Raw genomic sequence first — 143,753 nt, forward strand, 5'->3', positions numbered from 1 at the left:
GCCTGGCGTGCTGCGATTCATGGGGTCGTAAAGAGTTGGACACGACTGAGTGACTGAACTGAACTGAACTGAACTGAGTCTTAATTGTGGCACGTGGGATCCTTGATCTTCACCGAGGCATGGGAACTCTTGGTTGTGGCATGTGGGATCTAGTTCCCCAACCAGGGATTGAACCTGGACCCCTACATTGAAAGTGCAGTCTTAGCCACTGGACCACCAGGGAAGTTCCCAGAGACATAGTTTTGCACAGACAGGCGAGCTACAATTATACAAAGCACAGAGATACGAATACAGTTACTGCCCCTCACCTTCCCAGATGTGAATGGACTGACAGACAGACACACACACACAGAGTTATGCACACGCAGGAGCACTCTGACAAAGAGCACTTCCGGACACACTCCCTACACCCGAGCCACCCACGTGCTGCACTTTTGTGTGTGCTGTGCTATGTGCTTAGTTGCTGCACCTCTGAGGGGTTTGCAGAGACCAGAGATGTGTGTGCTTTGACTGCTCAGCCTTGTTACTCTGTTCCTGGGACTGGAGCCTGCCTGGCTGCGGCTGAGTCCTCCGTGGGGAGGACGTCCTCTGCAGATCACCCCAGCAGCCCCTCTGCCAGATCATGACACTTGGCCCTGCGGTTGGAGAGTCTGAGGTCAGCTGCCAAGAACTGTCCACATGAGAAACTGACTTCCTGTAGTTGGGGTGCTACGGCCCACCCCAGGGCTGAGCCACTGGTGTGCTGTGTTTGGTCTCTCAGTCGTGTCTGACTCTTTGTGACCCCATGAACTGTAGCCCACCAGGCTCCTCTGTTCATGAGGATTCTCCAGGCAAGAATACTGGAGTGGGTTGCAATGCTCTCCTCCAGGGATCTTCCCAACCCAGGGATCGAACCTGAGTCTCCCACATTGCAGGTGGATTCTCTACTGTCTGAGCCACCAGGAAAGCTCAAGAATACTGGAGTGTGTAGCCTATCCCTTCCTTCTCCAGGGGATCTTCCCGACCCAGGGATCGAACTTATGTCTCTTATGTCTCCTGCATTGGCCACCGGGTTCTTTATCACTAGCACCACCTGGAGCTTTAGGGCCCTGTGCAATTCACACTGTTGGGAAGTGGGAGGCTGATCCGAACCTTGACAGCTGGACCCTGCCTCATTAAAGCATTTCCCATGCCAGGACTTGATGGTCTGACCCTGCCGGTTGCCCAGATGGCCACCTTCATCCTTCATGTTCCCAGTGGTGAGAAAAAGCCCGCATACAGTAGTTGTTCACCAAGTCTGGATGGAAGGATGGGAGGAGGAAGGAGAGAGGAAGGAAGAATTAGAAGTAGGGTGGTCCTGAGGGCCTGTAGGCATCTCAGAACTCACATCCGGTCCCTGAACCCCTTCCCTGCCTGTCAGGGACCCTCCCATTCCTGCCACACCCTCCTCCCCAAGCCTCTAGGTCTCTTGAAGCTCAGTTGCCTCCTTGTCCAATTCCATTTTCTTACTAGACAAACGAGAGCTGGATCTGCCTGTTCACACCGACAGGCTGGTTGTCAGCTGCAGTGGCATCTGTGCTTGTCAGAAAAATTAAGAAGGAAGTGAAAGAAGCTGAAGCCATAGAAGTGCCGGCTGGGGGCAGAATCTGGGCCTAACCTCTCTTGGGAGGAACCACCCCCACCAGCACCCCACAGGAGGCCTTGGGGGGGGGGCAGGCCCGGGCCAGAGTGGACATGGCTTCTCCACCTGTCTCATGCATTCTCTTCCCTTGAGAGGGCAATGTGGTGAAGAGTGTGGCCTCTGGCAATTCCAGTTCCAAATGACCCAGCTGTGTGTTTGGGTGTTACTTAACCTCTTTGTGCCTTAGTTTTCCCATCTATAAATTGGGGATAATTTTGTAAGGGTTAAATGAATGAATATATGTAAGCACTTGGGACTGAATGTACATCTGGCACTCAGGGAGTGTTTTGCTAGTGTTAGTGTTGTTTTTCTTCCTTGTTCTCAGGGTTGTGCCTCCAAGAAAGGGGCTCAGCCCATCCATGTGGTGGAGCAAGTTTGGGAAGAGCTCCCTATAGACCAGGCTTCCCTGGTGGCTCAGACAGTAAAGAATCTGCCTGCAATGTGGGAGACCTGGGTTCAATCCTAGGATTGGGAAGATCCCCTGGAGGAGGGAATGGCTATCCACTCCACTATTCTTGCCTGGGAAATCCCATGGACAGAGGACTCTGGCAGGCTAGTCCATGGGCTTGCAGAATAGGATGTGACTGAGTGACTAACCGGAGAAGGCACTGGCACCCTACTCCAGTACTCTTGCCTGGAAAATCCCATGGACAGAGGAGCCTGGTAGGCTGCAGACCATGGGGTTGCTAAGAGTCAGACGCCACTGAGTGACTTCACTTTCACTTTTCACTTTCATGCATTGGAGAAGGAAATGGTAACCCACTCCAGTGTTCTTGCCTGGAGAATCCCAAGGATGGAGGAGCCTGGTGGGCTGTCGTCTATGGGGTCGCATAGAGTCGGACACAACTGACTCGAGTTAGCAGCAGCAGCAGAGCGGCTAACATGTTCACTTTCACTTTTCCTATGGACTGGGCGATGGAGAAAGCTTCATTCATTCTGCAAGTTTTTATTGATCTCTTACCCATTGCCTCTGCCCTTGGGGACCCCCAGTCTGGTAGGAGGAGGCAGACACATAAACATAATTATTATAAAAGGCATGTATATAATGGTCAGAGAAAAAAAGAGGAGGAAGCAACTAATGGGAGTGGGGAGTGGTGGAGCAAACAGGTTAGGGAAGGAGGAGGAGCTGGCAGAAGCCTTATATGGACACGTGAGGGAGAGTTTGCTAGGTGGCCTTAGGGTGGAAGGCTTTCTAAGGAGACTCGACAGTGGGAGCAGGCTGTGAGGGGCAGGTCAGCTGTGTTCAGGGGCCTGGGCTTGATCCTAAAGGCAGTGGGAGAACGGGCGAGGGGTGTGCGTATATGTGGAGTAGAGAAAGATGCAGCTTGAAGGAGGTGGCTCGGGTAGTGGTTGGAGGATGGATGGGGGAGCTCCTGGGCTGGTCCCTTTTCTCATTCATCTCTGTAGGTCCAGCTACCCTGGCTGGCCCAGGTCATGGGCATTCCTGGCTACCACTGAGTACATCCACCAAGGAAAGGACCTCTGAGATTGCCCAGGCCCAAGAGGGAGCTTGGGACTGGGCCTTAGCAGAAGGGCGCAGAGCTGAGGGTTTGGGGACTTAATAATCTTCAGGACAGTCCACTTCTGGCTGCCCTCATATCTCAGCCTGGATCAGCCCTGGTGCGGAGGAGCGGGTCACAGAGACAGCTGGGCTTGGCCGGATCTGGCCAGCAGGGGGCAGCCGCAGTGCATGGATGCCTGCACCGCGGCTGTGCTCGGCACCGCTGGCATTTCGAAAGGGTCTTTGGGAGGGTGGGGGTCAGACCAGTGTGTCAAGCGCTTCCTGGGTGAGCTGAACGGCAGGGGTAGGGACACCTTCACACCCTCAGGGCTGTCCTGCCGAATGACAAAGCTGCTGGTAGGACTCCAGAGGCCTCATCTGATGCTCCAGTCACTTCAACCCTGGAAGCACACTAGAGTCACCTGGGTAGTGTGTAAAACGTCCATCCATCAGTTCAGTGATCTGTGATGACCTAGAGCGGTGGGATGGGCGTGGTGGTGGGAGGGAGGCTCAAGAGGGAGGGGATATATGTATATATATAGCTGGTTCATGTTGTTGCACAGCAGAAACTAACACAGTATTATAAAATGATTATACTCTGATTTTAAAAAAATAATAAAAAATAAAAGCTCTAAGTGGATACTGTTTCCAAAACAAACAAACAAACAAAAAACATACTCATTGCCTGATGTCCTCCTCAGATCAGTTGAGTCAGAGTCACCAGGGGTTGGGCCCAGGCGCACCTGCTAAGTCACTTCAGTCGTGTCCAACTCTCTGCGACCCCATGGACTGTAGCCCGCCAGGCTCCTCTGTCCATGGAATTCTCCAGGCAAGAATACTGGAGTGGGTTGCCATGCCCTCCTCCGGAGAATCTTCCTGACCCAGGGATTGAGCCCATGTCTCTTAAATCTCCTGCATTGGAAGAACTGTTGCTGAAGCTGAAACTCTAATACTTTGGCCACCTAATGCGAAGAACTGACTCATTTGAAAAGACCCTGATGCTGGGAAAGATCGAAAGCGGGAGGAGAAAGGGACGACAGAGGATGAGATGGTTGGATGGCATCACCAACTCAATGGACATGGGTTTGAGTAGACTCCAGGAGTTGGTGATGGACAGGGAGGCCTGGCGTGCTGCAGTCCATGGGGTCACAAAGAGTCGGACACGACTGAGCGACTGAACTGAACTGAACTGATTGGCAGGTGGGTCCTTTGAGCGACTGAACTGAACTGAACTGATTGGCAGGTGGGTCCTTTTATCACTAATGCCACCTGGGAAGCCCGGGGCCCAGGCAACAGTAATTAAAAAAATCTCCCATGATGGTCCCAATGCACACGGAACTGCTTGGCTGCAGGGATTTGAGAACGAATGGACAAATGTCAGGGCCCAGTTTGCCCTCCTGGGAGTAGGTCTGTATCATTTACATCGTGTGACCACGATGACACAGGAGTTGGCTCCAACCATCTTGAGGTTGAGAAAAGGTGGTGGGCAGGGCACAGGGCAAGAGGTACCTGCTCCCACTTGGCCCAAGGTAAGGCGCTCAGAGTGGGTGGCAGTGTGGATGTCCATGAACGTGCACAAGCATCCCTGTGTGTGTGCAGGCACCTTCCGTGTGACGTGTCGTGTACCTGCGTGCTTGGAGATATCTCTCCCCTGGGCAGCTGTCGGTACCTCTGGGCCTGTTCTGCTGCGTGGACATGCGTGCTCTTGCTTTTGTGCTACATGTATGTGTCAGTACACACGAGTGTGGCTCTGAGCCTGCCGCTGTGAGCTGTCTCTGTGTCTGCCGGTGTGTGTCTGTGTGCACTCGTGTCTGTGCACATGCACGCTTGTCTCTGCATCCCCGTGTCTCACGTGTAAAGCCCTTAGGGCTGTGCTCACGGTCTTGGGTCTGTGGGAACCGATGATGGATTTGAAGCTCTGCTTTTGAAGGTGTTTTTCCTCTTTCTCTCTCTCCTTCCCATCTGATCAATATTCCGCTCCTGTGCAGGCTCCCCAAAGACCACACACAGGCGAGTTCGGTGTGGACAGAGTCAAGTGTGGGTTTAGAAAAAAAAAACCCGCAACCCCTCCAGGCACTGTGTCTTCAGTCAGCCCCCAGGTGGGCCACCTGCCTCACTGGGAGAAGCTGCTCAGAACCCAGGGGGTGTTTGCCAGGCCCACCACCCCTCCCTGCTGGCACCTCGGAATGGCTGGAGGCGAGAAGGAGCCACCTGGGCCAGATGGGGACCTGAGGATTCCCAGGGTGCTGATTAAATCAACACATGTTATATCAATATTCTTTATGTATTCGTTCATCATTTATTTAGTGGAGGGGTAAAAGCGGTGATCTGCTTAGGTAAAAAATGAGATTTATTGCTTGCACCGAGCATCACAGACATCTTAATATATTTAGAGTTGCTTTTGATATCAGAGTTTTCCCATCATTTATAATTGGAGGTGCATTGTCTGTCACTCTGAGGATGGAGATCACTTACATAGAAGTGGTTACGAAACTTGTTCCCATAGATGGAACTCTATTGGGCGTTATTTGGCTTGAGAACTTGAGCCAACTCTGCAAGACCGTGTTTCACCTGAATAAATACTGCCTTGCTGCGAGTTGGTAAACGGTGCCTCGTTCAGGCTGCCTGAGTCCCCTGGACACACAGCTCTAGCGGTGGAGGTTGGATGGGGCTTCGGCCCAACTCACCCCCAGGCCTCCTTCAGCCCTGTGTGTGCAGTGTGGGCTGGATTTGTGTGTGTGAGTGGTCTGTCCGATATCTGTATGCAGGAAGTCTGTCATGTTTTGTGTGGTTGGTGTGGCAGGGGTGTGTGATGAACCGAAATCTGATGTCTAACTGTAGTGAAGAAAGGGATTGTTTGGGTGGTGGTCACCTGCAGGGGGATGGGTGGTGTGGGTGAGGCAGGCGTTATGCGTGTGTTTGTTGTATGTACCTGCCTCGGGATTGAGCGAACTGGGGGTGCCTGGGTGGCTGGGGGTGTGTAGTGTATCGTGTGTGTGTGTGTTTGTTATTTTGGGGATGGGGTTCTTGGGGACAGGTTCAAGGTCTCTGCCCTCCAGCCTAGCTTTGGAGCTGGCCCAGCCTTGGGCAGGCCTCTCCAAGGCCCCTCCCCAGCCTCAGGTTCCATCCTGTTACTGCCCCAACTGTACTGCTCTTGGGGGGTGGGCAACAGGATTCTGTCTGTCAGCCTGATGGAAACAGTCCTTTAGATAGAAGGGACAGTTGGGGACAGGTGGCATCGAAACTGCCTATGTGGAGTCTTCTTCCCCACCTGTTTGGAGATGAGTCTTTTTTTTTTAATCGAACCTCGCCATGCAGCTGGCAGGATCTTATTTCCTTGACCAGGGATCAAATCTGTGCTCCCTGCAGTGGAAGGTGGAGTCTTAACCACTGGACTGCCAGGGAAGTCCCTCAGGCCCCTGTTTGGGCCCCCATCGTCTGAACAATTGCAATAGCATTCTCATCTGTCTTCCCTGTCTTCCTGCCTTCACCGCCCACCCCATTCATTCCTCAGGCTGCAGCCAGAATGTTTTCCCAAACTCAAATCTGGACATACCCTTCCTTACTCCAAACGCTTCAGGGACCCCTCAATGCATATTAAGATGAAACCCAAGCTCCTTAGCCCAGGACTCCAGGCCCCTGCCAACTGACCCTCATCTGTCTCTCTACCCACCCCTCCCCTCATGCTCACTGTGGCACCATTTTCTTGGACACCACTGTGAGGTCAAGCCTCTAGCTATTCCCTGTGCTGAGCCTCTTATCCCTACGGGCTGGTGTCCCCTCCTTATCCAGCCCAGCCAAGCTCCTTGGAAGCCTTCTCTGCTCTCTGTACAGAATTGATGGCTTCTCCAAACCTCCATCAAGGCTCTCTGCTCTACATCATAATGGTCCTCTGGGGTGTGTGTCCCCACCACACACACAAGAAGTGTGTGGCTTACTTCGGGGCTACTGGAGGGATGCTCCTGGGCCAGACTCCAACTTCTGGGGATCCACCCCGAAAAGGGCTCCAGCACCCACCCATACTCTAGTGGAGGTGATGAATGGGGACAGTGATGTTTTCTCTTTCTTTCCTCCATTTAGGCAGCAGCTGGCCTGTGCTTCCTTGCCTTTTAGGGAGGTTGTGTTTTGAGACTAGCTGGGAAGAGACATCTGGAAGACATTTCTCTGTTGGGTTTTGTTCCCCTAAAGCTGGAGCTTCTCTAGGTGATTAAGCAGGGTGTCCAGGTGGGAGGGGGGAGAGGAAATCAAAAAGAGAATCTTTCCTGACGGTGATGGAAATGTGCGGAAATGTGCAGGCAGCCAAGGTGGAGGAGACTCATGTGCGTTCCCTGGAAGGACCCTGGAAAAGGTGGGGTCCCCAGAGCAGGTGGTTCCCAGCCTGGCCGAGAATGCTGGTGGGGGAGCTGAAGGAGTCCCAAGGGCCTGGACAGGGGTGTCATAGGACACCATACGAGTCATTGTTGAGTAACAGCCACGATGAGAACAGATGTTCTCTTAAGGCTGAAATACAATGGTCTTCTATTTCCCCAGAGCCTTGGCACTTCTCCGACCAATACTTAGACGCTGGGGTGCAGTGGTGATGGTAGGGTGCAGAGCGAGTCATTGCGCCTCACCTGTAGAGAAAAGAAGAGCATCTCCCATTATTATGATGTCATTTATATATGGATCTAATATATGGCACAAATGCACTCATCTACAAAATGGAAACAGACTCACAGACGTAGAGGGAATAGGCTTGTGAGTGCCAAGGGGGAGGGGGTGGGGGAGGGAAGGCCTGGGAGTTTGGGATTAGCATATGTACACTATTACATATAGAATGGATAAACAACAAGGTCCTATCTTCCCTGGTGGCTCAGAGGTTAATGCGTCTGCCTGCAATGTGGGAGACTTGGGTTTGATCCCTGGGTCGGGAAGATCCCCTGGAGAAGGAAATGGCAACCCAATCCAGTATTCTTGAATCCAGTATTCTTGCCTGGAGAATCCCATGGATGGAGGAGCCTGGTGGGCTACAGTCCACGGGGTCTCAAAGAGTCGGACATGACTGAGCGACTTCACTTTCACCTTCACTTTCCTACTCTACAGCACAGGGAATTATATTCAATATCCTGTGATAAACCATAATGGAAAAGACTATAAAAAAGAATGCTATCTCTCTCTTGATGACAAGATTAAAGGATGAAAAGATTCTGTCTACCAAATACTATTCCAAGGGCTCTACACACAATAATGCATTTAATCCGCACAACAACCCTGGGTGTTAGGTACAGCAATTCCCATTTTATGGAAGAGGAAACTGAGGTATTGACGTGCTCAAGGGCTTAAACTGGGGACTGGATATAGGTGGTCTGGCACCCAAGCCTGAGCTCTGACCACTGCCCCTCCTGGAGAAAGATGCCAGGTGCTTAGAACATACTGAGAGGGCGGTGGGTGTTAGCGTCACACAAGGGAAATGTCTACTTTGAGTAGCACTTGCGTAGAAGGTATCAAAACTGAAGGCTGTTCATATAAGGAACAAAATACTGAACACCATTTGCAGCAACGTGGATGGACCTGGAGATGGTCAGACTAAGTGACGTAAGTCAGAAGGAGAAAGACAGATGCCATATGATATCATTTACATGCGGAATCTAAACAATGACACAGGGCTTCCCTGGTGGCTCAGTGGTAAAGAATTCACTTGCCAATGCAGGGGACAGGGGTTTGATCCCTTGTTCAGGAATATCCCACATGCCGTGGAGCAACTAAGCCTGTGTGTGCCAACTACTGAGCCTGTGCTCTAGAGCTGGGACCATGACTACTGACGCCTACAGGCTCTCGGGCCCTTCCTCCAGGACTAGAGAAGCCACCGCAATGAGAAGCCTGTACTAGAGATTAGCCCCCACTCAGCACAACTAGAGAAAAGCTTGTGCAGCAAGGAAGACCCAGCACCGTGTGTGCTCAGCCACTCAGTTGTGTCTGACTCTTTGTGACTGCGTGGACTGTACCCCACCAGGCTCTTCTGTCCATGGAATTTTCCAGGCAAGAATACTGGAGTGGCTTGCCATTTGCTTCTCCAGAGGGTCTTCCCGACCCAGGGATCGAATCTCCATCTCTTATGTCTCCTACACTGGCAGTCAGGTTCTTTAGCACTAGCGCCGCCTGGGAAGCCCAAGACCCAGCACAGCCAAAAGTAATAAATAAAATAAAAAAAATATGACACAAATGAAACAGAAACAGACTCACAGACATGGAGAACAGATTTGTGGTTGCCAAGCGGGGAGGTAGGGGAGGGATGGACTGGGAGTTTGGATTAGCAGATGCAAACTATTATGTGGAGAATGGGTTAACAACCAGGCCTGACTGGATAGCGTGTGCGCGTGCCCAGTCGCTCAGTCGTGTCTGACTCTTTGCATCCCCATGGACTGTAGCCCACTAGGCTCCTCTGTCCATGGGATTCTCCAGGCAAGAATACTGGAGTGGGTTGCCATGCCCTCCTCCAGGGGATCTTCCCAACCCAGGGATGGGCCCCGCAACTCCTGCATCTCCTGCACTGCAGGCAGATTCTTTACTGCTGAGCTACCAGGGAAGCCTCCAGTACAACATTGTTTTTCAGCTGCTAAGTCATGTCTGACTCTTTATGACCCCATGAACTGTAGCACACCAGGCTTCCCTGTTCTTCATATTTCCCTGAGTTTACCCAAACTCATGTCCATTGAGTCACTGATGCCATCCAACCATCCCATCCTCTGTTGCCCCCTTCTCCTCTTGCCCTCAATCTTTCCCAGCATCAGGGTCTTTTCCAATGAATCGGCTCTTCGCATCAGGTGGCCAAAGTACTGAAGCTTCAGCTTCAGCATCAGTCCTTCCAATTAATAGTCAGGGTTGATTTCCTGTATAGCATTGGGAACCAATATTCAATACCCTGTGATAAATCATAATGGAAAAGAATATTAAAAAGAATGTGGATAATTTATAACTGAATCACTTTGCTGTACAGCAGAAATTAAACACAACATTGTAAATCAATCATACTTCAATAAAATACATAAAAAAACTCAAAGGCTGGTGTTACCACGTTACACATGCCAGCTCTTCACTGGACCAAACTGGAGATTTTCTGGATCTGTGAGAAAGTCCTCTGGGGAGTACAACTTTTCATCCTCCAGTAACAGAACCACCACCACCTCCCTCCCCTTTTCTGACAAAGAAAACCCCCAATTTTCCTCTTCAGCAAACTGCTTGGTGACTGACTATATTCACTGGTGTATGGACCTTTGTCCAGCACATTAAAACACTCAGCTTTGTTTGTTTAGTTTGTATTATTTAATGGACCTGTGTGCCCTGACAGTTCTCAGTAAATATGAGCTATGAGTAGGAATCTGTCTGCATACTTTAAAAAAAATTAATCAGTTGATGTGGCCGCGTTGGGTTTTAGCTGCAGCATGCAGCATCTTCACTGCATCAGGCGGGCTCCTTGTTGTGGCACATGGATCTCTAGTGACGGACGGGCTTCGTTGCTCCTGGCGTGTGAGATCGTAGTTTCCTAAACAGGGATCGAACCCATGTTCCCTGCATTGCAAGGCAGATTCTTAACCACTGGACCACCAGGGAAGTCTCCCCAGTCTGCATACTGAAATGTGCAAGAAATAGCACATTTCCCACCCCCCTCCTTTCAAGCTGATTTTATTAACTCACACAGAGCCTCCATTTTTTTTCCCCTCTGGGAATCTGGGAAATTCAGCCTCAGCCAGTTTGGGGGCCAAATTGAAGATGCACGTGTGTGCATGTGTGTGTATGTGTATGTGTGTGTTTGGGGGTTTCTATACCCAAAGTAGTGTGAAGCTGTTGGCCAAGCGGAAGCAGATAGTGAACCGAGCAGGCATTAAGGAGGGTGTCCCACTGAGGGGCAGAATAACAGGGACCAGCAAGCTGATACAGGGCATGTCACTGAGAAGGCATGGGTGCTGCCCTGCTGGTAACATGTGGCCTGGAGTTTCTCCTTGGGGATGTGTCCAGGACACTGGTCCGACTTATCCATCAGAAGCATCCTGCTGTCTCTGACCAATCAAAGCACTCTGCAGTCCGTGAGGGTACTGACCTCAGCTGGTCTCAGGCTGTGGTGTTGATTCTGTTGGATTCAATTCAGTTTGAGGCTACTGAGTTCAACATGGCGGGACTCTGCCAGATGCTAAAGGTGAAAGAAAGAGCGAATTAGACTTGACTCAGTAGTTGAGTGGGGCCACATGCGGGTAGACACATGATGAAAACATGTGCTGCCATGAGAGTGGGGTCAGTGAGGTCTTCCCAGAAAGATGCAGCCTTAAAGCCAGGACCGAGGGTGGAAGGGTGATTCAGGCAGGGATGGCATGTGCTGGAGACTGGAGGCCGGAGGGTGTGGGGCCTGAGATGACATCTCTGGGGCACAGAGTCATCTGGAAGGCCACGGGAGACAGAAAGGATGGAAGCTAGAGTGGCAGGCTGAGCTGGATCATGCAGGGCTCTGGGGGCCTTATGCTGAAGGGTTTCGACCTTACCCATGAGTAACATGGAGCCATTGTAGGAGAGTGATACCATTATATTTCAGCCTTAGAGAACATCCTGTCTGTGATGCGGAGGGTGGGTTTGAGGGTAGGCTGATACATGTTTCTCTGTAAAAAGCAGAGACATTACTTTGCTGACAAGGTCTGTCTAGTCAAAGCTTTGGTTTTTCCAGTAGTCATGTATGGATGTGAGAGTGGACCATAAAGAAAGCTGAGCCCTGAAGAATTGATGCCTTTGAACTGTAGTGTTGGAGAAGACTCTTGAGAGTCCCTTGGGTGACAAAGAGATCAAACCAGTCAATCTAAGATGAAGTCAGTCCTGAATATTCATTGGAGGGACTGTTGCTGAGGCTGAAGCGCCAATACTTTGGCCACCTGATGTGAAGAGCCTACTCATTGGAAAAGACCCTGATGCTGGGGAAGAGTGAAGGCCGGAGAAGGGGACAACAGAGGATGAGATGGTAGGATGGCATCACCGACTCAATGAACACAAATTTGAGCAAGCTCCGAGAGATGGTGAAGGACAGGGAAGCCTGGCGTACTTCAGTCCATGGGGTCGCAAAGAGTCGGACATGACTGAGCGACTGAACTGAACTAACTGATGCATGTTTAACAACTAGCTCTCTGGAAAAAAAGCCTTTTTGCCAATTTCTGCAGTGTAAGTACTTCCAGCATGATTGATTTCAAGCCACCCAGGTGATGTCACACATCAGAAGGCAGAGCTAGGGTGGGATGCTGATAGTCTGAACTCCTGAGCTGGGACCAGTCTGCTCCCAGTCACTACTGGTTGCAGGCGAGCAGGGAGGCCTTATTTCTTTTTCTAGAACAAGTGGGCAAGCAAGCTCCTCTCATTTCCCTTTGTCTCCTGCCCCAACACTGAGCCTGGGCCCTGCACAGAGTTAGCACTGAGGCCCAGAAGTATTCTGGAAGGATAAGCAAGGCAGAAAAGAACCCTCAGGAGCATCATATCCCATTTCATCGAGGAATCCCTATAAGCCAGCTCTGACAAGGCAGTCAGCGGCAGGCAAGGGTGCCCCATGTGATCAGATTTCAGGGCTGAGGACGGGAGGAGAGCACGCTGGGATGGGAGGCTGATGAGCTGATGGTAATAATTATGACAATTATGCAAAATACACAAATAATAATTACAGAAAATCATGATTATTATTTGTGGGTGTGAGATGTCTCCAGCTTTTTGGAACTGTGTAGAAGCCTCAGATGCCCCTTTTCCCTTGGGAGTGGGGGTGTCACAGCCAAGCTCCGGGCTGTGTGGCAGGAACTGGGGTTTACAGTCGTTCGCTAGACAGCTGGCTCCTGCCCCGGGTTGGTGGGATCCAGCCTTCCCCACCCAATGCCAGGCCAGGCTGGGCCAGACAAGACCCTAGTGGCATATTAAAGCCCCTCTTTTGGAACTCCAACAAGAGGAGTTGCCATAGAGCTGGGAAACTGATGGGAACTGGATTTAAGATGGCACCAGGACCTCCACAGCTGGAAGTCATTAACTATTAATATGACTCAGGTTCAGTTCCTTGCCTCTGCTTTTTCTGTTTTGCTATCAATTAGGCAGCTCTCTCTTTTTCCCCCCTTCTATTTCAAACCCCTGAGAGACAACATTTGATTGGTTCAGTTGATGACCACTGTCTCCTTGTAGAGCGTGTTGTGTCAGGCCATGTGATAGGCTATTAGGTAGCCTATGGATGAGCTGCGCTTGTGTCAGGTGCTCATGTGTGGCCCAATCAGATGCCAGTGCTGAGCTGGCTGTCTTTGGCAGGGTAGATTCAAACAGAAGTTGTTGCATGGAGGAAGACATGTTCTGTGTGAATATAAATCCTGATACTTCATTCAGTAGATTATGGTGAGTCCTGCAAGATCCTTGAGGATGTGATTTTTATATTAAAAAAACGTATTTATATATTTATTTTTGGCTCTGTTGGGTTTTCATTGCTGCACAGGCTTTTCTCTAGTTGTGGCAATCAGGGGCTACTAGTTGCGGAGCAGGGAGCAGAGACTTCAATAGTTGGGACCTTTGGGCTCTAGAGCACAGGCTCAATAGTTGCAGCACACGAGCTTAGTTGCTCCGTGGCATGTGGGATCTTCCCAGACCAAGGATTGAACCCGTGTCTCCTGTGTTGGCAGATGGATTCTTTACCATTGAGCCAAAGAGAATCACTGGAGGCAGAGAACGGAGGGAGGAAGGCCATGTGATTGGCTGCTGCCTCAGCCCAGTGAAAGATAAACTGAGTTGGTCTAATTTAGAAGATCCGGCTGGCCTGGATTTGAGTAGGAGAGTGAGTATCCTAGGGTGCCAAATTTAATAAAGCACTCATTTTCAAGGATGTTCTTGCCTGCTTCACCTAACCCTGGGTTGGGGCAGGGAGGAGGTAGTTGGTGGAGAAGGCAGCCTAACTGGTGGGTTGCAGGTGAGGCTAAGGCTGAGGCTTCTGATGTTATGGACCTCCAGAGGATGAAGAGGCCAGGCCTGGAGTTGGGGAAGCAGAGGAAGCAGGGGCAGGTTTAGGAGGAGGCTGATAAATTCACCTTGGGGTGTGCTGAGTCTCAGGTGCTTGTGGGATATTAAAGGTGAGATTTCTAGTAGACAGATGGGAATATGGGTTTGAAACATGGAGAGGAGTCAGAGATGGTGAGATGGCCTTTGATAGTGTCAAGTGTAGAGTCCACGAGGCGCTGTGTGTGCTGGGCACAGAGCACATGCTCAGGAAATGTTTGGTAAACAATGCTTGAAGTCCTGGGAGTGGACCTGCTCCCCCAAGGAGTGGTGCAGGGAGGCGTGGGTCATTAGTGGCAAAATGTCAGGCATCTAACAATATTCTCTGGGTTAGAGGCATTTTTGAATAGAAGGAAAGTCTTCAGGGGTCCTTGAGATAACCACATGCTCATATTTATGTATTGTCTTGTCCTTGAGAATGGATGGAGCGTGAATATCTAGTTGAAGGGTTAGGACCAAGGGTCAGGAGATCTCTTCCCTCTTCTCTGACTGTGAAGGTCTTTGCTCATCTAAGAAATGTCTTTTGGGGATCACCTGGAGATCATACCTGAATGGTCTAGTGGTTTTCTCCACTTTCTTCAATTTCAGTCTGAATTTGGCAATAAGGAGTTCATGATCTGAGCCAAAGTCAGTTCCTGGCCTTGTTTTTGCTGACTGTATAGAGCTTCTCCATCTTTGGCTGCAAAGAATATAATCAATCTGATTTCAGTGTCAACCATCTGGTGATGTCCATGTGTAGAGTCTTCTCTTGTGTTGTTGGAAGAGGGTGTTTGCTATGACCAGTGAGTTCTCTTGGCAGAGCTCTATTAGCTTTTGCCCTGCTTCATTCCGTACTCCACGGCCAAATTTGCCTGTTACTCCAGGTGTTTCTTGACTTCCTACTTTTGCATTCCAGTCCCCTGTAATGAAAAGGACATCTTTTTTGGGTGTTATTTCTAGAAGGTCTTGTAGGTCTTCATAGAACTGTTCAACTTCAGCTTCTTCAGCGTTACTGGTCGGGGCATAGACTTGGGTTATGTGATACTGAATGGTTTGCCTTGGAAACGAACAGAGATCATTCTGTCATTTTTGAGGTTGTATCCAAGTACTGCATTTTGGACTCTTTTGTTGACTGTGATGGCTACTCCATTTCTTCTAAGGGACTCTTGCCCACAGTAATAGATATAATGGTCATCTGAGTTAAATTCACCCATTCCAGTCCATCTTAGTTCACTGATTCCTAGAATGTTGACGTTCACTCTTGCCATCTCCTGTTTGACCACTTCCAATTTGCCTTGATTCATGGACCTGACATTCCAGGTTCCTATCGCAAAGAGTCGGACACGACTGAGCGACTGATCTGATCTGATCTGATGCAATATTGCTCCTTACAGTGTCAGCCCTTGGTTCTATCACCAGTCCCATCCACAACTGGGTGTTTTTGCTTTCACTCCATCCCTTCATTCTTTCTGGAGTTATTTTTCCACTGGTCTCCAGTAGCATATTGGGCACCTACCGACCTGGGGAGTTCATCTTTCAGTATCCTATCTTTTTGCCTTTTCATACTGTTCATGGGGTTCTCAAGGCAAGAATACTGAAGTGGTTTGCCATTCCCTTCTCCAGTGGACCACATTCTGTCAGACCTCTCCACCATGACCCAACCATCTTGGGTGGCCCCACATGCCATGGCTTAGTTTCACTGAGTTACACAAGGCTGTGGTCCTAGTGTGATCAGACTGGCCTGTTGTCTGTGATTGTGGCTTCAGTCTGTCTGCCCTCTGATGCTCTCTCTCAGTGCCTACCATCTTACTTGGGTTTCTCTTACCTTGAACGTGGGGCATCTCTTCACGGCTGCTCCAGCAAAGCGCAGCCGCTGCTCCTTACCTCGGACGTAGGGTAGCTCCTCTTGGCTGCCGCTGAGACATTGTACAGGAGAGAGTAATCAACCATCCCCAAGAAAAATAAATGCAAAAAAGCAAAATGGCTGTCTGAGGAGGGCTTACAAATAGCTGTGAAAAGAAGGGAAGTGAAAAGCAAAGGAGAAAAGGAAAGATATACCCATATGAATTCAGAGTTCCAAAGAATACCAAGGAGATAAGAAAGCCTTCCTCAGCAATCAATGCAAAGAAATAGAGAAAAACAATAGAATGCAAAAGACTAGAGATCTCTTCAAGAAAATTAGAGGTATCAAGGGAACATTTCATGCAAAGATGGGCTCAATAAAGCACAGAAATGGTAGGGACCTAACAGAAGCAGAAGATATTAAGAAGAGGTGGCAAGAATACACAGAAGAACTATATAAAAAAGATCTTCACAACCCAGATAATCACAGTGGTGTGATCACTCACCTAGAGCCAGACATCCTGGAATGTGAAGTTAAGTGGGCCTTAGGAAGCACCACTACGAACAAAGCTAGCGGAGGTGATGGAATTCCAGTTGAGCTCTTTCAAATCCTGAAAGATGATGCTGTGAAAGTGCTGCACTCAATATACCAGCAAATTTGGAAAACTCAGCAGTGGCCACAGGGCTGGAAAAGGTCAGTTTTCATTCCAGTCTCAAAGAAAGGCAATGCCAAAGAATGCTCAAACTACCGCACAATTGCACTCATCTCACACACTAGTAAAGTGATGCTTTAAAATTCTTCAAGCCAGGCTTCAGCAATAAGTGAACCGTGAACTTCTAGATGTTCAAGCTGGTTTTAGAAAAGGCAGAGGAACCAGAGATCAAATTGCCAACATCTGCTGGATCATCGAAAAAGCAAGAGAGTTCCAGAAAAACATCTATTTCTGCTTTATTGACTATGCCAAAGCCTTTGACTGTGTGGGTCACAATAAACTGTGGAAAATTCTTCAAGAGAAGGGACTACCAGACCACCTGACCTGCCTCTTGAGAAACCTGTATGCAGGTCAGGAAGCAACTGTTAGAACTGGACATGGAACAACAGACTGGTTCCAAATAGGAAAAGGAGTACGTCAAGGCTATACATTGTCACCTTGTTTATTTAACTTATATGCAGAGTACATCATGAGAAATGCTGGACTGGAAGAAGCACAAGCTGGAATCAAGATTGCCGGGAGAAATATCAATAACCTCAGATATGCAGATGACACCACCCTTATGGCAGAAAGTGAAGAGGAACTAAAGAGCCTCTTGATGAAAGTGAAAGTGGAGAGTGAAAATATTGGCTTAAAGCTCAACATTCAGAAAACGAAGATCATGGCATCGGTCCCATCACTTCATGGGAAATAGATGGGGAAACAGTGGAAACAGTGTCAGACTTTATTTTTTTGGGCTCCAAAATCACTGCAGATGGTGATTGCAGCCATGAAATTAAAAGACGCTTACTCTTTGGAAGGAAAGTTATGACCAACCTAGATAGCATATTGAAAAGCAGAGACATTACTTTGCCAACAAAGGTCCATCTAGTCAAGGCTATGGTTTTTCCAGTGGTCATGTATGGATGTGAGAGTTGGATTGTGAAGAAGGCTGAGCGCTGAAGAATTGATGCTTTTGAACTATGGTGTTGGAGAAGATCTTGAGAGTCCCTTGGACTGCAAGGAGATACAACCAGTCCATCCTGAAGGAGACCAGTCCAGGGTGTTCATCGGAAGGACTGATGCTGAAGCTGAAACTCCAATACTTTGGCCACCTGATGCAAAGAACTGACTCATTTGAAAAGACCCTGATCCTGGGAAAGATTGAGGGCAGGAGGATAAGGGGATGACAGAGGATGAGATGGCTGGGTGGCATCACTGACTCGATGGACATCAGTTTGGGTGAACTCCGGGAGTTGGTGATGGACAGGGAGGCCTGGTGTGGTGCGATTCATGGGGTTTCAAAGAGTCAAACACAACTGAGTGACTGAACTGAAACTGAACTGAACTGGAGATCATGCCTGGTCATGAGTGAGAGCATAACCCTCCACACATGTGTGAGATCTCAAATGAGACTTTACAGTCATGAATTCACTTGAGCTCTGTTGTTTCCTTGTGATGGAGAATACAGAAGACTCATCCCCATTTTATAGATGAAGCACTGAGGCTCTGAGTTGGTCAGGGAAGCCTGGATTAAAATCTTGGTCTGCTTAAAAAGATATATTCTCCTGAACCTGGAAGTCATCCTGTATTCTAGGCTTTCCTGACATATATGATAATAGGATGACATCAGAGCTATATTTGTTATTTTATTATTCAGTAGCTAAATCATGTCCAACTCTTTGCCACCTCATGGACTGCAGCATGCCAAGCTTCCCTATCCTTCACTATCTCCCAGAGTTTGCTCACACTCAGGTCCATTGAGTTGATGATGCCATCCAACCATCTCATCCTCCGTTGCCCGCTTCTCCTCCTGCCTTCAATCTTCTCCAGAATCTGGATCTTTTCCAATGAGTTGACTCTTTGCATCAGGTGGCCAAAGTATTGGAGCTTCAGCTTTAGCATAAGTCCTTCCAGAGCTATATAAATGGCTCATATTTATCAAGGACTTATTATGTGCTGGATACTATATGTGTATATATATATATTTAATTAAGAGCTCTGCTAAAATTTGTCATTTATTATTGGCTGCACTGGGTCTTTGTTGCTGCGTGTGGGCTTTCTCCAGTGGCTGCTCGTGGGGACTACTGTCTAGCTGCAGCGTGGGCTTCTCATTCCAGCGCCTTCTGTTGCTGTGGAGCCCCGGCTCTAGGGCTTCCGTAGTTGTGGTGCAGTGGCCTAGTTGCAGTGCAGCACGAGGAACCTTCCTGGACTGGGGATTGAACCCATGTCCCCTGCATCCGCAAGCAGGTTCCCAACCAAAGCAGATTACCAGACCACCAGGGAAGTCCTGGATACTATATTTTTCATTTAAACCTCATTTAAGCCTCACAACAATTCTGTGAGGTAAGCGCTATCATCCATCTATTGGCAAGAGTAAAAAAAGACAGGTAACATCCAGTTCTGGCCGTGGTGTGGGAAGAAAGCTCTTGTGTACATCACTGAGGTTGAGAATTGCTTATAAATGTTAGGGAACAAAATCAGCAGTAGCAATTAAAATTTAAAATACAAACACCCTGTAATTCACAAATCCCTCTTTTGGGAATCCCTCTCATGGGAATAAAAACATCAGAGCACAAGTATAAGATATTCATTATAGCAGCATTTGTAGCACTGAAAAAGAAACAATTGAACATCCATCAAGAGGGAAGTAGCTAAGTAACTCCTGGCTGAATTAAGCTGCGGATGGTTCCACAGGCAGTGAGGAGGGGGAGCTATGTGCGCAGGCACTGACCTGGAGAGTTGTTTGTGACTTACTACATGAACAAAGCGAGTCTGGAGTAATGTGAATCCTATTTTTAAAATTAAATAAATCAGAAATAAAAAGACAAAAAGCCCCCATAGTTTTTTTGTGTTTGTATGGGCCTAGAAAATTATCTGGAAGGATGTGCACCATCTGTTGTGACCTTGGGGAAATGACTTTGAAGGCAGGGAGGGGGAGAAAATGAAATTTTCATGCACTTCTGCATTCCTCAACTAAGAATGTGACAGTCATGGGTGGCTTCATAGAGGTGGTGACATTTGAGTTGAATCTTTTTATTTAAACTTTTTTTTTTTTGGTTGAGTTGGCTCTTCGTTGCTGGGTGTGGGTTTTTCTTTAGTTGCAGCAAGCGGGGCTCCTCTCCCTTGCGTGCACAGGCTTCTCACTGCAGTGGTTTCTCTTGTTGCGGAGCACAGGCTGTAGGGCAAGTGGGCTTCAGTGGTTGTGGCACACGGGCTTAGTTGCCCCGTGGCATGTGGAATCTTCCCAGACCAGGGATCAAACCCCGAGCTTCCCTGCATTAGGAACGTGGAGTGTTAGCCACTGGACCACCAGGGAAGTCCTGAGTTGACTCTTGAAGGAAGAATGGAAGTTTGCCAGATAATGAGTTGGGAGAGGCAACATTTTAGGCAGAGGTGCAGAGATGCGGGGGTGGGGTGGGGTGGCTGCTTGCTTCCTACTCTGTGCCCCAAGCCTCTGAGGAAAGAGTGCAGATTAAAATGAGATAACGTATGTGCAGCAGCTGGGGCACAGTGGACCTCAACTCCCGTAAACCGGACTGTCTCTCCATATATCAGAATATGGATTAAAGATCGTATGTGGTGAATGCATATTAGGTACAGGATGGAGAAGGGGTGAGGATGTGGGTGGTGGGGTTCATGGGCAGAGGCCTCTTCATTCTTTGTTTCTTTTATTCCTTCCTCCTCTCCTTTAATTAATTAATCTTCCTTGTGTTCTCCCCCAATCCCTCTCTTTCTGCTTCTGCTCCACTCAATCCCCTTTGCCCCCTCCCACAGGCACTTGCAGGGAGAGTTACTGCGGGACAGTAGGCTGGACATGCTGTGTACCATCTTGATCTGGGCAACTCAGGCAAGACCCTGGCCTGTAATGCCAGATCAACTTGGGTTCACATTCCAGCTCTTCCACTCACTATGTGGCCTCAGGTTGGTGGTTTAGCCTCTCTGAGCTACAGCTTCTTCATCTGTAAAATGTACATAATGATTCTTTTCTCACGGGGTTGCTGTGAAGATGAAACGAGAAAATGTTTACATCTAGCACTGACTTCTTAATTTTCTTTCAGCCTGGTTTTGGAGAGGATTCTGGCCAAATCTGTGAATCTCTGCTGTCCCTTTTGTTTAAGGGGCTTCCTTTTTGCCTAAAAGCCAAACTTGAATTGTGGATTATCCATGGTCAGCTTTCAATTCTGTACATGCTATAGGGTTCTGCTTGCCCTCTCTTCCTCTTAAACTCAGAAAAGAAAGTGAATCAAAACAGTTCCAGGCAGGGGACTTGCCTGGTAGTCCAGTGGATAAGAATCTGCCTTGCAATGCAGGGGACACGGGTTCAATCCCTGGTCGGGGTTCTAAGATCCCACGTGCTGCAACTACTGGAGCCTGTGCGCCACAACTGGAGAGTCCCTCTGCCGCAGCGAAAGATCCCACGTGATGCAGCTAAGGCCTGAGGCAGCCAATTTATATATTTAAAAAAAAAAAAAAAAGCCCTAGCGCCAGCAGCAGAACCTGTATGACGGCCAGGACTGGCTCCCAGGGATGGTTAAAGGGGGGCAGCTGCGGGTAGCTGGGGGCAGACAGCAGAGGGTTTGGAGGCTCTCCAGCACCCACTGGAGTTCCTCCCTAGTTCTGTGTGCATGTGCGAGGGGTGCTGGGAAGGGCCCATTAGTGGTGATGGAAAGAGCTCTGAGTTATTAATGGTGTTTGTAGTTGTAAGCTCCGCTAACGATGATAAGCATGTGCATTGTAATAATGAGTGTAATGAGAACTTTCACAATGAATTAATAGATCTGTTGTGACTTTGATGACTGTGGTAAGTGGGCTAGAGCATGATTCTATGTTCATAGCCTGGTCACAGCCCGGTGGAGGCACGGGTGCATGAGGGTAGGAGAGAGCCTGGGGTTAGTGGCAGCCGGGAGGTGGGCAGACCTGGGTGTGTATCTCTGCACAGTATCTTCAGAGCTGTGTGCCTTGGCATGGTCATGTTACCTCTCTGAGCCTCAGTTTCCTCATCTGTAAATGGGAGATGATAATAACACCATCCTACAGACCCATGAGGATTAAATGAGATAATGCACCGGAAGCAGGCAATGCTTCTTCCTTCAGGCACTGGCTGCTTTGATGAGTGCCACCTATGCCCCAGCTGCTGGCCGTTCGTGCTGGCTGTTCCCTCTGCCTGGCACGCTCTCCTCCCAGACCTTTACCTGGCTTGCCCCTCCTGCTGGCACGTCTCTGCTCAGATGTCACCTCATCCGGGAGGCCTTTTCTCACCTCTTTATCCAAAACAATGCCCCACACTCAATCCCTCGTCTGCTTTATCTTTATTCATAGCTGTTGACATTTTATATATGTAGTGGTTTAGTACTTTATTGTCTGTATCTCCCTCTTGACTATAAGTGTCTTAAGAACAAGGGCTTGTTTTTGGTTCACTGTGGAATCTCCAGTGCTTGGAACAGCACCAGCTCACAGGAGGCACTTGGAAATATTTACTGCATAAGTGAAGGCATAGGGTATGTGCTTTATAAACAGTGACCAGGTTACAACTGTGTGAGCAAATGAGGAGGAACCAAGGCAATGAAGAAACTTCACGGTGAAGCGTCTCTCCAAAGGCTCCGTCTTCACAGGAAGACTCAGAGCCTCCTGCCCTCACTGCACAGCCCTCTCTGCATCACTGAGAGGGAGAATTACAAAGCTATGATTAATGATCTTGGATAAGGCATCAGACCGTACCACTGAGAAGAGATATGCCAGGCCTGGGGACAGCGCATCGAGAAGGACAAAGAGTAAGGTTGCTATGCCTGTGGAGCCATGAGAAGCGATCTTAGTCCTTCTGCCAGCCCCCTGGATTCTGTCTGGAAAGTCTCCAAAAGTACTGTGTGCCCATGCGTCTGTTGTGAGGTGTGTGCTGGCGTGTCATTGTGAGTATGCTGGTGTGTGTGTGTGTGTGTGTGTGTGTATGAACCCACATCCTGTGTTTGTTTGCTTGTTTGTGTGTGTTGGGGAAACAATCACGTGTGTGACTGTCCACGAGTGTGCTGGCGTGGGCTTGTGTGGAAGTTTGGCGGTAGATGGTAGTGTGTGGGTTGGAGTATTGGTGAATTTGTTGTGAACCTTTGCTTGGGAGTGAGCTGGTGGTGTGTGCTCATGAAACTATGTGTGTGCTTGTGTTGTGAGTGGGTTGGAACATGTTTTGTGTGTATATTCTAGCTCTGGAAGGTGGATGATAAGAGGGTACGTGTGTTTGGGGGGGTTAGGGTGTGAACTCCGTGACTGGTTCATCACGAATTCTTGAGGCCAGGTGCAGTGTGTCCTGAAGGCATCCCCCCTTGAGGCTGGTACTACCAAAGATACCAGTTGTATCATTTTGCTTGTGTGACAAGACATCCTGACACAGAGCCATGGAGAGAAAGGTGGGTCTCTTGGGAAGATTTCTGCTGATTGCTGCTGCTTGAATAGAAACACAATTATTTCATAAGGCTGGGATGGCAGTGTTGGAAATAGCCGAGTGCAGAACTGGAGCGACAGGGACCACATCCCATTTGATACTAATTGGTTTGATGATGATAATTGTTGCATTGCAGACGGTGTGACTATCTCCTAATTTAATATAATCAATAAGGTAACAACAGCTCAATGCAAATGAGATGTAGGGAACCATGGGGCCATTTGTAAGTCGTGTTCTTAAGGCATTTTCCTAATTAGCTGGAGCCAGGCTCCCCTCCCCTGGAATGTGGGAGAAGCGATCATTGAGATTGCTGTGCTTTCTCCAAACCTCCACTGTCAGAGAGGCTCAAGAAGGGCTCTTATCCTGGGGGCTCCCAGGAACCCATGGACTTTCTTAGGAGAAGCTGAAATAGGTCAGGGAGCCCATAGTTCAATAGGACACTTCCCTGCAGATTCACGGTACTCCCCAGCTTGAACCCCTGTAGTTTCACTGTCTCTTCCATCTGATTAGGAGGTGCTCCAGGGCAAGGATTTTGCTTTTCCCATCAGACTGGTCACTTCATCACTCAGGGACCTATGTCTCTTTTATTGAATCAAGGCCCCAAATGCTACTGCTGTTGCTTTATTTAACAGACCAGAGCCTTGCCAAGGCCATGGTGGGGGTTCCCTTTCAGAGCAGAGTTTTGATTCTGCTCTTGGCCTGGTGCTTGCCCAGACCTTGTGAGTGCGTGCATATGTGTATACCGCAGCACGCTCCTGATAGTGTCGGGAACACGGCCTGCCAGCAGGGATGTGGCTTAATGTAGGACTTTGGAAAAGACTCTGGATCCAGACTGCTTGGGCTACTTACTGGGGCACCTTGGCAAGTCACTTGACCTCTCTGTGCCTCCACTTCCTCATTCTATAAATGCGGAAAAAATCCTTACTCATGGATCCCTTGTGAAATTTAAGTGAGCTAGTGTGTTCACTCACTTTAATATGTATTCTAGTAAAATAAACTAGTTCCTGAGTCTCATTAGTCACATTCAAGTGTTTAATAGCCACCTGTGGCTAGTAGCCAGAGGATTGGACCAAGTAGATATCATGCATCATTTCTGTATCCTTTCCATCATCACGGAAAGTTGTATTGGGCAGAGCGGCTGCAGACTTTTGATGCTGAGTAATCTGAGCTCCAAGCAGGTTCCACACTTCTCCAGATTTCGCTATAGGTGCATCTGTGTTTTCTCTAACTAATTCAGCGCCTCGCACAAACTCCCCTCCTGCTGACAGAAAGAATCCGGCCCTGCGCCACCTCTTGTCACACCCCTGGCACCTGACACCTAGGCCTGGGAGCTCTAGTGGCTGTTGTACCAGATGGCCTGGGAGTTATTAATGAGAGACCACGTGTGTTTGTGTGTGCGTGTGAGCTGGGGCCGTGTGCTGTGATCATCATTTTGGGGCCTTCCTCGGGGAAGTAACAAACGGCATCACATCCCAGGAGTGCTCCCGTGGGCGCCATTTCAGAAATCAGTGTGAAAGGCTCCTGGTCCCTGCTGAGTGGTCCTGTGGCCCCACAGCTAAGTGACCCAAAGGCTGTGGGACTGCCATGGCTTCACATCCCCTCATCCCCACCCTGGCTCTCTGGGCCTCGTGCTCTCTGTGCTGACTCGACTTGTCAGCAGCCTTAAGGCTCCAGCCCTGACTCTATTAGTAGCCAGTGATCTGACCTTGGAGGAATCACCTTTTGTCTCTCAGCCTCACTTTTCTCATCAGTAAAGTAGGGGAAGAGAGGGGACATTATACAAACTCTGAAGCCCCTTAGAACTGTAATATTTGGGATTTACACTCAATTCCACCTTCCAGATCAAGGAAAAGACCACAGGTCTGTGTGTTTAGGGTGATGAGGGTACTGAAACCTCCTTGTTAAATCTTCAGATTTCTGGATCCCACCTGGATCCGCTGCTGCAGGGTGATGACCCTGCAGATGACGACTTTGAACTGTCTTTGCTTTTCCCTAGTAGTTCTTATGCACCATCATGTTAGACAGCCTTTGGCCCAAGGGCACAGGCTGGGTCTCCAGTGCTCCTGCTTTCGGAGAAGAAGGGCTGAGGCACCAGGTACAAGAGAGGGTTGAGTGGAGACGTTAGCGCAGGTAGGGTGAGGAAGGCTGTGTCTTCCAGGGACCCCTTGTCGAAAGCCAGGTTCCAGAGTTTGGCTGACTGGATGTGAGGTCTGGCTCGGAACAGAAGCACAGCTGGGAGATATGTTCTGAGGGGCAGGTGGGGTTGCTTCTCTGGATTTCTGGAAACAAGGTCTGACCCAGTGGAAGGGACTGTAGTAAGTAGGCAAGAAGGTTCTACATGGCTCCAAATCCTGGCTTAGTGATAACTTAACCATATGACCTTGGGCAATTAATTGAACCTCATCTATAGAGTGGTGACTGTATGATCTGCCTTACAAGACAGTATATGTAAAAGCTCCTGGTGCATAGAAGTACTTACATACTCTCCTTCACCCACTAGCTTCCAGGATCCTCTTTGACAGGGCTCAGAGTCATATGGGCGCCTGGGTAGTATTAGGATAGTAATTTAACTGCCACTTGCACCATATTCTGTGGTTTACCAAGCACTTTATTATCTCATGATGGGCTTGTGACACCCTGATGGAAAAACCGAGGTTCAAAGAAACTTGGTGACTTGCTCAAGGTCATTTGCTGGGACTTAGGATATGGAACAGGTCCACATCTGTTTGAACTGAGACCCACTGTTTCACAGTGGGTCAAAGCTTCCCTGTACTTCTTTTTTAAAAGAATTTCTTCATGTTCATATTTGGCTGTGCTCCATTGCTACGGGAGGGCTTTCTGGACTTGTGGGGAACTGGGCTGTTTGTTGCGGTATGCTGGCTTTTCATTGCAGGGCTTCTCTTCTTGTGACAACCAGGCTCGAGGGCACGCAGGCTTCAGTAGTTGTGGTACACTGGCTTAGTTGCTCTGAATCATGTGGAATCTTCCCCAACCAGGGATTGAACCTGTGTCCCCTGCATTGGTAGGCAGATTCTTAACCACTGGACCACCAGGGAAATCCTCCCGGCACTTCTTAAAGACAGTGAATTGGTGGGGCAAAGTGGGTGGGATGGAGCCATAGGGAGACTCCTAGGAAATGTCCACCTGGGTTGGGCTCCTGCTTGGCCCAGTGATGTTGGAATGGGTGTCTGTTGTTGGGGGAGCCTTGTTCTGACATCCTGTTCAGGATGCACTGGTGGGAGTAGGGGTGAGTCTGTTCTCTTGCCTCTGATCTTGCAGCCTGGACTTCTGCGTGCTGGGCCAAGTCCCAGTTCCCCTCCTTGTGACTTATTCACCATCTACAGCTGTGTTTTAAGGGACTGAGTGGAGAATAAGCCTGTGAGGTTGAAAAAGGCAGGGATAAACAGACCATACATGTAGGCAGCCGTTAACATCAGCACAATAGTGCCATGGTTCTGGGCAGGAGGCTGGCAGAGGTGTCAGCCCACAACTGCCCAGGTGTGAGCTTGAGCAGGCTGGAGGGAGTCATGGTCAGGCAGGAAGCAGAGCTGGGCAGGTATCTGGCTCTGGAGTTGGCACAGGACGGGCATGGGCTGATACCTCAGACAGAGGCTGCTAGGACCATGGCCAGCTCAATACACATGCTAGTGTCTGGACCCCTTGCAGACTTTTATCCCCAGACTTGCTAACCCTGCCTGCCACCCGACTCTCTAGTTGTTAAAGAGCCTTTGCAAACCCCCTTCTTAGCTTAGTCTCTGAGAAGTTCCTCCAGCAGCTCTCAAACTGTTTCCAGAAGGATACCTGTGATTTTGATCTGCCTGGAGGGGTTCTCTTGAAGTGGTTCATATCCTTCAAGGGTCCAATTTTGTTGGTGGGTGATTCTTGTCATCCCCTGGAGCCCCCATATTTTTAGTCCAGGGTCCAGTCCCAGCCAGCGACTCAGTCTTTACTTGAGTAGGCCACTAAAGTCTGCTTTGAGTTGGAGCGAATCTCTGCTTTTTCTCAGCCAGTCATGCTGCCCACTCTCTCAAGTCCCTAATGCCCTCTAACCAATATTTCTCCCCAGCTCCTCTTTTTCCTCCCTTTTTGCTTGTGACTGCTTGAGTGAATCAGAGATGAAGATAAGAAGTCACAAGTGGAGAAGCTTTTCCCACTAATGAGCTCTCTGAGGGCCGCAGAGTCCCTCCCTTTGTCCCACCCTGCCCTGTTCACTTATTTATAACAAATCACAGGGAGAAGAAGGACCAATCAGCTTGCAACCCTGCCCGGTCAACAATCAGAGGGAACACAGAAGAGGATGACTCTGAGAATTTGCTTGGGGGAAAATGGAGAAGCATTGAACTTTATATTTTTTCTCAGCATAATATCATTTTGTCCAAGCAGATTAGGTATCTACGGCCCCAGAGGGTGATATGACTTCCTAAATCCACGTGGCCAGTGACAGCTAGGCCAAGAACTGGAAGCTGGCTCTTCTGATGCTCGATCTGGTATGATTTCCACTGTAGAACTTCTTTGCTGTCATTGTTGTTTGGCTGCTAAGTAACGTTCAACTCTTCACGACCCCATGGACTGTAGCCCACCAGGCTCCTTCTGGTCCATGGGATTTCCCAGGCAAGAATACGAGAGTGGGCTGCCATTTGCTCCTTCAAGAACTGCTTTAGGATGCATTTATTTTGAAAACTGAAGTGAGGTCTCTGTTGCAACTGACAGCTTGGCATTTCTCTGTCTGTCAACACTTTGATAAATTTAGAAGAAATGGAGTTATTTCGGCACATCTGGAAACTAGCAAAAAGATCAAGATTGCCCCTAATCTGGCTTCACTCTGCTACCATGAGACAAAGTGGCAGGTGACGTGAACATTTTCAAGGAGACAAACTGTTTTTAATTTGTATTGAATTTCAACACAATTTGGCTTGTGGGTAGAAGCTACTATAGATATGCCTGCATTGAATGTGACCTGTAGATCAGAGTCCTTATTCTTTCCAGAAGGTATATTGCTTGTTTTTCTGTGAACTAGACAAGCAGGGGCTGTGGCTAAGCAGTCTGTATTTTGAGTGGCTGTTACCATTATTGTTATTTATGATGTGGGTAGACAAGTATTTGGTGTTTAGTGTTTTGGTGGGATATGGGCCAGGAGAAGCAAGGTGGGACAGTCCATGTAAAACCTGATATTCTGAGGCTCCTGAACATCCTTTCCTATCCATCTAGCTACTTCTCTCTCACATCAAACATTGGAGGGCCAGAGATACCCAAATGTCCCTGAAGAATCTACTTGGAGTGTCTGAAAAGGATCTGGATCCAATTTCCTTTTTTACATAATCAGTCCCAAAGGCTGATTTCCTTTTTTACATAATCAGTCCCAAAGGCCACAGAGTAGACGTCTCTTGAGAGCCTCTGGGCTGCCTCTGGGGGTCTCTCTGGCAGTGCACAGGGTCCTTTTAGGATTTGGAGGCAGGTACAGCAGGGGCCTGAATTCAGTAACCTGGGAGCTGGAATATGAGGTGGGAAGGTCTCTGAGGTTGGTTTCTTCTCACACCTTTTTCCTACATCGAAGGGCAGAATTGACTTTCCTCTGCAAGATTCAGCCAATTGAAATCTTCTGACCGTAGGGCTCATCTACTGCAGTACCCACTACTAATACTACTACTAAGTCACTTCAGTCGTGTCCAACTCTGTGCAACCCCATAGACGGCAGCCCACCAGGCTCTGCCATCCCTGGGATTCTCCAGGCAAGAACACTGGAGCGGGTTGCCATTTCCTCCTCCAATGCATGAAAGTGAAAAGTGAAAGTGAAGTCGCTCAGTCGTGTCCGACTCTTCGAGACCCCATGGACTGCAGCCTACCAGGCTCCTCTGTCCATGGGATTTTCCAGGCAAGAGTACTGGAGTGGGATGCCATTGCCTTCTCCACAGTCATGTCTAAAAACCCCTGTGTTAAAAAAAAAATCACTGTTATTCAGTGCAGGTTGGTACCCTTAACGGAATCGTCTATACCAGGGTGATCCAGCAGCATCTTATAAGATGGCATTGAAGCCAGTACTTCCATTTTTTGTTTTTGATCCCTTGCTACCCTCTGCATTCCTTTGCCTTACACCTAGATTCTCCATATTTGTTCAGCTTTTTAAAAATTAACAACTGGTGTTTATTATCTATCAGGTACTATTCTACTTAGAAAAAGTACTTACTTAATTTTTTCCCCACATCTTTTTTTATTTTTATTTTTTAATATCCCCTTGCATCTTTTGAGTCTCCCTCGCATCTCCTTCCCCATCCCACCCCTCTAGGTTGATAAAGAGCCCCTGTTTAAGTTTCCTGAGCCATATAGCAAATTCCCATTGGCTATCTATTTTACATATAGTAATGTAAGTTTCTGTGTTACTCTTTCCATACATCTCACCCTCTCCTCCCCTCTCCCCATGTCCATAAGTCTGTTCTCTATGTCTGTTTCTCCATTGTTGCCCTGTAAATAAATTCTTCAGTACCATTTTTCTAGATTCCATATATATGTGTTAGAATATGATATTTATTTTTCTCTTTCTGACTTACTTCACTCTGTATAATAGGTTCTAGGTTCATCCACCTCATTAGTTCTAAAGAACAAGTACTTACTTTAGATGTATTTATTCATTTGATCTTCATAGTAGCTCTATGAGGTAGGAACTGTTATTATCCCTATTTTACAGATGAGGAAATTGATGCATGAGGTTAAATATTTTGCCCAAGGTCATACACTAAATAAAGAGCAGAGCTGAGATTTAAACTTGGCAGTTTAACTCCAGAGTCTGCTCTCTGAGCTGATATACTAATTGCCTCTCAAGTGCCAAACAGAAGAGGCATTGATTTTGTTTTTCCTCAAGATTCTGCCTTTCAGATGGACCACCTTGGCCCACCCACCCATCCATCCATCCATCCATCCACACACCTTTTCATTCAGCAAATATTTATTGAAAGCATCTGCTCTGTGCCTAAATTCTGCCAGGTGACAATGGGAGCAAAACCACAGTCCTTATTCTCCCAGAGCTGGCAGACTTATGGAGAAGATAGAAAACACGTCAGCACAGCAATTAACATGTATTTACAAGTGGACATTGGTGTTCTGAAGGAAAAGGACGTGGTTCTATGAACCACACTCTATAAGCCAGGGTTGCCAACCCAGGTGCCTGCATCCCATTTTCCAGCCCTGACCCAGACTCCTGGACCCTCATCAGATATAATTTCCTAAACCTATTAATAATCATTTTCAGAGGCTTCTACTAGTTCTAGTTCCCATCATAGTGTCCAAAGCACCCTCCCAACCTGCCTCTGTTCCCTGGGGTGGACAGTGCCTTCAGATGTGGCCAATTCTAGCTGTTCTCCCAGCACAGTGAAGGCAAGCTTTTGCTTTAGCTGACTCTACAAACCCCCCTGGTTATTTGATTATAGATAGCATTGATTTCCTTTGTCTTGAACAGTGGTTGAAGACTTTTTTGGGGGCATGGATCTCCTTGAGAGATTGACAAAAGCTAAGAACATTTTTTGAGAAAAACAATACCTCCCTAGGTTTATAAGCTACCCAATACTCAAAGGTAGCCTCAAGTTTGCACCCCAGGTTTGGAGGATTCATTTTAGGGCTAAGTGGATTAAACTAGCTGAGTATATAGGTTCTACCCCTGGAAGTTCAATTCCAACTGAGATATAGATGCTGCTTCTTCCTTACCCAGCAGAATTAACTTGTATCTCATGACTCTCCTTCATCTTGGGCAGTGACTGAAGACTTTTTTGGCCATGGAGCTCTTTGAGAGACTGATAAAAGCTAAAGACCTGCTTTGAGAACAATGCACATACTTAGAACAATTTACACATAATTTCAAGGGATTTTCAGTCTTCCTATAGCTCATCCATGGGCCCTAGGTAAAGAATTTCTAACCATAATGATGACCTTTCTTAGTTTTTGTGGCTTCTACCTCTTGACATGACTCCTGAACACTTGGGCATTATTAATGGTCCAGCAGCTTGGTTAATGTCTGGGGGATCCCATGGGTTTCCCAGGACAGTCCCTAAGATACCATTCAGGGTGCCAGGGACCTGTTCCAGAAATGGAGATGCTGCTTGGCACTCCTCTAGATTCTACTAGCTGGAGGTCCTAAGAACGGGTTGTCAGCTTCAGGACTTGCACCCATAACTGCCTATTTTCATGGGTACCCAGTGCCCTCTGTTAACCAGGTTGCTCAAGAGAGACACCCAAGACTCATCTCAGTAATTCTGGCAGGGAAAACAGGTATGAGACACATGTACTACCCCTCCCGACCCACTGCCCGTGATTGATGTTGCTAATCAGTCAGCGCTTTCTTTCCCACTGGGCCCAGATATGGGTTTATAATCCCTTTCAAAAAGTAATTTAGGTAGACACCACCAATCCATCAGAGGTGGCACGTGGGATGAAATATTTTTGTCATCCTGAATGCAGGGGAATATGGGCTGGGCACTTTGGCTCAGCCCACCTCTTGACAGTTTAGGATTTCAGATCTCATATCCCATCTGGCCAAGAACTCCAGGCCTCTGGTCTCAGAGAATCCAAGACTATCCTCTCTGGCCACCCTGTAGTCTGAGGGTGACCCTAGGTTCTCTTCTGTATTCCCCTATAATAATTCACCCATTCCTCACCTAAATGTCTTTGGGGAACATAATTGACAGCCTTGTTACCTCTAGTCTAAAAATATAAAAAATGGCCCGTTCTTACAACTCCTGTGATCCATGCTCCATACTTCTTCAAGCAGACGATGCATCATATGACTCTCATTTTTGAAATTCTGCAGTCCTTTAAAAGAGGAAATCCACATTTCTCACCACACCATATACAACCATCTGGGCTTCCCTCATGGCTCAGGTGGTAAAGAATACACCTGCCAGGCAGGAGACCTGGGTTCAATCCCTGGGATGGGAAGATGGGAGAAGAGAATGGCTACCCACTCCGATATCCTTGCCTGGAGAATTCCATGGGACCAATCTGTAGATGGTGGTATGTGTCTGTGGTCCCAATGTCTTTTCCAGTTTTTCTTCTCGCCACTCTCCTATGCTCTAACAGATTCTTGCCACGCCACATTTTCCGTTATTTTGGGTCTTATGCGCATCACTGTCTCATGATGCTGCTTCTGTTTGCCATGCCTCCTCCTCTTGCACTCCCAGCCCTTTTCTTTGCCTGGTGGACACTCATTCTTCTTTCGAGAGTCTCAGCAAATGCTATCTGCTCTGTGAAAGCCTCTGTGTCCCATGCTGGGACTGGGATTCCAGTGCCCCCTCCCCACTGAGCTCGCTGTGCACGTCCTTTATCCTGGCAAGTTTTGCTCTGGTGCCTGTTTGCTTGGGGGCGGTGTCCAGTGCCTCCCTGTGTGTGAGCACCCAGCCTAAGACGAGGTGAAGAGTGGGGAACTTACGGACATGCACCGCATGTAACTTGCAGTGGGTGAAGACCCCCGGCCTTCTTTTCCTGTCCCCCAAGGCTGCACTTGCTCTATCATATCTTGCCAAGTGAGAGCAGCTTTCGCCTTTTAAGTGATGGCTTTCCTCCTCCTCGCAGAAAGGGCATCTCATTGAAATTCACCAGGAATGGGCAGTTTCTGACATGAGTCTCTCGGCTGGCCGGAGATAAAGCTGCCAACACCCTGCACTCCTGGAAACAGAAGTTGTTGTTCATGAGCTAAGAGCACACCTTGTTTTCACTCCCTTAGACCCCTGGGGTGCCAACACTTTCCCTTCCTCCAGTGGCCTCTCCGAGGTCCCTCTGGCCTCCCTTTTCTCAGTGTGCGATGCTATGCGTGTGAGGGGCCTGGGAACCTCCCACTTACAGTGGAAATGAGGGTACATGAGAAGCCTGGTTAGAGTGGTTGGGTGGGAGGGTGCTGAAGGCTTCAATTTATACAGAGCTTGGTCAGTACAGGTGACTCTCTTCTGTGTCATTTGATGAACATAGACGATGGGGTCCTCAGTAAGCCCAGGGTAGTCCATGGGCTCATGGCAAAAAGTGCCCTTGGAGAAAACAATAAAAATAACATTACTAAGAATAATACACCGCCACATAGCCCTGACTGTGTGCTAGGCACTGCTCTAAATGCTTTTCATATATTAACTCCTTTAGGTTCTTAGCATGGCCCTTTGTGATTGGTTTTATGTTATCATCCCTATTTTACAGATGAGAAAATGGAGGCCAGAGAGAGATTACTGCATGCATGCTATTCTCTGGGTAAATGGGAAAACTGAGACTGACCCAGACATCACCAGAGGGAGGCCATGGATGAGACTGTATTCTGAGTGTAAGAAGAAGAGGAATGTTGGAAATCCCAAAGACATTCTGGTTGTAGCTTTGAGAGTTATTTTACATTCCCAAGCTTATCCTTTCTTACCTAAACAGTAGGATAATTACGTCTTTTTGGAACATTCAACATAAGGATTGGATCAACTCCTAAGTAAAGTGTCTAGCACATTATAGATAATCGATAAACAGTAGCTGTCGTTATTAATTACCTAATTGCTCCCTCCTTTGTGTTGGTTCTGTTTCATAATCTTTCCTTCCAGAGCCTTATCAGGCTGTTTTAATTACGTTTCCATATATCTATCTTGCTGCTATACTCTGAGCCTCTCAGAGGCATCACTCAGCTCTTATCTACCTCTGGGCTCTCTGTCAGAGGGGAAGTTTCCTACGAGGAAACTGAGGCTGTGAAAGGAAGCTGTTTACTCATGTGGATAAGCTGGAAGAGCCCAGGTTTCTTTCCAAGATGCTGTGCAGGCTATTTTCTGGTCCATGATCAGAGAGGTGGGTGGTGGAAGACCCCATTCCAGGCTACCTGGGTGGGAAACTGTAGGTGCCTGGGGCCTGCAAGAGGGGAAAATGGACAAGAGAGCCAATGTGCCCGCCTGGGCCTGAATCATCCAGACAGGGAGGGCAGGCCTCCAGGAGATGGATGGGCCAGGGCTTAAATTAAGTGATCAGATGTGAAGGTGAGTGAGAGGGAGGGGCCAAGTTTGACTTTCAGGTAGCCTTTGGATACAGGAGTGTAAGAATTTGTGGATAAGAGGAGGGGATCACAGATCAGATTCTGGAAATGCTCATAGGCAAGGATGGAAGGATGTCATAGGCAAGGTATGTAAGGACCTCTAGACAACACCTGTGGCATCAGCCACAACCTCTGACCCTATGATGTGGTCATGGACTGAGCTAGCCAAAGTACAGCCCTGGGGTTGGATTATGGGATTTGAATCCTGGCTCTAGTGTAGCTTACTGTGACTTTGGTAAGTTACTTAACTCCTATGAGTCTGTTTCATTTTCTGTAAAAGGGGGATGATTAGAAATGACCTCCTAGGGACTTGCCCGGTGGTCCAGTGGTTAAGATTCAATGCTGCCAATGCAGGGGGCACAGGTTTGATCCCTGGTTAGGGAACTAAGATCCCACGTGCTGAGCGGTGCAGCCAAAAGATTAAATAGATAAATAAATAACCTCCTAGCATGTTGTTGTGAAGGTCAAATGAAGTTGAACAGGTCAGTGGTGGAACACAGTAAGAGCTCTGTAAATAATGACCATTATTATTGGCTGTTTCTTATGCTGGACGGCTGACTCCACTTGTCTTGGCATCCTCTCCCCTATTTCAGTCTCTTCCGTGCCACCAGGACTGGATACCCAAGTTGTCCGTCACAGGTGCTCTAAGCCTCTCCGTATTTCAGAAACACCCTCGTCCCTGAAGCATCCTCTCTGGTCCTTTTGGGAAACTGGCAGAGAGTTGTGAGTTATCATGTTCCTCCAATGAGATGCCACTTGAATTTTTACTGTACCTTCAGTGCCTTGACCCACAGCTATGGCTAATGATGGGAATGTTGAACAGGGCTAGCGAGTCAGGGCAGCTATTTGGGGGGGCAAAGGAGTCTTTCTGGTGCTGTCCAACCAACACATTCAGAAGATGTCTACCTTGTCTTCTTGTATAGGCACCTGTAATGAGTATAGAGCTCAGACTGCGAGAATCTGGAACCTCTCACTTGGGATTAAGTGGGAGTAAGGAACTAAAAGCTTTTTTTTTTTTTTTTTTTTTTTAACCTGGGGGCCTTTTGGTGAGATCTGCAGTCATGGACATGAATTTGAGTAAACTCCAGGAGTTGGCGATGGACAGGGAGGCCTGGCGTACTGCAGTCCATGGGGTCGCAAAGAGTTGGACATGACTGAGCGACTGAACTGAACTGAAGTCTTCTCAGTAAGACCAGGGTGCTCTGGCATTATTCCATTTCTCTCCCTTTCTCCTCCTTCTAGAAGGCAGGGAACTAATGGACAACTGCCTGACATTTGGCCTCACAGTAAATGGAAGGGAGGAAGGAGAAAGCCATCATGCAAGGATCAGAAAGCCCTGGTCTGGTTCTTATTTTAACTAGGTGTCCTCTAAGGCTTACTTTTAACTTACTGGGCAAGCAAATTCCTTTCTCTGAGCTTCAGTTGCCTATGACATGGGGACGGAATTGACTCCCTTAGCAAACCAAGCATTTAAACCAATATGCTCACTTCTTGATGCAGAAATTGAAAGCCAGACTGCAGAAAGAGCTTGCCTAAGGTCATGAAGCCAGAGTTTGGCTGCGAAGCTGGGTCATGTGGTAGTACTTAGGTAAGTGTTGCAAGAGGGTGAAGGATGTGAGGGATTGGTAAGGGAATGCATTTGTCAGACCTGACTATTTGCTTAGGTTCTCAGAGCCATGGAAAGAAAGGAAAATCCTCCTCTGCTGAATCATTTACTGCAACACTTTCAAAGCCAGTGGGGATTCCTGGAGGAGCCTGGAAGGCTCAGAAAACTTGAAGTGTGTACGTGTCTTGGGGGGAGGTCACATGCCCTGATCACACATAGGATGCCAGCTGCCTTTGGAGCTCTTCTCAGTGACTTCCTGCAACTCAGGTCTCAACTCAGCTGCAAAATGAATGAACTGCTCATCTCACCAGCACAGAGCACATTTGGGCCAAACTCCTCACTCAGTTTTATGGGGCCAATACATCTGCAGAATCACTTACCCATCACTCTGCAGACGGAATGCATTATTTCGGAAAAGTTTCTTTTCCCCTTTCCCCCCCCAAAACTTTTATTCCCTAACGGAAATGGTTTATCAACATCTTTAAAAAACCACTCAGATCTTCTTGGCAACCCCTGATATCATAAAAGTGGCAGTGCGAATGCAAATGAATTGAAGGGCATTAAAAAACCCTCTTGCTTTGGCAGCTGAAGTGTAGAAGGGCCAGATGATGGATAGCGCATGACTTTCTGCTGAGCGATTTTGCTCTTTTTACGGCTGCCAATGGCTGATGTATTTCATCTTTTGTTTCCTTTACTGCCGCTTAAGCAACCACCCTCAGGCTGGGGGTAGGTCCCTGGGCACCCACTTCATCTTGCCCCCTGGGGAGGGTTGTAGCCAGCTGTTTTGCACTTACTGCCTGATTCAGGGAAAGCATGGGCTGGCCCAGCTGGATGGGGCCCTGGAGGGGAGTGCCCTTCCCATGATTGCTGAGCTCAGTGGAAAAGACGGCTGAACAGGCGAAAATCCTCTCCACTCTCCTGGGGAGACACGTGCCCCCTTCTAGCTCACCTGTGTTTATCAAGGCTTGTTGCACGCCAGGCTTGTGCATGCCAAGCACAGTGAGGCTGCCAAGAGGTGACAGTCACCACCCTCCCTTTGTTGATTTTACCATCATATTGAGGAAGAAAGTCACGCCCAGAGGGTGATACACGTATATGTGCACACAGCAAAACTTCCCCCGGGCAACCACACTTATACGCATGTATGAGGGCACATGCTCACATTTACCTACACACTAGCACAAACACACATGGAAACACAACCACCCACACAAGTATAAGTGCACACACCTGAGTGGACACAGAAACCTGCGTATATTTGCACTTATGCACACCCAAACAAAAATACATGTTCCTGCACACCCGCTGATGCAGAAGATAAGTGATAAAACGATGCATGATCTGAAGACAGAATGTGCAGACAGATGAGAAAGAATTCTGGGATGTCGCTGTGGACATAATGTTGATGTAGGAAAATTGCCTTTAATTTCTTATGAGCTGTGTGATCTTGCTCAAGTTTCTTAACCTCTCTGAGCACCAGTTGCCTTATTTGAAAGTGAAGCCCTTCCAGATACAAGAGCTTAGAACTTTGTGAAATCAGAAGTTCAGAAGGCAGTGTGGGGTTGCAGTGATAATAGTCATAACCAGAGTAATAGTAATAATAGAATAATAATGTGTGTGTGTGTGTGTGTGTGTGTGTGCATGCATGTGCGCTCACTTAGTCATGTCCAACTCTTTGTGAGCCCATGGACTGTAGCCTGAGAGGCTCCTCTGCCTGTAAGATTTCTTAGGCAAGAATACTGGAGTGGGTTGCCATTTCCTTCCCCAGGGGATCTTCTTGACCCAGGGATCGAACTTGTGTCTTCTGCATTGGCACATGGATTTTTTTTTTACCAACTGAGCACCCTGGGAAGCCTTAAGATAATAATAGATAACCTATATCCAGCACTTACTATTGCTATACATCATCTCTTCATCCTTGCAACAATCTTAAGAGATGAGTACAATTATTAGCTACATTTAATAGGTGAGAAAACCATGGTTCAGGCAGATAAGAAGCGCAGTGAAAGTGAAGTCACTCAGTCGTGTCCGACTCTTTGTGACCCTGTGGACTGTAGCCCACCAGGCTCCTCTGTCCATGAAATTCTCCAGGCAAGAATCCTGGAGTGGGTAGCCATTCTCTTCTCCAGGAGATCGAACCTGGGTCTGCTTTGCAGGCAGATTCTTTACTCTCTGAGCCACCAGGGAAGCCCAGGGTCACCGCAAACAGCGGCAGAGTCTGTATTTGAAGTCTGCCGGCTCGGCTGTAAGGCCTACACCTCTGTCTCTGTTTTTGTTTCGTTGCTCAGTCGTGTCTGATTCTTTGCGACCCCATGGACGGCAGCACACCAGGCTTCCCTGTCCTTCCCGATCCCCTGGAGTTTGTTCAAAGTCATGTTCATTGAGTCTGTAATGCCATCCAACTGTCTCTGTCTACCTTGCCCATGTGCTGAGTTGGACTCATGTGGGGCCCAAGAGGCAGGAGAGGAAGGACACACACTCCCTGTCCTTGGAGGCTCTCAGTCCTGCGGGGAGGCAGCCACATGCTGGGAACCACAGCAAGCAAGCAAGGCGTGTCGCTTGATGCTGCGGAACTTGGGTTCCTAGGGACTCTCCTCTGCGTGCTTGGGATGGCTTTTGCTCGTGACTCTTGTGGGTCTGGCAGCTCAGTCCAGCCCTGAGGGAGTGCCATTGGATGGAGTTTCTCTGGGTTGGGTGGGAGTGTGTCCAGATAATGAGATTCCAGTTGACTTGAGAAGCTAGAGCTCTTCTGGTTATGTGTTGCCTGTGTCTCTGTGTCTCCCGAAGGACGCAGGGTGACTTCCTCTGTCCTGGCCCAGGCCTGAGCTGGGATCTCTATAGCTCATTGTGATGGCTTTGGGCTAATTAGGAAAAGAACTTTTCTCCTGAGGACTGCAGCCCTGTACTAGGGTTGGCATCGAGTGGGGTGATCAGATGTCCTCATGGAGCTCTTCCCTGTTACTGGGGAAGGAGGGTTGTAGGGTCTTTCATCAGCCTCTCAGGAGAGGGTTTCCCCTCACTCTGGGGTGGCCTGTAAAGATGGGGCAGGGGCTGCGAGGATTGGACCACCAAACCACAACAACAACAGAGCTATTCAAGATCACGCATCGAGGGACAAGTGGCAGGGATAGGATCTGCATGCAAGTCTGGCTGATTCTAAAGGTTGGACACCAACCACGCACTGCACTGTGTCCCCAAACCTGCCCTGAGCACCCATAATGTGCTTGTGGGATAAGTGGGGCTGTAGGACAGAGGAAGTCGGAGGACGCAGAGAGTATGAGCAGACGGGAAAATGGAGCAAAGGTGCATGCACTGGAGTCAAGGAGAAGAAGTTTATCTGATGGCACTTGGTAGGGATGAATTGCTTCCAGGGGCAAGGTCGACTCTCTGCCTTCCTTAAGCCCTTGACCTTCGTTCAGTTCAGCTTTAGACCTGTGACCTCCCTGAAGGCAGGAGCCTCTGTCCCCTAGGCCCCAGGCACCCAGAGGCTTTCAGTACAGTTTATAAAATGAACATGTCCCTCCCCAGCCGCAGGCCCCTGGAACTGCAGCCCCTCCAGCTGTGCCTCCTGTCTTCCTCCCATTGGAGTCTGTGCAGCTCCAGCTTGTCCCCATCCTCCCTGTCTGATGGGGTCCTCACTCTTTTCAAGGACTGGGGATGGGGGGAGGGTCTAACTCACCTCCGAGGGTCCTTCCGGAATCCTTTCCCTTTACGTCCCATAGCTATCTCTTGCTCTCTGAAGGCCCCCACTCTTCTAGACTGTATTGTTGTTGCTGAATTGCTAAGTCGTGTCCAGTTCTTTGAGACGCCAGGCTTCCCTGTCCTTCACTGTCTCCCAGAGTCTGCTCAGACTCATGTCCATTGAATCAGTGATGTCATCCAACCATCTCATCCTCTGTCATCCCCTTCTCCTCCTGCCTTCAGTCTTTTCCAGCATCAGGGTCTTTTCCAATGAGTTGGCTCTTCACATTAGGTGGCCAAAGTATCGGAGCTTCAGCTTCAGCATCAGAGTCCTTCCAGTGAATATTCAGGGTTAATTTCCTTGAGGATTGACTGGTTTGATCTTTCTGTCCAAGGGACTCTCAAGAATCTTCTCCAGCACCATAATATGGGCCATCATGAGGCCCTGCCGTATGCCCTGAGGACCCCGGAAAGAGGGCCCCCACCCTATTCCCTGGGCCACATAGGTAGATTTGTCTGGAGCACCCTAGTGCTGGGCTGGGGCCTCCAGGGAAGGAAGGCATGGCTGTGGTCGGGGCTCCCGCCCTGGTCTGGGGTGGAGCTGTTGGGTGCTCCCCACCAGACTCTGAGTCCTGCCTTAGGCTGGTGTGTTCAGGGCAAAGCCTGCCAGGACAAGGGGATTGTCAGGAGCACCCCGACTGCTCTTTCAGCGGCTGTCACCAGCGCCGTGTCTTGGGATTCTCTCTGCCCTCATTTTCCTTGACCCTCGCTGAAGCTGGGCAAAGCTGGTGGTTCCCTGTCCTCAGGCTCAGTAACCCTCCCTTAGCTACCAACAGGGTGATAGCAGCTTGCCAGTTGTCCCTTATGTCTTCCACCTGCCGGTCCCTACAACCTTCTGGGCTCGTGGTCTCTTTCCGGCGGCCTCTCCACAGCCCTCTGACCACTGCTCAGAGACCCTCCAATCTGGATGCCCCGCCTCCATTAGGCTGTCTGCCTTTTAAAACATCCGCTGGGGTGAAATTCACATAACACAGAACCAGCTGTTTTAAAGCACGCGGTTCAGCGGTGTTTAGTACAGTCACAGGTTGTGCCGCCACCGCCTTGATCTAATTCCAAATCACTTTCACCAAAGAAAAGGGTTTTCTCTATCACCTAAAGGTTTTCCAAAGAAAACCTCATACCATTTAGCAGTACACCCCATTCGCCCCTCTTCCCAGCCCTCGATAACCACCCATCTGTGTTCTCTCTCCATGGTTTTACCTCCTCTGGATATTTCATATAATTGGAACCATTCGAGATGTGACTTCGTGACTGGCTTTTTTGGCGAAGTGTAATAGTTTTGAGGTCCATACATGTTGTAGCCTGTATCAGTTCTTCATGCCTTTCTGTGGATGAATATATTCTATTGTATGCATCTACCACAATTTGTTTATCCACTCCTCGGCTGATGGACATTTGGGTGTTTCCATCTTTTGGCTATTGTGAATAGTGCTGCTATTTGTGAACAAATATTTGCTTGAGTCCCTGTTTTCAGCCTTTTGGGGTATATACCTAGGAGTGGAATTGCTGAGTCAGGTGGGACCTGTTTAACCTTCTGAGTATCTGCCAAGGTGTTTTCCATTTTATATTCCTACCAGTGATGTATGCGTGCCTTCTTTTCGTATAGATCTGACTTGTCAGTTCCATCTGAAACTCACCTGGAGTGCCTCATTGCTGTGGTGGTTTTCCAGCACCTGCCTGAAGAACTAGACATTCAATATGTAAAACGGGTGAAACAGTCAAGGAGCAGCTTGGGCAGTGCAGGGACGGGGGCCATAGCCCAGCCGCCTGCCATCCTCTCACTCTGCACAGCCAGGTCAGAACCTCTGCAAAGCTCTAGAGCCAGCCTGCATCTTCTATGGGAGCAGGAACTGCAGCTGAGAGAGGGACTTGGTGATGGTCTCACAGTGTTAGTGGCAGGGCCAGGACTGGAACCCACACCTTCTGGCTCTCTATGAAGGACTCTGCTTTTATGTATTTACTAGTTTGTTTGTTCTTATTTTTGACTGTGCTGGGCTTTCTCTGGTTGCGGTGCATGGATTTCTCACTGCGGTGGCTTCTCTTCTTGTGGAGCACAGGCTAATTTAGTTCGAGGGCTTAGTAGTTATGGTGTATGGGCTTAGTTGCCCTGTGGCATGTGGAATCTTCCCAGACCAGGGATGGAATGTATGGGCCCTGTAGTGGCAGGATTCCTAACCGCTGGACCACCAGGGAAGTTCTGTTTTTTTTTTAAGGAAAAATATTGCAAGTGATATGTACTTAGGATTATAAAATTCAAACACTAAAGAAAAAATAAAGTACAAAATGAAAGTTTCTCCATCTCTGTTTCCTGCAGAAACAATCAATGTCAGCCAATGTCAAAAGTTTGATTATGTCATAGTGGTGGGCGGGTAAAGGAGAGGGGCGTAGAAAACTTTTTCTGTTTTATTGTAGTCTGTGTTTTCTTCAGCATGTAACTGATCAGTATCTTGTCAATATAGTCAGTTGATCGATTGGAAAAAAAAAAGTTTGTTGATGGCCTTCCAGGTTGCTTTTGCCCACCTGTGGGCACGCACACACACACTCACTCCCCCTCTTTCTCCTCCTCTCTCTCTGATATACACTCACACACACACACACCTACTCACCTGTGTACTCATACACCCCTACATGGATTTTTTGTTTGCTTGTTTGTTTTCACACAAATAGGACAATATGAGACTTACTGTTCTGTGGTTTGCTTGCTTTCTTTGGGAGCTCCTGAAGTCTAGAAGGACCAAGCACTTGCCTTGGAGAACTTACACTGGGTGAGTCGTGCCATGGAAAGATGGAAGTCCCATGATCACATTTCTGTGCCCAAAGAAGGGAACATGGGCTTAGGGACTCTGAGGGCCAGGACTGAATTTACTGGTGCAGGTGGTATTCCAAGCCAGTGGTGGTGGGGAGTGGGGTGCTGAGCACAGGCTTCCCAAAGGTGACAAGTGAGCTGAGCTAGACCACAAGGCCTGTGTCAGGGAGGTGGGGGGACATTGGGCTGAAAGAAGGGGCCAAGCTGTGGGGGACTTTGGATGCCAAGGAGAGGAAACAGCAAGCTATCCACCAGGTGATGGAAAGCTACTGGGAGAGAGAAATGGAAGTGAGATATATATTTTTAAATTATTCATTTATTTGGCTGTGCCAGATGTTAATTGCGGCACTCAGGATCTTTTGGGATCTTTAGTAGCAGCATGCAAACTCATAGTTATGGTACATGCAATCTAGTTCCCCGACTAGGGATCAAACCCAGGCCCCCTGCATCGGGAGCATGGAGTCTTAACCAGTGGACCTCCAGGGAAGCCCTGAGGTGGTACTTCTGGAAGAAGGAAGATTAGCCGCTGCTGTGCACGAGCGTTCTTGTGCACTGTGTGCTTGTGTGAACACTTGCACTGGAAGGGGCAGAGTGCTGCCTGGAAGCTTGGATGGCACTAGCAGGAAGGAGCTGGTGGGAGACTGTGGCCCCAGAAATGTGATGGATAGGAGTGGACGTGATGGATGGCCTGGGCAGACTTCGAGTGACTGGAGAGAGAACCTGGAGGACACTTCTAAATTGAAGGCCAGTTGGTGGCAGGGAATACGAAAAACCAGAGAGGTGTAAGGACTTGACCTTATGTAAACAGGAACAAGTTTGGGAGACTAGGAACTGAAGATCAGGACGTGGTGGAGTCTTAGGGTTGTGGGGTGGAGAGGCGTAGGGGGCTCTGGATTTGTATGCCCAGCTGGAGGATAAGGCAAGATTTGTTAACTGCCCCTAACATCAGATCAATCCTCTGGAAAAGGAAGTGGCAACCCACTCCAGTGTTCTTGCCTGGAGAATTTCATGGACAGAGGAGCCTGGTGGGCTACAGTCCATGGGGCTGCAAGGAGTCGGACATGACCGAGAGACTTAGCATGCGCACACATACACACACACACATCAGATCACATCTCCGGGATTCTCAAAGGGGCAGGGCCAAGACTGGCTGACTTGCGATGCCTCTGCCTGCCCACCTTCTCCCTCCCACTCCACTTTCCCTTCTCTCTGCTCTGCCCTCCGAGGAACACCAGCCTGTCCTCAGCATCAGAACTGGACCAAGTCGAGAGATCCTGGGCCGCAGGAGAGGCCAAAGTGTCACTGGTTTCGGTTGCAGGGTCTGTTTCACGATTCTCTGCTGCTGCTGCTAAGTCGCTTCAGTCGTGTCCGACTCTGTGCGACCCCATAGACAGCAGCCCACCAGGCTCTGCTGTCCCTGGGATTCTCCAGGCATGTTGTCCAAAATGTAGGTAAAGGAGAAAAGAGAGAAGAAAAAAAGCCCAAAGCCTCAAACATTTATGTAATAAATTGCTGAGAAAGAGGCAGCGGCAAGGGAAGAAGAGACAGGAGAACTGAGAGCCAGGAGAACAAGGGTAAGAAGCTTCAGATTTGGAGCATGTGAGGCTCTGGGGAAAGGAAGAGAAAAGAGGAAAGAGCTTTTTAAGAGTCTTCAGGGTCTGAACTGGATCCCTTTTACAATGCTTTGAGAGATTCAGGTAAAGATTGGAATTCTTTTTTAATTGCTTTTGGCTGCCAGACTGTGTTGCTTTGAATGTAGAACCAAGGCAGGACTGGGCCACTTGGGGCAGAGGAATTCATCTGGATTGCATAAGAAATACTTTCCCCTCCCCTTCTTCACATTTTGTTTCTGAAATGGGGATGCATGTGAAACTGATGTTTGTACTTCATTAGTGAATTAAAGACAGAATTTAGGATTAATGGTGTCAGAGAAAGTAGGAAACCTAATAGTTAGCATCTTGTTTGAAGGAATAGAAACCTGTTCAACGTAGCTCTGTCATAATGGGAACTCTGCTCTAAGGATGCTGAGTGTCTCCTGGAGGGATGCAGCTGGTCCTCAGGATAGGACCAGAACTGTCGGCTGGAGCTCCACCAGCATCTCTCTCTATCTCTGTTCCTTGCTGTGAACCCCCGTCTCGGTCTTTTTTCCCTCCTCTGCAGACCAGCTTCTTTTGTGTCTCTGGTCCACACGGCAGAGAAGTTGGCCCCTGCCACTCTGGAGGTCACATGGAGCAAAGCCAACACTTCAGAAGGAGCTGAATGCCCCTCTGCTCCAACTGGAAAAATTTTTTAGAAAAGTATTAATAACATTAGTTTTATTTTTCTTTATTAACTGACCACAGATAATTTTACCTTTTAATTTTGAATTACATATAGGAAGGGCATTGTACATTTTCATCCTTGGGGATACTAGTGTATCTTTTTTTTAAAAAATTATTTTTAATTGGAGGATAATTGCATCATAATGTTGTGTTGGTTTCTGCCATACAACAGTGTGAATCATCTCTCAGTATACTTATATCCTCTCTTTCTTGAGCCTCCCTCCTCCCCTAACCTCCTTCCCATACCTACTCTCTCCTCCCCACTACGTGCCCCAAATTCATGTGGAATGATTCCAATTGGCCCTGGCAGGGTGACATTCACCCCAACACCCTGCTAACACTGACTTGTGGCTGGTGGAGTGGAGGGAGAATCATGGTTGCTGCCCACGTGTCTGCAAGGAGCCCCTAGCAGCCCAGGGGCGGATGGCGAAGTGCAGTTCCCAGAGACCAAGTGGGTTGGGCTGACAACCTAGAAGTGGTTCTTAGCAGGTATCTCCCCTTTTGAGTGTTTAATTACTATACCAATTCAAGAGTGACTATAAAAATCTGATTTCCCTCGTATTTCAAGACACAGGAAAATCCCCTGTGTCCATTGGCTACTCTGGAGGTATCCCAGGAGGGAAAGGGAAGAACAGAGCATCCTTTTTCTGCTCTGGACTGTAGCTTCTCCCCTGAGCTGGGCCAGCCCTGCTCCCTCGCAGACAGGAGGGATTGAAGCTTCACACTCTCAGGCTTCTCTGAGCCCTCTTCTTCTCCATGAAGCTCCTGTGCTTTGTTCTGGCAAATAGACCCCCACCAGACCCCATCGTGGGAACTGCTGGGCCCTGAAGCTTATCCAGGAAGGCCTTTGTTCCTGTACTCCCTGCCCAGTCTCAGTGCCAGGGCACTGGCCCCAGGCCCCAGGGGTCTTGTTGATGCACCCGTTTCCTGGGTCTTTGCAGCCCTGGTTCTGGCACCTCCAGCTGTGGGCATCAGAGGGTCATGGTGGTGCTAGGTGAAGGTGAAAGCCACTCAGTTGTGTCCAGCTCTTTGCGACCCCATAGACTATACAGTCCATGGAATTCTCCAGGCCAGAATACTGGAGTGGGTAGCCTTTCCCTTCTCCAGGGGATCTTCCCAACCCAGGGATTGAACCCAGGTCTCCTTCATTGCAGGAGGATTCTTTACCAGCTGAACCACAAGGGAAGCTCAAGAATACTGGAGTGGGTAGCCTATCCCTTCTCCAGCGGATCTTTCCAACCCAGAAATCGAACTAGGGTCTGCTGCATTGCAGGCGGATTCTTTACCAACTGAGCTATCAGGGAAGCCCATGGTGGTTCTGGCAGGCGGTAATTTCTTCATGGGTGAACCTAAACAATTGTTCGGGCAGTCACAGGCAAGGGGCAAAAGCTCCAGCCTCAGTGAACCTATTCAGAATTTTGCAATCTAAAAACCTGGAAAGCATACAGTTTCATTTCAAAAAACATGAGAATAATAACCTCTAATAGGCTTTCATGATTATTTCACAAATAGATTTTGTTCTTATCATTTAGTTTATATTACCCCCTTAATCCTCACAACCATTTCAAAAAGTGTCCTGGTGTTATCAGCCCCACTTCAAAGATGAGGAAACTGAGTCACAGAGCATTCGGGTAACTCACCCAGAGTCAGCCTCGCTCCAGAGCCCATGATCCTAACCAGCATGTCTCTGTAATTCCTGTAAATTTTGTGTCATTTCCAAAAAAACAAAATTTATTTTGAATTTTATAGTGGGAGAGAGGAATGGTAACCAAATCTTCATTTTTTTAAGGGCATCTAGAGATTTAACCCCACCTTGACCTTCTTTACTTTGAGCTGATCTGTCAGTTTCAGTTAGGGGACCTATGGGTCCTACCTCTTGCTGCATGCATTTAGAACTTTTCTGATAGGTCCTGAGGTCAGGCTGGCCTCTGATATTTCCTGAATAATGCCGACAGATCATGCTTCACTGAGATGGGTGGGCACTGGGCCTACTGGGCCCGACAGGTGGGTGGGTGGTGGTGTGGTGGACACCTGGGGTCTGAGCCCTTCTGACTGACCACCCCTCCCTGGCTGGAGAGACAGCCAGCCGTGGCTTGGAGGAGTGCAGGCCCTGCTCCTGCTCATTGCTCTGCGCTGGCTCGGCTCCCTCCTGACAGCCCGGGGCTGGTGGCAGATGGCTCAGCCTCTCCCTCGCAGAGCCCAGGAGGCCTCCACACATCAAAAACAGACTTGACTCCAGGCTTTGGTGGGATGTGGGGCGGGCATCTGCGGGAGGGGCACTGCACAGCCGGGGCTCGTGTGTTTATTAAACACCTCCAGAACCAGCTGCTGTGCCTGGCTTCTGAGTAGAGGAAGCTCGGAGGCCAGGAAGACAGGCGTGAGTCCTGGCTGCCCCAACCTGGCAAGACTTTACTGGAGAGTCAGCCCTGACCTTAATGCCTCCTCTGAGCCATGGGGACAGCTGTCCCTGAGGATGCGGGGAGAGGGCGAGAGCTGTACCCAGTAGGAATAATAATGGTGATGAAGGTGATCATAACAGCTGAAACTTACTGAATGCTGACCACGTACTAAACTCTTAGTGCTAAGCAGTTATACATGTATCATTCACTCCACAAATATTTATTGAGCATTTGTACCATGTCAGGCACTGTTTGAGGTGTCTGGGATAATGATACAACCAAACATCATCGTGTTTAATGTAAGTCAGCGCCGTTCTAAGCCATCTATGTATAATGTATTATTTAATTCTCACAACAACCCCGAAGGTAAGTACTATTATCTCCATTTTACAGATGTCAAGATGTGAGCCGCAGAGAGGTTGAATAATTTATGTGAGGTCACACTGCCAAATAGGTAGTAGAGCCAGGATGTGAATTCAGCAAGCTGAGCTCTGGAGTGGGTGCTCTTAAACCTCGCAGCGAATGTGGAGAAAGCAGCCCTCAAGGATCTGACAGCCAGAGTGGGAGAGGACATGCATTAAACAGTTGTGTATATATATATATACACACACATACACACACATAGTGTGTTTTCTGGTTACTGTAAATTCTGTGAAGGAAATAAATTAACATACTAGGATAGGGATTAACCCAGAGAGAGATTACTTTTGATAATGTGATCAGAACATTTAATCTTCCCCAGAACCTTCTGGTGGGTTGTTTGCTTCCCATTTCCCAGATGAGTATGGTGAGGCAAGCTTGGAGAGATTAAACAGGGAGCTGGAGTTGGGTTGCAAAGGGACCCAATTTTAAGAAACTGGTCTCTAATACCTGCACTCTTTTTTGGGGGGGCGCTTTTTAAAAATTTTTTTAAATATTTTTTTTGGTGTATAGTTGATTTGTGTTAGTTTCAGGTGTATGGCAAAGTAAATCGGTTATACGTGTACATATATCCCCTCTTTTTTAGACTTTTTTCCCCATATAGGTCATTACAGAGTACAGTTTCTTGTGCATAATACCCGTCCTCTTGAGCTCTGCTCTGAGGCTCCTTGCACTGCGTTTTGGCCAGAAAGGAGGGGTTTTGCTCATCATAGGGCTTGAGGTGGCAGGGTCTTTGGGTCTCTCCTTGAGGATCTGACCCGGCTCTTTGTTCTGAGGCATCACGGGGACATTGTGCCCATGACTGGTTGTCAGCCTGCAGGGGCCGGTATGTGGCCTGTATCCCACATGCACATGCGTGCCTACACTCACTCGCGGGGATTGTATGTCTGCCTCCCTCCCTGCAGCCTCCTGCTCACACAGACCATCCTGACCTTTTATTAGGTGACTTCATAATTGATTGCAATGTCCCAGGTGCTTTCTCCTAACTCCAGGGTGATTATGACAATTATGATGATTATTAAGTAAAGGAGAGAGAGAGGGAGAGGAAGAGGGCTGGGGGCTGGGAGTCACCCAGTGGTTCTGTCATTAAGCCACATTGTATGAGATTGTTCGCCTTCAAAAGGCAGCTGTGAAAAGGAGAGAGTGTCTTTAAAAAAAAAAAAGCCCATTATTCAGGCGGCGCAGGGCGCAAGAGGCTGGCGGGAGGACCATGGGGTGTAATTAGGGTAGTGACAGCCGGAATAACACGGTGTCTCGGCTGCGGTGCCGCCTCTCCTGTGGGGGGAGGGGCGTGGGGCGGGGACAGGTAGTGTCTGGGAGGTTCTGGAGCCTTGCCAGGAGCGACGGGGTCCTTTGGTGAGCAGGGTGACCTGGGATTGAGCAGAAGGGACCTGGAGCGAGGGGCTGCCAGAGCTATTTATCTCCACAGCGGGGGAGGGGGCCGCTTATTTTTGGATGTGTTTTATGACGGCTCGACGCCCCTTCCAGGCTTTTCGCGCCTTCCCACCCCAACTGGGAGTTGGCAAAGGAAAGCCAATTGTGTGGAACAGAGGATGCAGATAAATAATTTCCTAGCCTCCTCCACCCAGGAGGTCCCTGGCTGTTGCATTGTACAAGGAGGGAGGGCGGCAGCCTTCTGCTGGCCTGCAGGCCCCCTGATGGCTGGTGCTTATCTGCAGGGCTTACTTCAGCCCTTCTCCCAACCACCCGTGGGATTCAGCAGTGTCTGCAGGGCAGGTGGAAATGCTCAACGCCCCAAACCCTTCCAACCTACAGCACAACAGTGGTCCACGAGTCAGAGTCACTCTTCATTCTAGTCCCTCCTCTTCATTCCAACAGAGGGTGCCCCTCTAGAGCAGAGTTGAGCGGTGGTCTTCCAGCCCCTGCTCGCACACCCCCAGATGGGGGAACTTAGCTCTATTTTCACTTTCATGCATTGGAGAAGGAAATGGCAACCCATTCCAGTGTTCTTGCCTGGAGAATCCCATAGATGGAGGAGCCTGGTGGGCTGCCGTCTATGGGGTCGCATAGAGTCGGACACGACTGAAGCGACTTAGCAGCAACAGCAGCAGCAGCTCTCCTTAGGCTCCGGAGACCAACCGTCTGTTTGAATCCCGCTGTTTGTTACCAGTGTGACCTTGGGTAGGTTCTGTCACCTCTTTGTGCCAGTTTTCCCACCTGTGACATAAGGATAATGACCGCCCTTATGCTGCAGGATTAAACAGGCTACTTGATATAAAGGGCTTAACCCAGTGCCTGGCGCACAGTTGAAGCCTCCCCGAGTGTTCTCTGGGGACAGCTCAGGCTGACTTTCCTGGAAGAAAGTCCTATTGTTATAGGAAGCCAGAATCTGGCACTTTCTCTATTGATGCTAACTTTGTATCCTAGGGCCATGTGGTGGTTTTATTCTTCCTGAATTCATTTGTGAGTGCCCATCTGGCTGCCAGGCATGGTACTGGGCATGAGACGTGTGTGCAGAGAGGGGCAGGTGGGATTCCTGGACGCCAGAGCTCATGCTTCTCCTGGTCACCTCCTCTGCAGGTACGGATGCTGGTCTGTACATGGCCAGTAGGGAGGGACCAGACAGGACCACAACCCCCAAGTTGAGAGCAAGTGGGGGAGGCATAGGGTGTTTGGGGTGGGAGAGGCAGTCAGGGCTCTAGGCCTGGGGCTTTGTTCCCCCTCTGGGGCAGCTAGGAGAGGGGTCCACAGCACCCCACACTCCCCAGGAACTCAGGTAGCCATAGAAGGACTGTTGACGATGAAAGAGGCCAAATGTCTCCACACCCCTGGTTCAACCCTCGTTGCTGAGAACGTGCTAACTGCTCTGAGCACTTCTCAGCTGATGGAGCCAGGGGTCACCGCTGCCCACCAAAGGGGGCTTTAATGTTATTATGACTCTTTTTTTGACTCTGACAGGCAAAGTCAGAACCTCTGTTTCCTGGAACTCCTTGCGCTGTTGTTTAGATAAGTTTAAATGAGCTGTGATTAAGCTAATTTTGAGGTAATTAACTTGGGGAAGGAATCCTTCACTTCTTAAAATTCTAAGTGACTGTTCATTATAAGAGGGAGCCCTTGCAAAGGAGCTACGCGGCTTTCAGGAGCCCCGCTTAATTAAAACATACGGAACTCAGCCACAGAGCAAGAGTTTACCGTCATTAATGAAAAATGAATATTCTTTATCTAATTACATGGCATAATTAATTGCTGTCTCCAACCACAGAGACGGGGAGGGGGCAGAGGAAGCCATAGGCTCCTGTTCCAACAGACTCAGCGAGGGTTCAAGCCTGATTCTAGGGTCCTCTGGAAGTCCCTTCAAAGCCCGGTGCTCAGGGAGACCCCAGTCCAGGGTGCAGAAGGGCCAGGCAGAGAGTGACTCCTCACAGCAGTGGGTGTTGACACCTGCTGGATCCCAGTAGGTCTCTTTTGTGGCAGTTTGAGCCCACATCAGCCATCCAGGGTCCTACTTGGAGATTCAACAAGTTTAATGAGTGCCTACTACGTGCTTAATTGTCAGTAAAACAGACTGAAGTCTTGCCCTTAGGAAGCATGTAGGTTTGAATCGTGGTTCTGCTGTTTACTAGCTGTGGGGCGCTTTGGGCAAGTTCCTTGACCTTCTGTGCCTCAATTTTCTCATCTGCAAAATGGGCTTAACAGTAGTGTTTATCTCATAGGGTTGCTATGAGGATTAAATGAGTTAGTATTCATGAAACACTTAGAATAGTGCCTGGTAGATATACATGCTCTGTAACAAGTGTTAAAGTAAACAAAAAAGGACACAAGTTAGGATGTAACAGGACAACAGCACGGGAGGAGGACTGGTGTTAGACTTGGTGTTCAGACAGAGGTGGGGGAAGGGGACGTGACTTCTTGGCCCTCTTCCTCTTCCCTCGCCTCACAGCTTTGCTGTTGCCACGAGGTCCTCATGTATATTCTGCTGTCTCTACCTTCATCTCCATTTTCCTCCTGGGGACTTCCTAGGTCACCCTTACTAGGATTTGCCCCCCGAGAACCCCCAGCACATTTCACCAGGCAGGGGGTGCTGTCAAGACGCCAGCTCTCTACAGGTGAGGCAATCACAGAGAGTACCTGATGCAGGTCTTGGAGATGTTCCCATCCAGCTCGTTTTACCAATGAGGAGACTGAGGCCCAAGAGACACTGTGAGGTGGCTGGCTGCGGGGCCTGGAGACCAGGTTTTCTGACCTGCATCCTAGCCTCTTGCTCCCCACCCGGAAGTCAGTCAGTGTCTGGCCTTGGCTCAGCCTGCCAGGGCCATCAGTCCCCTGGGCCCAGGGCAGTTCCTTTGTTTGGGGCCTGGTGGAATCTGCCTTGTCCCTCGGTTCAGCGTGAGCTCAGGCTCAAGGCGCTTTCCAAGAAGTTCATTTTCTTCCTGATACTCTCTCTCTTTCCATCTCTTCCTGTCTTTGTCTCGTCTGCACAGAGGAAGTGACTGGGGTTAGAAAGATGAATAGGGCCCTGCCCCTTCTGGGTAGGGGCGGCCAATCTAGTCCGATTCTCTGCATCGCTGGGGACCACCAGACCCCACACCTGGCTCACCTTGGGTTAATCCAGTTTTGGGAGGAGGAATGGCACTGCTTTTGCTGGTCACTACCAGCTATGGGCACTGGCTCCAGGTCGCACCCATATCTCACCCCAGGCAGAGCAGTAGGGAGCCAGCTGCCTCCAGGCTGGCACCTGCTTGTTCCCTGCCCACCCCAGCTTCTCCACAATGGACGTTCTCAGGGTGATGGCTGCTCCCTTCGGACGAGGCGTCCCTGGCCTGCCAGGCCACCACTTTGGGGCTTTGCCCACTTGTCCCCGGCTCTCGTAGGGAAAGTGGTTTTGGCCTGGGAGCTCTGAGAGCAAACGGAGGGGCCAGGAGGCTTCCTGCTGAGCTAAGCTGATCACACTCTGGATACAATTTTTATTTAATCTCTAAAATGTTTTGACACTGTCTTTGGAAAAGAGGGAGTAGTGGCCCTGGGGAGGGGCTGGGCAACGAGAGAGCAAAGAGAGTTTCAGGCAGGGACTTAGGGGAATAAACCAGACGATAGCGCTGGTGAAGAGGCTCGTGGGAAAATGTTGTTGGCTGTTGGCTGCCCCCAGGAACCGCTGCTCCAGAAGGTAATTGGGAATGCCCCCAGTGTTTTGGAAAGTTCTGTGTTCTGCCCTTTCTGGGGAGCCCAAGCCTTCCCAGGGGATGATTCTCTGGGACCAGGTCTCAGACAGGCCAGGAGGGAACTGGAGAGCGAGTACCCCAGTGGCTGGGGCGCAGAAATGATGCCAGGAGAGGACATCTGGGTGGCTCTGGGTTTTCCCTGGGAGGGCAGCCGCCTCGGGGGCTGGGCGCCTCCCTGAGACGGCACTTTCATAGCCCAGGCTCATCCCCAAAGCCACGGCCACTTTCATGCTCCAGTTACTGCAGAAAATGCATGAATTTATTTCTGCAAAGCTAGCCTGCAACAAAAGGCATTATATTGGCTGGAAGGAGAAACCCCGTCTAAGCAGGAAAGGTGGGCGTCACCAGTTTCTGGACCCCGGAGACCTCAGTTTATTGTGAACTGGCTGCAGCCAGAGACCAGGGCTGAACCAGCCTCTCTGGTTTCCTGTCAGCTCCAGCTTCTCCTTAATTTGATGATTCTTGAGATAGCGGGGGAGCTCTTAGCTTCCTTCTCACAAGGGCAGGTTTGAGTGAAACCCAATCGACTTCTAGCATAGCTTCAATCACCTGTCTGAAAGGCTTGATTTAACTCTCTGGTCAGGAAGATGGGATTCAATCAATGTTCATCCAAGAAAGCACATTCTCCCTAAAAAGTTACTTTGCATGTTATTAAGTAATAGCAACACCTCCCATCTCCCGGGGAGCCCCACGTTGCATCTGGAGAAGAGGCACAGTGTCGCACTGGGAACTTGTGACTTATCTTGGCAGTTTCATTTGGATCCATTTTGCAGCTCTGTTGGCAGATGGCACATGTGGCATCTGACTTTCCCCGAGGCAGAAGGAGCAGACGCTGGTGTCAGGAGTGGGGAGAACGCTGGTCAGGAACTAAGGTGGCTTTAATAAAATAGGTGCAAACACCGGACTGACCGTGGGATGCTCCCCTTGGGAGACACATCCCTGGCTTTGGAGTTGACCAGAGTGAGGTCTGAATCCTGGCTCTGCTTGTTCCTGGCCGTGGGGTCTAAGACACATGGATTTGCCTTGCTCAGCTCAGCCACCTTCCCTTTTTGGAAGGTTGGTGATCGGTCAACTTCATTTTTGTATATTGAATGCCCGGTGCAGAGAAGATAACTCATTAATTTGTTGAACAAATAACATTTAAAAATTTTGTTTATTTTTGGCTGTGCTGGGTCCTTGTTGCTGCTTGCCAGCTTTCTCTAGCTGCTTTCTCTTTCTTTGTTGTGGTTCGTGGGCTTCTCATGGTGGTGGCTTCTCTTGTTGCAGAGCACAGGCTCTAGGCACGTGGACTCAGTAGTTGTAGCTCCTGGGCTTAGCTGTCCTGCGGCACGTGGGATTATTCCGGACTAGTGATTGAACCCTTGTCCCTTGCCTTGGCAGGTGGATTCTTATCCACTGTACCTCCAGGGAAGTCCCAATAAAAGTTTTATAGAAAAGAAATTTGTCGAGCTCAGAAACGTTAATTGCTTTGGTCAGAGATATGAACTGTGAGCGTAAGTAATGCTATGACATGCATACCAGGGGCCGGCAGACTACAGCCTGAAAGCCGAAGCTGCCTGTTTTTGTAAGCTTTTGCCCATTGTTGTCTGTGGCTGCTTTCAGGCCACAAAAGCAGAGCTGAGAAGTAGTTACAACAGGAGCTATAGGGCTCTCAGAGCCTGAAATAGTTACTTACCTTGTCCTTCACAGAAAAAGAAAATTAAAAAATGGCCAACCTTTGGCGTAGACCAGTGGTTCCCAAACTTCAGCCTGCTGCAGGATCATCTAAAGAGCTTGTTAAAATGCAGATTGCTGGGTCCCACTCCTAGGGACCCTAGGTTTACTACGTCTCTGTCAAGGCCTGAGTTCGTGCATGCAAAGTCGCTTCAGTCGTATCCGACTCTGTGTGACTCTATGGACTGTAACCCACCAGGCTCCTCTGTCTGTGAGATTCTCTAAGCAAGAATACTGAAGTGGGTGGCCATGCCCTTCTCCAGGGGATCTCCCTGACCCAGGGATTGACCTGTGTCTCTTATGTCTCCTGCATTGGCAGGCAGGTTCTCTACCACTAGCGCCACCTGGGAAGCCTTGAGCAGATTTATTTTCTCTTTTGCCCTCTGCCATCATCATGAGAAATACACATCTGGGCTGACCTGCTGGTCCAATAGAGTCAACACAAATCTTCTGAGTCAGCTGACTACAGACATGTGATGGTACATTATTACTGCTTTAGCCCATGGTGCTTTGGGGTGGTTTGTTATGTGGTAGTAACTGACTGATACAACAGTGTCAACAAGTTTGAGCCTTATTCTAAGTATAATTGGATGTCACTGAAAGTTTTAAACTAGAAGAGTGACAAGATCTGATTCATTATTTTAAGCCATCTCTCTGGCTGCTGTGAGGAAGGGGAGGTATGTGGAGGAATCAGCAGACTCCTGGGAGCTCGGCCCTGGCAAGGGGGAGGTGCTCAGGAACTGTTGCTAGCCTCCCCCAGGCTGGAGTGAATCTCATCCTTCCCTATGCTCCCCCAATACTCTCTTTGGGCCCTTCTTACCGGTGACTTAGCAGGGTTAGTTGCTCAGTTGTGTCTGACTCTATGTGACCCCATGGACTATATAGCCCACGAGGCTCTTCTGTCCATGGAATTCTCTAGGCAAGAATATTGGAGTGGGTAGCCATTTCCAGAGTTACCTGACCCAGGTAACTATGCTTTTTATGGGGCTTTCCAAGTGGTGCTAGTGGTAAAGAACCTGCCGGCCAATGCAGGAGACATGGGTTTTATCCCTGGGTCAAGAAGATCCCCTGGAGGAGGGCATGGCAACCCACTGCTGTATCCTTGCCTGGAGAATCCCAAGGACAGAGGAGCCTGGTGGGCTTTGTCCATAGGTTGCAAAGAGTCGGACACGACTGAATTGACTGAGCATGTACATGTGTATTATAATCCCACCGTTAGGCTATGGGATTCTTTATTTTTAAAAAAACATTGTTTACTTATTTGACCACATCAGGTCTTAGTTGAGGCCTGAGGGATCTTTTGTTGCAGCATGCAGACTCTCTAGTTGTGGCACACAGGCTCAGTAGTTGCAGTGCTTGGGCTTAGTTGCTCCAAAGCATGTGGGATTTTAGTTCCCTGACCAGGGATCGAAACTATGTCCCCTGCATTGCAAGACAGATTCTTAACCACAGGGCCATCAGGTAAGTCCCTAGATTGTGGGATTCTTGAGGTCAGGGACCTGGCCTGACCCTTCTATAGTCTCTTGGACCTCTGGACCCCGCATAGACTCAGCTCAGAGCTGAAGTCAATAACTGCTCTAAAATGAATTAATATAGAAGCTCTTTCTGCGGCTGCTACCAGGTGGATTTTCACTTCAGTGGTCTCTAACGGATTCCCATGTCTAAGTGACTTCTGCAGGTCACGTGTGGCTTTCTTTAAAACCTCATCGGCAAACAGGGATTGCTTGAATGGCTTCCCTCGAGTCCCAGGACGTGTGGAAGTCAGCACCGTAGAGAGAATGCTGTGAGCTGATGCCAAGGAGCAACTCCAGTAGCAAGGCCTGAGGAGCTTGGAAAGAAAACCAGCTAGAGCCTGTTTGCAAACCTTTCCTGGTTTGCAAACATGAGTGCGCCCACTGTGGTGGGGAAGACCTGTTCTATGTGGATGTTACCGAACATGTTTTACCTTCAGAATCTCTGGGGGTGGGAGAGAGAACCAGTGCCTCTGTACACACTCCAACTTCAACAAGAAAATCTACTTTCTTTGATTAATCTTGACCACCCTGCTTCTCACAGTGTTTACCCAAGAGGTTCAGAGTATTTAACCAGCAGGTTTTATGACTTGTCCCAGGATTATGTCCCAAAGGAGCAGGCCAAGACTGGGGAGAGACTCTGGGTCTTTCTATCGCTAGAACTTTTACAAAAAGACAAAGGTTCTAGTATGTTAGCTGGTCTGGCTCCAAGAGAAACATTCTCCAAGTGGGCTCTGTTTGCCTTTCTGTTTCAGAAAATGATTTTTAGCTAATTCAGTAGTTCACCTGAGTGTACCAGAACTTACTTAACATCTAATATATACATTTCTGGTTGGGTAGCTATGAAGATAAAGATGCCCACATGCAGTTCCTACCTCAATGATATTAAGCTTGGGAAGGGGATAAGATCATTGTTTAGAGTGGTCATTTGACTCAAGTCAGTTTCTTTGACAAGGTTAAGCAGGGACTAGATCTGTTTATCTCTAGTGTTGTATTACCAATGCCTAATACTGTCTGGCAGCACACAGTAGGTACTCACTAAAATTTGTTTTATAATTGAGGTACACTTTACATAGAGTAAAATGCACAGATCTTGCAGGTACATTCTGATCAGTTTTGGCAAATATGTAGCCCCACGCAACCAACAGCTTCATCAAGATCTACAGCTGTGCTGTCCTGTAGAAATGTAATACGAGCCACATAGGTGATTTAAAATTTTCTGGTAGCCTTATGAAAAAAGTAAACAAAAAGCCAGGTGAAATTAATTTTAATACCATATTTACTTAACCCAGCATATCCAAAATATTATCATTTTGATATGTCATCAATATAAAAATTCATTAATGAAATCTTTTATATTCTTTTGCTCATCTTAAGTCTTTGGAAACCAGGCTGCATTTTACGCTTGCAGCACATTTCACTTCAGATGAGCCCTGTTTCAAGTGCTCAGGAGGCACAGGGGGCAGTGGCCTCCGTGGTGCCAGGCATAGAACTAGGACCTTTGCGTCACCTCAGAAAACTTCATGCTCTGCCTGCCCCTTCCCGTCAAGTGCCCTTGTTCCCTAAGCCACCACTCTTCTTCTTCTTTAAAGTGTTTTATTTATTTGGTTTTGTTGGGGGCTGGCTGTGGCACGTAGGATCTTTTGTTGAGGTGCATGGACTTTCTAGCTGGGGCTCACGGGCTCCAGAGTGTGTGTGCTCAGTAGCTGAGGTGCGTGGGGTTAGTCGCTCTGTACCACGTGGGATTTTAGTTCCCCGACCAGAGACTGAGCCCTCCTCTCCTGCATCGCAAAGTGGATTCATGACCACCGGACCACCAGGGAAGTCCCCACAGCCACCATTCTGCTTTCTATCGCCACAGTTTAATTTTGCCTGTTTTAAGCCCGTATTTGTTGCTTTTGTTGTTCAGTCACAGTCGTGTCCAACTCTTTTGTGACCCCATGGACTGTAGCCCGCCAGGCTCTTCTGTCCGTGGTAATTTTCTGGCCAAGATTGCTGGAATGGGTTCCTGTTTCCTCCTCCAGGGGATCTTCCCAACCCAGGGACTGAACCTACATATCTGTGTGTCCTGCACTGCAGGCAAATTCTTTACTGCTGGGCCACCAGGGAAACCCTATATAAAGAGAACTCAAAAAATACATATTCTTGCACTTGGTTTCTTTAACTCACACTATTTTGGGGATCCATGGTGTTGTAGATCCAATAATTTGTTCCTTTTTACTGCTCAGTGCTGTTCTCTTGTACACACAGGCCGTGCTTGTTTATCCACCCTCAGTAAATATTTGATTTTGAATAAATGTTGGTATGCCAGGGCGAGGTACATAAAGAGCTCCCCAAAGGACAAAATGTAAGGATTTGGGGCTGCAGGATGATAGTAGTTCAGGAGAGTGGCCTTAGGATAGTGTCCTGGAGGAGGGGACATCTGAGTTGGACTTGGTAGAACACTTAGAGTTTGGATAGGTGAAAAGGGAGATGGGGAGCCATTTCAAATGGAGGAAATGCCTGGAGGTGGGTCGTAGGAGCTGTTTGGTCAATGAAAGTCTGGGGGAATTAAGGTGGTCTGGGGCCAGACTTGGAGGGTCTTGAAAGTCACTGCAAAGGAGCCTTACAGGAAAATGGATCAGTAGCTACTTTGGGAGCAGGAGCATAACCAGAGGTCAGAAAGATTTTTCTGGAAGATGAGATGCTTGACGGTGATTTTTTTTTTTTTTTTTTAACTTTTGGCTGTGCTGGATTTTCATTGCAGTGTGCTGGCTTCTCTTGTTGTGGCACATGGGTTTAGTTGCTCCACAGTATGTGGGGTCTTAGTTTCACCACCAGGGACTGAATCTGCATCCCCTGCTTTGGAAGGTGGATTCTCAACCCCTGGACCAGCAGGGAAGTCCCTTGAAGGGTGATCTTTTCTCCTGTGCCCCTCGAAAGCCCCATATGCCTGTACCTACTTGTCTCCTTGTCTTCATCTCCTTGTTCCCTCTGTCTGGACTATTCTCACCATTCCCACTCCAAGCATCTCCCAGCAGAAAAGTTCCTGTCACTTTGCAAGGCCCTCATCCCTATGACATCGTTCCCTCCCTGTCAATCCCCACGTTCATGTTTCCCCATCACAGCCTTGCATTAACCAGCAGCTGCATTTACATGGCCCATACATCAGGCTGAGCCTGTCCCTGGTGAAAAGGTGTGCGTGCCCGGGAGGACCATTCATCATACCTGCCCAGCTGCTGGAGGCTTCCCTGGGCTCCCGATGCATTAGGCCAGAGCTCTCACAAACATCCCAGGTTCACCCCATCCCTGAGAGGGGAGGACATCCAGGTAGTCTCTGGTTTTGGAAAATGGCCTGGATGTTTCCTCACTCATGCTATGATGTCTCTGTAACATCACAGATGATGCCACTTGGGCAGGGAGATGCTATGGGTCACACCATCAAATCTGATTAAATTCATCTTCAATCAATCATGTTGATGTATCCAGAGTCAAACCAAAAGCCTGAATATATCTGGTCTCATTTTCTTCTCACATCAACCTGATGGGCTTGGAATAGCTCTGCCCACTTCAGCAATTAAGAAAAGGAGCTCTGACTTGTCCAGGTTTACTGATACCACAGAAAAAGTGACAGAACCAGGGTCTGGATTTCGAGTCTCCTGACTCCAACTCCAGTGCTCACTGCACAAAGGCAGGCTGCCCAGTGGGTGTCTTCCTGGCCTCATGCTTAGTTCCTCCAGTTTTTTTCACATCCCCCATCCCTGGACCTTCCCAGAGGGTGGCTTATTTCTTTAAGCTGTGGCAAGAGGAGAAAGAAAGAGGGAGACGGTGAAATAAATTTATTGCCATGTTAGAAACATTGGATTGAAGAATTGATCCCTACGGCTAAGTAATTTCCCTCTTTCGCGCAAAATATAAATAAATCTGTATGGCTTATGCTGAGTGATGAGGCTGGGCTGCCAGCTGGATTGCACGACATGAGATGCCCTTCAGAGTCTCTTGCTTCCTCTCCTTGACCCCATCAACGAGCTGTTCTAAACAGCCCTTGTGTGCTCCCTGAAGGGGGAGAGGCTGGCAACTCCTGCGTCTTGCCCGCTACACTTAGGCGGACTTAGGGACGTAGTGCAGAGTCTTTCCAGAGCTCAGCTCGACCCTAGCAGGTGTGGCCTGGAACTGCTGATTTTCAGAGCCATAAATAGACCAGCTTAATTATTATTATTATTGTTCTTTTCTCCAGGCTAAAGGGGAGGGGGTGGGAAGAGGGGATGTTGATGTCTCAAGTGTGTGATTAGATAATACGGTTCGTTCCTCTTCCCTAAAGGTTTCATCTAATATCTGGAAAGAGATGGCCCGTGTGGCATGTCCTAAATTAATTACTCTGTGTGTGTGTGTTTAGAGGGGAGCTTTAGTCATTCTGCTTTCACATGGTTTAATTTTAGTTTGTTTTCCTGGGGGTAGTCCTTCTTCCCAGGCTCCATCCAGTCTTAGGTAAGGACCTGGAAAGAAAGAGGGAGGGTTGTCTGGCAGATGCTGCTCCCTGCTGGGTGGGCACGGAGAGTTCTGGCCTCTGCATCCCGCTGTTGTCAAGTGGGTCCATTGGGCCTGGAAACTCAGGAAAGGGTTTTATAAGGGGCAGGACTTATTTAGAAGACAGATGGCTTGGAGGCGCTGGATGGTTTTTCCATCTTTGAAGGGCACTGGAGTGCAGGCAGACTCTAAGGGCTTAGGAACCGAGGATTCCTAGAAGACGATAAAGTTGACGTCATGGTGGCTTCCCTTGTCTTGAAGTGGGATTAAGAATAAAGGAGGGAGGGCTTCCAGGGCCTAGGCTGCGGACAGGCAGGAGACGGGGACCCCCCCCCCCTTAACCTTAGTTTATGCTTTGAGACAAAGTCTGTGTGACTTTCATCTTCAGTTCCCTGAAGACTGATTACCTTGGAGGAAGGGAGACAGCTCAGCTCATCACATGGATTCTGCTTCTGGCTTTGACCTTCTGTCTCCACTGAGCATGAACACTGGGCTTAACACTGACATCTGCCCACGTGGGACCCAAATATCCCTTTCCTATGTTGCTACCAGGAATTTTGGGGATCCTGTTGCTAGCAAGAATTTTGAAGTTTATGGAATCTTGGGGCATAGAGTCTAAGGGATTTACTTATGTAGTGGCCCCTGCCCTTCTGTTTCTCTGAGCCTCACGGATGCCTTATAAGCCAACCCCTATCACTCCTCGTCTTGACCTAGTTGCTGCTTATAACTAAGAGAACCTTGACAAGGCTGTAAATGGTCTAGGATCTGGGTTGTATGAAATCAGTGGGCACATCCCACCCTTGTTGGTTTCCTAGCATCAGAATCACCTACTTCCCTTTGAGGATTCTTCTAGCTTTTGAGTCTTGATAGGAAACCAGACAACCTCAGGAGAGAATTTGAAAACTCACCTTCCTAACTTCCCCTGCTGTCAGCGTGTAGACTTAGGACCCATCAAACTCACCCATCCTGGACTTGGGCTAGAGAGTAAAGAAGCAGGGACCCGCAGAATCCATTCTGGTGAGGTGGGAGTAGCAGTGGCAGCTGTATCTAATTTCTGGACTCATGGGTGCTGGAGGTTCCACCAACAGCATCTGGGAAGTATGAAAAAAGGGGTCCATGGTTGTGTGGAACAGAGCAGGGGGCTGTGGGACTCTCCTCTGCGTCAGGGATGAAGGGATGATAGTCTATGGTTTGCTGCAGTGAAATGCTGCTGAAGGTGTCCCTAGGGACCCAGATGTGTGCCCACCACGTGGTGACCCTGGAGACTGGCTGTGCACAGTATAAGATGAGCAGAGTGGCTACGTCTTGTGACTTTAAGGAAAGTATAGTAGGACAGAGATGAGTTCTGGTCCCAGTTTTCTGCAGGGCGAAGCAAAAAAAAAAAAAAAAAAAAAAAGTACAAATCAGGTAATTCTGCTGCAGAAAGCCTTTTCTGCCAGCTACTGGTTCTCGAAAATCCCTGAAGGCCAGGTCCAAAAGTGAGTGCAGATCACCAAATGGCAGCTTGGCCAAGATTTCCACGAGGATATGTTCTCACGGTCAAGGCTCAGGGGACAGCTCCGCCACCCCCACCTTCTGCTCCTTTGAAGCTCTTTCAATGCAATTTCCCTACTGGACGTAGATGAGCTGTCCCTCCTTTGTGTGTGTGTGTGTGTGTGTGTGTGTGGTATCTGGGGCTTAGGCCATTGTGGGTTTCTGGCTAATAATGCAAGAAGAGAATGGAGCTTCTTGCTGTTTTGGGGGTAAAACCCAAACTCTGGGTGACCCATGAGACCCTGCAGGTTTGGCCACCACCCATATCTGCAGCCTCGTATGGCTACAACTTGCTTTCTCTCTGTAAGCCTTGCTGGCCTTTCTTACAGATTCCCCGGAGCAGCATTTGTCTCAGATTCTTCACGCATATTTTCCTGTTATCTGGATCACTCTAAGTCCAGGCCTTTCTCCATTCTCAAGACCAAACTCTGCACCAATACAGTTTGTCTTCCTGAACCCCATTCTCTAATAGCGGATATTTTAGCTCTGTGAACGCAGCCTCTGAGAACAAAATTATTTTTGGTAGCTGGTTCATGGCATTGACTCACCCACCCTGGTAGCCTTCTACTGTCTCTGGAACTGTCCCCTCTATCAAGGACTATACATTAAAGGCTGCGCATGTGCAGCTGGCCCCTGGAAACAGATGGGTCTGGCTTCCAGGCTGGTCTCCAACCTCTCAGTGCAAAGCCGCTGTTCTGTGCTTCTTGCGGTTCACTCTAGCTTTCCTTGTGAATATAATTGAAATTTCACAGTCATCAGTTTTAAAAATGATTTTTGGAGCTTTGGAAGGTGGTGGGAGTCACAAAATGTCTTCAGAATATTCGTCTCAAAGCTTCTTGCAGAAGCGAATCTCCTTTCTTCCCACCTTCCTGGGAGCAGGCAGTGGCTAAGCCCCTCCTGGGTGTCAGGCCTGGGGCTCAGTGCCTGGAGGGGGAGGTGGGGGCAAAGCAGTATGTGCAGGACCCTGCCCTCGCTGCAGGCCAGTCGGGGTGGGGGGTGTTGTGGGCTCACGCTTGCTTGCTTCTAGAAGCAAATGCGGCTGTGATAAATGCCAGAGGGAGTGTCAAAGTGTTGTGGGAGCAGGAGGGGGTGGGGATAAACGTGAGCTGCTCCACCGGCTTGATTTTTCCCTATCTAGAAACCACTGCTCTGAGTTTCTAGGCTATAAATGTGGAGTCCTTTGAAAATGTGGAGGTGTTTTCAAAGGACTGGGAGGGTTTCAGAGTCATTCTCCTTGGAGACGGGGGTATGGCTGTGATGACCTTTTTGCAATTTCAGTTCAACCACTGCCTTCTCATTTAGACCCCACTCCTGTGGGCATCTCCCTGTGAGGATGTCATGCTGGTGCCTGTCCCCTGCTTGGAATGGCATCTCCCCCTGCCACCTATACAACTCCCTCCTAAATGCTGCCATCCTGGGAAGCCTTTCTTGGTGATTCCAACCGGGGGGAGAATGCCCTTTCCTGATGCTCTGGATGCTGCTTTGGGTAACTGACACTTTGGCCTTGGGCAACTCCCGAATCCTTTTATTCCAGGCTCTGTCGTCTCTCTGAACATCCCGCCAGGCCAGGCACAGTTCTCACCCGGCACCAGTGACATCGATGGAGAGGCATTAGAGTGTGGCTAAAAGCAAAGGCAGAAGAAGAGTGACTCTGCAGACGAGAAACCAAGGGACCAAGGTTACCCTCACCAGTAACAAGTCATGTGGATACCACATACCCCCAGTCTCTTGTGAGGAGATGGGCACTCTGCCATATGCTTCTCCAAGTCCAACCTCAGACTGTTCGTGAGAAAACATAAGGCAGACCCAAACCGAGGAACATTCTATAGAATACCTGGCTGCTCCTCTTCCAAAGTGCTGGGGTCTTGAAAGACAAGGAAAGATCTAGAAACAGTCACTGATTAGAGGAGACTAGATGCAGTGTGAAATTCAGGATTGTGTCCTGGAACAGCAAAAGAACATTGGTGGAAAAACTGGGGAAACCTGAATAATGTCTGTAAGTAGTGGTCCCCAGCCTTTTTGGTGCCAGGGACTGGTTTTTGGAAGACAACTTTCCCACTGACTGGGAGTGTGATGGGGATGATTTGGGGATGATTTAAGCACATTATAGACGAGCCTGGCAGGCTACAGTACATGGGATCGCAAAGAATCGGACATGACAGCGATTTTCACATACATACATTATCACATTGTATTTATTGATCTCTTTATTTCTATTGTGGCTTCACCGGTAGCTCACACAGTAAAGAATCTGCTGCAGTGAGGGAGACCTGGGTTCAATCCCTGGGTTGGGAAGATCCCCTAGAGAAGGGCATGGCAACCCACTCCAGTATTCTTGCCTGGAAAATCCCATGGACAGAGGAGCCTGGTGGGCTGTAGTCCATGGGGTTGCAAAGAGTTGGACACGACTGAGTGACTAACACTTTTACTTTTATTTCTATTATTATTGCATCAGCTCCACCTCAGATCATCAGGCATTAGATCCTAAGTAGTATTGTACTGTTGTTAATGTTAAGTTTTGATAAATATGCCATAGTTATGTGAGATATTTAGAAGAGAGGAAGGCGCATGGGAACTCTCTGCACTGTCTTTGCAACTCCCCTGTGAATTGAAGATTATTTAAAAATAAAAAGCTTAAAAAAAAGGTGGATGTTCTGGAAACAGAACCCCTGGGTTCAAATCTGGCTCTCTCACTTCATGGCTACTTGACTTTGGACACATGACACAATTCTCTGAGCCTCAGTTTCCCCATTCAGAAAACAAAGCTGATGACCGTGCCAACCTCACTGGGTGGTTGTAAGGACGAAAGGAGTTACATGCCTAGAGATACCCAACTAGAAAGTGCCCAGCCCACAAGAGGCAATCAGTATGACGTACGTATCCTTTCTGTTAGTGATGAAGGAGGAAGTCCAGCTTCTGAAAGTTGGGAGGGATGGAGAATATGCTGATTGACAGAATTCAGTAAGATTTGAATAATGCAATGTGGTTCAATCAAATAAACATCTACGGATCTCTTCTGTGCGCCAGGCTCTGTACTGGGGTTTGGAGAGAGACATCAGACCTGGTCCTTGCCCTGGCAGAGCTCAGACGTGACGGCGGGGACACAGACCCGGATGCACATGGTGATTAGGTAGGGATATGTATAGCTACACAGCAGCGTGTTTACTCTGCTAGGAGGTCAGAGGCAGGAACTGTCAGAGCCCAGGACTGGGTGGGGAGCCAGGGAAGTCCTTGTGGATGGGCTGACACTTGAATTGGGTTTTGATATGTAAATAGGAATTTTCTAGATATACGGGCTGTGGGTACAGAGTCCTAGTAGGCACATTATAGGCACCTATAGGCATTGTGCTTGATGCTTTACCAAAGTTATTTCAAGTCTCCTCCACAGCCCTGCAAGGTGGATGTTTTTATTACCAATTTATAGTTGAAGCAACAGAGACTCAGAAATGGAATGGGATTCCTCAAGGTTATAGACTGCTGGTAAAGAAAATTCATATTCAAACCCATTTGGAATCTGTCTCCAAGGTTGCCTGCCAAATTGCAGTGACAGAGCCGCTAGAGGCTGAAGGAGTAGCACGTGCCCCAGTGGCAGCGTGGGTCAGGTGTGGGGCCTGACCTGCTGTCATCTGGGGTGTGGAGCAGCAGACGGTGGGAGAGACGGCTCGGCCAGAACATGGAGACTCTGCTGCTACACTCAGGGGTGTGGACTCTCTCCTACAGGTCAGGAGTCATGGAAAGGTTTACCCAGGGGCACAAGGGGGTCAGATCTGTGTCTTAGGCAGCCTCCCTGGCTTCAGTCTAGGGTGTGGTAGGAGGCAGAGCAGAGCCAGGGAAGAAGGGATAAGAGCAGAAGGAGAGGGAGATGATGAGAAGGCAGCATTTCGAAAGACCTACTCCAGTGAAACAAAGGCAAGTAAGGGAAAACATGGCTTTTGAAATGCAACTATGAAAAAAACACCGGGTCTCAGCGGACCGTGAGCTTGGTGAAGACCAAGTGGTGTGGCTGCCACGAGGCAAATGGACGTGGGCTGCATGAGTAGAGGAGCAGGGAGGTGCTAGCCCCCACCTTCTTCCCATAGCTGCTTCAGAACATCTTGAGTTCTGGGTGCTCTGCCCCACAGGGAACTGAGACACTCCAGGTTTGTTTTGCATGGGGATGGTATTCCAGATCACACCCAGTGAGAGGGCAGTTGAAGGACCTGAGGATGTTTAATCCAGAAGAGAAACAACTCGGCAGCAGACAGAGCTACCGTGCCTGGGAGCCCAGAGGACCAGTGAGGGGACATTACAGGGAGTCAGTTTTGAATTTCCCTGCACTCTCAGTTTACTTCTGTTCCTTTCTGCTTCATGTGTCTCTGAAGCCAGAATTTCTCTGCTGCTCTAGTCCACGGTGTGGGGGACTGTGTGGATGGGTGTGGTGGAAAGCGCCCCCTCCCGCAATTTCTAAGCTCCAGGATCCAGGGAGCCTTGTTCTCTTCCTTCTTCTTAACCCATCCCTATCACCAGTCTCCTGCAGTCCTCAAGGAAGGGGCTCTGATTGGTCCAGCTTAGAGCAGATGCTCCTTAGGGGCAGAGCCACAGAGGTCCTTTAGAATACTACAAATAGTGGGCCTGGGGGCCCCTCTGTAACCACTTGGAGGAAGAAGAGGGGGGTGACTGGAAAAAGGGGGTTAGGCAGAGAACCCAATAGATGGGGCACTAACCCACTTAAGCATCTCTGTTCAGGCTCTTTCCAAGTTAATAAAACCATATTCACCAGCCTGCAGAGATTCTGGAGGAGAGGGTCTGTAAGTATAGAGGACATCTGTTCCTTGAAGATTGGTCCTGCCCAAGGATTTGGAACTCGTCCCCTCATTCCAGATCAACATTGGGTCCCCTTTTCCAGTTGTCTGGCTACTTTTCAGGAGCAGAAACATTTCTGATGTTGGAACTCGAAGACTTCTGTCCTCCTACGGTTGGAGCTTCATGTTTGGGGAGAGGCCACAGCTGCTGGCTGAGTGGCTGGTGTGCCCCTGGACTCTCCAGGGTATGGAGCTGTAATGCTAATTGGCTATAAAGAGTGGGCTTGGAATTGGAATTTTCTGGGCTTCCAGGTCCCTGGTCACAGCATCTGATGCTCATTAAAGCACAGGTAGATGAATTGGCTCTGTGGATGCTGACTGTGCAAACTCCGGGAGCGACGGCAGCTGCTGGGATTCCAGCTATGAGAGGTGCTGACGGTAAAGGACAGGGCTGCTGGCACGAGAAGCTGGCGTGGACTCAGGGGGCCCGAATCTCAATCTTCTCTGTCTCTTTCCCACACACATGTGCATGTGCATGCTCTCTCTCTCTCTCACACACACAGAGTCCTGGGAGTTGGGCATGAAGGAGACTGGTTCTTGTTTCCTTCCAGCTCCTAACTAGCTGTGTGACTTTGGGCAACCCAAAAGTCTCTGGGCTTCAGTTTCCATAACAGAGGTTGGATAAGAGGATTCCAGCGGCGGCTTAGGTTTGGACCCATCCCGTGCAGGAGGTTTTGAAACATGAACCATCTAGACTGCAGCAGCCAGTTGGTGGGAAGGCAGCCACCCTGTCACTGGTCCTTGATGGTAAGACTGCAAACTCTGTCTGATTTCTGCAGGTCTCCCCTTCCCAGTCACATCTTCCCTGGTTGTGTTGGGCTGCCCAGGGTGGCAGGCCCTCAGATCCACGCCTCTTCTTCAACTCGCCTTCCTGGGGATGCCCTCTGCCCACTATTTGGTGGTGGCACTGGCCACTGCCATTGCTGCAGATGCCCTCCTTGAGACAACCACTTGCCAGGTGCCCTGGGTGGTACCGGGGGCCTGGTTCTGCTTTCCCATGGCATCACGTCCCCCTGAACTCTGTCCCCAGATGCCAGAGCTGAGATGGAGCAAATATGCGCTGTCCTTCATGTCAAACCTGGTTACATGGGCATCCAAGCAGCCCAGCCCGGACCACCGTCTCACACAGTCAGAGGAAACAGCTCCTTCCTCTTCTGGGCCTAATTCCTTTCCTCAGATCTTAGACCATCAGGCTGAGCAGGACAACAGAGGCCATTGCATGCCACTTTCTTGTCCTCACTTCAAACTTTCTTCCCTTTCTTCATTCAGGGAAACATCAGAAACTCCCAAGCATCTCCCCCCCACCCCCGCCACTTGTTCTTAAATTTTTCTTTTTTAAATTTAGAAGCTCCCAAGCATCTTACCCTCCGGCGGGGAGGGAGGAAGTTAAGTCACCTGAACTTCCCTGCCTGCTGGAGGCATTCAATATCCTGCTCCATCCCCACCAGGTCACTGCCAGTTTTTCCCATTTGATTTCTGTTGGAGCGTTTATGTCCATCAAAATTAACCAACGTTTATTGAGTACTTATTGTGTAGCCAGCATGGGGGAAATTACTCTTTTCTTTAAAAAAAAGTTTTCTGCTCTCTGATTTTTTTTTTTTTTCCTCTCTGAGATCTCTCAGCCTTCTGGAAGGGAAGCCTTGAATTATTCAACCTGCAGTACAAATCTCTGGAGAACATCACCTCGCGGCTACTTTAATCACTAGAAAGGTTCAGAGTCAGTTATAATCAAGCCAAGTCAACGTGGAAATGCTCATCTCTGGCTTGAAAACAAGATCAAAAGGAAGACCGAGGAAGAGATAAAATCTGAGAGGAGAAATGGATGTTGGTTTCCAGAGGCTCTTAAGTCCTTCTCATATTTCCAAAGGGGGTCACACTGGAAGCCCCAGCCCCTGCAGAGCACATTCCTGCATATTTTTCTGACCTCTTCTTTTTTTCCCAAACCCTTTATGTTTTCTAAATTTATTTTTTATTGAAGTATAGTTAATTTACAAGGTTGTGTTAGTTTCTGGAGTGCAGCAAAGTGATTCAGTTATACATATATATCTATTCTTTTTCAGATTCTTTTCCATTATAGGTAATTATTACAAGATATTGAATGTAGTTCCCTGTGCTATACAGTAGGTCCTTGTTTATCTATTTTTTATATAGTAGTGTGTATCTGTTCACTGGGGCTTTCCAGGTGGAGCAGTGGTAAAGAATCCACCTGCCAATGCAAAAGACCCAAGAGATGTGGGTTGGATCCCTGGATATGAAAGATCCCCTGGAGCAGGAAATGGCAATGGACTCCAGTATTCTTGCTGGAAAGTTCCATGGACAAAGGAGGGGCTGGTAGGCTACAGTTCATGGGGTTGCAAAGAGTCAGACATGGCTGAGCGCACGCACACATCTGTTCATCCCAACCTAATTTATCCCTTGTTCCCACTTTGGTAACCTTAAATTTGTTTTCTAAATCTGTGAGTCTATTTCTGTTTTGTAAATAAGTTTATTTGTATGATTTCTGTCTGACATGAGGTCACTGAGAAGTCAGTCACAACTCTGCTGATTCAGGGGCAAATCCACCAAGGATGAGACCTCTGACTGATGGTGATTTTGGGAAAAGCTGTTGCCTTTTCAGAATGTGAATGCAGGGAGGTTAAGATGCAGAAAGGGGAAGGGCTTATATGGTGGCTCAGATGGTAAAGAATCTGCAATGCAGGAGACCCAGGTTTGATCCTTAGATCAGGAAGATGCCCTGGAGAAGGGAGTGGCTACCCACTCCAGTATTCTTGCCTGGAGAATTCCATGGACAGAAGAGCCTGGCAGGCTACAGTCCATGGGGTCACAAGAGTGACTAACACACACCCTGAACTAACCTGGGATTAGGTACATTTATGTAAGGGCTGGGGAATGTGGAGGGGTGTGGAGGCCTGGTTGGAGGGTGTCTGTGGACACACCAGGGTGAGAAAGCATCCTTAGGGAAGTGAGGGTGGGTCCACAGCTTAGGGAAGGGGCAATTCTGTCCTCATCTGGGTTCCTGTCTGAGCCCTGGGTAAGTGATGGGAGTGGCGGTCTGCAAGGAGAAACAAGGAGGTGTTTTCAGGGTTCAGTCATCTGTTATGTCATCTGTTATCAGGCAGTGTGGCACCAAAAGGTGGAGGGGAGTGATTGTGCTGAGCTTAGCATGGGGGTTTCAGAGGATGCAGGATGGCTTTGGCGGGCTGAAGGCCCAGGTGGACCCTCTGATGGCTTGGTGGTGGCAGGACCACCATCTGCAGCAGGAATGGATCACTGAGGTAGCCAAGGTGGGGCTCCCCTCACTCCGACCACCCACTGTACTCCTCCCCAAGGATGAGTCAGCATTGAAAATGATCAAGAAACCGCCTCCTCCCCACCCCCAAAAGAAGAAGGATGCTTACTGCCTAAATTAAGGACCCCAAGAAGCACATCTAGGGTTCACGGGTGTGCTCTTTCTCTCTTCTATCTGTGCAGGAGATAGGATGGTGCACTGGTTAGGGAAGAGGGGGTGACTCAACTCAGTTTAGGAAAGAGTTCTTCTGGGCATAGCCCATCACGCTTGCATTGGTGTTGGGACCAAAGACCAGCTAATGAGAAGATGCTGGCCCTCTCTTATTTCCTGATGGGATTCTTTTCCTTACAGACCTTTTAGGAGGAGGGAGGAGGCTGGATCAAGGCAGGTCTCAGAAATTCTGGGACTGGCCCAGATGCTCTTGCAGCAGTTCAGTCTCAGTAGCACGCTATCACACAGCCCTGCCCAGTGTTGGTGGAGGGAACTGGAAGGCTGGGGGCCTGGGAGGCAGGGTCTGTGGCCCCCGTATCGGCACCCTCTGTGATGGGTATCAGCTGCCACCACAGGCTGTGGCTTGTTCCTTCAGGTGGAAGGTGGGGAAGAGGGTAGTCGAGGTCTCAGCGACAGATGTCACTGATGGGACCAGATCGCAAAGTGGGGGAAATGACAGATGTCAATGTGGCAGCTGAAGGCTGTGTTTGGGGTACACATGAGGCACCTGCGGGGTGCCCGGGCTGCCGGGGGTCCATCTCAGCTCTGTCACCCAGCCGTGTAGCGTCGCGCTCTATCAGTGCCTCAGTCTCTCCGCCTGTAAAATGGACAGAAGTTTGTGGGAAGGGTGAACTAAATTCATGCTGGCAAAGCCCTTGGTGCAGCACCTGACTTTCAGGAAACTCTGAGGAGACGAACAGGTCTCCATGCTCGGTTGTGTCTCTGGGTCCTCTTACAGACCAGGGCCTGTAGCAGCAGACCGGGTTCAAGCCAGAGAAATGTTGCCTGGGGCTGCCTGTGAACTCCTTGGTGCCCCCAGAGTTGGGGGGACGTGGGAATTCCGGGGAAACACTTTCTTCGTTTGCAGAGCAGTGAAGCCACACGTGGACTGGCTCACCTTCGACGTTCCCCCTTTTTGCGAAGAATCAGCACAAAGCCAATTCCAGCCTATTGTAAACATGTACTGTACAAACTGGAAAATGGAAGCACAGCGGGGTGGAGGGCTGCTCCATCCTGGGGGCGGTCTGGTGTGTCTCCTTCTAGACCCATGGCCGTGTGTGTGCAAACAAATACACCACATGTATACACCCCCCCATAGTTCCCCCTCTCCCTCTTTCCCTCCCTCCCTTTCTCTCTCTTTTCCCATGTCTCTCCTTTCCAAGGGGGAGATCCCACTACATACGCACGACTACCATTGCTTAGTAATCTGCTCTCCTCCCCTCATTATTGTGTCAGGCACAGCTTCCTGGGTCAGTGAATATATTTCTATCAAAGTCCCCCCGGCCCCTCCAACACTGTAGTTCCCCAGAGATTTAAGGAATGAAAAAGGACCAAAGAGATTCTAATATCCCCAAGGGAGAATCTAAGAAAGAAGGCAATTTTATAAAAGCCTTTTAAAAAGTGATTTCCCCTGGTTAAACATTAATATATCTTTAAGAAAAAGAAAACTTGGGAATTCCCTGGCGGCCCAGTGGTTATTAGGACTCAGCGCTTTCGTGGCCTTGGGTCTGGGTTCTATCCCTCATCAGAGAATCAGCGGTGTGGCCAAAAAGAAAAAGAGAAATTTAAAATCCATATTGTTGAGGCAGTCCCAATATGGGTTGGAAAAGAATTTCCAGACACACAGCATTCCAGCAGGGAGCGAGTTTGTTAAGAACAAAGAGCAGAGATGAAGTGGGCACCGAGAGCGCAGTGGGCCAACCTCCTGATAGACCAGGGAGAGTCGACAGTTTGTATGGGCTAATAGCCAATTTTTATAGCCTCAAACCAAAGAAAATGCCTGCTGGAAGGCTGGTGTTAGGTGATCGGTTGGGGCGCTATATGCTGTTTACTGGAGTGGGCATTTTTGCCTAACTGGGAGTCAGGAAACTTGTTAGTGATGATCAGAGGGGCTTTTGGCAATGGTTACAATGTACCTCAGTCAGCTTCAGAGGTGACCTTGGTTCTGGGCTCCGCTTCTGTGGCCTTGGTGCAAGGCCTCGCCCCTGTGGCCTAGGGGCAGGACTCAACACATATACGTTGGGTTGGCCAAAAAGTTCATTTGGGGTTTTCCATAAGATGTTGTGCAAAAACTTGAATGAACTGTCTGGCCAACCCAATGCTTCATAATCTCATCACCCAGCTATAATCATTTTCAACATTTTGATTTAGCTCTTTCTAATCTTTTTTTTTATGTCTACACTTGTGTGTGTGTTTAAACAAAATTAGAATCACATTATAGCATATTTATGTTTTATATTTAATATTATTTCACAGATATTTTTCTCTCATTACTATCATATGGGCCTAAATTATATGGTAGCCAAGAACATATGGCCCAATTTTCCCGAATGCAAGATTCAATAAAAAGTTTTAGGGCCAATTTGAATATATAAACAGGGAAATCATCAAATGCTTACTCACAATGTTTAATTTATAAATTTAGTTGCACAAAGATATTTAAAACCACATATAGCAGGAAATACATTAAATTTAGAAAGATTATTCTTTCCCACTTTTATAGTTTATACCAACTCTCCTGGTATCGTTGATATCTGTGTTTCGTCATCCTGGAGCTGCTTTGTAAATGACCCACCGTAGCTGTCTGCACCATTTCCGTTTTGGTCTGATTTGTTTGAGGCTCTCTTTTTCAGTGTTGTTGTTTGTTTGTTCCCTATTTGTTTGTTTCCTAGACTGCACTGTTCGGCACTCGGGATCTTAGGGCCCCAACCCGGGATTGAAACTGTGCCCCCTGCATTGGGAGCTCAGAGTCTTAACCACAGGACCACCAGGGAAATCTCTTGTCTAATGAAATTGAGATGTAAGACTTTAAAAATCTGTGTATGGTGTTGTCTCTGGAAATTGTTTTCAAAGCCACAAGTACCTATTAGCATAACATTAAAAGAGTCTTTTTATTTGTCCCAGAAGTGTGTGCTAGTGATCTCTACAACATAACCACTTACTGTATTGCTTTTAAAAGTGATCTTTAAAAGCTTGTTTACAATGACAGCCAACACTTGTAATTGTAAGGTCTTAATCCCCGGAATAATTACTAAATCCCTGTTAAATGTCTTTGCTTCCTTTTTCCCAGTTCCCATAGGTGACCTCTTTAAACATCCCAAACTAGCATTGATTGAGGTCAAGGAGGATTAATGCGATTTCCTCAAACAGTACTTTGTTTAAAATAAAGTAACTGAAAAAGAGTGCATTTAATAGCAGACTCTGTAAGAACTTGAATTTAAAGAGATTTTGTTTTCTTTTCTAAAAGAAAACAAGGATAAATGTAGGAAAATTCCTCATGTTTTATTTGGACATTTTTTTTTTTTTTTAATGACAAGATTAATGGAAACCTGGTTTTCCATCTTTTGGCTGTGCCCTAATTTATTTAATCATTCCTCTATTGTTCAACAGTTCAATTATTTCCGTTTTTTTTTTCATATTGTAAATAACAAGCCACATTCTTGTATTTATATCTCTGGGCACATTACAGACTACTTCCTTGGGGCAAAGTCCCACAGGGTCAAATGGTGTGGCTATTCTAATGAATTATTTATTATTATTATTTTTAATTGGAGGATAATTGCTTTACAATGTGTTGGTTTCTGCTGTACAACACTGTGAATCAGTTATAACTATATATATATATATATATCCCCTCCCTCTTGAGCCTCCCTTCCACCCCTCCATGTAGGTCATCACAGAGCTGCAGACTGGGCTCCTTGTGCTACATATCAGCTTCCCACTAGCTAGTCTATTTTACACATGGTAGTATATATATGTCAATGCTAACTTTCTCAATTTGTCCCATTCTCTGTGGCTATTTTAAAGGATCTGGATATGTTGTGCCAAATTGCCCTTCAGAAAGTTGTACCAATTTATAAATCCCATCATCAGTGAATAGAGGTGGGCACTTGATAATAAACATGCAGTATTTCTGAAATTAATAGGAAAAATGCTTCTCCATAAACTCATTGAGCTTTTTGTGGAGCCATAACTGATTGGAACTATAGGAGTCCTTAGAACTCATCTCAGTTCGGTTCAGTTGCTCAGTCATGTCCAACTCTTTCTGACTCCATGGACTGCAGCACGCCAGGCCTCTCTGCCCATCACCAACTCCTGAAGTTTACTCAAACTCATGTTCATTGAGTCGGTGATGCCATCCAATCATCTCATCCTCTGTCATCCCCTTCTCCTCCTGCCTTCAATCTTTCCCAGCATCAGGGTCTTTTCGAATGAGTCAGCTCTTTGCATCAGGTGGCCAAAGTATTGGAGTTTCAGCTTCAACATCAGTCCTTCCAATGAATATTCAGGACTGATTTCCTTTAGGATGGACTGGTTGGATGTCCTTGCAGTCCAAGGGACTCTCAAGGGTCTTCTCCAACACCACAGTTCAAAAGCAACAATTCTTTAGCACTCAGCTTTCTTTATGGTCCAACTCTCACATCCATACATGACTACTGAAAAAACCATAGCCTTGACTAGATGGACCTTTGTTGGCAAAGTAATGTCTCTGCTTTTTAACATGCTGTCTAAGTTGGTCATAACTTTCCTTCCAAGGAGTAAGCGTCTTTTAATTTCATGGCTGCAATCACCATCTGCAGTGATTTTGCAGCCCAGAAAAATAAAGTCTGCCACCGTTTTCACTGTTTCCCCATCTATTTGCCATGAAGTGATGGGACCAGATGTCATGATCTTAGATTTCTGAATGTTGAGCTGTAAGCCAACTTCTTCACTCTCTTCTTTCACTTTCATCAAGAGGCTCTTTAGTTCTTCACTTTCTGCCATAAGGGTGGTGTCATCTGCATATCAGATTATTGATATAACCTCTATCTTCATAATTTGAAGGTAGATATATCTGAGTTATTGAGAGTTCCAAAAAAACATCTATTTCTGCTTTATTGACTATGCCAAACCCTTTGACTGTGTGGATTACAATAAACTGTGGAAAATTCTGAAAGAGATGGGGATACTAGACCACCTGACCTGCCTCTTGAGAAATCTGTATGCAGGTCAGGAAGCAACAGTTAGAACTGGACATGGAACAACAGACTGGTTCCAAATAGGAAAGGGAGTACATCAAGAAGCCATCTAGTCGTACATCTAGTCCTATGGGCTTGTAACAATACCTCTTGTGATGGGAAGCTTCCTGGTGGGAGCCTCTGCCAGGACTGGATGGTTATGATGCTAGCCCTCATCCAAAATCTGTCTCCCTAGAACTTACAGTTTTAAGCATAACACCTGGCTTATCTTATGTTAGACATAGCCACTCACTGAAACTGGGGGGAAGGGAAATTGAATGTAATGAGTTCCAACTATGGTGTCAGACACCGCACCAGGTATGGCTTCATGAAGCTGGAATTGGTGTCCCATAATTTGAAGATAGAGAAACTGAGGTTCAGAGATCTGAAGCAACTTGTCCAAAATCACACAGCTGGCAAATTGAGGCACTGAGATCACGGGCTCAACACAGTCTTCCTTAAGTCTTCTTTTTTGGAGCTACTTAAAACAAGTCTGCCTGCAGGCTCGAAGCCCCCCAATCATGTCTGGAGAGCATACCTCCCAGAGCAGTCAGGACGGCCCTGAGTTCAAGTCTTTCGCCCAGTTTTCTCCATTAGCGCACTGACGGTGGTGATTGGTACTTGACTTGGTGAGTCTGGGACTCCCCCTCCCTGTGTGGACCATGATGAGAATCCACCAAAGTGGAAGCTGTTTGGAAGATGGAGGGGACACAGCAGCCATTACTCTTGGAAAATCATTATAGTCAGAAGCAGCAGCAGATGCAGAGGTGCCCAGCAGGTTTCAACTTGTCCTGGCTTGCCTCTCTCTACGTCCAGCTCTCCTCTCTGGCCGCCTACTCTGATGGCCGACAGTGGCTCAGGCCCACTACCAAGCACTTGGTTGCAGACCCGTGGAGTTGGAAACCACTCAGCACCAGCTCTGTACAGAAGTCTCCACACCCCGCCCCCGGTGTGGTCCCACTTTGATGCTGGATACTCTTGACTTTGCCAAGTGACTGGTCAGTAGCTCTTTCTCTGATCCTCCAACTTTTCCTCCAGACCTTCACTTTCTCAGCTCATCCCATAATGGTTGAAGTATGGTTCCTATAATATTGGGTTGGCCAAAGAGTTATTTCGATCTTTTCCATAACATTGTACAGAAAAACCTGAATGAACTGTATGTTATGGAAAGTCCTGAAGAAACTTTGTTACCAACACAATAAATGCCTTATCTCAAAGCACTGGTAGAGATTCTGACCCCTTGACTGAACCCTGGTAGAGGTGATGTCTCAGGACTTCAAAACTACGCCTTAAGAGGGCTTACAACTTTCTCCTTCTCCTTCAGGGCGCTGAGACCTTCGTGCTGTGTGGGAACCCTGCTGGACCAGCTAGAGGCTGAGAGGCTACATGGAGGAGAATTGAGGTTCCCTGGTTAATACTCAGACTCATGAAAAAGAAAAAAACACTGTTGTAAGGTTTTTTTAGGGGGACAGAGAAAGTGTTTTTCTACTAGTTGTTTAATCTGCCATCATATCGCATTGCATGAAATGTAAGTCACTCAGTTGTGTCTGACTCTTTGCAACCCTGGTGGACTGTAGCCCACCAGGCTCCTCTGTCCATGGTATTTCCCAGGCAAGAATACTGGAGTGGGTTGCCATTTCCTTCTCCAGGGGATCTTCCTGACCCGGGGATCGAATCTGGGTCTCCTGCATTGCAGGCAGACTCTTTACCATTTGAGCCACTAGGAAAGTTAAAATATACTAAGTAAAATTTAGTGCAATCTGGTTAGAATAATAAAAATTTAAAAATATTTATCAGCTTTATTAACTTACACAAAATAAAATTCACTGCTTTTTTTTTTTTAAAAAAGGAGTTTTAATTGGAATACAATTGATTTGCAATGTTGTGATACTTTCTGCTGTACAGCGAAGTCATTCAATTATACAAATACATACATCAACCCTTTTTTAGATTCTTTTCCCATATAGGTCACTGCTTTTTTTTTTTTATTGTGGTAAAATAAAGATAGCATAAAACTGACCATTTTAGCTGCCTCTAAGTGCACAGTTCAGTGGTATTAAGTATAATCATAAGTATAATCACCTTGTCATGCAGCCATCATTGCTGTCAATTCCAGAACTTTTGCATCATTCCAGACTGGCCTCTGTACCCATTACACACTTAACTTCTCATTCCCTCTTCCCCTTCCAGTTTTAAGCCCTAAGATTCGGGGTGCTTTGTTATATAACAGTAGAAAATTGAAATACCAACACTTGGTGAGATTGTGTTAGTTTTAGTTTAGGAACGTAGCTTCCCAATCTCTGCGTCTCTTCCTTGCCAGCCTCCTCTTCCCCAGCCTTAGTAACTAAGAAGCACATGTCCTCCTCTGCCATTCCCCCCAGCAAGCTTTCATGTCCCCACAGCTCTGGTGACTTGGCTCTGGGTCTTGCCTGCATTTCTCGAAGTGGTGTCCACAGAAAGAACACTGTCCTCTAGGGGAGACTAGAGTAGCAGAGCCTACGGCAGAGTTTGTAAACCAATGGCCACATCATGCCCACATATATGCTTATTCAGCACATACCATCAACTTGCAGTGTTTGAAAATAATTTGAACATATATAGGCTACTTTATATAGAGATAACAAATAAGGACCTATGGTATAGCACAGGGAACTCTACTCAATACTCTGTAATGGCCTATTGGAATAAGAATCTAAAAAAGGGGAGACGTATGTGAAGTTCCTTGGTGGCTCAGATGGTAAAGAATCCACCTGCAATGTGGGAGACCCAGGTTCAATCCCTGGTCGAGAAGCTTCCCTGGAGAAGGGAATGGCAACCCACTCCAACGGTCTTGCCTGGAAAATTCCATGGACAGAGGAGCCCGGTGGGCTACAGTCCATGGGGTTACAAAGAATCGGATATGACTCAGCAACTAACACTTTCTTTCTTTCATGTATATGTATAATTGAATCACTTTGCTGTACACCTGAAACTAACACAGCACTGTAAACCAACTATACACTAACAAAAAGTTTAAAAAAAGGAAACACAAATGATTCAAACATGGAAAAAAAGAGAAAATCCGAATTTTTTTCCAATGTGTGAAGGTTCAGAGAGCCACATGCAAAGCTTTCTGGCTTACTCTGGAGAAACAGAACACCTGGCCACACGGGGTCCACATCCCCACAGGATAGAGCTCTTGGCTGGGTTGAGCAGAGGCTGTCCCTCCTGGGACAGATCTGCACCCTCCAGCATTCTGCAGTCCAGATAGGCCTGGCTGCACTTCCTTTCCAAGGCCTTACACCCAGCCCCTTCACTCCTTTGCCCTTTGGGCTACTTGGCCTCTGGGCATTTGAGCGTCAACCTCTGGCTAAAGGGACACCGCCCTTGAGTGAGCCTGTGCTTCTGTAAATACAGCCATAGGATTCTAGCTGTTTGGCCACTGTACTCCAAGCTCAGAATCTCCTAAGTCTCTGAGCTTTTTCTGGTAACCTGCCCCATGATATCTTGGCCACGATGCTTACCAGAGGTTATAAGGGCCTTCATGATCTATCTGCTTCTTCTTGGAACTAAGGAGAGAAAGGAGTTTGTGGCAGGTGAGTGCCTGGTTTGAGAACACATGATGAAGGCAGGGGATTGATTTCAGGGCCAGATGATGACCCAGATCCTGGCCTGACGGCTTTTGGGGGATGATTTGGCATTTCCAAGTTTCAGTCCAGGTGCTGATCTCAGTTTAACCTGAATTATTATCCCTATGTCTTCCTCCCTGGCCACCTAAGCTCCAGGAGGATGGGGTGGCTTGTGATTGATCTTTGATCTCCTAGAGCCTGGCACACAGTAGGGTCTTGATAAGTGTTCATTGAATCAAATTTTAAAGGAGGAAAACCTGAAAAATTGTAGAGGAGTTCTGGCTCGACACTGGAGTTAGGAGGCCCACCAAAAGGAGGTGCTGAGAGACCTCCGAAAAAAGCACCTACGAAAGGAGCTGGACGCAGTCCTCTTAGCCTTGGTGAGGTCAAGATACATGTGTGAACCTGGGATGGAAACTCAGGATTCGTTAACTCATCCATTCCTCCATTCTCGGATATCTGCAGGGCACCTACTGGCGCTGAATGTAGGTGCTGAGAATTAGGGATAGGGCGGGGGAAGGGAACTGTGACTTCAGTCAAAGGTCTGAAGGGGGAGGAAGTGGCCATGGAGGTTCTAAACATGTCGAAATGCATGAGGGCCCTTTTGTGGGAACTTTAGGGCATTGGTGGACGTCTAGCCCCAGGTACAGAGCCCTGACTTTGGGGTTAAACACGCATGAGTTAAAACCCTTGTTCTGTCACTTTTCAGCTGTGAGACCCTTGTTCTCTGAGCTCAGTTTCCTCATCTGGTAAATGGGGAGAGTTCCTACCCCCAGGCTAATTGTGAGGGTTATCTGAGATATTTATGTAAAACATAGCACAGTGCCTGGCTTTTCCTTTTCCTGGAGAAATGATGGCTTAAAAACAATTTTATTACTGTCATTAGAAGGCAAGAGAAGAAGACAACGGACCGTGGCTGGATGGTGGGTCATAGCCTCTTGGGGAAGATGGAGGAGGTGACTGGGTGCAGGTCATCGTGTGGGCCTAAGGGTGGGCAACTTGCACACTTGGTCAATGCATTTGGTAGGACAAAGAGGCCCTGATGAGATCTTACCTGTCTTTCGTTTCTCTGAGGGGAGAGGAAGTAGCAGTGGGAACTACTACCTTGCATCTAATTCTAGCCAAGAAGGGCAGAATCAGAGACATGGAAAAGGCAGAAACCTTGAGAAAATGTGGAGTCACCGTGGCTCCTGGAAGGGGGAGGGTCAGCCTTCCTGGGCTTAAGAGGGTGCTTGTCAGAAAGTTCAGGGCCAAGTGACAAGTGACTCCAAGGCTTAAAGCAGGAGGAGGGAAGACAACCTGAGCGAGTGGGTGGTGGTCGAGAATGGGACTCTGACTGCACAATGGGGATTGTCTTCACGTTCCGGAGTGGCTGATGGTGCCTGTGGGGAGTGGCCCCAGACACCAGCCACGTTGTACCGCTCAGCAGACCACGTGTGTGGCAGCCCTTGCTCTCTGGACTTCTCAGTGCTTCTCCAGATCATTTTCCCATGAACGCAGCTGGAGTGGAGAATGGACAATGAGAGGCAGGGATAATCATACTGATCAACACTTCTTAATCTGCTCCCGCTGGTCACTGACATCTAGTCGTGCAATCCCTGTGCCCTCTCCAAGTAGGTGCTTCACTCAGCCGTACCCTGAGACCCACTTATGTAAAGAGAACACGTGGTTCCAGCCCCAGCTGCCTTGTCAAGCCTGCAGCTACTCTGGTTGGGGAGAACTGGCTCTGGAGATGGTGGGATTTGGATAAAGCCGGGTAGCTTTGTGCCACTTCTTTCCCACCCTCCTCCCCAATAACCTCATTAGTACCAAGAATTGAGGGGGTCCCTCTCGCCTTCTCTGCAGCCTGATCATCCACAGAAGCATTTCATTGTAAAAAGCCTCTGTTCTCTCTGGCTCCAGCCTGGGCTATTCTGCCAGTCTTTGTTCTAAACCCAAGAAGAATGCAGAAGGATTTCGCCTGCCTTTTGATGCTTTTCCTGAAATTTAACTTCCAGGTCTCTGCTAATTTCTGCAGGGGGAAAAAAAATACCCATTCAGGTACTTGAAAGCAGCTGCCACAGGTAAAGAGGATGGAGCCCATGGGTGAGCTCTGGTCCAGGGTTTGAGAGAACTTTACTTCTTTCCATCATTTCCTAATCTCAGGGACCCGCTCCTCTTATATCTGGGTGCCTGGTGGGGTTTTCTTTCCAGGGAATTATTGCCAGCCTCCTGTATCAGTGTCCTTAGCTTTCATTGCTCTGTGGATATCACTGTGGCTGATGGCTTGTCTTTCTGGAGTCTCTTTCTGGACTCTTTTCAGAGCTTTCCCACCATCCCAGGGAGAGGAACACTAATGAATATTGCCTCCCATTAACTGAGCATCTGGCTTGCATCCCTGTCTCAGCACTCTCCAGAGGGCTGTCTAGATTCTGCTGTCTTTGCCTGCTTCAGCACCCATATTCCATCACCCTTGTAACTACTCTCCTTTCAGCTGTCTGAGATCACATGACTCTCTAAGCTGCCCTACCTCCCCATCACTCCTCCTGCATCCACATAGTCTTGGGCTCCATTGCTGTTCAGTTGCTCAGTAGTATCTGACTCTTTTCGACCTCATGGACTGCAGCTCGCCAGTTTCCTCTGTCCTCTGCTATCTCCTGGAGTTTGCTCAAACTCATGTCCATCTAGTCTGTGATGCTATCTAACCATCTCATTCTCTGCTGCCCCCTTCTCCTTTGGCTTTCAGTCTTTGCCAGCATCAGGGTCTTTTCCAATGAGTCGACTCTTTGCATAAGGTGGCCAAAGTATCGGAGCTTCAGCTTCAGCAACAGGCCTTCCAATGAATATTCAGGGTTGATTTCCTTTAGGATTGACTGGTTTGATCTCCTTGCAGCCCAAGGGACTCTCAAGAGTCTTCTCCAGCACCACAATTTGAAAGTGTCAATTCTTTGGTGCTCAGCCTTCTTTATGGTCCAACTCCCACATCTGTATATGACTACTTGGAAAAACTATAGCTTTGACCAGATGGGCCTTTGTTGGCAAAGTGATGTCTCTGCTTTTTAATATGCTATCTAGGTTGGTCATAGCTTTTCTTCCAAAGAGCAAGCATCTTTTAATTTCATGGCTGCAGTCACCATGTGCAGTGATTTTTGGAGGCCAAGAACATAAAGTCTATACTGTTTCCATTTTTTCCCCTTCTACTTGCCATGAAGTGATGGGACCAGAAACCATGATCTTAGTTTTTTCAAATATTAAGTGTCAAGTCAGCTTTTTCAGTCTCCTCTTTCACCCTCATCAAGAAGCTCTTTAGTTCCTCTGTCACTTTCTGCCATTGGAGTGGTGTCATCTGCATATCTGAGGTTGTTGATTTTTCTTACAATCTTGATTCCAGCTTGTGATTCATTCAACCTAGCATTTTGCGTGATGTACTCTTCATATAGGTTAAATAACTAGGGTAACAGTATACAGCCTTGTTGTACTCTTTTCCCAATTTTGAACCAGTCAGTTGTTCCATATCTGGTTCAAATCGTTGCTTCTTGACCTGCATACAGATTTCTCAGGAGACAGGTAAAGTGTTCTAGTACTCCAATCTCTTTAAGAAGAGGTTGTTGTGATACACACAGTCAAAAGCGTTAGCATAGTCAATGAAGCAGATGTTTTTCTGGAATCCCCTTGCTTTCTCCATGATCCAACGAATGTTGGCAATGTGATCTCTGGTTCCTCTACCTCTTCAAAACCCATCGGAAAGTTTGTCGATTCATGTACTACTGAAGTCTAGCTTGAAGGATTTTGAGCATAACCTTACTATTAATTGCATGTGAGATGAGTGCAATTGTATGGTAGTTTGAACCTTCTTTGGCATTCCCCTTCTTTGGGATTGGAATGAGAACTGATCTTTTTCAGTCCTGTGGCCACTGCTAAGTTTTCCAAATTTGCTGACATATTGAGTGCAGCACTTTAACAGCATCATCTTTTAGGATTTCTAATAGCTCAGCTGGAATTCCATCATCTCCACTAGCTTTGTTTGTAGTAATGCTTTGGCTCCACTGCCTATCCCTAAAAACTCTTTTATATCTCTTAGTTCAAATTCTCCCATATATGAATGACTATGGCCAGCTCAGAGAATGAGTGGCCAGCAAATGGAAGGGCTGCCTTTTGGTCAGGCTTTCTCTTCTCAATAATTATCTTGTCCCAGACCTGGTTCTGCTGTAGAACTCACATGGCTGTTGGAATATTCTTTATATTTCTGAGATAGCCTCAGAACTTGATCACTATGTGTGCTGGAGAAAGACTTGGTCTAAGAAAACAGAGACTTGGGGCCTAGATCTTCTAGCTTGCTGCATGATCTTGAGCAAGTCCCCTTTCTTCTCCGGACCTCAGTTTTCCCATCTGGATGATGAGAAGGTGAGATAATTTGTAAGAACCTGGCTAGCTGTCAACTAATCATCATCGTCACAAAATTACTAATGTTTATTATTGAATGTTTCCATTTGCTCCGTGGTTTCCCTGCATTATCTCATTGAATCCTACAGTTTTGTGTCAATCTTTTTCAAAGGAGGAAATAAAAGCTCAGAGATGTTAGGTAACATGCCCAAGATCACACAGCCAGCAGGGGCTTGTCAGATCCCAGAGCCTTGGTTCCCCCTTCTAGAGCAAAGGGACTACAGACTGGGGCCTCTCATCCTTGAAGGCTTGGAGAGCTTTCGAGGCTGCTTGCTTGGCTCCAGTGCTGTCCCTGCCGCTTACCGTGGAATGGAGTCAGCACGTTTCATCAAACTTGGTAGGGTTGGAATCATCCCTCCCCCTCGCCCCCATCCTAAGGTAATGGATAGCCCACAGTCCTGACAGTCAGACCTTATGCTGTCCCTGAACTGTGCTTATGTCCTTTAAACACCAAAGTTGGATCAGCTCCTATTTCCTTTACAGGGAGGCCCAGCATCCCAGGAACTGTAGTCAGATCGGTATTTTTCAGGCAGCACGGTCTTCCTAACACCTCCAACATACGAAATGGCTTTTTTCACCACATGTAGGCGCTGGGGATTTTTTTCTTAAATTAAGAATTTGATACATTCCTCCAGTCCCCCTCCAGGGGTTGCAGAGAGCAGGAAAAGTGATTCCTTGTGCTAATGTGAAGGTGTGGTTCTGCATTTTGAAGGAGATCTTGAAAATCTCCAGGAAAAAAAAATGTCCCCAAATGACCCTCAGTTCTTGGTGAGAAATGTAAGCTTGCATGAGTCCTGAAGGGCTTTGTGTCCTCTGGAAATCCACAGCCTGTTTGAGGGTCAAATGACAGAATGGAAGGGCATGTGTGTGTATGTGTGCCTGCGTGTGTGTGTGTGTTGGGGGTGCAGGGGCCCTGGGACTGATCTATCCTGAGTGAGTGCTCCACATAGGGAAGAGCACTACACAGGGAGTCTGGAGGTTTGGTCACCCAGGGAGGCTGGGTGACCTTGGAGCCTCCCTCATATGGCTGCTCTGAGCCTTAATCAACCTGGATCCCAAGAGAAAGGGCCAGCACATGTAACCTGCAGGCTTTTCTGGGGTGGAGAGCTGGCACCCACCTCATGGAGGGCAAGCGTCCATGGAAGGTGGAGGGAGCTGGTCTTGGGGAGGAAGGATGGCGGGAAGTCAAACAAATAGGAGTTCTGTCCTGGCTTGACTTCTCAGGGCCTTGATTTCCTCATCTGAAAAATGGGATAACAACAGTACCTACATCATAAATTAGTAGGAAGATTAAATGAATGTTGATCAGAGTGTATGGCACCTGGAAAAATATTTTTTTCCATGCATTAATTTTTACAGAAACTATACATATACTTAAATTAATAGAATTTATTTTTAAAGGAAATTTTGGTTTACAGAAAAATTGATTAGAAGGTAAAGAGTATACTGCTTCTCCTCCAGTTTTCCCTATTGTTTGCATCTTGTGTTAGTGGGGTATATTTGAAATAGCTGATGAACCAGTGCTGATCCATTATTATTCTCTAAAGCCCTAGTTTACTCTAGGGTTCACTTTTTGTGTTGTATATGCTGGGGGTTTTGACAAATGTCAGCATTACGAAATCTTACAGAGTAGTGTCACTCCCCTGAAAATCTCCTGTGCTCCATTTCTCCATCCTTCCCTGAACTCCTGGCAAGCACTGTCTCCACAGTTCTGCACTTTCCAGAATGCCACATAGTTGGACTCCTACACTATGTAACCTTTTCAAATGGGCTTCTTTCCCTTAGTGAGATGCGTTTACGTTTCTGCCATGTCTTCTCGTAGCTGGCTAGCTCCCTTCTCTGCATCTCTGAGTAAGAGCCCCGTATACAGATGTACAAGTTTTCTTGTTCACTCACCCACTGAAAGACATCTCAGTGGCTCCAAGTTTGGGCACTGTTAATTTTATAACATCTGGGAGCTGAGTGTCACGATTTGAGGGCAAAGCCCTTAGAATCAGACTGAGTGGCTTCAATATTCTGCCAGTAGCTGGGTGATCTTAGAAAGTTATTGTTTCTTCCTCCTTCCTCCTCTGAGAAATGGGCCTATGAGAGGTCAGACTGCTCACACAGACATCTACACTGCGATGGCTTAAGCAGAATAGAAATGGCTCCAGGTCAGCAGAGGGTGCTGCCACTCTGGGCAAATTCAGGGGCCCAAACCCACCATTTCAAAAAACTGGGCTTCTCTGGTGGTCCAGGTCCCTGCCAGAGGGTGGGAGGTGAGAGGGTTTGTTACTGACCAGGGTCCTTGGTTTCCTTAACCTATAGAAATTCATCAAAGGCCAGACAAGAAATTCAGGCAAGGCTTTAATGGGGCCCTTACTGAAACAGGCAGGAGAGAACAAACAAGTTCCCTTGCTTGCTGCTCCTGGAGGGGGCTGAGCTTGTTCCTTAAATGGGGCGAGGATAGGGGTGTGTTCAGGGGTGGGGCTGGGGGCGTGGCTTAGGTGGCTTGCCCACGTCTAGGATGTTGTGTGCCGGGGGCATGCTCAGTGCTCTACTTTTGTTCCGATCCGCTGCTTTTTCTCCAGGCTCTTTAAAAGCGGCATTTGGGTTTTTTTGGTCTCTTTGTATCATTTGTCTAGAATTTGCCATAACTGAGCATTCATGCTGTTATTTTCAGTCCTGTATAGTTTCTTTGTATATTATACAAAGTAAAGTTGTTGCAGGAGAGTTGTGTCCACATGCAAGCAAAGCAGTGCTGCAGCAAAGGGTCTCAAGTTCACTTACTCCCGTAAGTGCCCTGGCCTGGAGGTGGCGCACATGTCCCTTGCTCACATGCTATTGGACAGAACTTGGTCACATGGTCTTACCTCACTGAAAGGGATGCTGGGAAATGTAGTCTAGCTGTGCGTCCAGCTTCAAATCTATCCACAGGAAGGGGAGAACAGAGTTGGGTGGGCAGCTGGCAGTCTATGCCATGTGATGATAGAACCTACTTACAGGTTTATGATGAGAATTAAATGAGAGGATTTGTGTAACATCCTTAGCTTAGTGCCTGGTGCAAAGTTAATAATATGTATTAGTTTGTTTTAGGATTATTCACAAGGAATTAGAGGGTCAGAGCATTTCTGAGCTAGGGGCCTTTTAAAGATCTAGCTTAGTGGGTTTCCTACTGTGTTCAGTTGACCCCTTCCAGACCTCTCAGGAACCCCTGGGGTGTTGGAAGATGAATGGGGAGTCCAGCCCCAACCTGATTTCAACCAGAGACACTCCTACATTACCCAGTTTACATACTGGGCTCCAGATAAGATTCAATTGAAGAGAAGGGTCTGCAGTTAAAAAAAAAAAACTTATAAACCACTTATTGGCCACTAGGGTGATCCCCTGAAGTCACCCAGCAGGGTCTTCCAACCTCCCTCGTCTCAACCTTGTTTCTCCAAGGTTGAGGTGGTCCAGGGCTGAACCCTGGCTTCATCAGGGTCACCAGAGGGGAGGCTAGTAGGGATGGTGATGGGAACAGAAGTGACAAGGGGATCAGCCATTGCCAGAGGCTATGGGCTGAAATCAACCGGAGCTTGTCCCCAGTCCACCTCATCCCACTCTGCCTCTGATGGGATGAGGGCTTCCTAGTCTGACTCTCCTAACCTAGGGCTGGGAGGCAAGTGGGGACTCTGGGATCAGCACAGTATGTGAGTCTCTGGTGAGACTGCTTGGGCAGGGGCTTTGCTCCCAAGTCCAGGACTTCACATCTTGCCTGTACATTCCATCCTGGCACATTGGCCTGGTGTCCAGGGCCCCAGCCTACCCAGATGGTCCAAAGCTGGCTCTGTTGTCTCCTGGCCTCACTGCATCTGTTGAAAGTGACGAGCTTGCTTCCTGTCCTGTGTACTACCAGGAGGCTGTGGAGTTGAGTGTTAGGAACTAAGGCTTGGGGTCAGCAAACCTGGGTTCAAATTCTGGCTCATTTGCTTATGTGTGTGTGTGACCTTCAGCGTCGCCTTATCTCCCAGGCCTTCAGTTTCTCATCTGGCAAATGGGTATGATAGTACCTATTTCAGAGGGTTAGTGTAAGGATTAAGCAAGATAATGTGTGGAAAGACCTTAGTGTAAGTCCTTAATAAATCACAGCTATTGTCAATTATTTGCCATGTTAGCCAAGAGATAAAGTGTAAAATTCTTAAAAAAATGTAACAGTAATAGACTTTCTATAAAAACCCCCAAAAGGCATAAGTAAAAGTCCATTCCTTGTCTCGTCTTTCTTTCTCCATCCATTTTTGTATCTTTCCCCACTGGTTATACTTTTAAAAATCATCTTTAATGAACCACAGCCCCCAGGTTACAGTCAAGAAAACTTGTCACACTTTGTCTTGTAAGCGCTCTCACCAGCTTGCCCTGTCCTCCCTTCCTCTCTCAGCTCCCACTACCCTTCCCCTCACCTCCCCTCTTTCCTGTTCAGCCCCACTGAACTGCAGACCCAGATGCCATGTCTTTGCCTGTGCAGTTTCCTCTGCTTGAGGTACCTGATCTCTCTCTCTTCTCATCAGCCTCCTTTTCACTCTTCAAAACCCAGTTCACCTGTTTCTTCCTCTTTGTGAAACTGTCCTTGACTGCCCACCTCCTTTATCCACAACACCATCCTGCTGGACGGACTGATACAGTTTTCTTGACCCCCGCATAGGTCTGCAAAGTCTAAGCTGTGGTTTTTCCAGTAGTCATGTACAAATGTGAGAGTTGGACCATAAAGAAGGCTGAGCACCAAAGAACTGATGCTTTCGAACTATGGTGCTAGAGAAGTCTCTTGAGAGTCCCTTGAACTGCAAGGAGGATCAAACCAGTCAATCCTAAAGGAAATCAGCCCTGAATATTCATTGGAAGGACTAATGCTGAAGCTCCAATCCTTTGGCCACCTGATGTGAAGAGCCGACTCATTGGAAAAGACCCTGATGCTGGGAAAGATTGAAGACAGGAGGAGAAGGAGGGTGACAGAGGATGAGATGTTTGGATGGCATCACTGATTCAATGGACATGAGTTTGGGCCAACTCTGGGAGATAATGAAGGACAGGGAAGCCTGGCATGCTACAGTCCATGGGATTGCAAAGAGTCAGACATGACTGAGCGACTGAACAACAACAACAAAAACAATAATATGGCCAAGGGCCATAACCAGGTCCTGGAGCTGGCTCTAAGCCTCCCCTTCCCCTAAGCCCCATGTGAGGCCTCTCCCAGAGCAGGTGATCGGGAAAGTCTTTGAAGGATTACGTTTCTTGTGGTTTACTTTTATATATAACCACAACCCTTTTGCTGGATTCAGCTCTGTGTTTCTAATTTCTCTTTTGTCCCAGGGACCACTGTGCGGGAGCCAGCCCGGCGCTGTGGCTCTGATGGAGCTGGTTCTCCCTGGAGGTAGGTTGGGTGATTAATGAAGTTAATGGCTAGGGAGGGATTTGCTCCAGACAGCAACCAGAGCGTGGACTCTGTCTCTGAGATGAATAGAGGTTCCCTTAAGTGCAGTTTCTCCTCTCCTACTGGGTCTCTTTGAGAGCTTCAATAGGACAAGCTTCAGGCTCCCGAGGACCTTTGCCCACGGACCTCTTAGAATGGGACTAGTGCTTGTGATTGGGGTTTGGAAGCAGTATGAGCAGGTACAAAAGCCTAGAACCTTCTACCAGAGACCCTGGCAGTTGCCACAGCCTCTAAAGAGCCTTCTGTAGCCCCTCTGAGTTGGAGTTGGAGAAAGCCAGGTAGACACATGCCTGGTTGGCCCGGGTGCCTCAGCTGAGTGTGTGGGCTCTGTTCCCCTGGTTACCTTGACTGCTCTGGCTCTTGGACAGTTAATTTGCCTTCTGTTTTGTCCTTCTCTTTCTGTGTCATTCCTACCATTTCTGCACATCCTAGCTTAGCCTGTATTTCAAGACTCACTCCAAATACCATCTCCTCTGTGGAGCCTTCCTTGATTTTCCACCTCTCTCTCTAAGCTAGGATGGATTTTCCCCTTTCAATTCACAGGATACTTTTGGCATTGATTATCTGATTGTATATTAATTTAATTTATTTAGTTGTAAAAGCAATGCTTACTTATTTCAGAAGTCAAATGAAATAGAGATTCTAAAAAAAAAAAAATCAAGTATTTACTCCTTACACTTTTCTTCCCTCTCCAATCCTGCTCCTCTCCCCAGGAACCTCTGGTTTGGAGAGTTCTTTTCATAGCTTTCTTTGTGATTCATGCTAACACACACACACAAACACACACACACAACCTGTGTAGATAGCTTCTGACATGGTTCCCAATGACCCTTACCTCCTGTATTCATGCCCTTGTGTATTCTCCTCTCCTTGAGTGTGAGCTGGACCCAGTGACCCGCTTCTAATGACTAGAATATGGCAATGGTGATAGGATGTCACTTCTGGGATTAGTTACAAAAGACTGCAGCTTCTGCTGTCTTGGTCTTCTCTCTCTGGCTCTCCTCTTGGGCTTGTTCTGATACAGAGAGCCACCTGGCAAGGAAGTGAGGGTGGTTTTTAGCCAACCACCAGTGAGGAACTGAAGACCTCCATCCAAAAGCCCTGGAGAAGTTGATCGTGCCAGCAACCATGCAGGTGAGCTTGAAAACAGATCCTTCCACAATCAAGCCTTTGGATGACTGCATCCCTGGCAGACACCTTTAAAAAAATTGTTATTTATTTATTTATTATTTTTGTCTGTGCTGGGTTTTTGTTGCGGGGTGTAGGCGTTCTCTAGTTGAAGCGAGAGGGAGCTACTCTTTGTGGTGGTGCGTAGGTTTCTCATTGCAGTGGCTTCTCTTGCTGTGGAGCACGGGCTCTAGGGCACAGGCTCAGTAGGTGTGGTGAACAAACTTAGTTGCCCCATGGAATGTGGGGTCTTAGTTCCCAGACCAGGGATTGAACCTGCGTCCCCTGCATTGGCAGGCAAATTCTTAACCATGGGACCACCAGAGAAGTCCCTCAGCAGAAACCTTGATGGCAGCCTCACGAGAGATTCTGAGCCAGAGGACCCAGCTAAGAAGTGCTTGGATTCCTGACCCAGAGAAACTGTGAGATAATACGTGGATGTTGTTTCAAGCATCTAAGCTTGGGGCAATTTGTTACGAAGCAATAGATAAGCAGTATCCGTTATGTGCAAGTGGTTTTATTTCTATAGGATAAATTCATAATAGAGTTAGTGAAGAGTCAACAGGTATACTTATTCTAACTGTTAGCAGATTACTTCTAAAAGATTGTAGCAATTCCTGTACTCTCCAGTCCTTGCCCTCACATATTCATCAGAACTGGATATTATCAATCATTTACAATTTTTGCTACTCCAATACGTGAAAATGGCATCTTATTTTTGTTATCATTTGCATTTCCTTTACTCCTAGGGAAAGTGTTAGTCTCTCAGTCGTGTCCAACTCTTTGTGATTCCATGGACTGTAGCCCCCCAGGCTCCTCCGTCCATGGGATTTTTCAGGCAAGACTCCTGGAGTGGGTTGCCATTTCCTTCTTCAGAGGATCTTCCTGACCCAGGGATCAAACCCGGGCCTCTCGTATTTCAGGAAGACTCTTTACCATGTGAGCTACCAGGGAAGCAAAACTTTTTGGTGGTGTCACGCAGCATATGGAATCTTACTTCCCTGACCAATGATCAAATTTGTGCCCCCTGCATTGGAGTTACAGAGTCTTAACCACTAGACCATCAGGGAAATCCCCACTATTAGGGAGGTTGAGCATTTTTACTTATATTTATTGTCCATCTCTATTATATTAGGCAAACATTTATTAATCCCCTACTGTTGTATTATAAGATATTCCTAGGACATGGGCCTTGCCTTCAAAGAGCTCACAGATCAATGGGGAATATGAACATGTATAAATATATATAATAGCACTGGAAGTGCTGAAATGAATATTTGCGTCTGATGTTCTGGAAACAGAAGGAAAAGAGACCAAAATTTCCTGGAGTTCCTTGATAAGAGAGGTGGAGAAATGGGTATTTGAGCAGGACATTGAAGGAAGTGCAGAAATTTGTCCAAAGGAGGAGAGTATAGTAGGGGCAAAGACCCAGAGGCATGACCACATTGGTGTTCAACAGGCTGGATCAGAGGAGGCAGTCATGCAAGAAGAGGAAGAATGGGGCTGGAGCTGGTTACTTATGGCTGATTGGAGGATTCAGATGCTAGGCTCAAGGCTTTGGATACCATCTTGCAAGTGCTTGGAGACCCTGTAGATTTTTCAGCAGAAGAGTGGCCTGATGGATTGACGTGACTGGGTATGTTGGTGCACATGTCACATCTCAGTGATTAGAGGACACACCCCCCGAAGGTTTGAATCAGTTACATTTCTGTGTCTCTCCCAGCACCCAGCAGGCATCCATACAGATCCGTGGGCTGAATGAAAAAATGGACCCAGACCCACAGATGGGACTGTCAAATGTGGGCTGAAAATATCAGTAGGGGCATTGAGTTGAGAAACTTGGCTGGAACAGGTGGGACTCAGGAAGCGAGAGGAGAGGTGCTGGTATTAAAAGATGATCCGGGACCACACAAGCCTACCCCATGCCCAGGACCCATCCTGCACGGGTTCCCTGCACCTGAGCCCTGGCTGGGGTGCTCTTGCTGCTGACCACACACACACACACACACACACATACACACACACACACACGCGCACACACAAGCCTTCTTTTCATCCTGATCCTTAGAGACGCCTTAGGCATTGGCCCCAACAGACAGATGGCTTGCTTCCTTCTTCTGCTTTGCCTGAGCATCTTCTGCTTCCCAACTAGCTGTGATGAAGGTGGGAACCATGCTCCTCATTGTGTTTTAATAAGACTAGATGTTCTCAAGGAGGAAAGAGAATGAGCTAAAAGGAGCCCTTTATATTTCTCTTGGGCAACAACCCTCCCTGACAAATGTAGTTCTTTCCCTCGTGCATGCACCCCAATCGATTTCCCCTCCATCAGAATCCCTCAGGCGTTGCCAGCCTCGTAATGGTAACCGATGGGGACACACACTGTTGTTAACGGGGCTGCCAATAGCCTTGGCCTGTCTAGGACCCACCCACGGCAGGTTTAAAACAATTCTGCTAATAATAATAAAAGATACCATTTATTAAGTGCCCGCGAAGTGCCAGGCGCTGTGCTAAGTGCTGTATGCATGTCATCTGGCTCAACCCTCACTAGTCCGGTAACATCTGTACAAGCAGGCCTTGTTTTATTGTACTTTGCAGATGTTGCCTTTTTTCCAAATGGAAGGTTTGTGGCCACCATGCATCGGACAAATCTGCTGGTGCCGTTTCCCAGCAGCATTTACTCGTCTCATGTCTCTGGGCTGTGTTTTGGTGATTCCCACATTTTGTCAACTCTCCAATTAAAAATACAGATGTAAAATCTCAAATAAAATATTAGCTAAATGAATTTTAAAACCAAAATTTATATGGCATGAAGCTTCTCTGTGTGATTCTATCATGGTGGACACATGTCATTATAAATTTGTCTGAACCTATAGAAGGTACAACACCAAGGGTGAGCCCTGATTTTAACTGTGGACTTTGATAACAATGTGTCAGTCTATGATTCTCACCACCCTGGTGGGCGGTGTTGGCAGTGTGGGAGGTGATGCCTGAGTGAGCACATGGGGTGTGGGAAATCTCTGTGCTTTCTGCCCAACTTTGTTGTGAACCCAAAACTACTTTAAAAAAATCAAATCTATTAAATTTTTTCATTATTATTATATTTATGATGGTAATCTGTGATCAGTGACATTTGATGTTACTACTGCAAAAAGATTATAACCTGCTGAAGCTTCAGATGATGGTTAGTATTACTTAGCAATAAAGTATTTTAAAATTGAGTTATGTATATCATTTTTCAGACATAATAGTATTGCACACTTAATAGACTTTCCTGGTGGATCAGATAGTAAAGAATCTGCCTGCAATGCAGGAGACCCAGGTTTGATACCTGGGTTGGGAAGATGGCCTGGAAAAGGAAATGGCAACCCACTCCAGTATTCTTGCCTGGAGAATCCCATGGACAGAGGAACCTGGTGGGCTACAGTCCAGAGGGTCACAAAGAGCTGGACACAACTGAGTGACTACGTGTGCACGCATGCACACACACACACACACACACACAGACATTCACACATACCTTTTACATGCACCAGGTAATTAAATAATCATATGATATGTTTTATTTCAATATTCGCTTTATTGTGGTGGTCTGGAACCAAACTTGCAGTATTTCGGCAGTCTGACTGTATTGTTTTGTCCCCACTTTACAAGTGAGGAAACAGAGGCTCAGGGGAATTAAATAACCAGGTCAATGCAATCCTGACACTAGGGAGAGGGGCCAGGACTTAACTGCCTCTGTGTGGAAGCCCAGCACCCTGCAGATTCACGTCCCAGCTTTAACCAATTCAAACCCTCCGCTGTGGGTTCCCATCGTGTGCCCTGAAGGAGTGAGACTTCAGATGGTGCCAAGCTGGTCATTTGTACAGTGTTTCCACGTGAGTCTCTCCTTATGGCTATGGGTAAGGGGATGGGTTCCTGTCCAGGAGTTTCATTCAGAGGAAGAGGAACAAAACGCAACGGTCTGAGCCAAAAGTCCTGATGAACTCTCTTACTCCTCAGCTAAAAGGCACAGGGGTGTGATAGGGAGCTGAGTGTTAGATGACAAGGAACCTGGTCCCTGGAGCATGGCCTAGAGGCAGGGGACTAGATTCTGGAATCACGATCAGGTGGTCTTACCTGGGCAGTGGGTGCCCCTGGTGAGTTGGCAGGAAAAGCTCAGAGTGTCTTTGGGGGGCAGTTATCTTTGTTTCTGATGAAGTTTTCCCTTCTCTCCTCTCCTCTCTGCCCTCTTCCTCATTCTTCTTTTTTCAATATGAAAATAGCACTTATTGTTTTTCTGAACATAAAATTTCATGCTCTTTGTAAAAAGATCAGACAGTGTAAAAGTGTGAGGACAAATGTAAAAATAAGCCATAACCCCCACCATCCAGAAATGGACCCCACGACATTTTGGTGTGTGGCCATTCAGACTTGTTCCATCTTTGCCAGGATGGAGTCATATTATACAAACTGGATTCTGTCGAAATTTCTCACTTTTCAGTAAACCGTAATTACATCTTGGCAATATCTATAGAGCTGCCTTGTCGTTTTATGTGCTACATGGGCTTTCATTTTTGGATGGTCATCACTTAGTTAGATCTTATTGGTTGTATGTCTTTCCTAAAAAACAAAAAACAGAACAAAACATGTGTGTCTCAAGGAGCAAGGTATGGCAATTTCTCACATTCTTCTACTACATGTCTTTCATCTTGTCTCTATCAGACCTGCCCCTGCACTGAGGGCCTTAGGGTTCAAGGGGGACCAAGGAGAGGAGGAAGAGGCTCACAGATCAGAGGAAGGGGACAATGAGAGAGAGAGAACATTCAGATACCAAACTGGCAGGACTCCAGGGCATGAGCGAAGGGGATGTTGGGAGGCATTGTTTATGCAGGCGGCAGTGCTCTGGGTGATGGACAGAGCTTTCTTGGGTAACCTGACATTCTAGACGAAAACAAATCCCTGGCCCACGAAGGAATGAGGTGTCAAACTTCCATTCATCAATCAAATATGCATCTACATCCATCCCATATGTCAGGCTCGGTGCCAGGCACTGGAGATACAGAATCAAATAAATCACGGTCATAAAAAGATTCACAGGAACGGAAGGAAGGGAAAGATTGTGACCTCTCTGGGACATTTGGGGGGGACGGCATTTGAATCAGGCAGGGAGCAGAGAGGAGGGGAGGGCTGGAAATATCAACTGGAAAAATAGCATATACTGTGGCAGTGAGGTGGAAAAGAAGACCCCATGACTGACATGTAGGGAGAGGAGGACGGGGTTGGTGGGAGGAAATTAATTGATGGAGGCTGATTAGGACCAGATCTTGAAGGGTTTTGAATGTCAGATGTCATGCTCAAGGATTTGTCTTATAGGCTTTTGGGAGTCATTGAAGAAGGATTTGGAACATATAGAAGATCTGATTCAGCAAAGATCCTGGCTACTCTCATGGAAGAAACTGGGGCAGGGGGACCACCTTAGGGCTCTGTGTGGCCTGTGGGAGAGATGGGGAGGAATCAAGCACCTGTCTTGGGGGTGGAGACTGTGGGGGCCATTGAAAGAGGAGCTAAGGAGATAGAAGGTACTGGATTTGGTTTGGAGCAGATGTGGGGGATGGGGAGAGAGAGGAAACCAGGAGGGGGCAGATCTCTGACTGTCCAGGGTGAGAAGCCCTATCAGCTCAGAGATCACAGGTGGTGGGGAGGCTGGGGTGAGGCTGGGTCGCAGACACAGCAACAGGGATCGTGCTCTCTCTCGTGGGCTGCCCAGGGCAGGAGTCAGCAAGTGATCTGCTTTGGTCTGTGCTTTGCTTCTTTGCCATAGACTCAGAGGCTCACTGTCAAGGGGGCCTTGAAGATGGTTCCACCCACCTCCACGTTTTATGGAAGAGGAAACTGAGACCCAGAGAGGGGAGCCACGAGCGCAAGATCACACAGCAAGTCACAGGAGAAGCTGGGGCCACTTCCCAGAGGCAGTGAGTCCTGGGACACGGTGGCAGGACCAGCGGCAGAAGCAGCTGTGGGCTGTTGAGCCCGGCACCCCTGGCATGGAATCTGGGCTCTGCTACCATTCAGCGACCTTGGGCGGGTCCAGCAATGCCTCCAAGCTTGTTTCTCCATCTGGAATGTCGGACTAACGATCCTTGTCCTGCAGAGCAGTCACACGGAATGAATGAGACGTGAGAGGTGCCTCAATAAATAGTCTTGTGCCTCAACAAATATTGCTTCTCTACCCCTTTCTCTCTCCAAAGCTTTGCCTCATCATTTCCAATCTCCCATCTCTGGGCCAATTTTCCCACTCTTATTTAAGATCATACAAATTTCCTGAATCGACAAGGATTCAAATGAATGTAAACTTAATACCTTTAGCTTAACTTCTCTGGGACTCAATGTTCTTCTCTGTAAAATGGGAGAAAATCCTCCCTACCTCCCAGGATTTGGGTAGCGGGGATTAAAGGAGACGAGGCAGGTAAGGCATTTAGCACAATGGCCAGCCCAAAACACAAGCTTAACGTCATCTCGGCATCTCCAGAGACTGATCACCTGAGCTCCCGGGAGGCATGGGAGACACTGCGCCTGCCCTTGGCAGGGCCACACCTGCATCAGAAGTACTGGCAAACTTGGTATTTCACAGCACCCTCCAGGGTGCCCTGAAGCAGCTCAGAAAGGCTGATTTAGAAGGCATGTTTTCTTTGCTGTGTCTCTTTTTAACTTACTTTGCTTTGATTTTTCAATTTGCTACTAATTGTGTATGAATTACCTGCCTCTGTGATCTGTACATTAAATATGACTGTTCAGTGTGAGGAGGAGGCTGTGTTCATTCACTCCTTCCATCCTCCTTTCTGTTAATGAAAACAAGGCTTTTCACATGTGTTGGGCATGTAGTCTATTGTTTTCTGTCTCAATAGGGAGGGACGTTTGGATGGTGACTGACCTTGGACAAGGTGGGTCAACTCCCTGGACTTGTGGATTAGCTTTTTGAATTTGATAGACAAGAAAGAAAAGACATCTGCTCTCTGGTCTGCTCTAAAGAGCAATTTACCTTCTCACCCTGAGAATAAAAGCCGAAGTCCTAGGCTTGTCCCATTCTCAGGGCCTTTGCACACGCTGCTTCCTCTACTGGGAATGTTCTTCACTCAGAGAGCCCTGTGTCTTCTTGCTTCTCTATTTCTCAATGAACATTGTTTATAATATTACGATCTTGGAGTAGGAAATGTCAATACTCTCTAGTATTCTTGCCTGGAAAATTCCATGGGCCCAGGAACCTGGCAGGCTGTAGACCATACGATCGCAGAGTCAGACATGACTGAGCGACTGAGCGCACACACATACCATTCAATGTGGTGGATATTATTTTTAAGGTTTTAGTGTGTTTTTAATAGATTAGAATTATGTGAAGTTGTAGTTTTCTATCATATATATCACATACAGTAACATTTGTGTGAGTGCAAGCTAGATGGCTCAGTCGTGTCTGACTCTGTGTGACCCTACAGACTGTAGACCTCTTCTGTCCATGGGATTCTCCAGGCAAGAATACTGGAGTGGGTTGCCATTTTCTTCTCCAGGGGATCTTCCTGACCTAGGGTTTGAGCCGGCCTCTCTTACATCTCCTGCCTTGGCAGGTGGGTTCTTTATCACTAGTGCCACCTGGGAAGACCAACCGTTGTGTGTCTGATACTAGAGTAACTTACAGATAAATTCTAATACTGAACACAGAATAGCTCTACCTCTATTAACCGTAAAAAAGCAAAACCACTGAGTTTAGCTTGGAAGATTTAAATTCAGGCTGTTATTTCACAATTTGGAAGGCTGAGCAGTTCCACCTTAAGATGACTTTCCTGCTGTTGAAGTTGGCTCTGTTGGAGTGTGACCTGGGACCTCTTCTTAAGTGCTCCTGCAGATGATGGACCTCTGTGATGGGATCCTGTAACTGGTCTTGGACTGTCCCAGTCAGTACTCCAGACTCAGCCTCCCAGTCTCAGCCTTTTCCCAGCCTGAGTGTGCTAGTGACAAACACCCTCAGCACCTTTCTCAAAATCTCATAGTATCAGAGCGTCCTCTTCTGTGATGCTCAGACCCTCCCTGTTTTCTTCAAGGGCCTCTGGGATCACTCGGGTGCCCACCATGCCAATGGATCTCCAAGCTGGGAAATCGACTGAGCTGTGAAGCTGAGGGAGAACAAATACTATTTATAAATGATAAATACTTCTTTGTTTCTTTATCAGAGAGGCCTTCCTGAAACAGCCCATCAAAAACACTTCCCTATCACTATCTCCTCCCCCTGTTTATTTTCCAACCTAGTATTTCCCAGATGGCTCAGTGGTAAAGAATCTGCCTGCCAATGCAGGAGACACGAGTTTGATCCCTGGGTTGGGAAAAGCCCCTGGAGAAGGAAATGGCAACCTACTCCAGCATTCTTGCCTGGAAAATCCCATGGACAGAGGAGCCTGGTGAGCTACAGTCCATGGGGTCGCAAAAGAGTCGGACACAACTTACCAATTAAACAAAAATTTACCACTAGTTATCATTTGCTTGTGGGTCCTTTAATTGTCTCTGTTCTAGACACACAGGGACTGTGTCTTGTTTGGCTCTGCAGGGTGTCCCCCATGCCCCAGCCACGCCTGGCCCAGAGTAGATACTCATTAATAAGTTGTTGAAATGGATATTAGTTGTGGACTTGAAGTTTGAGCAGCTTGGGGGTGATGGGAGAGGCAGGGCAGCTGTTTAAGTCTGACACAGCATCTTTCAGCCCACCCATCAATCGGCGCACTGCTGTGAGGGTGGAGGTCTTTGGGGTCACCATTTGATCCCTTTAATCTCATTTTCTTAAAGTTTATTTTTAATTGGAGGATAATTGCTTTACAATATTATGTTGGGTTCTGCCATACAATAGTATGAATCAGCCACAGGTATACATATGTCCCCTCCCTCCTGAAGGTCCCTCCCACCCTCCAACCGCATTCCAACCCTCTAGGTTGTCACAGAGCACCACGTTGAGCTCCCTGTGTTATACAGCAACTTCCCATTAGCAATCTATCTTGCATATGGTAATGTATATGTTTCAATGTTACTCTTTCAATTTATCCCACCCTTGCTTCCCACTCCCCCGCAACTCAGCTGTGTACAAAAATCAGTCCTCTAAGTCTGCATCTCTATTCTTACCATGCAGACAGGTTCATCAGTACCATTTTTCTGGATTCCATATATATGTGTTAATATACAATATCTGCTTTTCTCTTCCTGACTTACTTCACTATAGGCTCTAGGTTCATTCACTTCATTAGGACTGGCTCGAGAGCATTCCTTTTTATGTTTGAGTAATATTCCGTTGTATTTATGTACCACAACTTCTTCATCTATTCATCTGTTGATGGACATCTAAGTTGCTTCCATGTTGTAGCTATTGTAAATAGTGCTGCGATGAACACTGAGACACATGTGTCTTTTTCAGTTATGACTTTCTCAGGGTTTAGGCCCAATAGTGGGATCGCTGGGTCATATGGTAGTTTTATTCCTTGTTTTTTTTTTTTTTTTTTTAAAGGAATCGCCATAATGTTCTCCATAGTGATTGTATCAGTTTACACTTCCACCAACAGTGCAGGGGAGTTCCCTTTTCTCCACACCCTCTCCAGCATTGAGTTGTAGATTTTTTCAATGATGGCCATTCTGACTGGTGTGAGGTGATACCTCATTATAGTTTTGATTTTCTTTTCTCTAATAACGAGAGATGTTGAGCATTTATTCAAGTATTTATTAGCCATTGTACTTTTTGGAGAAATGTCTGTTTAGGTCTTCTGCCCACTTTTTGATTGTGTTGTTGGTTTTTCTGATACTGAGCTGCGTGAGCGGCTTATATATTTTTTAGGTTAATCCTTTGTCAGTTGTTTCAGTTTCTATTATTTTCTCCCATTCTGAGGGTTGTCTTTTCACCTTGTTTATAGTTTCCTTTGCTCTGCAAAAGCTTTTAAGTGTAATTAGGTCCCACTTGTTTATTGTTGTTTTTATTTCCATTACTCTAGGAGGTGGGTCAAAGAGGATGCTGCTGTGATTTATGTCAAAGAGTATTCTGCTTATGTTTTTCTCTAGGAGTTTTGTAGTTTCTGGTCTTACATTTATGTCTTTAAGCCATTTTGAGTTTATTTTTGTGACCTTAGAAAGTGTTCTAATTTCATTCTTTTTTAAAACAATTTTTTATTGGAGTATAATTGTTTTGCAGTATTGTATCAGCTTCTGCCACACATCAGCATGAATCAGCCATAGGCATACATATGTCCCCCTTTTCCTGAAGCTCCCTCCCATCTCCTGCTCCTTCCGACCCCTCTAGGGTGTCACAGAGCAGTGGGTTTGAGCTCCCTGCATCATACAGCAACTTCCCACTGGCTCTCTATTTTCCATGTGGTAATGTATAGGCTTCCATGTAACTCCTTCAATTCGTCCCGCCTTCTCCCTCCCCTACTATGTCCACAAGGCTGTTTTCTGCCTTCTCCTCCATTGTTGCTCTGCAAATAGGTTCATCTGTATCATCTTTCTAGAGTCTATCAGATCAGATCAGTCGCTCAGTCGTGTCCGACTCTTTGCGACCCCATGAATTGCAGCACACCAGGCCTCCCTGTCCATCACCAACTCCCAGAGTTCACTCAGACTCACGTCCATCGAGTCAGTGATGCCATCCAGCTATCTCATCCTCTGCCATCCCCTTCTCCTCCTGCCCCCAATCCCTCCCAGCATGAGAGTCTTTTCCAATGAGTCAACTCTTTGCACGAGGTGGCCAAAGTACTGGAGTTTCAGCTTGAGCATCATTCCTTCCAAAGAAATCCCAGGGCTGATCTCCTTCAGAATGGACTGGTTGGATCTCCTTGCAGTCCAAGGGACTCTCAAGAGTCTTCTCCAACACCACAGTTCAAAAGCATCAATTCTTTGGCGCTCAGCCTTCTTCACAGTCCAACTCCCACATCCATACATGACCACAGGAAAAACCATAGCCTTGACTAGATGAACCTTTGTTGGCAAAGTAATGTCTCTGCTTTTGAATATGCTATCTAGGTTGGTCATAACTTTCCTTCCAAGGAGTAAGCGTCTTTTAATTTCATGGCTGCAGTCACCATCTGTAGTGATTTTGGAGCCCAAAAAAATAAAGTCTGACACTGTTTCCACTGTTTCCCCATCTATTTCCCATGAAGTGGTGGGACTGGATGCCATGATCTTCGTTTTCTGAATGTTGAGCTTGAAGCCAACTTTTTCACTCTCCACTTTCACTTTCATCAAGAGGCTTTTTAGTTCTTCACTTTCTGCCATAAGGGTGGTGTCATCTGCATATCTGAGGTTATTGATATTTCTCCCGGCAATCTTGATTTCAGCTTGTGCTTCATCCCACTTGGAATTTAGCATGATATACTCTGCATATAAGTTAAAGAAGCAGGGTGACAATATACAACCTTGGCGTACTCCTTTCCTGATTTGGAACCAGTCTGTTCCATGTCCAGTTCTAACCGTTGCTTCCTGACTTGCATACAGATTTCTCAGGAGGCAGGTCAAGTGGTCTGGTATTCCCATCTCTTGAAGAATTTTCCAGTTTGTTGTGATCCACACAGTCAAAGCCTTTGGCATAGTCAACAAAGCAGAAGTAGATGTTTTTCTGGAACTCTCTTGCTTTTTTGATGATCCAACAGATGTTGGCAATTTGATCCCTGGTTCTTCTGCCTTTTCTAAATTCAGCTTGAACATCTGGAAGTTCACATTTCACATACTGTTGAAGCCTGACTTGGAGAGTTTTGAGCATTACTTTGGTAGCGTGTGAGATGAGTACAATTGTGCGGTAGTTTGAACATTCTTTGGCATTGCCTTTCTTTGGGATTGGAATGAAAACAGACCTTTTCCAGTCCTGTTACCACTGCTGAGTTTTCCAAATTTGCTGGCATATTGAGTGCAGCACTTCCACAGCATCATCTTTTAGGCTTTGAATTAGTTCAACTGGAATTCCATCACCTCCACTAGCTTTGTTCGTAGTGATGCTTCCTAAGGGCCACTTGACTTCACATTCCAGGATGTCTGGCTCCAGGATATCACTCTAGGTGAGTGATCACAACATCATGTTTATCTGGGTCATGAAGATCTTTTTTGTATGGTTCTTCTGTGTATTCTTGCCATCTCTTTTTTAATATCTTCTGCTTCTGTTAGGTCCATACAATTTTGGTTCTTTATTGCATCCATCTTTGCATTAAATGGTCCCTTGGTATCACTAATTTTCTTGAAAAGGTCTCTAGTCTTTCCCATTTTTATTGTTTTCCTCTATTTCTTTGCATTGATCACTGAGGAAGGCTTTCTTATATCTCTGTGCTATTCTTTGGACCTCTGCATTCAAATGGGTATATCTTTCCTTTTCACTTCTTTTCTTTTCTCAGCTATTTGTAAGGCCTCCTCAGACAACCATTTTGCCTTTTTGCATTTCTTTTTCTTGGGGTTGGTCTTGATCACTGTCTCCTGTACAATGTCACGAACCTCCGTCCATAGTTCTTCAGGCACTCTGCTTATCAGATCTAATCCCTTGAATCTATTTGCCACTTCCACTGTATAATCATAAGGGATTTGATTTAGGTCATACCTGAATGGTCTAGTGGTTTTCCCTACTTTCTTCAATTTAAGTCTGAATTTTGCAATAACGATTTGATGGTCTGAGCCGCAGTCAGCTCCTGGTCTTGTTTTTGCTGACTGTATGGAGCTTCTCAATCTTTGGCTGCAAAGAATACAATCAATCTGATTTCAGTGTTGACCATCTGGTGATGTCCTTGTGTAGAGTTTTGTGTTGTTGGAAGAGGGTGTTGCTATGACCAGTGTGTTCTCTTGGCAAAACTCTTTTAGCCTTTGACCTGCTTCATTTTATACTCCAAGGCCAAATTTCCCTTTTCTACAGGTATCTCTCAACTTCCTACTTTTGCATTCCAGTCCCCTATAATGAAAAGGACATCTTTTTTGGGTGGTAGTTCTAGAAGGTCTTGTAGGTTTTCCTAGAACCGTTCAACTTCAGCTTCTTCAGCATTACTGGTTGGGGCACAGACTTGGATGACTGTGATATTGAATGGTTTGCCTTGGAAACAAACAGAGTTCATTCTGTCATTTCTGAAAATGCACCCAAGTACTGCATTTCGGACTCTTGTTGACTATGATGGCTGCTCAATTTCTTCTAAGGGATTCTTGCCCTCAGTAGTAGCTATAATGGTCTTCTGAGGTAAATTTGCCCATTCCAGTCCATTTTAGTTCACTGATGACTAAAATGTTGATGTTCACTCTTGCCTTCTCCTGTTTGATTGCTTCCAATTTACCTTGATTCACGGACCTAACATTCCAGGTTCCTATGCAATATTGTTCTTTACAGCATCGAACTTTACTTCCATCACCAGTTTTGTCTCCTTGGGTAGGTTTATTCCTAGGCATTTTATTCTTTTTGCTGCAATGGTAAATGGGATTGTTCCCTTAATTTCTCTTTCTGATTTTTTATTGTTTGCATACAGGAACACAAGGGACTTCTGTGTATTAAATTTGTATTTTGCAATTTTACTAAATTCACTGATTAGCTCTAGTAATTTTCTGGTGGCAACTTTAGGGTTTTCTATGTATAGAATCATGTCATCTATAAATGGTGAGAGTTTTACGTCTTTACCAATCAGGATTCCTTTTATTTCTTTTTCTTCTCTGATTGCTGTGGCTAGGCCTTCCAAAACTCTGCTGAATAACAGTGGTAAGAATGGGTGCCTCTGTCATGTCCCTAATCTTAGAGGAAATGTTTCCAGTTTTTCAGCATTAAGCATGTTTGCTGTGGGTTTGTCATGCTCTCTACTGTGCTTAGTCACTCAGTCACGTGCGAGTCTTTATAATCCCAGGGACTGTAGCCCTCCAGGCTCCTCTGTCCATGGGGATTCTCCAGGCAAGAATAGTGGAGTGGGTTGCCATGCCTTCCTCCAGAGGATCTTCCTAACCCAGGGTAAAAAACCTAGGTCTCCCACATTGCAGGCAGATAATTTACCTCTAAGCCACCAGGGAAGCCCAAGAATACTGGAGTGGATAGCCTATACCTTCTCCAGAGAATCTTCCCAACTTAGGACTTGAACCAGGATCTTTTGCATTGCAGGCAGATTCTTTACCAACAGAGCTAAAGGGAAGCTCATGGGTTTGTCATATATGGCCTTTATTATGTTGAGATATGTTCTTTTAATGCCCATTTTCCCTTCACTCTCATTTTTAAAAAATTGATATTTATTTATTTGATTGTGTTGGGTCTAGTTGTGGTACACAGGATCTTTAGTTGTGGTATGTGGGATCTAGCTCTTTGATGGGATCAAACCCATGCCCCCTGCATTGGGACTGTGGCGTCTCAGCCACTGGACCACCAGGGAAGTCCCCCTTCATTCTCATTTTTATACAATAACATCTTACCTCTATTGAGCACAGCTCTGTACAGGGCTCTCTTCCAAGTGTCTCATGCAGATGAACTCATTTAATCCTTGTGAAGATCCTGTGAGCTGGGTACCAGTTGTGTCCCCACTTACAGATGGGGAGACTGAGGCAGAGGCATGTGATAGTTGGCCTGAGAATGCAGCTAGTGAGTGGGAAAACTGAAATTTGAACCCAAGTATCTCTGGGTCTAGAAACTCTGGGTGCTGGAGTGACTCCCGCTTTACCAGGACCAGGCCTCCTGACTCCAGGCTGGAACTCATTTCATAACCGCAGGCTGCTTGGGAAGGGTGGGAGTTGGGAGTCAGCCCGATTGGAATTCAAATCCTTCCTGCAGCCAACCATTGGGCAGCTGCCTCCAGAGTCCTGCTGGGCCCAATGGCTTGGGAGCCAGTACCTGCCCTGATAGCACTGATCACTGAGGAAGAGAGTGGGGTCACCTGGACCCCACATGTCTGGCCCTTGCCTTTCGATCTTACCAGAAAACCAGAGGCACCCTTCTCTGCCCTCAGCTTCTGAGGTCGGTGGTCCAGAGTTGAAAGTGGCTTATCTGGGTGAGGTAAGAATTGCTGGATCTAAGCTCCCCAGGTGTGGATCATCTTCTTGCCCATGAATTTTGAAACCATGTGTTATGGGGGAGGACTTTATAAGTTTGTAAAGCATCCTTTCTAGCTGTAGGCCCACCACTACCTGTCTCCAGGGCCTTTTGCCTCCAGTGGGTCAATGTGCCTGGCAGGACCTTGATGTGGAGTCAATACTGGACTTGCAGTTAGATTACCCAGACAATATTTAGGCTCTGATACCTGCTTCTGGGTAACTTGGGGCAAATTTCTCAGCATCTCTGGTCTCCATTCCTCCTTCTCTAAAACTGCCTCACTTTGAAAGGGCTGTTGTGAAGTTTTCATGTGATAAAGTAAGTCAGAGCTTCTCAAACTTTTCCACCAAAGCAAAACCTAATGGCAACAGAGAGTAAACAGGTACCCCGAGGGTTTGAGGGTGTAGCTTTCAAGCAGCCTGCCACAAGCTCGCAATTTATTTGAAGTCTTACTGGGCTTAAAAATTTATGTGTATTTTGCATTCTGCTCCATAATATATCCGTGTTCTTTCTTTTAGCACAAAGACAATGTTTTAAGTTATTTAACCACTGGGTAATTTTAATGCCAGCAAGATGGGCCACATGGCTCTGCAAACTCCCTGGCCCGTGGATGGGAGGCCCCCAAGGGCATGTGCACCCCAGTTTAAGAAGCATTTGTGTACCACAAGTGCTCTGGAGAAAGCAGAATAATGTTACATAAAGGTCAGAGCGTTTTAATGTGACTCTTAGCAGTAATGAGAAGAGGAACAGTGAATAAGGTGGATGAAGGAAGAAGAAAAAGAAGTGCAGGCAGGCTGTGAATGGGGATCCTGGATGGACCAGGCTTCACTGCTGGTTCCTAGACCTTACCCATCCTCCTGCTGGGCACCTCCCTTCTCCCGTCCTCACTTAAGTGAGAAAGATCTCTAAGCCTCTTGGTCTATAAGTCCCAGAGAGTTTATGTGAAAACGGGTGGATCACGGGCCCAGCTCCCGGGGACTGGTCAGCAGGCACATGGGCTGGACTGTACCCTGGCACTGCTGGTGCCTCCTGTCCTTTCCTACTGGGTGACCAAAGGTCTTGATACCACTAAAGGGGCTCCTGCCTGCTCCCTGGCACAGTGAGCCATGCAGTCATCCACTCCTTTGGCTCAGGCTGACTTTCCTCCACATGCCAGCCTCCTCAGGGTGTCTTCTTTAGCACTGGGGGAATTGGCTCTCCATATTCCTTTAATGTCATAGGGTGTGAGATCCTTCCAGCAACCGCCCCCAATCCTCCTGGCTGGCCCTTCATGTAAATGCTCCCAGGAGAGCCAGGCAATGCCCCAGAACCCCTCAGGTGGGTATGCAGATTAAGCTCCAGGGTAACAAGGGCTAAAGAAGGTGCAAACCTTCTTTAGTCTCTTTTTCTCTTTTTCGTATCTTTTCAAAATTGCAAAGCTCCCATGCAGAAATATGCACACTGCACAATATTACAAACCGTCTGAAAGCAAATATTTCCAAAGAATTGTGGGAGTGCAAGCAAACACCTTCCTTTCTTTCTCTGTTATTTCTGGGCAGAAGCAGATAATGAGTTACCCTTTTCACAATCAATGTTCGGTGGATTTTTGGCTACATTATTCGGAGCAAATATAAACAGGGTAAGTTAAAGGCATAGATTATTACAAAATAAAATTGGGATACGTGAAGCTTAAAACTCTTAATTTTAAACGACTCTGCACAATCGGCCAGAACTTGATCCTCTGTAATTCTTTGCAAATAGCGTTTGCATTTTATTATCGAATGTGTTTTATAGTGGCGTAGGATGAGATTCGGCTCATGTTTTTGCATAAATATAATAAAAGGAGGCTTCCCAGTGAACATGGATTTGGGAAATAGTGTTTACTTATTTCTCTCAATTCAAAAGAGTGTGAACTGGAAATTTTTTGTTTCAGTTATTTTTTTTTTTTCAAACACAAAGGCTGTGTATTGTTTCTTTCCATAAAGAACACAAGCCAATATGGGGACAATTATGGTTTTGTATTTCTCTTCGGGGAGCACCGGCCCATACTGTGAACTTGCCAATCAGCAAACAAGGCTCTGTGCTGCCCAGACAGGCTGTGACTTGGCATGGAGACGACGGAGTCATACAGAGCCAGGGCCCCAGGCTCTGTATCAGCAGCTGGTCTCCCCTGGGGCAGGTGGGCCTGGGAGAAGCTCCAGAGGATGAGAGCCCTGTGGATTAGAGGCTGTGGAGGGGGCCAGCGAGGAGGGTGGGAGCAGAACCAAGGTATGAGGCAGGCACTTTCACCGCCATTCTTTGTGCTTATCTAGTCTTTCCAGAGACTGCTGAGGTGATGAGGGGGAGATGCTGATTTCTGGTGGGCCCTGGAGTCTCAAAAAGGCCACTTTGAGTCTAGAACAGGTAGGTAGGAGACTAAAGAAATGGTGAGGAGGTCTGGAGTTGGCCAGGTCTAAGCCAGATCTGAATTCTTTCTCTGCTACTCATTAGCTTTTTGGGTAAGAGGCTTCACTTCTTTGTGCCTCATTTTTCTTATCTGCAGAATGGGATGCTAATTGGACTTAATTCAAGATTGTTGTAAAGTTATGCTGGAGGAAAAAAATAAAAAGAGGAAGTAAGCACTTTGCTCAGTGCCTGACCCATATTACTGAGTATTCTGGTTAGTTCAACCTGAGCTGCAACACCCACACTCAGAGGATGGGACAGTTCTGGACTTGGGCTCCAGCCTGCCTTGTGTTAGGATTAGTTATTTAGGTCTGTCTTGATTATAGTCAAGGTAATCGAGGGTTGGGGAGGACTTAGACTGACTCAAGTGCCTCGAATGCTCAGCAATTGAGGTTTGAATTTCTCTTTTTAATCAGTCACTTCTGCCCTATTTTGTGCCTTCCCTTTGTGAAGGGCGGTTCTGCCTGGGGACTGGATGGGGGTGGGGCCAGGTTGGCTCCCTTACCCTTGTAGTACTCTTCCTGCAATATGTACTAATTACCACCAGGTGGCAGTAGAGTCCCAGGCCCCCTTTGGAAGCCAGAAAACAGCAGAGGATTTCCATTCTTGGGAGACATTGAAAAATGGATTTCTATTTATTAAACCAGTTCAATGAAATTAACCTACTCACCACCCTCTACTTTAAGCACGGGCGAGTTAATGAGACAAAATGCAAAGTGTTTGGTGCACTCAATTATCTTTTCTTAACTAATTTTTAAAGAGCATATAATCTGGTGCTCCCGTTCCTTTAGGGAAGGCTTTTTCTTCTCCTAATCCCCAAGTTTGCTCCACTTGGTTTTACCACTCCCTGGAGCTTCCTCCTGTTCTTGCTTATATTCACTCACTCAGCTAACGCTTATTGTTCCTCTGCTCTGTGCCTGGCCCCATGGGGGAGGCTCTGACATTAGGGAGCTCACAGCCTTGCGGAGAGGGCAGTGTTGTGGAAACAGCAGGAGCTCACCAACCAAAATGCTCACAATGTGTGGGCAGATAACAGATGAAGAAGCAGGTCTGCAGTAAGAATAGGGAGTTGGGGGGCCTTGGTCATCTGGAAACTTTTGTAGCTGTTGTTCAGTTGAAGTCATATCCGACTCTTTGCGACCCCATGCATGGACTGCAATATGCCAGGCTTTCCTGTCCTGCACTATGTCCCGGAGTTTGCTCAGACTCATGTCCCTTGAGTCAGTGATGCCATCCAACCACCTCTTCTGCCATCACCTCCTTCTCTTCCTGCCCTCAGTGTTTCCCAGCATCAGGGTCTTTTCCAATGAGCCGGCTATGAAGACTTGGTGCTCATCTAAAGAGCGGCTCAGCTACCACTCAGCTCCCCTGATTGTTGTCAGATCTTCCCATCCTTCAAGATAAAGCAATATATTGATTTTTAGAAATAATTTATTGTTGACTGCGCTGGGTTATTGTTGCTGCGTGCAGTCTTTCTCCAGCTGCGGCAAGTGGGGGCCACTCTGCAGTTGTGGTGTGTAGGCTTCTCTTGCGGTGGAGCGCGGGCACCAGGGCACGCAGGCTTCAGCAGTGCAGTCTTAGGTGCCCTGCGACATGTGAGACCTTCCCAGATCAGGGATCAAACCCATGGATCCCTGCATTGGCAAGTGGATTCCCAACGTCTGGCCATCTGGAGACTTGGTTGTTGTTCTTAGGTAAGAACGCCCTATTCCTACCACAGACCTAATACAGTGATTTTTTAAAATATAAAATTATTTACTTTAAATCTATTACTGGGCCAGACTTGGCTCTGGAGCTGTGAGTTTGTGAATGAGAGACTCGTACCGGGTGATGGGGAAATCAGGAAGCTGTGTCCAGGGGGCTGCAGGCACCCGGAGGAGGGTGCCTTGGCTCTGCCTGGAGCATATGTTTGTTCATTCATTCATTCACCAGTTATTGCTTGCCTTCCTATCGTGTGCAGAGTTCTGTGCTGGGGATTCATGATAAGCCCAGCTCCCCTTGCTGGGGTATATAGCCTCGCAGCAGAGTTCTGTACTGAGGATTCACGATAAGCCCAGCTCCCCTTGCTGGGGTATGTAGCCTCGCAGCAGGGCGCAGATACCCCGCACTGTGCCATGCTATTTATGGTTTGGTTATAAACTCTGTTACCTGAGGGACTGGTGTGCAGTGTGATCAGACTCTGAGAATGGGTCAGGGAGGGCTTTGAGGAACTGATGTTTAATCTGACATCTGGAGGATAACTAGGAGTTTTTCTTATCCACTTACCAGGTCAGTCACTTCTTCCTCCAGAGGTGAACTAAACACCCATTGGGGAGGGTCTTGCTCAGGCAGGGTCATGGTCTGGAGAAAAGGCCGTTTCTCAGGCAGGAGTCTCAGATGGTCAGTGCTGGAAACTTTTCCGTACGTGGAATGTGCTGGACAGAACAGCACTGCACTGGGAATGAGATGAGGGCGGCGAGAGATTTCCCCTGCCCTGATCTGGGGCGCATGCTACAGGAGGAGAGGCTCTGGGAGGAGTGAGCAGCCCCTTCAGAGAGCCGAGGGAGGGCCTCTGACCAGCATTACAGAATGGAAGATGAGGCAGAGATGGAAGCAGAGACCCCTGGCTCCTGGGGCAAGGAGATTCCAGGTGCTGTGATGAGTGGTGCTCACGGTGGAGCTGAAAGCTGTGGACATGGAAGATGAGGATGCCCAGAGCCCAGAGTTACACCAACAGGGCTCAGAAATGGGGTACACAGTTCCCCCAAGTTTGATGTGTGGGAGAAAGAACCCATCAGATGTGGGTGCATATCCGGTTTCCCCACCTAGAGCTTATGATCTTGGGCAAATCACTTGAACTTCCTCAGTCTGTGTCCTCCTTCAGGATGGATGTTTTGTGCCCTGGGTGGTGGAGTCGGTGAGGTCACAGGATCATCAGTAGAAGGGCCTCGCCTGGGACCCGGCCCAGTGATGGCCAGTCCGTCTGAGTCCTGCCCTCCTGCCCTTCTCAGTGGTACTGCTGCTGGCAGGAAGTTCCTGCCTTCTGCTCTCCTCACACCCACCAACCCAGAATTTGTCCTTATGTCCTCAAGTCCTGAAGCTCACAGGGATGTCCTTAAAGTCAAAGGTCTCCACTCCAGCCTGTACCCCCTCTTCACCCTCAGCCTCATGTGGACCTTATCCTGACCACTCTGTTTGCACACATCTCTTTAGGAAACAGACTACCCATTCAAGAGAAGATGCATACATTTCCCAGTACGTTCTTTTCAGAACTGAAAAGACCAAGTTCACGCTCATCCCCAGCCCAGGATGCCTGGGAGAGCAGGGGCTAGAAGGAGGCTTGTCCTCAGCCTGGTTCTGACGTCCCCTCTCTGTGTGACCTTGGGCTGGATAATATGCCAGAAAGTGGAACACTTCACGAATGCTGCTGTGTGTATTGTGTAGAACACAGTGATCAGGAGATTTTCCTTGCCATCTTCCTACTTTTTTCTGTTGAAGTGGAGGACTCAGGTCTTCCCCACCTGATTGTTATAGAGCACAGTCTCCATCAGCCCATGAACCAGCGTCCTAAGCTTCACCTGTTGCTCAGCCTGTGTGAGGCTCCAGGAGAAGGCAGAACAGGAGATGATCTTGCTGGAAACGTCCCTCAAGGAGACTCTTTGAGGATGAGAATTCAACACCGGGGCCTGGGGGCACTTGGCTGCCCTGCCCTGCCCCTCAGGTCTTAAGGTTATTGCAGGTACAAAGCCTCACGCCTGACATATGGGAAGCTCCCATCAGGCCCTTGATGGGCCACTGTTATCTCTAGGAATTGTTGTTTGTAAATGAAACCGTGTGTGTGAAGCACACACTCATGCCTGACCCAGAATAGCTATTTATCACAATCCTGCTCACGGTCGTCATAAATAATGCACACAACGTGCTGGCGGGGTACAGAGTTGGTCTTCAGTAAAGAGTCTTAGAAAGTCCTTGGGGATTCTGATTGTAAACCAGTATTTCAGGGCCTCGGCATGCCAAGGGCTGGGTACACAGTGGTGCGGATGCTAAATGAAGTGGCTGGCATGACGTCGGGCATGTGCTGATGCCCAGGGCACACTTCTTCCCATTGTCACCCTCCAGCATCAGGGGCACGTTTCTCACATCAGAAAACGGGAGCCCCAGGCTGGAGGGTCCCTTTTAGTAACTCCCAGGCACATAGCTGCCTTCCTCTCTATCACCAGAGCTCCCTCCTCCTCTCTGGCTCCTCGAGCCTGGGGTTCCACCTCCAGCTCAGCCAGTGACCTCTCTGGGCTGTCCTCAAAGCTTCCTTGCTCCTCCCACTCCCGGGCCATCCTCCGATGGACAAGCTCTTGCAGCCTCTGGCTTCAATCTGAAACTGAGAACCTCTGTCTCTGCACCCAGAATCTAGGCTAGGGAGGGCGGCTCTGGCCTCTGTAGCCCCCCTCTCCTACCCTGGTCCCCTAGCCCCTGGCTCAGAGTGAATCTGTAGCTTCCAGGCCTTGGGATGATCTTGGCATGAAGTCTGAGGACCTGAGGGTACCTGGTTTCAGGGCCTCCATCCGTCTCTCCAGGACACCCCGGGGAAGCTGGTCATGCTGCTGAACATCACGCATCCCTCTTCAGGCAGACACATGAATGCTCACGCCCCTGTACATGCTCCATCAGATGCACGGGAATTCAAGCACACACACTCATACGCAGGGCTACTGCTGCACACTTTGGAGGCTCCAGGTCCAATGCATGTATGTGAGTACACACCCCTGGGCACTCATCTTTCCTTACACGCTGCAGGAAAGGAGACACGCCCTCACTTGGGGACATGCATTTGCAGTCACACAGATGTACACACAAAGGACTGAGTCCTCTCAGGTACACCCCACCCCCCATGCCCTCCCTAAGCACAGGTACACGAAAATATACCTTGCACATCTGTGTGACCCTCCCCACTCACCACAGAGCCACACGCCCCGGCACACCCCCTCCTCCTAAACTGGGCTCCAGACCGATGCAGCGCCCCTTAAGTGCTCAGACATCCCAGCCACGCACTGCCGCTCGGCCCCTCATGGGGCCCTCCAAGTGCACGCTTATAAAAACATTCCTCCTGTGATGGAGTGCTTCCTTTGGGCCTCTTCGGCTTGTAACAGATTAAAGGCGAACAGGCATTTGTCATGGGGAAGTGTACCCAGTTGTGCTGGAAAATGGACTTTTCGATGAGCGTGAGAGCTTGAACCTGTCACAGAGGGGAGGGCCCGTGTTACTGCAGCCTGCCAGGCCGCTGTGGCCGTCGCCCGCCTTATCAGCCATGGCAGGCATCACCTCCGACTGAAAGGATCCCATTACGGTAAGTAATGACTTAATCACAGCCGGTTTGTGATGGAGATGACCTCTACGCATCCCGCGGGCCTCCTCGATGGATGGCACCTCTCCACACCATGACTAACAGCGCCCCGTTCTGCTCCCTGCCGGAGGGCCACTGGGCCCAGCTGGGACACAGGAGCAGGCGGCTTGGGAAGACTGCAGGTGGCACAAGGGCAACGACGGGAGAGAAAGGTACCAAGACGATGGGCCCCATCGGCTCAGACAGGCGGGAAAACTGAGACCTGGAGAGCACGCCTCACAAGTCCACTGTCTTGACTTTAACTCCACGCCTTTTCAGAACCTTGAGCTTTAAAGGAGAATGCCAAGGACATTAAGAACTTCCATCAGGCAGGTGCCAGGATCCGCATTTGGCACTTTCCACACTTTATCTTGCTCCAGTCCTAGAAGGTAGCATATTACCCTTGTCCCACTTTACAGATGAGGAAACTGAGGCTCAGAAAGAAAATACGTGACTAGCCCAAGGTCCCGGAGCAAGTGAATGAGAAGGCTGGGAATTGACCTCGGGGCTGCGAGCCCTGAAGCCAGCATTCCTGGCCATTTTGTCCAGAGAGTCTCCCATCAGCTGTCAATGGTCTTGTGCCTTTGGGGGTCCCAGCGCCCTCCTCCTTCCCAAGCAGAGTGGGAGCTAAGTCTCCTGCACCCATGGGTTCACATGCCAGGGGGACTTCTGTTTTCTGCCTGGAGGTTGTGTGTGCCAGACGTTCACCATCCATCCGCAGCCAGCACATGGACATGGAAGCAACCTCTGTGTCTATCAACAGATGAATGGATAAAGAAGATGTAGTACATACATACAATGGAACATTACTCAGAGACATTACTTTGCCAACAAAGGTCCATCTAGTCAAGGCTATGGTTTTTCCTGTGGTCATGTATGGATGTGAGAGTTGGACTGTGAAGAAGGCTGAGCGCCAAAGAATTGATGCTTTTGAACTGTGGTGTTGGAGAAGACTCTTGAGAGGCCCTTGGACCTCAAGGAGATCCAACCAATCCATTCTGAAGGAGATCAGCCCTGGGATTTCTTTGGAAGGAATGATGCTAAAGCTGAAACTCCAGACTTTGGCCACCTCATATGAAGAGTTGACTCATTGGAAAAGACTCTGATGCTGGGAGGGATTGGGGGCAGGAGGAGAAGGGGACAACAGAGGATGAGATGGCTGGATGGCATCACTGACTCGATGGACGTGAGTCTGAGTGAACTCTGGGAGTTGGTGATGGACAGGGAGGCCTGGCGTGCTGCAATTCATGGGGTCACAAAGAGTCGGACACGACTGAGCGACTGAACTGAACTGAACTGAACTGAAAAAGAATGAAATAATGACATTTCAGCAACATGAATGGACCTAGAGATTATCATACTAAGTGAAGTAAACTAGACAAATATTATATATCACTTACAGGTGGAATCTTAAAAAATTATACAAATGAATTTATATACAAAACAGAAACAGATCAACAGGCATAGAAAACAAACATAGTTACCAAAGGGGAAGTGGTGGGGGATTGAGTATATTGGGAGAAGGGGATTAACAGACACATACTACCACATATAGACTAGATAAACAACAGGGATTTACTGTGTAGCATGAGGAACTATATTCAATATCTCATAATAAACCATGTTGAAAAGTCAAAGTGTTAGTTGCTCGGTTGTGTCCGACTCTTTGCAGCCCCACAGACTGTCACCTGCCAGGCTCCTCTGTCCATGGCATTCTCCAGGCAAGAATATTGGAGTCAGTTGCCATTTCCTTCTCCAGGGGATCTTCCTAACCCAGGGATTGAACCTGGGTCTCCTGAACTGCAGACAGATTCTTTACTGTCTGAGCCACCAGGGAAGCCCTTATAAGCCATATTGGAACAGAATTTAAAGAAAAGAGTATAGATACATACATATATATGTACAACTGAATCACTTTGCTGTACACTTGAATCTAACATAATATTGTAAGTCAACTATACCTCAATTTAAAGAAAAAAATGAGGCTGCAGAGGTGTTCTTTTCTGCAGGCTGGTCTCTGCCACTATGCTCGTCTGCAAGGCTCCCTAAGTCAAAGGCTGCTGCCACCTGAGGGGGGGAAGCGGCCACTGAGTTAGTTGCATTTACTTGGCAACATTTATTCAAGGGATATTTATTAAGTGCCGACTACTGTGTCAAGCAGCCATGGAGTTTCATTCGCTTAGCAATGAATTTGCTGAATTTAATTCAGCAAATATTTATCAGGTGCCTACTACGTGTTGGCTGGATGCAATGATGAGCTAGACAGACACGATTCCTTCCTCCCTGGAGGTGAGCCCAGGAGATGCAAAGAAATCCCAGCTCCGTGCCCTGGGGAGCGTTTGTTGAGGACATACTCTATGCCAGGGACAGGTGAATCCCCTCCTGTCATCGTCCTGACAGCTCTGTGAGAAGACACTAGAGTGACACCTGTGTTTTCATAGAGAAAGTGACTTGTGTGAAAGAGCATAAGTGACTTCCCTAGGGCTGCACAGCTGGTATGTGATGGAGCTGAGCCTTGAGCCCAGATGCGCCGAAATCTCGTGCTTTTCACAGCTACCTACATGGCTCTGCTCTCTTGTCTCCTGGCAATGTCCCAGCAGCGGATCTGGGGTCCTGCAGATCTGGGCAGTAGGGGTGGATTTGGGGGGCGGCCCTGCACTCTCCACCTGGAGAGCTGCTTCCTTCCCTCCCGCCCGCCTCTCCCCCCACCCCCAGCTTCCCCCACCCCCCAGAGTCTGGGCCTTGCCTTCTCTGCAGTTGGGGAGAGCTTATTCTCATGCTAATTGCAAAACTAATTGTTCTTATTGCAAAATCCATTATATAGTATATTTATATTGCAGATAATGAGCTGTTTGGATTAAATAGCTCACTAAAAGTCAATAAAAAGAAATTTGCTTCACTGTTCCTCCCCTCATTTTTCACCAGCACGGTTAACACAGCCGTCCTTCTCCCTGAAGGCTGGAATTCATTAAAACGCCTGGAGCAGCAAGGGGGTGTTGCTGCGTGGTTTCCCCTTCTCTTGGAAAAGGCATTGGGAGGAGAGGCTTGGAAGGCAAGAAGCAAGTTCTTCCCCTGGTTTTACTGAGGCAGGGGCGACTAACGAAGGAAAGGACGTCTTAATTTCTGGCAGAATTGAAGATCATGTAACCTCTAGCATGAAACCTGGGGCTGGATGGGTTGGGGGTGTATGTTGGGAGTGGGGGGACTGAGGATGGAGCTGTCAGTCCCTGCCACCCCTCAAAGGGCTGGAGAAAACAGCCAAAGGCCTCAGTGCTGGACTCTATAGGATGAAAGTTGTGGATGAGGCCCCGCTTGGGGTCAGGAACGAGGGTGCAAGAAGACAGGCTGGGCAGGTTTTGAGAGAGTGAATGTCAGGTTTGAAGTCATGGTCTGGATTTCCAGGTTCTGATCCCTTTTAGCACCACAGCATCTCTGTGTCTTCCAGAATTTTCCTAGTCTATTTCTCTGGCCTTGGTTCTAAACCGGAAGCCGGCTTGTCTAAACTGAGTCCTACCAGGAGCAGGGCTGGTCTGTGAAGTTCTGGAATTACTGGCCCTGGGGCTTCTGCATTCACTGTGTTTCATGTGATAAAGTCTGGGTTTCTCAGGAAGGGCTGGAGTCCGGTCTTAAACCCTGGTCCCTGTACTTGACATCCTATGGCACAGAGTAATCAAAGTGGGGGCTACGAGAAGGGCCTGTTTCTTATGTCTTTTCCTAGGAGCCACCCTCACTTTGGGTCTGATAAAATGGCATGATCTGAGAACGGGATGGCCCAGAGAGAAGTTGCAAGCTTCCTCAGATCCACAGAGTGTTCATCTTCTCTACAGTCCATCCATCTATCCATTCATTCATCCACCCAACAGACGTGTACTGAGCCCCAGTAATGTTCAAGACATTGTGTCAGGTCCTGGCGATAACTGAATAAAAACACACAAAGTCTTTATTCTCATGGAATATATAGTTTGATGGGGACATGGGAGCAGATACTAATCAAATAGTCACACAAATGAGTGATTAATTAAAACCAAGGAAAGTGCCTTAGAAGGAAAGGAAGAACAGTTCTAAGAAAGCAGTCCTAGGAGGAACTAGTCTGGGTGATGGGGCCAATGAAGACTTCCTGAAAGCTGCAACATCTGAGCCGAGCTCTGCAGGGTGAATGCGTTAGACAAAGAAGGGGAGGGGTAAGTTTGGGCAAAGGCCCAGCCCAGGGAGGGGACAAGGGATGGGAGTAGAATAGCAAAAAGCTAGAGAGGGTGAGGCTGGGGTGGTGGGCTGGGACCAGGGCATACAGGGCCGTATCTGTCAAGACATTAAGGACTTTAATCTTTACTGTAGGAGCAAAGGGAAGCCACTCTGTTAACAGCATGGGGTGATATGACCTGCACTCTGAAAAGTTCACTCTGCTGCCAGTGACAGAGGTAGCACTGGATGGTCTGAGCTGCCGAGAAGGATGGTGGGGCCAATAGAGGAAGCAGGATGAAGACAGAAGCGCGGGAAGGATGGGGAGGAGGAAATTTGCCCAAAGGAAGTCAAAATTGTATCAGCAAGGGAGGTGAGATGCTGTCTTCCCATTTGGTGCTGTGCTGAGCAGACCGTATTTTGGGAGGCTGATTTCAAACTCTCGAATGACAGAGGTGTGGAACCTGGCTTCAGCATCCCCAGAGAGTTCCCCAAACTGTTCTTAGGAGCTTGTCTGGGGGCCCTTACGGCATCTCCAGGGATGCTCAGCTCAGGGCTTGCAGGGCCAGTAAAGTCATGGCGAAGTTTCCTGGTAGGATGGCAAACAAAGAGACACCAAATCATTCCAGCCTTGGTGTTGGCCAGCCCAGAGAAGGGACTTCGGGGCCCCCAAGACAGAGCAAACAGGCTTAATAGCCAAGGGAAGGCAGCCTGAGGAGACCCCGCTCCAGGCAGCTGAAATGGCTGTAATCTACAGCCATCTTTACTTAACTACTTCAAAGGGAGATGGAAAGAGAGCGAGGCAGCGGGAATGCTGGAGCAACTTGAGTGTGGCTGAGATCAAAGGCAACAGAATGTGGTGCCATGCATCCCCCTTCTGGGCCTCAGCATCCACGTAAATGCTGGAGTGAAAGGGCCTTTCTATGGAGGAAACAGAGGTTCCAGAACACAGAGTCCAGCAGAAGGGACACCAGAAGCCGCTTTCAGCCCAGCCCAGCCCAGCTCGACCCCTCTGGGAGAGGGGGTCTGAGGAGCTCAGGGTCCCTGCGTTCTGATGCTTATAAACCCCCTGCCCTGGCAATGACCGGGGATGTCCAGGAGGAAAGACCGACCTCTCTGAGGCTCTGGGGAGCCCTCTGTGAGGGTCTGTGTCTGCCCTTGGTTCTCATCCACTCCTTCAGAAAGTTAAGAAGTCGGTGGGTCAATTGGTACACGGAGTATAAGTAGGGAACCAACAAGTAAGGACAGGAAGGGCTGGTTCCTTCTGCTGCCTCTCTGGGGTTGCGTGATAGTTGCAGATTGCCCCTCTTTGCTTGGCAGGCTTGTGGTCCACCTTGCTTGGGAGCAGGGGCAGGGACTAGCTGGCCATCTTGTGGTAAACAAGCTCTCCTTCATAGGTCTTGATGGGGACCCTGGACCTGGGCAATGAGAGGAGATTTGTGAGTGTGTGTGTGTGAGAGAGAGTAAGTGTGCCTTTCTCTGTGCCTGTGTATATCCTAGGTGGTAGGGAAGCTGTGAATTTAAGATTCGGATTGTATGTCTGAATTTGTGTGTTTCAGGGGTTTTGTGTGAAGTGTCTCTCTGAACGTGTCTGTGTTGCTGTGTGTGTGTGTTGTGGGTGTGTGTGCGTGTGTTGTGAGTGTGTGTGCTCCTGTTGCATGGTCCAAGGGCAGGATGTGTTGTGCTTCTTGGGGAGAGGGGAGAGGTCTGGGGAGGGGAGGAGTGTGTGTGCACAAGCGTGCCGAGTGGCAGGAATGACAAATGATTAATCTATAGAAATCTATATTCTATTCTTCCATGCATCCATTCCGCCCTACTCACGCTCCCATGCATCACCTCTGGAAATCCATCACCCGACTCCCAGCCAAGGACAGACTGTGAGGAGCGAATGCTTGCCTTATTGATGGACTTGGCTGGGCATTTTATACATTTGGATGTACGGAAAAAGAGTGCTCACTCTGGCCTCGTCATTCGCTCTCCCATTCATTTATTCATTCATTCAATCATTGGTCCAGCAAATAGTTCTTGTGTGCCCACTGTGTGCCAGGAATGGTCCTGGGTGCTCAGGGTACAGTGATGAATATGAGTAGACATAGTCCTCAATTTCTCTAGGTTCTGGGCCAGTGGCGTTTGCAGATAGCATGCTGGCAGTTTCAGCTGATGTGATGCAGGAGGTATGGGGAGCTCTGGGAGAATAGAGGGGGTGGGAAATTAACCTGAGCTGGAGCTCACAGAAGGCTGTTAAAGGAGGTGACACCTCAGAGGAGCCCCAAAGAGGGGGAGGAGAGGGGGCACCAGGCAGAGGGAGCAGGATGGGCAAAGGGCCAGAGGTAAAGAGAATTTCCCCTTTGGGGAAAACCAAGAGTGGTTCTGATGGCTGGGGCTGGAGCATAAAGATGAAGTGGCAAGAGATGAGGATGCATAGAAGGGGTGGTGACCGGAAAGAGGCTGGAGTACCTTGTTATGGAGGCTGGATTTCCCCTGAGGGCAATACAGGGAGCCCTTGATGGGTCTAGGTGGGGCTCATACACTGTTGCATTTTATGGAACAGTCATCTCTGGTTGATGGTGGGGAGACTAGACTGGAGGCAGGGAGGCCAGCCTTGAGGCTGACGTAGCAACTCCAGAAAGGATGGTGATGGCTTGGATTAGGGTGGTGGTTAGGAAGGAGGGATGTGAACCGAGTCCAGAGACTCAGAGCTTGGCCATAGACTGGATATTGTGGTGAGAGAGTGGCAAGCTTGGCCCTAGGTTTCTGGGCAAGTTATTCTTGCTCTCTCAGCCTCAATTTTCCACCTCTAAAGTGGGGGTGACAATTCCGGCTTCATAGGGTGGGTGTGAGGTTATGTGACTCATTTTCCATTTGTGGCCACCTTTAGGGTCTTCTTTGGCAACAGAGTGTCTGTTTCTCCTCTCCCACTGGATACACCATCTCCTGATTTGCTCTTTTCTAGGAGATTTTCTAGAAGACTCTTGAGTGTCCCTTGGACTGCAAGGAAATCAAGCCAGTCAATCCTAAAGGAAATCAACCCTGAATATTCATTGGAAGGACTGTTGCAGAAGCTGAAGCTCCAATATTTTGGCCACCTGATGCAACAAGCTGATTCACTGGGAAAGATTGAGGACAAGAGAAGAAGGGGGCAGCAGAGGATGAGGTAGTTAGATACCATCACTGACTTAATGGACATGAGTTTGAGCAAACTCTGAGAGATAGTGAAGGACAGGGAAGCCTGGTGTGCTGCAGTTCATGGGGCTGCAAAGAATCAGACACAACTTAGTGGCTAAACAGTGATGAGGAGGTTTTGGGCTGCTCCACCCCCTGGCGGGTGTTTCTTACCCTGCACCCCAGGCACCCCTGCACTGTGGTGCCCCCCAGAAGCCCACTGCTTTTAGCCCCTGAGGTCCTGCAGGTCACGGATGGGCAAACTGGCACTCAGCGAGGAAAGGACCTGTCGTCTAACCTTGATGGTGCCCAAGAGGCCACACATCCTTAGGCAGGCTGACTCTAATTGCTGCCTTTCTTAGGCAGTGCCACTTCTTAGAAGTGATCAGGGAGCTGAGCTTCATGGGCCAAGGCGTGAGTTTCCAGTCTTTCCTGGGGGAAAGAGCACGGGCCAGGCCTCAGGGAGGCTCCAAGGGCTGCTAATTTTTCACCTGACCCTTTGTGGTGTGACCAAACATCCAGAGAAGAGGTTTTCCTATGATTCTTCCTCTCCCCCTTCCCCAGGGCAGCCAAACAATTTCTGATCTAGGAAGCCTTCTTACTTCAATGTACGGCTTCTGTACATTGGATAATGTTCCATTTGGCAAAGCAACAGTCCTTTTAAGACACAGGCAGAGTTGACACTTATCACAGCAAAAACATTTTTTTTTTTCTCTTTTCTCCATCTCCCTTCTGAGCGTGCATCTAATGATACTGTAAAGTCTGCACTGCAAAGGCCTCTCCTCTGGGGAGTGGCAGCAAGCGGGGCTGTCTGATGGAGGAGTCGGTGGTGGGGGGGAGCGGGAGGCAGGAGGGCGGCTTGGTTCCGCCTGGGTCTTTGATGCATTGCTGTTTCTGCTGTATTTGCAGAGGAAATGAGACTCTGGACCAAAGGGGACAAGGCTCTTCTCGGGAAAAGCCGGGAAGTGCCAAGGAGATGGCCCTGCACACTTAGAATATTTTCAAATTAAGTGACAGCGGGCACAACACGATGGGGGAGACGGCTTGCGTTTCTTTGGAGCGTTCAGTCACAATTTATCATTATCCAATTTTTTTTCCCTTGGGTTTTTCTCTCTCACACATTTTTTATCCTGATCTGACAGCTAAATGAGGAATCACACTGCCTACGTTATCTGTTTTGTTCAGGAATTAATCCTGTCGTCAAACACCGACTGCCAAGCGGTTTGCGGGAGCCGGCTGGCTGTGCCGTCCGGGACATAGTGTCGGTGGGGCCCTTCCAGCTGGCGGTCCTGAGGACCTGCTTGAGAAAGGCTGCCTCTGGGAGATGCACAAGCTTCTGGAGGAGCTCTGCATGTCCCTGAGCCCTGGCCACAGGCTCCTTGGCTGGAAGAATGCTCTGGGAGTGTGTCCATCCCAATCTTTCGTCAAGTTCATGAAGTCATTAGATATAAAGTCGGTGGATGGAGGTCATGGTGTCCCTCCCTCTGCCTCTGGCAGCTTTGGGAAGAAAGGCATGGACCCCTGATTTCTGAGAAGGTGTTAATTCAGCTGACAGTTGTCCTCTTGGGAAAACCTGTGTGTGTGTGTGTGTGTGTGTGTGTGCGTGTGCGTGTGTGTGTGTGTGTGCATGCATTAAGTTGCTTCAGTTGTGTCTGACTCTGTGACCCCATGGACTGCAGCCCACCAGGCTCCTCTGTCCGTCTGCACTGCAAAGGCCTCTCCTCTGGGGAGTGGCAGCAAGCGGGGCTGTCTGATGGAGGAGTCGGTGGTGGGGGGGAGCGGGATTCTCCAGGCAAGAATACTGGAGTGGGCTGTCATTTCCTTCTCCAGGGGATTTTCCCAACCCAGAGATCAAACCTGTGTCTCATGTCTCCTGCATTGGCAGGTGGGTTCTTTACCACTAGTGCCCTGCCTTTCTTCTTTCTTCCCTTCTCAATTTTGTTTTCTCCTGTAGTGATGAATAAGATGTGATTGTAAATAAGATAGATCTGGTCTTGCGATTAAATCATTGTAAATGGGGTGAGTTCTAGGAAGAGGAGGCGCAGGGCAGTCCCAGACCCTGTAAACTGTGCCCCAGGTGAAGGTCAGCTGCAGGAAGCTAGGTGACCGACTAGGGGGTGGTAGTCATGGGGATGGAAAGAGGAGTCCAGGAGGAGGCACAGTGTCCCAGGACCCTCGACTCTGTCTGCACACATGCCTCCATGGGTGTCATTGTTTGACCGATGTCAGTCTCGCCTATAAGTCAGTTCGTTGTATGAGAGAGGAACCATGCCTGATTTTGTTCATTCATGAGGCCAGCTGCGAGCGCAGAGCAGGTGAAAGTGTCCATAGGGACCTTAAGCAGGCATCCACCAAGGGGCAGGAGGAGAGAGGTGATGCTGTGAGCTGAGGCTCTGATCCTACCCAAGGTCCTCAGGTTCCTCTCTGACTGGCAGTTTCCTAGCAAGTAACTGGTGCTCTGGAAATATTCTTGTCTCTAGATGTCACCTTAAATGGCCCCCAGCTTGGACTGAGGGGGAGAGGATTATGGCAGGATGGAGCAGGGCAGCCAAACTGCTAAGAGCACAGACTCTACAGTGGGGCGTCCTACCCCACTTCAACGTCAGCTACTTCCCATTTGTGAGAACATGAAGCCTCAGTTTCCTCCTCTGTCATGTGCTTGATATGTGCATGATAATAATAGGCTCTGTCTCCAGAAAGACAAATATCATCTGATACCGCTCATGTGCTGTGCTGTGCTCAGTCAATCAGTTGTGTCCAACTCTTTGCGACCCCATGGACTGTAGCCCGCTAGGCTCCTCTGTCCATGGAATTCTCCAGGCAAGAATACTGGACTGGGTTGCCATGCCCTCCTCCAGGGGATCTTCCCAACCCATGGATCAAACCCAGGTCCTCTGCACTGCAGGCAAACTCTTTACCATCTGAGCCACCAGGGAAGCCCAGGAATACTGGAGTAGGTAGCTTATCCCTTCTTCAGGGTATCTTCCTGACCCAGGAATAGAACTGGGTCCTCCTGCATTGCAGGTGGACTCTTAACCAGCTGAGCTACCAGGGAGGCCCCAAAATCACTCATACACAGAATCTAAAAAAATGATTGTTGTTGTTTAGTGAAGTTGTGTCTAACTCTGTGATCCAATGGACTGTAAACCTTCAGGTTCCTCTGTCCATAGCATTCTCCAGGCAAGAATACTGGAGTGGGTTGCCATTTCCTCCTCCAGGGGATCTTTCCAGCTCAGGGATTGAACTAGTATCTGCTGCATTGGCTGCAGATTCTTTATCTTTGAGCCACCAGGGGAGGTCCCCCCAAATGATACAAATGAACTTATTTACAAAACAGAAATGGATTTAGAGAGAAAACAAACTTACAATTTCCAAAATGGGGGAGGATAAATTAGGAGTTTGGGATTAACATAGACACGTTACCATATATAAAATGAACAATAAGAACCTACTGCATAGCACAACTATGTTCAACACCTTGTAATAACTTTTAATGGAAAAGACTGAAAAAGAATACATCTATATCTATGTAACTGAATCACTTTGTTGTACACTTGAAACTAACACACATTGTAGATCAACTATACTTCTACTAAAGAAAAAAAAAGAATTGGCTCTGTCCCTTAGAGATACAACCAGGATGAAATGCGATGCTGTGTAGCTGGGGTTTGACATTGCTGCTGCCCACTACTGACTGTTGCAGCCCTGTTTTAACAGGGGGCCTGCGAAGCCTGTTGCAGGCCGTCTCTCTCCCGCTCCAGGCCCCAGAGTACGCCCGCGTTTGTCCTTCTCTGGCCAGCACGGTGACCTCCAGGTCCACGCATCCTCCCGTTCCTTCCAGCTTGGCTAGGTGGGGATTCTGGTGAAGAAGCAGATGGCAGCTGGGGCTGAGTGTGAGAGTGATTATGCTCTGAAAGGGTGATAATTTATTCTGTTCAGCCTTGACTCGGAGTTGGAAGGAGAAATCTATTACTTCTGGAAGGCAAGGCTGAGGGTGACCTCTACTCTCTGACCTCAAACAGGCAGCTGGCCCTTGTTTTCCTGGCTCCTTAGCTGAGGGAAGGTGGAAAGTGGGTCTGGTAGGACCCCAGGAAGCTTTCTTGGAGAGGGACCTCCAATGGGAATTGGAAGTGGTGAGGTGCAGGTGGCCTGGGGGAGAGGCAGGTGGGAAACAGCAGGACCCCACCCCCAGGCAGAAGAAATGGCCCAGGGGTGGTGCTGCTCTCCATTTCTCTGACTTGGCTGGGTACCAGGCCCAGCTCCTGCTTGTCTTCCTCGTGAGTGGAGGATGCCTTCTAAGCAGTGGGGAGAAAGATGTAAAACTAATCCCCACTCTAATAAAACAGCCTCCCGATTAAATATGTATGAACACATATTGATTTGCGGATTAAACCGAAAAGAAAATTGAGCCTGTAATTGAGCTGGGGAGCATGTACAGGGTGAGACTGGGGATGCACTTCTCCAAACACACCTGCTGGGCCTAGGCCAGGTTCTGGGGCTGAAGGGCCAGGGATCAGGGGGAGCTCTGTGTGTGGAGCCTCCAGCGGCACCTTGGGTACTCGTCAGTAACAGGAAGCTTTCCAGAAGAAGGAAGAAGCTGAGATGGGATTCAGCGCACGGCTATTTGACTCCAGGTCTAAGGTCCTGTTTACTATGGGCCAGACTGGGCAGTCTGATTATATGAGAGCTTGCAGAGTTGTAGAATCGTGTATCCTTTAAGCTGGAAGGGCTTTTGTCTTGAGTCTAGCCTCCTGCCTGAAACTGATCACCTTCCCCCACTGATACAAGGACATCAAACATCTACTTGGGTGTCTCCAGGGATGGGGAGCTCACTATCTTTATGGGGAGCTGAGAGCTCTTGGAAGGAACCAAAGATTGTCTATCACGTCCATCTGTGGGTTCTGTATCTGCTCGTTGCGTTGGAAAAAGGAGGACAAATGGTAAAGAACCCACCTGCAATGCAGGAGACATAAGAGACATGGGTTTGATCCGTGGGCCAGGAAGATCCCCTGGAAAAGGAAATGGCAACCCACCCCAGTATTCTTGTCTGGAAAATTCCAGGGAAAGAAGAGCCTGGAAGGCTACAGTCCAGGGGGTCACAAAGAATTGGACGTGACTTAGCGACTGAGCAGAAGCACACCATCATTATCATCGTGGAGACTGTTTGCTGAACACCTACTATATTCAGGCACCTTACCTACATGCTGATCCTCACAACAGCCCTAGAAAGTAGACATATTTTCTCAGTTGGGCAGAGGGGAGACTGAGTTTCAGAAGCTGGAGATATGGAATGACACAGCTTGCTTGACCTGGCCACTTTTGCTCTGTCCTGGAGAAGTGTGGCCTCCTGGTTCCTTGCTATTAACCGCTCAAGATTCCCCCAACCTGAGCCCAGCTGTGTGTGGTCCAAGCAGGATGGCCCTGTCTCCCTGAGCCTGGCTCAGGCCCCTGGGCCACAGGTTTCTGCGCATGCATCTTCCTTGCTGGGACTCTGTCATCCTTTCTCAGTCTGCAGCCCCTCCCCTCTGCTCTTCTCTGCTGTCCCCACCCACTGCCCTAACACCTCTGGCGTCTGCCTTTCCCTACAGCTCTAGGCTCACACATCCTCAAGCTGCACTGCACTTTACAGCGTGTAGAGCAATTCCACGTTTGTTATCTCATTCAAAGTCCACAACAACCTGATATCCCATATGACAGATGAGGAATTTGAGGAATAGGTGAGTGAGGCAATTTGCCCCAAATCACAGTGACATTGCTAGGTATGTCTGTCCAGGTGACGTTACTCCTGTCCCAGGAGTAGATTCAGGGCCCACACATGATACAAAGAGGCTGTGTGATAGAGTGGAAAGTATATACAGACTTGGGTTCAAGCCCCTGTGCTGCCTTTAGCTGGCTGTGTGATCTTGGACAAATTATGTAATGTCTCTGAGTCATATTTTTTCAGGCTTAGCTTGACCCCGTCTATGGGGCTGGAGACAGAACTCATATGGAATTACCTTTTAGAAGTGCCCCCAGAACTCAGGGTTTGCCCACATGGCTAATCATCAGAGAGACATCTGCCAGGACAGCTCCCCACTCACTGTGGATTTGGGATTAGGAGAAAGAAAGACGCATAATGTGGAGTGAGGGACAGGAATCCCCAGTGCCACAGGGCAGTACCCTGTTCATCAGGACCCCCGAGGATGGCTGAAGGCCCACAGGCCCCCAGCTGCAGCTGCCTCCGCCCTGTGGTTATTAAAACAATAATTTAATTTTAATAAGAGCCTGAAGAGTTCTTCAGGAAGCTGCTACCACCACTCTGTCCCTGATTAAAAGAATGAATCAGGCAGGATCCAGCTTCCACCTAGCTAGGCTGGGAATGGGGACATTGTGCTGAGGTCTCTCTAGAGACTTCCAGCAACTCCAGCATCTGCAGAGGGAACCGTGGAGGCTTTGGGGCTGCGTCCTTCTCCATGGAGGTGGGAGGGCTGGTGGTGGAGGGCCCAGGCTTATACCATCAGAGTCCTGGGCCTGCCTCCTGGCTCCACTGTTGACCAGCTGCAGAGCTGGCAGGTAGGGACTTAGCCTCTCTGAGCCTCAGTTTCTTCTTTTGCGAAATGAGCGTCATGATTTCTGGCTCAGACTCTGGGTGAGATAATACGAAAAAGGATAATAGGGACAATGTGCAGAGCCCACAGGTGGCTTATTTACGGCTGGGATGAGAACCCACGGATTAGAGTCCTGGCCGTTGGGTTTCTCTCTCCTGCCATAAGTCAGTGTTTCTGTGCCCCTGTTACATGCAGGCAATGACTCAAACTCTGGGCTTCTGAGTCCAAGTCTAGGGACCTGCATGACCCTAACACACAGGCTGTGGGAAATTTCCTTCTCCTTCCAGATGGTCTGTAGAATCTTGGGACTGTAAACTCTGCAGACTCATAGGACCTAAGGGGGTCATTTGATATTCAGTTCATCCCCCTGTCTGGTGGGCAATCATTCCCACAGACAGAGTACAGGGAGGGGCTACCCTCTTCTTTCTCCCACATCCTTGCCTAAATCTCATGATGGTTGGAGGAAGAAAAGTGTGAGGAGGCTTTAAAAACCGGGTCTCCCATATGTCAGCCTGGCAAAGGTGAGTCTGTGGGGACTTCTGCCCCCCTCTTCAGGTCCTCTTTCCCAGTTCCCCTTAAGGAAAGCCTTGGTCATTTTCTGGTTTCTTAGGAATGCCTACTTGGTGAAGGAAAACCAAATTCCATCATATTCAAAATGGTCCTGTATGCTGAGCATGTGGGTTTGTCCCCTGCAGGCTGAAGGTCCCTGAGTTTCTTGAGCTGGTTGTCACCACAGTCCTGTCCAGGTGGCTTAGTTCCCAGGACATGCCCTTAACTTCCTCCTGCCTCCCAACCACCATCACAAAGTACTTCTGGAAGGTATTTGGTCCAGGCTGTCAAGAGCAGAGTTCATTTGTCACCTCCCCGTGGATGAAGGCAAAGGGTCCAGGTGAGATTCCATCACTCACATTCCTGGTATTTTTCCACTCTGCTTAGCTTGAAACCCAAGCCTCTCACTGTAACTTTCAAGGTTTTACCTATCAGAGAGCTGGAGATTTCTCATTTGTCTCCTAAGACCCAGCCTTCACTCTTGTCCACTCATTCTAGGTCTAGGAGGCTGACCCATACAGATGTCCTCGGGCTCCTGGCTGGCACTGGTCCCTGGCTGTCACCAGCAGCAGAGTGGGGGAGGGAGAGAGCGAGGCTGGGTGTGGATGCCATTGGTGCTCTCCCCGTGGGGCCACTGCAGCTTGGGTGTGTTCCCTCCCTCTTTACACAGCTCGATCTGCATCTAGCAACTGCTCCCTCCTTCACTCTCTTGCTGGGGATTCTTCCAGTTCTAGAGATCTGTTCCATCCTCGTCAGGTCCCTGCACACACCTGTTTAAAGAGTCCCTTTATCAAACTGTCCTCACATGACCCAGCTCTCACGCACCATCGTAGTTCTGCTGGGATCCTGGCTGATACACCCTTGCCCACCTGTCTGATCCTCCAGGGCTCCTGTCCAGCAGGTGTGACAGCCCTTTACAGCTGGGAATCCCTTCTGGCTAGATGGTGCCTGTGCCCACTTCAGTTCAGTTCAGTCACTCAGTCAAGTCCGACTCTTTGTGACCCCATGGACTGCAGCACACCAGGCCTTCCTGTCCATCACCTACTCCCGGAGTTCACTCAAACTCATGTCTGTTGAGTTGGTGATGCCATCCAGCCAACTCATCCTCTGTCATCCCCTTCTCCTCCTGCCTTCAATCTTTCCCAGCATCAGAGTCTTTTCCAATGAGTTAGTTCTTCACATCAGGTGGCCAAAGTACTGAAGCTTCAGCTTCAGCGTCAGTCCTTCCAATGAATATTCAGAACTGATTTCCCTTAGGATGGACTGGTGGATCTCCTTGCAGTCCAAGGGACTCTCAAGAATCTTCTCCAACACCTCAGGTCAAAAGCATTAACTCTTCGGCACTCAGCTTTCTTTATAGTCCAACTCTCACATCTATACACGACTACTAGAAAAACCATAGCCTTGACTAGATGGACGTTTGTTGGCAAAGTAATGTCTCTGCTTTTTAATAAGCTGTCTAGTTTGGTCATAAGTTTTCTTCCAAGGAGCAAGCATCTTAATTTCATGGCTGCGGTCACCATCTGCAGTGATTTTGGAGCCCTCCAAAATAAAGTCTGTCACTATTTCCATTGTTTCCCCATCTATTTGCCATGAAGTGATAGGACCAGATGCCATGATCTTAGTTTTCTGAACATTGAGCTTTAAGCCTAAGCTGTGCCCAGCCAGTTGTTAAATACCGTGGATGTCACCCTTGACTTCGTCTTCTCTTTGTCTCCCCTTCACTCGGTATGTTGCAGACACACTGGCTTGTCATTCTTCTCCTTGAACAACTTGGTCCTGAACCCACTGCTTCTCTGACCACCCTTATCTCCCAGCACCTTTGATCACATCTACCTGTATCACTCAGGGGCCCAGCAAGAGGGAAAGGCACGCTCAACTGGGAATATGAAGAGATGCGACCAGTGTGAGGGATCTGGTGACCAGCAACTATGAGAAGCTGTTAGCACCCAGGGCCCTGGGGGAACCTGCGGGGAGGAGTGCTGTCAGAGCCCGGAGGCCCTGGAGCTGTCGCCGCAGAAGGATGAGCCCTGTAGACCCAGGCAGCAAGGTACAGAGGGAGCAGGAGAGGAAACACTGGGCCTCTCTCCTCTGGTGCCCTCAATTCTTATAGCGTTCCTTGTTGTCTGAACCCAGCTAGAAGCAGCTGGCAAGGGAGCCCTGGAGTGCAGGCCACAGGGCTCACCCTTCAGAGTGCAGAGTAGAGGTGGGGGCAAAGAACAGAATCGAGGTCAGGGGAAGAAGTGGAAACTGGACACAGCTCATGTTGCCTTTGTTGAGATTATCGGCACCTAAAAGAGCCTTCTTTTTGGGTTGGCTGGTTGTCTCCTGGTTCTCTTCTCTATTGCAATGTCAGCTCCACAGGACAGGGACCTTTCGTCTTGCCACTTGGGACCCGCCCCAGTGCTGGGCAAAGAGCCTGGCACAGGGCAGGTCCTCCACAACTCTATTAAATGGAAGAATTAGGAAGGAATGACAACCTGCATGAGGCTCGAGGTTCATTCAGGCCAGCAGCTCTGTGGCTCAGGGTTCCCCAGGCCATCTTGGTCCACCTTGGGTTCAGCCTGGGGGTGCGCACCCCAGGGCAAGGAGGGAGTGTGTGTGCATTCTTCCAGGTTGGAGCCTGATGCTGGCCTAAGCTTCATGGCCACTGTCGCTATGCAGGGATTAGACCTAAGGGATGGGGTGGAAGCCCAAAGTCCCCCTTCCCCGTGTCACAGGGGCTGAGCTGCCAGCCTGGCTTTGGAAGGATGGCGGAGAGTGGACAAGTTGCACTCTAGGAAGCTCTAGGCTTGGGGACAGGGTCCTGGCATGGACACTGTGAAGGGACCCGTCTTTGTTCCTTTCCAACCATAGAGGCAGAGACTGGAAGAGGAAAGGAGAGGGTGGGCAAGAAGGAGAAATGGGTTTGTTCTTCTGTTTCGATCAGATGACTTGTTTCCATCCTATCTGGGGTCCCTGAAGTTCTCAGTGGGTCCTGGGAGCAGTTCTGGAAGGAGCCCTTGGCCGTGTGGGGCCCATCACTTGGTGCATCTGGGTGCAGGGTGTTCACTCAGGTCATCCATTCATTTGCTTAGCAACTGTGCACTCAGCAGCTACTATGTGCACTCTGGAGACGAGCATGAATGAGGCACGGGCCAGCCCCTCTACACGTGGCCGATGTTTCCAGGGCCCCCTAATGGTGGTATTACTCACATCCCCCAGCCATTCTGTCACAGCAGTGTGCTTACTGATATGTAGCCTAACAGAGGCAGTGGACCCTGCCGTGGGCATTTGTCCATATTATTGTGTCAGAGCAGCTCTGCAGGGAGACCTCACTCAGGTGATGTCTGCGTTGCTCAGCGGGTCCCACTAGAGCATTACTTAACATGACTCTGTGTGCCCTCCACGGCCTGGTGCTCATCGCTCAGGCTGCCCTCCCAGGCATCCTTGGCATCCTTCACATGCCGCTCGACCTTCACTGGGCGTGTCTCTCAGGACCTGGATCACGCACCCTCTTTGCACAGGGAAGCGGCTCAGTTCACTCTGACTTACATCTCCTAAACGTACAGGAAAACACTGTCCGTGGTGACGAGTGGTGGTGGAAGGGGACAAGCGTCTAACCTTTACTTTACTTTCTGTATGTCAAGGGCAGAAATGGGATCAGCAGAGACAGAAACGAAAGTCCAAATGCTCTGGGAGCAGGGAGAGATGTTGCAAAATGGCTGCGGCTCCTTGCAAATGATGTATGAAATGCAGACCATATGCTGCGAGCCTTCGTGCACAGGAGCTTGGCTGGGCTCCCTGGTGTCTCCCAGCGGAGCTGTTTGCTGCGGTTCTGCGCTCCCAGCCCCCACCGTTCTGGGAGTCCTCATCAGATCTCAGACTGTGGCAAGGCCACAGCCCCTCCTTCCTTTGGCTTCTTCCCAGGAGAAGGGGCTGCACACAGTAGGTGCTCAACCCACACGGCAAACATCGTTTCTGCCTAGTCTGAACCTCATCCTCTGAAGTCTTAGCAGAGCAGCGGAGGGCGGGGGGGTGGGAACGAGAGTGGTAGTGAGTTGGGGACATCATCCAGCCCAATCTTGGCATTTTCTAGACTGGGAAGCTGAGCACGGAAGGGGACTTGACCACACCCAAGGTCACATAGCAGATGGCGGAGCCAGGGCTGGATCCTAAGACTCTTGACCTCCAGCCCTGGGGATTCATAATGAAAAGGGCTTCCCTTCTCTTGGGTGTGTTCCAAATCTTGAGTTCTAATTGAATGGTTTTGGGCAAACCCTGTAACTTCTCAGAGCCTGTGTTCCTTCCTCATCTGTCAAATGGAGACTGGCACACTCATCTGATGAGCGTTTTTGTCTCAGTGAGCCTAGCCCTGAGCTTGGCTCATGGAAGGCATGCAACAAATGATGATTGACTTATCCCCAGTCTGGGGCTTTCTCCAGAGTTCCAGCAGCTGGTGCCTAAAAGTCAGGATGTTAAAGAGGAAAAGCTGAACGCTGGTCTGAGGTTGCGGTACCCCTGAGCACCTGGGCTGGAAGCCCCAGAGTCGCCCATCTCAGAGCCCACCTTCTGCTCCATCTGAGCAGGCACTTCCCCGTTCTCCCCCATCTCTCCCCTCCCCTCCACTCCCTACCCTGCTACCTGTGGCCTATCTGTTAGTTTCTGAATTAGTCAAGGTTTAAACACATGTATACCTGTGGTGGATTCATTTTGATATTTGGCAAAACTAATACAATTTTGTAAAGTTTAAAAATAAAATAAAATAAAATAAAAAAAAATAAAATTTTTTTCAAGTGATAAAACTCCAACTTAAATGGGACTTCGGTGTAAAAGGCAATTTACTGGTTCATGACAACTGCATTCTTCTGAGTGCTGAGGCCAAAATCCTAGGCAACTTGCATCCTTGACACCAATCCCTCTCTCGCATCCCACTTTCCATCCATTAGTAAACCCTTGTTGGTTTCAACTTCAGGTTACATTGGAATTCATGATTTTCTCCCCACTTCCAGGGCAAGCCACCACCATCTCTCACCTGGATGGTCACAAGAGCCTCTTGATGAGTCTCCCGGCTCCTGCCCTTGACCCTCTGTCCTTTTAGAACTGAGGCAGATCACGTCCCTCCTCTGCCCATAAGCCTCCAAGGCTTCCCCATCACTCAGAGTAGAATCAAAATCCTCCCCCCTGGGCTCTCCACTTCCCTGACCTCTTCTTCCTCCCCCTCCCTCCCACATACCAGTCTCAGGGCGTCTGCAGTTACCTCTCCAGTGGCAGGGAATGCTGTTCCTTTAAGGATTCACGTGGCCCATCCTGGGCTCTGCTCAGGTATCCCCTTCTCCAAGAGGATTCCTGTGTATCAGATCCACTCTTCATGTGCCCTGCTGTTTTTTTTTCTCATGCTCCTCACCTGACATTCATTAATTCACTGTATGTGTTCTTCCACCGGAGAGAAGCTCCCACAAGAAGCGGCATGCTGTTGGTGCCTGGAACACAGTAGATGCTCAATAAAAAATTTTGGAATGAATGGATGGATACATGCCAGGTGCTGAGCTAGGGGCTGGGGCTCATAGTGAACATGCAAAGTGGTCCCAGAACTTTCTATTTTGCTATGCCTTGAAAGCGATGAATGTTACATGATTTTGATTCAACTACCATTCAATACATTAAAACAAATGATGATTTAATGATGAAATTGAGAAATATGCTACAGGGGAATGGCACTGATATGACAGTGAATTAACCAAGAGCCCTGAAGCAGAGGAGAGGGTGTAGGGAGAAGGTGTATCTGGGAGGACTTCTTTGAGGAGGTGATATTTCAGGCAAGACTTGAAAAACAGGGAGTTGTCTCAATAAACATAGGAGGGGAAACAGTCCAGGTTAGAATGTTCAAAGTCTTGGATTGGGAAAAGTCAGTGCTTTAATGGAGCAATAGGAAGGCAGGTAGGCAGAGCAGAGTGGAGGGGGAAGGGATTGGAGGGAAGGAGCCCAGGATGGGAGTGAGGTTGTGAGCTCCCTGAGGGCAGGGGCCACTGTTCCTGTTTCACATACCTCCAGCCCAAGCTCAGTCCTGGCACACTACTGGCAATGGTGTCGTGCAAGGAGCACTGGATAAGGAGTCTGGCAGATGCTAATCTTTCCTTGCTGTGTGTGTCTTTGTGCCAGGCCCATTGCTTCTTTGAGCACATCTGTACCTTCATCTGTTGGCACAGGGACCAGTGATAGAACCACATGGCTCCAGGTACCTGCTGTGTATCGCGGGGTGCCCACGCAGTCGGATGGGCTGCCAGCCGTGAGGGTGTGAGGTTGTGTCTTGAGCAGGGGCTCCTGGAGACATTCCGAACTTAGACAATGTCTTTTCCTGGACATCTTCTAGGACAGGAGCCATGATCTGTCACAGGGCTGGGGCTTCCCTATCTACAGACAGCCAAAAAGAAAACAAAACACCCTTCAGCTGGAGTCACCCCCATTCATTATTGTTCCCTTGACTTGGAAAGTCAGGGAACCGCAGCCCATTTGGCTCCTTCCCATTTCCCCCAGAGGGACCTGCCCAAGTGCACAGCCTGTCTCGGGCACGGTTTACGTCTCCTGCCGAACGCGTGACGCTTACAGCGAGATGAGATGCCCGCATCTTGCAAGGCTCGATCGTAAAGGGTGGCGATGACAGGCTCGAAGCAATAGGTCATGTTGATATTTTCACATTAGTTTTGTATTCTTATTACATTTTGATGGATGGAGAGAGTGGGGATTTTATCGTAATCTCATTCCTGTCTTAAACTGCTAATTCATGCCTGAGTTCCCTCTTCCATTTTGTTTCTACAAATTCAGTCAAGTGCTGATGGGATGAAGATTTAATATGCAGCTGCAAGAAGAGGCATGCAGATAGGAAAAATGTTAGCTGGGGAGCAGCATTTTTAAGAGAACAGTCTAATCAAGTCATTTTGTTATGAAAGTGCCTTGTTACCCCGGGAGGTTGGGCTCCCCATATATAACAGTAATAACTGCATAGCAACAGAACACTATCTTACACTCATAAGGTGCTTTTCATTTTTCAAAGTGATCTATTTAAATGAGTTCTTTCCCCCCTCAAATCCTTCTAACAGCTCCATGTAACCAGGAGGATATGAGTATTCCTATTTTACAGATGAAGAAACTGAGGCTCAGAGAAGGGAAGTGACTTGGACTAGCGCCTTTCATTTCTTGTGTGTGGAGATGAATCACCGGGAGGTCTGGGGAAAGAATTTGCATTTCTAACAAACTCCCAGCTGAGATTCGCTTGGAGTAGCAAAGATTTGAGGATGTATATTTATGTTCATGTGTTGTTCTGGGCCTTTCTGTATATTTCGTGGCTTCCTTTCAACTGCCCTCCCCCTGACTATCCACTTTGGCAGCTTAAACCTGCTCCTCACTGCTTCCCAGGAGCCTAGCGTATTTATGGTCTCCCTTCTCCAGAGTTTCCTGGCGTACCTCATTAGTCTGCCCACCTCTTCTCCCTCTGTCTTAGATTTTTCCTTTTTCCTGGGGTGGCTGCTTTATCTCAGCTCAGCTGACAAGCCCGCACTGGTCCTTGGAACCCCCAGACTTCTCAGGAGGGCCTCCTGCCCCCACCCCTTGGCATTTGGGACGCTGTGAACTGGGGGTGGATCCCGCCAGCTGCAGTAGACCAGGGTGCTATGAGATGGGTGAAGCAGCCCTTCAAACCAGTGAACAAAAGAATCATATAGGAATCACAGGGCCTGCAGGGCCTTCTGTGTGCAGAGTCCTGTACAGTTACAAAGGGTCTAGGCAGCTGTGAACATCAGAACTTCACAACCACCCCGGGGGCTCCCTCTTGGGACACGTGAGGAAACTGAGGCTCCGAGAATTTCCATGACCTTGCCTAGGGTCGCAAGCCACTCTGGGCAGAACCTGAACTCAAAGCAGGTCTTCCCACTCCAAGTCCGATGCTCTTAGTGTCTGCCTTGAAACACATCAGGGCTGCTTTGAAACACACCCAGGCCAGCTCTTTCTGGGGGCATTGACAGCTTGTTCTGCATTTTGGACCAGGAGTGGAAGTCACACTGCAGAGCCCCTTCTGATTGCTTTCTGCCAGCTTGCGGCACATAGGATAAGTTCCGTCACTGTGAGCTGAGCTGGTCAGTAGGCACGTGTGGCCTGAAACCTTCAGGTAGATTCCCCCGCTTCCTCTGCCTGCTTCGAGGCTGCTCCGGGTTCTTGCTGCCTTTCAATCGCTTTCCTTCTCCTGCTGTTTTCTCTGTTTCTCTGTTTCTCTCCCCTTGTCTCTCTCTCTTTTCGGAGAATAAAAATGACTGGACTTGGCATTATCTGCTGGTTTCCATGGTAATAAAATCTGTTTCCGATAATGGCCCTTCCCTGGCTGTGGTTAGTTTTGGTAATTTTAGCAACACTGTTGCATAGGCCACCTGCATTTCAATACCGAGCGAGCTGGATGCGACTACTGCTTTCAGGTTGAATAGAAATAAGGGAAAGTGCTTGCTCTCGAATTTTGAGGCGGGATAAATGCTCGAGAAGAAAAGGAAAAGTTATGTAAACCCTGCAAGCGCGAACGTGAGTGTAGCTTAAGATACGAGTGTGATCTTGTCACTTGCCTCCTTAATACCTTCCCTCCACTGTGACCTCGGGGCTGGCAGGGTGAGTCCGCACCTGGCTGCCAATCCGCAGGTCCATCTTGTCTCCGGGGTCTCTCCTTCTCTAAGGCCCTGGTCTTAAAAATGCTGTTGCTTGTTTTTGAGTCTTTGCCTATGCTCTTCCATCTGCCTGTAATGCCATTCCTACCTTGCCTGCCTGGTGAGCCCCTAGTCAAGCTTCAAGAGTCTGGCTAAGCATGCCTGTGCCCCTCCCTCAACATCTTCCTTGTTTATATTTCCCGGTAACTCGTACATTTTTCTATGATGCAAACATATCCCACCATATTAACATTTCTGTTTCTTTTTTTCTCTTTCGTGTCTGAGTGAGTTTTTTAAGAACAGGGATGCTGATTGGGTTTATCTGTGTGGCTCCAAGGCTTGGTACATAGCATGTACTCAGTCAATTAAAAATATATATGACAGCTGCTATTAAGAGAGGCTCACTTTCTCCACGTGCCAGGTACTCGGCTAAGCACTGTATATGCATCTTCTCACTGCCCCTTACCCGATGAGTAACCATGGAGGTTTTGCGCCCTATGAGGTACCGTCACTCTGCCCATTTTACAGAGGACAACACTGAGGCTCAGAGGGGTCAAGACGCTGGCCCCAGAGGACAGGCTGGTTAATGGGATGCAAAGGCAGATGAACTCAGGTGGGACATTGGAATGACCGGCTCTGAGCTCACGGCCTCCTTGTGAATCTGTAGGAAGATTTTCTTGGAAATCTTTAGGGGGAGCTGTGAGGGTTTTGGTTACAGGCAGAAGTGGTTCTTGTTGATGTCTGGCATGGTGGGGAGGAGGGGGTGGTGGGAGGCCCGGAAAGAGGGAGGAGAGAAAGAGAGCACAGATGTGGGGGTGCTGCATATACAGACTTTGCTGATGCTACGGATGTCTGGGGAAGTGTCAGGAAGACCTGGGGTGAAGGGGCTGGAAGCCTCAAATAGACCAGCCTGAAAATGGACTCTCATCTCAGCCCTTGACCCAGACTTGACTCCTCCTGGGGTGCTGGAGAGAGTGATGTGTGTCTGGGCCCCATGAAAGATTTAAGATGGGCGAGCATCGTCCAGCTTCTGGGAAGGTGAAGCCGAGGGGAGAAATCACAAGGACCACTTGGAAGATAGCTCAGCTTCCTTCTGCAGCCGGCCGGCCGCCTGCCTTGCTGCCTGGACTGGCCGCGCTCTGATTCGCCCAGCCCATGGCTCCCCCAGGACCTGCTCAGTGGCAGCTGTACTTGGAGTTAAAAATGGTTCCAGAGAAGCACTTAGTTGGGCCTGAGCCCACACGGCGGGCCTTGGGGACACTCAGAATGTTAGGTTTTCTTAAGCGAGTTGTCGCCTTGACTCCTCCCTGTCCTGTGGGATCATGGCAGGAGTTTGCAGCAAAGCACAGAGCCCAGGGCAAAGCAGAGCCTTCAGCTCTTTTCACGATCCACCAGGATGGGGCCTGCAGGGCCTTCCCACAGATCAAGGTCTATGGGAGGCTGGGGGCAGTGGACATGGCTACTGCTCACCTCCGGTTCCATAGGGTTGGAGTTGGGCCAGCCTCCCTCCCTCCTCAGTCTCCCTCCCTTCCCAGCCTCCCTTGCTGTGCACAGCAACTCAGGGCATCTGGCTTGATAACAGAGAGTAGCCTGATGTTCCTTCCTCATTTGCCTTCATGTGAAATTGGGTGAGCTGATTTCAGAGGCTCTAAAAAGGGAGATGACAGGAGGTGCTTATTAATAATAACAGCCAGGGCTTATATAGCACTCACTATAGGACAGTGAAGTCTGAATACTATCCCATTTTACAGGTTAGAAAACTGAGGCACAGAGAGGTGAAGTAATGTACACAAGGTCTCTCACACACACAAGGTGGAGCCATGGTTTGAATTCATATTCATGCTCTTTTAACTACCACACAAGGAGTGGCTGGTGGAAACATGACTGGGACCTTAAAGAACATACCCTCCTTCCGCCGTTCAATCAATAAATGCTTGTGAGCACCTTCCAAGGGCCAGCCTGGGCTCTGCTGTAATGATGGGAGAGTAGGATCCTAGGGCAGAACAGGCCGTCCCAGGTTCCAAGGATGCCTGCTAGGCTCCTGCCCCGTGGATGAGGTGCAGGCTGATGGGGCTGGGAAGCCAGTAATGACCTGGAGCTGGGCTTGGCGATCAGACACCAGGGTTAGACCCCCAGTTCAGTTGCTTTCTACTTGCATGGTCTTGGGCAAGAGACAAGCATGCCTCCTAGATCAGGTTCTTCTGCCAAATGGGAAGCACATAGTTCACGTTGGCTCTCCCAAAGGCTGACCTGTGTTCCCAAGATATGGTAAATGGCTTAGTGTTTTATAAATGTAACGATCTCCCCTGAGGAGAGGGGGTTTTAGAAAATACATATTCTAGAAGGAATAGCCCGCTTCTGCTGCTGCTACTGCTAAGTCGCTTCAGTCGTGTCCGACTCTGTGCGACCCCATGGACGGCAGCCCACCAGGCTTCCCCATCCCTGGGATTCTCCAGGCAAGAACACTGGAGTGGGTTGCCATTTCCTTCTCCAATGCATGAAAGTGAAAAGTGAAAATGAAGTCGCTCAGTCGTGTCCGACTCTAGCGACCCCACGGACTGCAGCCTACCAGGCTCCTCCGTCCATTGGATTTTCCAGGCAAGAGTACTGGAGTGGGGTGCCAGAGCTTATGTTCCCTCAATGTGGGGACCTTGAGCAGGGACCTCTTACTGGCTCACCCCCTGCTCCCAACGTGGCTTCTCTTCCTCCATCAAGCTCTCCTGTGCATCGGGAATCACTTTTCTGCCTTGCACATGGCAATGTCAATAACTATTGAACCGAGATGTGAGCTTGGAGATAGGGCAATTGTTGAAACGTCCTCTGGCAGCCACAACCAGTCTGGGACTTCTCACATTCAATTTAGGTCGACTTTGAGCCCTGACATTGAGAAGAGCTGCATAAAGTTCTTCTTCTTTACTCCCATTTTGCAGAAAGTAAAACTGAGGTGTCTGGAAGGCTGGCCCAGTTTGGAAAGTCTGACTTGCAACATGGGACACGCCTCAGTTCTTGCTCAAGTTTTTGCCTCAAGCCAGGCTCCTTCCCTGGGAGGAGTTTGGCTCAAAGTAGGACAGACCTATGAATCCCCGCGAAGATCCAGAGGAGGCAGATGATGCCCCCGTCACCCCGCGACTCCCAAGGTTCTTCTCCTCGGAGCTGGGCCTTCCTGCTGTTGGCCCGTGATTCCTACTTGGCAGATGCTCTGAAGTGGTCTGCTCAGTGACCCCCTCCCAAAACGGCACCTCCACATCATACCGGTCAGAGCTTGAAGGACATCCTAGTACAAGAGGGGAAACTGAGGCTTTGCCCAAGGTCCCTTTCCAATCATCCCCAGTGAGTCCACATCTCCCCTCATCTCCTTAGCTGAGCCCCATGAAAGGACCAGGGCACCCTAATTCCTCTTCCTGTCAGGTAATAACTGCCTTGTTTAAACTGTCTCTAGATTAGTCAAACAACCAGAGATCACAGCCAACAGCCGCCCTGTTCTCTCATTATCGGGTGCCTATAATTAATATTTATAAACCGAGAGGGTGCTTGTCTTCCTTTGCTGAAAAGGAATTCAGTATTTCCAGGCAGTGACTGCAAACATACAGCCTCTTGTTACCCATCAAGCTGGACCACTTCAGCAGACACGCTTGTAATTGTAGTTGGCAGAGAACGGGATCCGGGCAGCAGGGAGGTGTCGGACGGAGCCCTGGGGTGGCATGTTGGGGTGGGGGGGAAGGGAGGCCGGCTGGCAGAGGAGACAGACATGCAGAGGGTGCTAGAGTCACAGAGACCTAGAGACACAGAGGAAGAAGAAAATAAAAAAACAAGAGCATGCAAGCAAGAGTAAAACCCCAGAGAGAAAGGCAGATTGAGCCAGAGACCCTGGTGGAGTTGGGGGTGGTGGTGAGGGGGGCCAGAGAAAGAGAATAGGGGAAGACAGACAGAGACGTGCGCACAGGAGACAGGCAGACAGACACACAGACAGAAAGACATGGAAAGGTTCAGACGCAGAGAAGAGATAGGAAAAAAAGAGGAAAAATAAAGACGTGAGAGAACAAGACAGGGAAAGCTGGCAGAAGCTCATTGAGAGCAACAGGATGAAGACAAAATATCCAGACAGAGGCAGAGAGACACAGGGAGGCCAGGGAGTGACCAGGGGAGACGGGCACACAGAACAGGGGTGGGCAGAGCCCTCCGCCCGTCCGCCACGCCGCAGGCGGAACGTGGCACAGACCTGCACCTCAGAGGATGTTCAGCAAGCCCAAGACTGGGAACCAGGTTGCTCCCCCAGCGCAGAGCCTGGCCTAAGCTCCCCCATACAGAACCTGACACCTACGAGCGACGCCCCTCACCCCAGCACAGATCTGGCCTGTGGTCGGTGGTCCCCCTCTGGGGCTGCGCTGGGAGTGGTGTTGAAAGAATCCGTGGAGGAGTCCATTCCAGCCTCCAAACCTTTGCCTTGTGATCTACCCCACCTGCAACCAGCAGGGGGCGCTGGAAGGAGCGCTGGGCTGCGAGTCAGAAATTCCAGCTTCTGACTCCGCTGCTGACTGGTTGACTGGGACAAGGCTATTTCCTTTCTCCTGCCTCCATTTCCCCAGAGGCTGATGAGTTGTGTCTCCATTTCCCCACAGGCTGGGTGGGACTTGGTTTCAAAGGATTTCTCAGGCTTAGGATTCCAGGACTTTAGACCCAGACTCCCTCCTGTCTTGGCCCCTCCGATTCCAGGTGCAGCTGAGCCACCCACCCTGGGGTCTGCCTGGGCTGTGGAGCCAGTCATCCCAGCAAGGACGGGGTTCTTCCTGGGACTGCCTGGGGCGCTCTGATTTGCACTTCAGAACTCAGGGAGGGTTTTTAGCTGCCCATGCCCCCGGGCCTCGGCGAAGCAGCTGGAGAAGAGGCAGCGGTCCGGAAAGAGGCAGTCTTGAAAGAGGGGCTCTCAGGAGCCGTGAACTTGGCCCCGTGAAAGGGGATGCCGCATGCTTATTCATGAGGGTGGAAGCAGGTGGTGTGTGTGAGGAGGAGGAGAGGCGGAGAGGGCAGGATGGGGAAGCTGGCAGCTGCCTGACTTAAAGGAGAGTCAGGGACATGGAGAGAGATGCTTAAACCAGCCCCTTTATTTTACAAAGAGAGGAAAATGCTGTACAACAAACCACTCCCAAAACTCAGTGGCTTAAAATAAGTTATGAATGTTCATAGATTTGTGGGTCAGCTGATCTGGGCCAAGCTTGGCTGGGGGCAGCTCTGTCTCCTGTGTCTCTCTTCCTCTCCTCTTGAGACCTGGGTATGTCCTTTTCACGGCCGGAACAAATGTAAGAGACAAACAGAAATACACACTTTCTGTTGAGGCCCAGGAGAGAACTTGGAGCTGGCTCACCCCCCACTTCTACCTGATGCTACTGGCTGAAGCCAGTCACATGGCCAAACTCAAATGAAGAGATGGGGTAACACACCCACCCGAAGTGAGAGGGTAGTACAGGGTTCAAGTTCCATGTTGAAGGGCATGAATACGGGAAGAGGCAAAGAGTTGAGGTCAGTGATCAGTCACTCAGTTCAGTCGCTCAGTCGTGTCCGACTCTTTGTGACTCCATGGATTGCAGCACGCCAGGCTTCCCTGTCCATCACCAACTCCCAGAGCCTGCTCAAACTCATGTCCATCGAGTCGGTGATGCCATCCAACCATCTCATCCTCTGTCATCTCCCTTCTCCTCCTCCACAATGATGTGACCTATCAAAAGCACCTACTCTGTGCCAGGCCCTTAGCTAACAGGGCAGAGCAACTGCCTCACAAAGCTTGCAACAAACATGTGAAAAATGAATAAATGATAGAATCACAGATTGTGAATGAAAGGAGATCACAGGCAGTGTTGGTGGGAGGGAGGAGAAACTGAGGCGTCCACTTTGATGGTCTGGGGCAGCCTTTCTGAAGACAGTGGAAGGGTAAGAATAAAGAGATGGATAAAAAGCATCTCAGACCGAGGATATGGCAAGTGTAGACTTCAAATTTGGTGCTCTCTCCCAGCGGCCCTGCTGCCTCCTAGGGGAAAGAGCCTGGAGATCCTAGGGTGACTTCTTTTCTCCATCATCATGGCCACTGTCCTCATCACCTCTGTCTGGATCATAATAGCTCCCCAACTGGGCTCCCACATGCTGACCCTCTCCTTTCTATTGGTATACCTCCCATCACAGAGCCCCTTTGTGAACTGGGAATCTGACTATATCATGCTTTGCTCAGAGTTCTTTAAGGGCTCCTGAGAGCCTACAGGATGCAGTCCAAGCCCCTGAGCCTCAAATTTTAGGCTCTGTCCAAACCAGTCCAGTGACTTTGTCTCCTGCTCCTTCTTCTCCAACCAGACCAAACTTCTTTCTAAAACTTCCCCACGCTCTCTTGCCTCTGTAACTTCTGCCTGGATTGCTCGTCCCTCTTGTCTGTCTGGCTAACTCCCGCTTTTCCGTCAAGACCCAACTCCCTCATGTGGGCTCCCACAGGGCCCTGAACGACCTCTGGTGAAAGTTCTTGCTGCACTGTGTTGAAGCCATCTGAGGAAAGTGCTAGAAGCATCACTGGAGCCAGTGAGATCAGAGCCCTTTTTACTGAATTTTATGGGAACCCCGGATGGCTTTGGATCACTCCCGTTCTCCATCCCAAGACCACAGTCTGTGTCTTCAAGTGGATGGTGGGATCTTTGAGGGCTGGGGCTGCATCCTAATCATCTCTATGTCCCAGTTGCCAATCTGGGGTCTGGCTGTCCCAGAGGAGGAGTCAACCAATGTTTGGTGTGACTATAAGAAGGCACTGTTGTGTTCTGGAGTGGCACCATAGGCTGCCCAGAGGAAATTCTTCGACCTTTTTCCAGCAGCAGGAAACATCATACTCTATGTTCTGGTCCAAGGGGCCAGCCGGGTCTTAGGGTTGGTAGCAGGGGAGAGAGGTAAGGCTCCTTTAGGAACCAAAGGGACCTTCCAGACCCCCAGCAGGCACTAGCCGAGGGAGATCTCCGCTTGCCTTCAAGCCATGGCCATGGGTAGGAGAGAAGCTGAGTCTCTGCCAGCTTTTGGGACAAAACTTTCAGCAAGAAGCAGGGTGCCTGGCACACTGAGTCTCCATGCTTTGTTAAATGACCTGCAGGAAGATCTATGAATACTCATGAGCCTAAAGCCTGCTTCTCAACCTGGACATTAGAATCAGTCTTGTTGTTGATGTTTATTTGCTAGGTCATATCCGACTCTTTACGACCCCATGGACTGTAGCCTGCCGGGCTCCTCTGTCATGGGATTTTCCAGGCAAGAATACTGGAGTGGGTTGCCATTTCCTTCTCCAGGGGATCTTCCTGAACCAGGGATCAAACCCATGTCTCCTGCTTGGCAGGCGGATTCTTTACCACTGAGCCACCTGGGAAGCCCAAATGGAGCTTTTAAAACACATCGGAGCTTGGCTCCAGCCTGGATGAAGAAAGTCAGAATCTGAGGCTGGGGCTCAAACATGCCATTTTCCAAAAAGTCCTGTGTCAATTAGGTAAACAGTGCTATAACCGCAAACCTTTACATCTTAATGGCCTATAGTGGGAGAAGGATTCCTTGCATGTGTGAAGACCATTTTGCCCGGGGGTGGTTACATTCCCTGCAGTCATTCAGGACCCAGTTGGGGGAGGCTCTGTCATCCTCAATGCATGATATCCAGGGTCACCTGGGCTTCAATATCTAGTCAGCAGATGGGGAAGAGAGAGTGGAGGATTGCTTGGGAGGATTTTTATGGACCAGCTCTTGAAGCAATGTACACGACTCCCACCCACATTCCATTGGCTAGAGCTCAGTCAATGGTCCCTTCTATATGCAAGGGAAATTGGAAAATTTAGTCCTTGGCAGGGAGGCCACTTCCTAGCCACACTAGGAGGGAATCATAAATCTTGGTGGCCAGCTGGCCACTCTGTCACAGCTTCCCGGGTGAC

At 48.4% G+C, this 143,753-nt stretch overlaps 2 long non-coding RNA genes across 2 annotated transcripts; both read left to right on the forward strand.

Moving 5' to 3' along the window:
* Positions 1 to 13,399: 13,399 nt before the first annotated feature.
* On the forward strand, positions 13,400 to 33,628 carry LOC123334166. The gene is made up of 3 exons (XR_006551988.1): positions 13,400 to 13,535; positions 27,519 to 27,622; positions 33,303 to 33,628. It is a non-coding gene; the product is annotated as an uncharacterized LOC123334166 (long non-coding RNA).
* Positions 33,629 to 49,827: 16,199 nt separating this feature from the next.
* Positions 49,828 to 96,650, forward strand: LOC102408954. The gene is made up of 2 exons (XR_006551991.2): positions 49,828 to 49,998; positions 95,681 to 96,650. It is a non-coding gene; the product is annotated as an uncharacterized LOC102408954 (long non-coding RNA).
* Positions 96,651 to 143,753: the final 47,103 nt, after the last annotated feature.

This window comes from Bubalus bubalis, chromosome 6, assembly GCF_019923935.1.
Source record: "Bubalus bubalis isolate 160015118507 breed Murrah chromosome 6, NDDB_SH_1, whole genome shotgun sequence".
NCBI classification, from domain to species: Eukaryota; Metazoa; Chordata; class Mammalia; order Artiodactyla; family Bovidae; genus Bubalus; species Bubalus bubalis.